General features: G+C 40.4%; 1 protein-coding gene across 1 annotated transcript; it reads left to right on the forward strand.

Annotated features, from left to right (window-relative positions):
• The first annotated feature begins 293 nt into the window (after positions 1-293).
• LOC127573617 (calpain-5-like) lies at positions 294-111,202 on the forward strand. Its single transcript, XM_052021996.1, has 12 exons — positions 294-468; positions 80,724-80,855; positions 82,513-82,721; positions 83,749-83,941; positions 87,374-87,549; positions 92,150-92,227; positions 94,220-94,415; positions 95,918-96,040; positions 97,443-97,639; positions 103,628-103,749; positions 106,160-106,296; positions 107,980-111,202. The coding sequence occupies exons 1-12, from the start codon at positions 304-306 to the stop codon at positions 108,157-108,159; spliced, it is 1,908 nt and encodes a 635-aa protein (XP_051877956.1). The 5' UTR covers positions 294-303; the 3' UTR covers positions 108,160-111,202.
• Positions 111,203-112,106: the final 904 nt, after the last annotated feature.

The following is a 112,106-nucleotide window of genomic DNA, read 5'->3' on the forward strand; positions in this document are numbered from 1 at the left end:
AGTCTGGAAACATGCAGGTTAAAATGCAAGGAACTTTGCAGGGCAGATGGAGAGTTTATGAATCAGCTGACAGTTCAGTATTAAAAAGGCAGCTTTGTAGGTAAGTTCAGTTTCCTGTTCCCCGCGAAGGCTTTTTCACTTGAATTATTTCCATAGCAATACAGATAAATGCTGGCAGTAATGCCAAAATTGGGGGTGTGGGAGGTATTTATGCATGTCACAAACTTTGGCAAACATTACCATTGAGTGCTCAAATGAAAATTACGCTTGCATTGATGTTATTTTAGTTTTACGTTGTGGAGGATGGTTCCATCAATAAAGTTTTACAAAGATCAGCAATACTCTGCTTTAAAAGAAGAATGCCTTCAAAACCAGCAACAGTTTGAGGACCCTTACTTTCCTGCAACAAATGAGTCACTCTTTTACACCAAGTCTCCTCCAGGAATAATTGAGTGGAAACGGCCAAAGGTAATAATGTGTTTAATGTCTGATATGATGCAAAGTGTTGTCATAAATAGATGTGGAAATAGTTTCATTTGTTGCAGCTGCTCTACGTGCAAAATAATGCACTGCAAACTGATGTTGATCTTATTGTGATGTGCAGAGAAACTTCATACTGGTTGTCATAACAACACACCAGAGCTTTCTTACACAAAAAGTTAAAAACCTAGGGATAATTGGATCTGAATGCTGCTTTTTCAGAGATCCAGCAGAAGTACAGCTGGGGCTACAGAAATAAATTCCTGACACAAGCAAATTGTTACCATGCTTTTAATTTCTGTCTGACTTATAACTAGTTCAGTAAGCCTTGTTACTGGAAAAGCTGGTTAACTTATTCCAATATGTGCATTGACCTGCTGTACTATAAACTATGGCTAACATTCACATTTTATCAGCTGCCCTGGTTGGTAACCTTCATGCTTTGCTGTCGACAATGAGTTGTATAAGCATGTGTGTAAATATTAGGAGCTTTCAACATTGTACAATGCTCAATATCATTCTTCGCACTGAATTCACTGATAAATTTAAACATTTTTTGATGGATTTTTAAAAAGATATAGACACACCAGTCAGACTTGTTTATCCTTTGAACTTAAGAATCCAACTTCAAAAAAAAAGGAAAATGCTCTCAGTTATAAATGCACAATGGTTACATTTTTTACAATGTGAGTGCATGTGTTTGAATCTCCGCATGTGCCTCTGTCTCTGATGATGTATGTCACCTCGATCTTTTTAAAAATGGGACCCTTGGAGCTGTAGGAGAGAAAGTGTTAGTGACCAGGATGATATGAGACTTGGAGGGAAACTGCATGTGATGGTGTTCCTAAGCCTCTGCTCCCTTGTCCTTCTTGCTGTTTGAGTTCACTGGTTTGGGGGTTGCTACCAGAATAATCACAGGTAGTACATTTTATAGATTTTGAACCATGCAGTTTCAACTTTCCAATGATGGAAGGAATGCATGTTTGGGTTGCTAGTCAAGGATGGTTACTTGAATGTTGGTGGAGCCACTTTCATCCAGGCAAGTGCAGATTTTTCCCTCTTGCTCCTGACATGTTTGTGGGTGAATGGAAAGACTTCGGGGAGATGAGAAGTGAATGAAGAAAATGTGTTCTCATTGGCAAGAGGGTCAAGAAACAGAGGATGGACTGAAGGTGATGAGGAAAAAAAAACATTTCCACAGAGTGAATAATTCTGGTCTGACATTCATTGATCGGAAGCCTGTGAAGACAGATTGAACAGATCTGTCTGTAACCGTGACCTGCATCTTCCTGTTGCCAGTCACTTACTGCAGGATACTTTGCCTCTATTTTGCTCTTACACATTTTTTTAATTTGACAGTCCAGTAGTTTTCTGGTCAAGAGATCAGTACTGATATATCCACCGCTTTCTATGTGTACGTGTATATTGACTACTTCCCAGTATTACGGGTTGATCAGCATTTTTAAATTATTTTGACTGTAATAAATGGCATTAGAATGATTTGTTCAACTTCTGGTTAATCTGAACTATACAAGTTTGGTTTTTACTTTGGAAACTTTCTAATACATGGCTTTGTCTGCAAATCAGAATTAGATTTATTATCACTGACTTGTGTGACATGAAATTTGTTGCAAAATGGATTATTATACTTAAATATAGCCACTACCCTTTTATGGAAGAGGTGAAAGCTTTGGAGGGTTCAGGATGGAATAAACTAGTGGTCCCATGGCAGAGGAATTTTAGTTACTAGGACAGATTAGGTTGTTCTTTTTAGAACAAAGTTGGTTAAGAGGCAAGTTGACAGAAGGGAGCAAAATTATAAAGGATATAACAAAGTGAACGAAGAAAATGTGTTCTCATTGGCAAGAGGGTCAAGAAACAGGATGGACTGAAGATGATGAGGGGGAAAAAAAACATTTCCACAGAGTGAATAATACTGGTCTGACATTCATTGATCGGAAGCCTGTGAAAACCGATTGAACAGATCTGTCCGTAACCGCGACCTGCATCTCGCGGTTGCCAGTCACTTCAACTCCCCCTCCCACACTATCACAGATATGACAGTCCTTGGCCTCCTCTACTGACAGGAGAATTCCAAGCGCAAACTGGAGGAAAAACACCTCATTTTCCGTCTTGGAACCTTGCAGCCTAACGGCATGAATGTTGATTCCTTCCCCCGTCTCCCCCCCCCCCCCCACCTCTTGTGGGGGTTACACGTCATGCCTGCAGATCAAAGCAATCTGAAGAATATTTGACATTCCTCAAAATCTTTGCATTCATGCTTAATCTTCACCACAGTTAGGAATATCTAAGACCAACAACAAGAACACACATGGGGAATTACTTTTATTGTTTCTCTGTGCTTGTATGAATAAGCTTCAAAATTTACGTATGCTTTTAGCCATTTAATTCTCTAACGAACAGTATAAATATTTGACTACCCAAATGAGAAATTTGGAGTAAATTATTGAAGGATGTTGTTTAAATTTTTTTTTCTTTCTCTTTTCCTCATCTCTCATTTGAAGTCTCCCAAGTTGTGGTTTAGTCTGATGAGCAATTGCCCTATGAAAACAATAGTCACTGAACATGCTGTATGTCCACATCCAGAAAATGAGACTCTGTTAGCAGAATATTCAGTTTGGAGCGAGGGGTGCCAAACCCAAGCCTGACCCTTGTTGTCTGACATACACAGATTAATAATTTGCATGGAGTAGCCTGATATTCTTTTTCTATGCTTAATCAAGAAGCATTTTAGTCCAAACTGTCCTAACTGAAATTGGCTCAGATTGCGAATCAAACCTGTGATCATCCTGCTCGGATGGATTATAATCATTATAGATGATTGTATTATTTCTAAACTTATTAGTTGTCCCATTTAGTTTTGTGGCTGTTCTTTTATTGCTGGCCTCAGTAAATTTTCATTTAAAAACAGCTATTACTGTGCCCCCATCCATAAACCACTGCAAGTTTTCTTCCTTGTGGTCTAGAGTGGTTCAAACTTGTTGCTGAGGGAGAAATTCTGCTTGAAATTCAGTTTCACCAGGTTAAAGAGTGCTATATTCTGTAGCTGAAAAGTCCACATAACCCTTGTGTTATTTTAGGAGTTAAAGTCAGGAGTTTAGAAGCAGTAATCCAGTTTGAAGCTCTCATTTATCTGATAAGATAAGATTTTCTTTATTAATCACGTGTACATCGAAACACGCAGTGAAATGCATCTTTTTTTGGTGTAGAATGTTCTGGGGCAGCCCGCAATTGTTGCCATGCTTCTGGCACCAACATAGCACGCTAAGTTGCTGCTTCCATTCAATCTGTCTCATTTCTCGAAGTTGCTGTGATTGAAACACTACAGATGCAAGAAGTGTTGGAGGAGCTTGAGCTCTGAGTTACGGACCTTGAATAGATAAGATATCTTTATTAGTCACATGTACATCAAAACACACAGTGAAATACATCTTTTTGCGTAGAGTGTTCTGGGGGCAGCCCACAAGTGTTGCAACTCTTCCGGCGCCAACATAGCACGCCCACAACTTCCTAACTGGCGCGTCTTTGGAATGTGGGAGGAAACCCGTGCAGTCATGGGGAGAACGTACAAACTCCTTACAGACAGCAGCAGGAATTGAACCTGGGTCTCTGGTGCTGTAACAGTGTTATGCTAACAACTACACTACCGTGCCTGCCGGCCCCAGTGAGAAATCTGTGAGGTAAGATGTTTCATGGACAGAGTATGTGACAGGAAGCAGTCACCCTAGGGCCTGAGTGACTTCCATACAGACAAATAAGAACAGGCAGGTTGTTCAGGACGTGCCCAAGGACTTTGTGCTCCTTGATCAATAGTTGGAGAAAGTTCCCTGGGAAGCAGCTAGAGCCAAGGGCATAGGTGGCTAAGTGGAAAGGTTAAGAGAGCAGTGGTTACAGGGGGAATTGATATTTGGAGGACCAGAGGGGTGTTTCTATGTATCTGTGTCCTTTTCTGTAACAATGCTAAATCTAACTGAATTATGATTACAACCCCATATTGGATCTCCTTCCACCCGCACACAATCACTGCTGTGAGAAGGGATGACATATTCGAGTGATTAACAAATGAGGCTAAGTCAATTTAACCAAACAAAGAGACAATAGTATTGTTGGGAGAAGACAATTGAGCAAACAGTCTGAGGGAGATGGAAGAGAAAGGCAAACTCTTTGTGGAGGCTGGGATGAGGGCAAGGTTCTTAATCAATATGTTGTAGATGTCTTTACCGGTGGGGGGGGGGGGGGTGTGGTGATGCTGATGCTGATGTTATAGTTTAAATTGTTATGAGTCAGGTTACTATTTGGTGAATGTTCCTTTAAGGCACCTGGACAGTAGTCATCAAGACAGCAAGATAACAATGTGCTGGCTGTTTTGCTCGGAGAGAGAGACGCACTGACTGCTGGTATCTGTATCAATGGATGAAGAACAATAGCTGTGTCTTTCACTACAATCCATGTATGGATTTTTGGAGCAAACAAGTGGAGTCCATTTTGTCGTTAACCTGTAGTGCGAAACAGGTATTTCTGTGGGTGGCCACGTATCGAATGCCTTCGGGGTGGCAGATATTTTGGAACAAAGCAATGGAGATCATCGGAGATTGAGTGTCGTCTGGGTTCCATCGTGGAACATGTGGATTTCATAATTTCTCTCTACATTGTCTCTACGTTTTCTCTTCAGTCAATGGTGGTTTTGCAAAAGCCTTTGCTCACGCTTCACCTGATGACTTGCTGAACTGAACTTTGAGAACTATTCCTAGACTTGGGGTTTGGGAATTTGCCACACACACTTTGAGTTTAGTCTTGGGGTTTATGTTTAATATATAACATTTTTACTTTTATTTTTACAAGTAGTTATTAATAAAATAGTTTCTATCACTTATACATGACTCGATGTGTTTCTATTGTTGCTGGTACGTAACAAAATAAAGTCAAAGAGGAAGTAATTTAGTATCTTTAAAATGGATTAATTGCCAGGGTCAGATGAAATTTATCCCAGACTGTTAAAGGAAGCAATGAAGAAAATTGCAAAAGCTTTGACTACAATTTTTCCATTATCATTGGCTACAGGAGTGCTGCTAGATGACTGGAAAATTCCTAACATTGTACCATTACTTAAAAAAGGAGGAAAAGATAAACCAGGTAATTATCAGCTGGTTCGTTTAACTGCAGAGCTGGGCATTTGCATTAGAATTCACTCTAAGGGGCAGTATAAACCCTCGCTTGGAAAAACACAAATTAATCAAGGAAGGTCAGCATGAACTTGTTCATGGATGGTCCTGGCTGGTTAACCTGAATGAATTGAGGCAGCCTATGTGGGTTTTGATGAAATCCCAAAATGTAGGTTAGGCAAAAATTTTTTTAAGAACTCCTGCAACCCAAGGTAGAATGATGGGTTGGATTCAAAACTGTCTCAATGGCAGGAAGTAAAAGGTAATCATTGATGGGCATTTGTAAGTCTGGATGGCTGTTACCATTACAATTTCATAGTGGTCATTGCACAGTCCCTTGCTTATTGTGATTTATGTATCGGTCGGTTAGACTTGAGTATAGGGGACATGATAGGGATGTTTGCAAATGATACAGAACTTGGTCTTCTGACAGAGGAAGAAATCCCATACTGCAGGAAGATAGTATGTTGGCGGAATATAGTATTAATGGTAGGACTCTTGGCAGTGTGGAGGACCAGAGGGATCTTGGGGTCTGAGTCCATAGGATGCTCAAAGCAGCTGTGCAGGTTGACTCTGTGGTTAAGAAGGCATATGGTGTATTGTCCTTCATCAATCAGGGAATTGAATTTAGGAGACAGGAGGTATTGTTGCAGCAATATAGGTCCCTGGTCAGACCCCATTTGGAGTATTGTGCTCAGGTCTGGTCGCCTCATTACAGGAAAGATGTGGAAGCCATAGAGAGGGTGCAGAGGAGATTTACAAGGATGCTGCCTGGAATGCGGAGCGTGCCTTATGAAAGCAGGTTGAGGGAACACGGTCTTTTCTCCTTGGAGAGACGGAGGATGAGGGGGGGACCTGATTGAGGTGTATAAGATGATGAGAGGTATTGATAGGGTAGATAGTCAGAGGCTTTTCCCCAGGGCTGAATTGGTGGCCACGAAAGGACATAGGTTTAAGGTGCTGGGGAGTAGATATAGAGGAGATGTCAGGGGTAAGTTTTTTTACTCAGAGTGGTGAGTGCGTGGAATGGGCTGCCGGAAACGGTGGTGGAGGCTGATACGATAGGGTCTTTCAAGAGACTGTTAGATAGGTACAAGGAGCTGAGTAAAATAGAGGGCTATGGGTAAGCCTAGTAATTTCTAGGGTAGGGACATGTTCAGCACAGCTTTGTGGGCCGAAGGTCCTGAATTGTGCTGTAATTGTTCTATGTTCTATGATAGAGATAGTCTGGTCAGTTGAGCAGGAAAATGAAATTCAATCCAGAGAAGGGTGAGGTTGTACACTTAGGGAGAGACACAGGAAAGCAATACACAAGAACTGGCAGGGGACGGAGTGGTATGGAAGAACAGAGGACCTTGGAATATACTTCTACAGATCCTTAAACACAACAGGATGGGTCAATAAGGTGCTTTAAAATGGTTGAACGGTTCTCTTATACGATGAGATGAACTCTTGACTTCACAATCTACTTTGTTTGACCTTGCACCTTATTGTCTACCTGCAATGTACTTCCCTGTAGCTGTGACACTTTATTCTGTATTATTATTGTTTTTACCCCGTACTACCTCAATGCACTGTAATGAATTGATCTGTACAATTGGTATGTGTTACGTACCAGCAACAATAGAAACACACCGAGTCATGTACAAGTGTTGAAAACTATTTTATTAATAACTAATAATAAGAAAAGTAAAAATGTTAGATATTAAACATTAACCCCCAACACTAAACTCGAAGTGCGTGTATGTGGCAAATTCCCAAACTCCAAGTCCAGGAATAGTTCTCAAAGTTCAGTTCAGCAAGTCATAAGGTGAAATGTGAGCAAAGGCTTTTGCAAAACCACCGTTGACTGAAGAGAAAATGTAGAGAGAGAATAGAGAGAAATTACGAAATCCAAATGTTCCCTGATGGAACCCATACGACACCTCAATCACTGGTGATATCCACTGCCTTTGTTCTGAAAGGCATTCGAGATGTGGTCGTCCACAGAAATACCTGTTTCCCTTTACAGGTTAATGACAAAGTGGACTTTACTGGATTGCTCCAATAATCCATACGTGGATTGTACTGACAGACACAGTTATTGTTCTTCATCCATTGATTTTTTTTCCCCCTCCCCCTCTCCCTCCTGTCATGATGACTCCACACACTACTGTACAATATTTTAAAGGGACAGTCACCAAATAGCAACCTAATCCATAACATATGTAAGACAATTTTATCACTGTACCTCAGTACAGATGAAAATAATAAACCAATACCAATAAAAGGTTTATGGGATGCTTTCCTTTATTACCTGAAGTCTAGAATATAAGAACAGGGAGGTAATACTCAAATGTAATACAACACTAGTTATGCTACAACTTGGATGCTGCATATAATAGTTGCCCACATAGCCCTCTCCCTGCAGAGTGTTGATTCACTATAGATAAGATATCTTTATTAGTCACATGTACATCAAAACACAGTGAAATGCATCTTTTGCCTAGAGTGTTCTGGGCGCAGCCCGCAAATGTCACCATTCTTCCAGCGCCAACATAGCATGCCCACAACTTCCCAACCCATACGTCTTTGGAACGTGGGAGGAAACCGGAGCACCCGGAGGAAACCCACGCAGACACGGGGAGAACGTACAAACTCCTTACAGACAGTGGCTGGAATTGAACCCTTGGTTGTACTGTCTGAGCACCTGCAGATATGTGCCACTATATACTTTAAGAAATATATCTACTTAGGCTTTGTGCTACTGTCTCATGAACCCCTGCCCTCCATGCTGCTGGGCTGGGAACCTGGCACAAATCCAGCCTTCATTGCTGCAGGAGTGCCAGCAGAATTGTCCACGTTCAGTGTGGAGAAGCTGCCTTTGGGGCCTGGTGTTGGGGGGGGGAGGGGGGTGGAATTAGGAAGAGCAGTGTGGTTGCTCAGCATGGAGATGGTGGGCACAGGGCTGCACCTTGGCTAGCCTGGTGTGTACCAACCCCTACTGGGAATATCAGTAGCTACAGCACCCAGGTCCTACAGTCTCCCTCAGCATCTTCTGCTAAATGTGATGGGTGCTGCTATCTCCTCATCTCTTTAGCTGCCCAAGTTCAGAGGCTGACAACCACCACTGAGGTTGTTACCACAGAGAAATGTGCAGGCAAACAAAGACAGATTCCATCACCCACAAAACAGGAGGTGATGAGAGAGACTGTAGGATCTGGGTGGTCTCTGAGCAGAGCATTCACTGCCAGTTCCCAGCAATGGCTGACAACACAGTAACTACCATGGTGCAGCCTCCAAGCCCCACATCTCAGTGCTAAGTGGCCGCACCAATTGCACTGGCCTGTCCGACACCAGGCAGCTTCTCCACACTGAGGTATGGGTGATTCGCTGCTGGATTCTGACCATATCACATCTGTCTCGTGGTATATTGGCCCCTTTTAGTGCTGATTCCATTTGTGCCCTTATTGCCTGGGACCACATCCTGACCACCAAGTGAGGTACCAGTGTACGGTTCTGACCATCAGAATACAGGAAAGATGCAACTGAAGTAAGAGGGGATGGAGGAGAGGATTTTGCCTGGTCTGGAAAAATTCCTGTCTGAAGATTGGGTTGGCTGGGTTTGGTTTCTTTGGAACATGGGAAACTTAATTCGTGTGTGTGTGTGTGTATATATGTATGTAAAAATATATAAATAATCTTGTGCTGGAAGGTGTGATTAGCGTTGGGTAGCCTTTTCCACCAGCACCGACAATGAGCAAGTGACCTGCTTTGCTTTATAAGTTTGCTATGAACTATGAAAGTCAGCATAAGTAGCCTGAGAATAATATAAAGATGCACATGTGAATGACAAGTGGTGTCCAAGCTTGAGTCCATATCATTGGACACCTTTGTATGCATCTGGGTTCACTGGATGTCAGCAATCTATTGAGCTTCCAGAATTTTAATTATATTTCTCTTTATCAATGAAATTGGATCACATGATACACAACATTGTGGTCCAATGCAACCCAACTTCCAAGAATATCATTTGAAGCAAGGTATTGTTCTCTCCCTGCTGCTTCACATTTCCATTATTAGTTCAATAAAAGGTCACAATCCCCCTTTAGATGTTTATTTTGTCAAAGAAAACAATTATTTTGAAAACTGCTAGATACTCTCAATGGTTAGACAACAAGAGGCACTGTGCAACATCTGCACATTGCCTCTTGACAGACCAGCACAGATTTCCAGGTCTTACAGTGCTTTTGTTAACCCCAGGAGACCATCTCTTGGCATTGTTTAGCCTCGTTACAATTAAATCCAGCTGTATCCTGTTGATCTATTTAAATAAAACTGTTAACATTACTTAAAAACTCCAATGATCTTGATTTTCTGATTTTGTTTCTAAGAGGCAAAGGTCACGTACAGTGACACATTTAGCATGGTAATGTCTGAGAGCAGAACTGTTTTTGAAATTTCAAGATTTAGGGATCAGATTAAAGTCCCACTGCCCTTGGGGATGAGGGGGGTGGATTGTTGGGGTGCCCTCTCAAATCCCAGCTGTCAACATATCCTCAGTGCTGTTGGGTGGAGAATTTCCAACATTTTGAATATTTCGTCTTCCATCTTAATGAAGAATCCTTTCATGTTTTGTTCACCCTTCATCAAAGGATCCTACACAACAAGATTATTAACCAATATCTTTGTAAAACACCCAATCTGGGATAGCCTGTTTCCTACTTGGCCACACAATATACTGGTCTAAAATATCCAACCGGTTCACACTCCAGGAATTCCTCCTCTGTAATATTAATGCTAATTTGATCTGACCAGTCCATTCATAGATTAAAATCACCCATGTTACCTGTAGTACCCTTGTTATATACATCCGTAATTTCCAGCTTGATGGCATTCCCTATATTGCTGCTTCTGTTTGAAGATCTATAGACAATTCCCACCAATACTGTCTGCCCCTTTTAGTGGTTTGCTTCACCCGGGCTGTCTACATCTTGATTTTCTGAGCCAGTTATTTGTGATATCAATCCGATTTTTATCCTTTACTAACGATGCCACCCTGCCTCCTTTTCCTTTCAGCTCCCAGCCTTGGTCATCCTGCAACTATAATGGCAACTTATCTTGTATCCCTTTTGCTGTTTGCGCTGTTAATTCAAAGATGTTGCATATGAATGCTAATCACATTCAGATACACCATCCTTTTACTGTATGTGTCTTTTAACATTTTTAGATCTTGGCAATTTTATTTGTAGGATGACCCTTAGACATTGACATAAAAGTAATGTTTGTCTAAAACAGGGACTCTGGCTTCTCGCTGGCGTCTCTTGTGCCCAAAGTTGAAGTGAGTACTGTAGCGAGGTCTGGATGCAACTTGAGCAGCGTGTAGGTAAATGGATGCAGTGAGAAGGGTTGCTTGACGGCTCCATCCCCTGATTGAGGACCAGCTGAAAGGAGGATAATTGGATGGCTTTGATATGTCCTACTTCATGGTTTGTAGAATTACAAATGTGATCTTAAACCATTCCTAGATAAATTATCTGCCAGCATTGTAACTATACTACTACTGTAACTGCCAATGCTTTAGCTAGACAACAATTATTCGGCTAAGCAATTGTTAGGGATATGAGAATTTCTTACACCATGAGTGATATTTAACTAAAATATTAGTTGCAGAATTTAGGGGAGTTGTATAGAGTTTCTGTGGCAATGTTTGTTCACACAAACAACTCCCCAAAAGACCTGTACTTCAATTCACCCATTTGAAGAACATGATATTGGGGAATGTAAATTTAATGTAAAATAGAAAAATAAGGAGAAGGTAGATGGAGATTTGGAGCCACAAGATCCAATCTGCAAATACCTACCCTGAGGAGAGGTTGGTTGAACTCAATATCAGCAGGAGGTGAAAGTATCATTTTTAGAACAAACCTTTTCTCATCTATCAACAACATAAAAAGATAAATGGTCATCTGTCTTTCAGTTACTCCCAGATGAGTGTGATTCTGTGGAACTACTTGGGGGAAGAGGTTGCTGTGCTAGAGAAAATTTAAAAACCACATGTAGTTCTAATTGGGGTATAGGCTCCTGGTCCCAGAGAGAAATGTGTGGGCTGCTATTTCAACTTCTGATGCAGCTGGTTGTTCAGCACAATCCTTCATTCACTAACGGTATTGGCCAAGGTTGCATTAGATGCAGTGAGCTGAAAGTATAGGAACCACACATTTCCCATGTTCTTCGTATTCCATTTGTGGTCAATGTATTCTTACCCAAAATATATTCGAGGCTCTAAATGACCTTTTCATGTCCTTATGAATATAAATTTTCAGTAAGTGGCTGCAAATTGAATCAAACTGACAAGCCTGAAATTACTTACACCCCAACTCCCTTTTTCTGTAAATAAATTTTTAAAACGTCTGTATTTTTTTCCAAAACATAGCTGTCCTGAATTTCTATCAGTCCTTCAGATGAAATGTTGTACCAAGGTCTTGTCTCCCTGTTGCAAGACACATCTCTGAATATTTAAGATCTCATGGTGTTATTTTAAGAGCAGAGAGTTTGCTGACTTCAAGTTCCTGGGTGTCAACGTCTCAGAGGATCTATCTCGGGCCCAATGGGCTAGTGGCTCTACTTCATCAGGAGTTTGAGGAGGTTTGGTATGTCATCAAAGACTCTTGCAAATTCCTACAGATGTACAGTGGAAAACATCACCACCTGGTATGGAGGCTCCAATGTGCAGGATTGAAAGAGGTTGCAGAAGATTGTAGACTCATGGCCACAACCCTCCCCACCATCGAGAACATCTTCAAGAGGCGGTGCCTCAAGAAGGCAGCATCCATCATTAAGGACCCCCACCACCCGGGACATGCCCTCTTCACATTACTACCATCAGGGAGGAGGTACAGGAGCCTGAAGACCCAAAGTTTCAGGAACAGCTTCTTTCCCTCTGCCATCAGATTTCTGAACGATCCATGAACACTACCTCGTTATTCCTCTTTTGCACTATTTATTTATTTTTGTAACTTGTAGTGATTTTTATATCTTTGTCTTGCACTGTACTGCTGCCACAAAACAACAAATTTCACAACATATGTCAGTGATAATAAATCTGATTCGGCCTTGACAGATAGTCTTGCCTAGAAATTGGATTTTGCTTATCTTTAGTGCATTAAAACACTTGTTGTGTTTCATGCTAGTGTTACCTTCCAAAGCAAGTGTGCAATAGGATATGAATAGTTTACATTCGGACAGAAGCACTAAAATGCAACTTGTACAGTTCCCAATGGGACCTTGGCCAACTCTGTATTGCTGCTGACACTTCACTGTGAGGCAGTCAGAGAAAAGCATCAGTCACATAGCAACCATGGAGGAGAGAGACGCTGTGAGGGTTCTCTGATTTTTCTGGAAGGAACATTGAATTGAGTGCGATAGATAGGGTGAATGCGCACAGTCTATTTTCCCAGGGTTGCGGAATCAAGAACTAGAGGGTATAGGTTTAAAGTAAGAGGGGAGAGATTGAATAGGAACCTGAGGGGCAACTTTTTCACCCAGAGGGTGGTCAATATATAGAATGAGCTGTCAGAGGAAGTGGTTGAGGCAGGTACATTAGCAACATTTAAAAGGTACTTGGACAGGTACATGGATGGGAAAAGTTTAGAGGGCTGTGGGCAAATGGGTCTAGCTGAGATGGTCGGCATGGACTAGTTGGGCTGAAGGGCCCATTTCCATGCTGTATGACTCCATGAACTGCTGATGAATGAGATCCATATGAAGAGGGAAGTCCTTGTGTTGGAAAGGAGAGGGAGGAGATCCACCAGGCACACCATAGAAGAGCCGAAAAGTCTCACATTATTTCCTCCAGTAATGAGAATCCCTGAAGAAGGGAGCAACGTTGCCTGGAATTGAATGATCTTGTACCTACCAACAATGTCATCCTCTAATATAGATTCCAATGTGAAGTCGATTCCTATCTTGGGATTCTTTTCCCCTGCTTGGTCTGATCTTGCAATAGTTTTGATGGCAACAATGAGGGAGGAACTCCTTTGAGAGGCTGAAGGACATGACATGGTCACATTGTAAGATGAAACATCTGCTTGATGCTACCTGTTCTCCAGGAGACCTCATTCAACGGAGGGGTTGAAAGTGATAGGAATAGGTGGGGAAAACATTGGCCAACAGGATAATGTGACTCCATGGTGATCATATCCAATTGTTGTAAACAGAGTGAAATAGAGTTCTTCCACACACAGACTTCACCAATGCTTCCCCACTGTGTACTTTGAAATGGTCAGTTAGTCCTGGCTTAAATCAAACCAATCTTGGAATTCCATGAGGGATTTCTCATAACAAATGGGTGGGGTTTCCCATTATTGATTTGTGTGGATTTCACTGGCGCCTCTATGCTTCTCCCTACTCAATATATGCCAATGTGATAAATGTGTTGTGATGAACATTGCATTCAATCCAGCCAAGAGCAATGGTGAATATCCACCATCTATACTGTAAATGCTCCAGCTCTTTGCTACTGTTTACACCTGCAAAGTGTTAATCCTCCAAAGAATGTGTATTCTCTATGGAAGCTGGAGCGGGTTAGGTGAGCTACCATTTACCAGGAATTAGATGTGTCGTAGCAAACCATTCATGTCATTGGACCAGGGATTGATTGATTCATTCATTCATGTGTTGTAAATGGTGCTGATGGACCTGTAAACCGGCAAGTTGGAGTATTGGCATTGATCCAGGCTTTCCTGACTGTTTGCTGGTGTAGTGTGGTGGTTTTCATGTTTGGAATATGCAGAGGGTTACTTGCCTTGCACTAGGAGTATGATTTTGGTGTGTGTTCGGAATTACCTTCTCCATAAAGGAATCCCTTCTTGTCAGTATGGACAATGCTGCTTTCCTCTGCTCATCTGGGAAAAGTAGGCTGCTGATCTTGGGCAGAGACACTTTCCTAGTTTCTCCTCTTTGTTCCTCTTACCCCTGCTGGTCTTTTGCATGTGTTACATCTTCCTTGGGCTCCAGGCCTCCTTGCTATTCTTTCCTCTGCATTGGTGGTGCTTTCTCTTTGTGAGCAGATGCAAGAAACTAAACACTACTGTGAAATCTTCAATTTGCTGGCCAAATAATGCAGGGCACTGAAGAAAGGTGCAGAATTTCTGTTTGAAGAGATGAATGATGTTCTCCGCTACCATCCTGGTGCTTGCCTGGACTTCGCTATGTTCACTTAGGTGGTGTGGTTGGAGTGCAAACTGCCATGGGAAGTCAGTGTAACAGAGGCTAGCCCTTGTCCCCTGGGATCCATCCCTTTGGGTAATGCCAGTAGCTGGAAATGTCTGGTAGTGCAGAATGAAAGGGTAATGGGAACTGCCAGGAAACATGGTATTCATCTACAAGAAATTCTTCTCATGGTCTATCTCGAGCTGGACATTTTAAGCGATAGAAACCCTTTCCATCCATGAAAAGATCATGTTATTTATAGGAACCCTTGCGGCACATGAATGCAGTCAATTACTGCCTGCATTCGTGGGAAGCCAACACTTCTGGCAAATACTGAAGTCGGGGGGTGGGGGTTGCGGGGGAGTTCGTCTCGTGAGAATGAAGAGCTTCAGTGCTCTCCCTAAAGCTGTGGTGAGCAGCAAATATGACTAAAACCAATAGGGGGGCTACACGGAATAATCCAGTGGCTAGGAAAGTGGATCACTGTGACCCTTGCCTCCATGGAGAAAGGAGGCCAGGGATGGAGGTGTTGCCAAAGTTCATCCTGCAGAGCGTCTTGAACCTCTGTTTTCACAATCTTCAGAAATCTGAGCCTATGACTACATTGATCACGAGGAAGGGTCCAAGAACAACACAATGTCCATGAAGACTCTCCATGCATTGGCTCCTGGCAGATGGACATGTCTGTGCCTCCTGCTGGAAGGAAATTGACCTTTCTGAAGTCACTGGCCATACCAATCCCAAATGCTCCAGTAATGGAATGCTGCAGGCAGTGTCATCATGTTTGTTGACACTGCTGGCAGCATTCCACATTACTCAAAATTGAATGAGTAATTTGGCAGTTAAATATTGGGGGGAGAAAAGTGCAATTAGATTTAACGTACCTCGTGGACTTGAGAGACTTTTAAGCAGCCTGCTGTCAGTTCTGAAGCTCCTCTGTGAGACCTCCATATAACATCAATCCTTGAATAAAGCAAGAACGTGGTATGCTGTGCTTGTAGTTTCTTCTGTTCCATGACAATGGTTGTATGGAGCTTTGAGCTCCAATTTACGATGCAAGTTTCACATCAATGTATGATTGACATCATAAAATGTGATTCTGTTGCTGGGGTAATCTATGGTTGCATAACAACATGAACCAGGGCCAGAAACGACCAGTCCAATTTAGCATTTGCTGCAATTTCACCTGAAAGTGGTCATTACTGTGATTTACTCAGTAAAATTTATTTTGAATTGTTTGGTTCTCTATATATATATTTTTTTAAAAAATATTTTTATATATATAAAAAAAATTAAAAAATATATAGATATATTAAAAAAACAAAAGTGCTACTGGCCCACTTTCTAGGTACATGTCCATAAATGCTGATTACATGGCTAGCTGAGGGACAGAATGCATGTAGAATAGTTGATTTTTTTTTACATAAATAACTGTACCATTACTTGAAAAGATGTTAGCTGTTGATGGCACAATTTTGAATTCCATTCACTGCTTCTCAAATAATGAAGCAGTCCATGCCTTCATGCAGCAGGACCAAAGCAACACTGGGGCATGGGCTGATAAATTGAACATAACATCTTGAGTCACTGAAGTGTAAGGCAATGACATTCTTCAATGAGAGTCTAATCACCTATTCTTGATGTTCAATCACGTTCCCATCACCAAGACCCACACCATTATCATCGACCCAAAACTCAACTGGACCAGCCGCACACATGCAGAGGTGAAAGGGGTATGCCAGAGGCTGGATATCAAGTGGGGAGTAAGTTGACTCCTGATAGTCCAAAGCCTTTCCATCTTCTGTAAACTGTAAGGCAGGAGTATGACAGAGTATCCTCCGCATGCCTGGTTGAATGAAACTCCAACTGCACCCAAGAAGATTATCACAATCCAGCATGAGGCAGACTGTTTGATTGGCACTTCACCTGCCAGTCTAAAGATTCATTCCTTCCACTACTAGTGCACAATGGCAGCAGTGTGCAACATCTACAAAATTGCAGTCAGTTGCCAAAGATATTCCGGCAGTACTTCCTACACTTGATCTCTACCACTGAGAAGACCTAGGGAAGAAGGCACATGGGGATATGACCTGCAGGTCTCCCTTTTAGTTGCACACCACTCTGCCTTGGAAATATATTGCCAGTCCATCACAATATTGGGTAAACCTAATACCACAGTGGGAGTACCTTCATTAGAAGGACTACCATGATTTAAAGTAGGTGATTCATCATGGCAGGCATGGTAGTGTAGCGGTTAGCATAACGCTTTACAGCGCCAGCGACCTGGGTTCAATTCTGGCCGCTGTCTGTAAGGAGTTTGTATGTTCTCCCCATGTCTACGTGGGTTTCCTCCAGGTGCTCTGGTTTCCTCCCACATTCCAAAAAAACGTACAGGTTAGGAAGTTGTGGGCATGCTTTGTTGGTGCTGGAAGCGTGGCGACACTTGCGGGCTGCCCCCAGAACACTCTACACAAAAGATGCATTTCACTGTGTGTTTCAATGTATATTTGACTAATAAAGATATCTTATCACCACCCTCTCAAAGGAAGGGCAATAAATTCTCATCTTGCCGGCAATACCCAGGTCCTGAAAATGAATAAATAGAAAATTATTCATATGAAGTACTTTGGAGTATTTCAACATGGTAATGCACTGCACAATTGTTTTTTTAGCTGTGTCCTGTATTGAATTAGCTGTTTGTAGCATTTATAGGGCTGTTAAATTGGCTTTGGCATATCTGGATTAGGAAATGAATACAATCAGCCAAAATTCTTGTCACTGGACCATTATCATCCACATTCGTGTGGATTTTGAGTGCACCAGGCTTCATTCTGATAATCCCTTACAACATCATCCCACCTATTGCCCACTTGCTTTCATGCAGAATGAACAGCTACTTTGAATTGCTAGAGAAATGACATTGCCTGTAGAAGTATAGAAGAGAAAATCTAGCAAATGAAGAGTCCTGTAGTAGTAGCATAGTAATTTTACAAAGTAGTGAGGGGAAAGTAAAAATAAACAGATAACTGACCTAGGTCATTTTAGGAATTTAATTTGTGGCAGAGTTCATGATTAGAGACCATACAGTAATAACTTTCTAAGAAAAAAACTTTTCTCTGGCTGGAATCAATTAGTAGAGTGAGGTTTATTACTGTTCCTTTTAACCATCTGGCACACTGAATCTCTGGGGTCTGGTGAGGACAGGCTTGGGCCTTATTGTGGTGCTTTGATGAAGAATGGCCTCAATATTCAGATGAAAAACACGCAGCTTTATAACCATACACTGATCTGAAAGCAGATTCAAATTTGCTTAAAAATTAGGGAAACCAGGACTGCTGTTGCACAAACTGAGGAGAAAGCAGTTAACAATGTAACCAATAGCTGTCTGAAATTGACTGACATTAATAAGTCAGTATGTGTTTTCCATTACTCAGACTAAAAAGTCCAGATTTTTGTCTTGGCAAGAAACTTTAATTCTGAATAAAGAGTTATAGGCCTTTTTAAAGGAGTGTCTAATAGCCTGGGGCACAAGATCAGGGCCCTGAAGAGGGTTTTAGAATAACTCCATACTACACTGTTTAGAAGGAACATTGCTCAGTAGATTCTAATTTTGAAAAATCTTTAAGCCTTTATTCATTGCATAAAAGAACAAAATGCATTTGAGGCAACATTGCAGAAGGGATCCAAGCCAGGTTTAGTTGTCCAGGTGTGGAGTGATATCGTCAGGTGTACTACACACAAGAAATAGGAGAAGAATGAGGCCATATCTAGCCAGCTTTGCATGGAATACGCATTGAATCAAAGGTACAAGATTCGCAATTCAATGCACATGTGTCTAATTAAACATAACATGCAGGTTCAGCTCAAAGTCCACATGAAATGTTAACATTACTCTGCTGTGGCTGAAGCTCTTAAAATGGTGGTTACAATGAAATCTGGTGCTTTAGTTATTGGAGCTAGTTTGAGGCAGATTTTCCCTTAAACTTTCCCATGCCAGGTGGGTAGAAGGCTGGGCACCTCTCACCTCTGCGTACCCAGGGCAAGGATTGTGATATTCAAGCCCAATGGAAAACAGAAGGAGAACTTGCCTTGCAGATGGTTGACCCTGGGATCATTTCAGGAGGAATGAAGTCATTCCTCCTGCATAAGCATGTCATATGCATGGTTAACTGGGTTAGAATTTCCCAGAATTGCCGATTAAGTTGATGCCCTATGCAATAGAAATCCAAGGCCTTCTGTTGCTAAAATGTACTGTTAAGATACTCTTTTTTTTAATTGATGTACTGCATTAGTTTTAGTTGCAGCAGTAATTTATGCATGAGAAAGGGCTCCATCTGTACTCTGAACAGGAATCTCCTACTCTACGCTACCACTTGCCAGTTTTCTGAGCAACGGTATTCCATGTTCGTGACTATGTGATTTATTCTTGTACATCGTGGTGTTGTTGAAACTAGGTGTGGGTTTGGTTAATTTAAAGAGGCTTGGGAGTTAGATTCCATTTAAACCAAACAACTTGTTGTCTGAGGTTTAAAAGTTGAGATTGCTTTTAGGAAAGGATTTTATGACTGTGTCAAAATGTGCCTAGTCACATACCAGTGCTGTGCTATGGGATATTTTATTATGTGAAAAGACCTCTTAATAAATTTATTTTCATCTATCATCTCTTTGTGCTTCCTTCTCTTCATCTCTTGGCATCCCCTCCCCCACTATCCATTTCCTCCTATCATATCAATTCCCTGTGGACCCACTGGATCCAAATCCCTGGCTTCGATTTACCTGTGTCTGATGTACAAAATTCTGACTGGGTTAGACAGATTGGATGTTTCCCCTGGCTGGGGGTCTAGAACAGGGGTCACAGTCTCTGGAATAGGAAGGAAGTATTTGGTAAGTTGGTTTATTATTGTCACATGTACCAAGGTACAGTGAAAAACTTGTCTTGCATACCGTTCATACAGATCAATTTATTACACAATGTATTGAGGTAGTGCAAAGTAAAAACAATAACAGAATGCAGAATAACGTATTGCAGTTACAGAGAAAGTGCAATCCAGATAGACATTAAGGTGCAAGGTAATAATGAGGTAGATTGTGAGGTCAGGAATCCAGTTTATCGTATTAGGGAACTAGAATAGTCTTATAACAGTGGGATAGAAGCTGTCCTTTAGCCTAGTAGTATGTGCTTTCAAGCTTTTGCAACTTCTGCCTGATGGGAGAGGAGAGAGGGGAGAAGAGAGAATGTCCCAGATGGGTGGGGTCTTTGATTATGTTGGCTGCTTTACAGAGGCAGCGAAACGTGTAGACAGAGTCCATGGAGGGGAGGCTGGTTGCCATGATGTGCTGAGCTGTATTCACAACTCTCTGCAGTTTCTTGCAGTCACGGGCAGAATGGTGGCCATGCCAATCCGTGATGCATCCAGACAGGATGTTTTCTATGGTGCTTCGATTAAAAATTGGTGAGTGTCAAAGGGGACAAGCCAGATTTCTTTAGCCTCCTGAGGAAGTAGAGGCACTGGTGGGCTTTCTTGGCTGTGGTGTCTATGTGATTTGACCAGGACAGGCTATTGGTGATGTACACTCCTAGGAACTTAAAGCTGTCAACCCTCTTGACCTCAGCACAGGAGCATGTGTACCGTTCCACCTTCCTGAAGTCAATCACCAGCTCTTTAGGACTGACACTAGGGAAAGTTTCTTCACTCAGAGGGTGGTGAACCTATGGAATTCTCCACCACAGAAGGCAATGGAAGCAAGTTGCTGAAGATATTTATGAAGGCTGGAGGTTTCTTGACACCAAAAAGAATTAATTGGTATGGGAAGAGAGTGGGAATCTGGTTTTGAGATTTGGGATCAAATTGAATAGTAGAGCAAGCTCAAAGGGCTGGATGGAATGAACCATGAATGCAGAATGCCACAGTTAGTCCCATTTATGCGGCCCTGAGCAGTTTTAAAGATTGCTGATGGGAATGGAAAAATGAACAAATGTTGAACAAACAGTTGTGTGATGATTCTGTAAGCCTTGCTCATGTCGTCACTGTATGTGTGTTGAGAGAGGATGCTGGCGTATTTAGAAGAGAGTAAACCAGAAAGAATAACAACGTAGATCGAATCAGTCCTATTGGGAAGGTGCCTTGGGGTTTCATATCTGTAAATTTATGCACAAACTTGTCTCACTCTAGTAATGAGATGTTAGAAGCTTGAAGAACACCAAATAATAGCCAAGTGCCGATTTGGGTCTCAGGATATGGCTAAAAGAAGGGAAATGAGCAAACGAGCAGGTGTCACACAAGGTTATTTGGAGCTTGAGATCTGGACCCATACTTTTAGATGCTATTTCGCAATACTTAAAATGCTCTTTCACGGTTTATTGAGTAACTGCTTTCAAAATTGCACTTGGAATGCATGTCAATTGTAGTTTAGAAATACACATGGAGCTGAAAGATTATTGGCCAAAAGTTCATCGCGGGTCAGTAGTAATAAACATTAATGAAGTAAATGAAACAGAATTTTGGAAGCAGACTACCGTTACTGAGCAATTCATTTATAACAACAGACAAGTTGAATTTCCAGGCAAACAGGATTGACCAAGTGCTTTTTTTTTGATGTGATTTTAGTCAGGTACAAGGATATATGAGGAAAATGTTCAGAACAGACATTATTTGTAGTTCTTCATGCATAAGATCATGGCAAACAGGCAACCTTCCTGTAGCCCACTTCTTGAAGGCCTCCATAAATCTATCCCTGAATATTGCAGTTATTTGCAGATGACCTGCCGTTCTTTTCCAGTAATGTGCTCCTGCTGCTGTGAGATTCCAGCACTAGCTTTGTAAGTTACAGCTGCATGAGATCCCACCCAGCTGTTTGCTTAGGTTCAGGTGGTAGGTCCAATCCAGGCCAGCTGCTCGTATTTCTGTTGGAAAACTAAACATCTGTAAGTGCTATTTAACACGAGTGCTGCAGATAGAAATTCTATCAAGTCACGCAAGGCCTTTGTCAGGAGAAACAAAGGACTGCAGATGCTGGAATCTAGATGAAAAACACTGATGCTGGAGGAACTCAGCAGACCAGGCAGCATCCGTGGAGAAAAGCAGGCGGTCAATGTTTCAGGTCAGGAACCCTCTTCAGGAATGAAGATAGGAAAAGGGGAAGCCCAATATCTAGGAGGGAAAAGCAGAGCAATGATAGGTGGACAAAAGAGGGGAGGTGGGGTGGTCACAAGGTGGTGATAGGTAGATTCAGGGAAGAGATAGTGATAGGCAGCTGTGGGGGAGGAGGGGAGAGCAGATCCACCGGGGAATGGGTCAAAGGTAAAGAGAGAATGGGGGGAATAAAGGTGGAAAAAAGAGGCTAGGAAAGGGAAGAAGACAAGAAGCGTGGTGGGGGGGGTGGATTACTCAATGTTCATACTGTTAGACTGCAAGGTTCCAAGATGGAAAATTAGGTGCTGTTCCTCCAGTTTGTGCTTGGAATTCTCCTGGCAGTAGAGGAGGCCGAGGACTGACATATCAGTGATAGTGTGGGAGGGGGAGTTGAAATGACTGGCAATGGGGAGATGCAGATTGCGGTTACGGACAGAGCGCAGGCGTTCTCCTAGTCTGTGTTTGGTCTCACCAATGTAGAGGAGGCCACACTTGGAGCACAGAATGCAGTAGATGATATTAAGGCAGGTGCAGGTGAATCTCTGTCTCACCTGAAAGGACTGTTTTGGTCCTTGGATGGAGGTGGTGTAGGGGCAGGTGTAGCACCTATGGCAGGGGCAGTGGAATGTTCCTGGGGTGAGAACGGGATAGGTGGGGTGGGGGGGGGGGTTTGGTGGGAGGAATGAACTAGGGAGTCCTGGAGAGAGTGATCCCTGCAAAAGGCAGAAAGGGGTTGTTTTTGTCAGTTACGCTAGTTTAGAAATGGAAAACCCATTTGTTTTTTTTATGATTTTGTATCATAGTTGCCTGTGCATGTAATGTACCCACACATAAAGGTCATGAGGAGGTAATAGTTATGTTACAGAGTCGTATGGTCATTCTTCACGGAAATGGGCCCTTTGGCCCACTGAGTCTGTGCAAATCATCAAGCCTTCCTCTCTTTTTCTCCCAACATTCCCATCTAATCCTCCCAGGAGTGCACTCAGTTACACAATACATAGACAATTTACAGCTGCCATTTAACTTGCCAACTTAGCATACCCTTGACATTGCTGCTGCAATGTTCAAGTATGCCTGCACACTTTTGAAACTATTTGGGTGTTGAATGCAGGAGGTGGCCTCGATGGGAGGGTGCATGAATCAGCCACTGAAGGCAGACATGAATCCTCACCATGACTGAAATTTCTTCAATGCAATTTACTACTTTGGGATTTGGGAGACCTGACCACTCCTGTCTTGCTTTTGATGTCCACGACCAGCACGATGTGCATTGTCTGGCTGAGATGGATGTTGCCCACTACCATCCTAACATGTTTTCAAATGGAATAGAACTACCTGATGATTGGAAACTTGTATCTACTTACTTGGGTAATTTCAATGATTGCATTTACTTTAATGGAACAGGTGTAGTCTACTGAGATTTTCCACCATTCCAAGATATAGTTGTGTAATAGCTCTGATTATCAACAACTCTCCCTTTATGGAGTGAAACGACATTTTCTGTCAAATTTCTTGTGTTATCACCTTAAGAGTTCTCCAGTGGATGTCATGAAGAAGGAATTATATTCATAGTCCATTATCCAGAACATAAGCTTTTGAACATAACCTTTGAATGTATTTTTATATGTCTATTGTCCTGATCTTGGAAGGTTTTTTTTAAGGACAGTTTGTAACTTTATTACCACTGCGATATTTACTCTTACAACCATTCAATGTCAATATTCCTTTCTCATTAAATGAAATAATTCTCCTCGTCAGTATCAGTACAGAGCATCACAGATAAACTAAAGATACAGAATGAAGATACAGAGTGAAGATCCAGTCTCAGAAAAGTGCATTCTACTACTTTAATGATGTGACCATTTTTTTTCTTTATCCTTCCTACTCATAGATTTTGGACTGGTCCTGGAGGGAGTGCCTCAGTCAGTACCAAGGCTGACAACTTGTTATTGCAGGACCATTCACTTAGATTTATAAATGTTGCACGGAGTAAAGGAAGTCATGAGAATGTCACTGGCAAAAAAAACAGAAAAGTGATAGGGAGAAAACTGGAAAGACATTAGTTCTGTTTTTGACTGGGAAAGCAGATTTGTAAGTAACTTTCAGATGGCAATTGAATGTATAGTCTGTGGAAAATAGGCTATGAGGAAAGAGAAACTTGGAGGAGTGAGACTAATTGGTTATGTCAAAGAACTAGCAGAGTCGTCATGGAGTGAGTGGGCTCCTTCTATGCTCGAATGTCGAATTCGGTCGGAGAGAAGACTCAAAAGACCACTGTTCTTGTTCAACCTCTTTATTACTTGATCTGAGGAGAGAGCACCAAGCCAGGCACTTACGTCCCAGACTGGGTGGTCTCTGAGATACATTGATCTACATACATTCTTATACTTTTTCAGAGGTGCAAACAATTACCATACAAGGAATGATCATGCATTAGTCAGGCAGCATGGCACTTATTTTCTACATCGTGATTGGTTACAGACAAAGGAATTTACTTAAAAAAAAGTTACTGAAGCTATAGTTCCTTAATCTTTTCAGACCATCTTGTTCCACCAGTTACCTTTGTATACGTAGGGTTTCTCATGGTGGGCTCAGGGTCAGTTTAGTGGAGCAAGAGTCAATTGTGCAGACTTGTTGAGACAAGAACTGATTGTACTGTATAATCATACCTTAAGGCTGAAGAAAACTAGCTGAAGCAAGCAAAATCTCTGAAGCAAGGCATTACAAAGCGAAGCACAGCTATTTCAAGCAGTCTATTACAGCCATAGTGATGTACCCTTAAATTCTCTTTTCAGTGCTCACAATCTTTTACTCTCCTAACCTTTCATTATACACAATTCTCACGATAGACCGTGCAGCAAATGGCAGTTAATTGATAGCATATTGAGTATACTCTTGGGAACTTTGTTAAAGTTATTATGGTTGCATTCAGTGCTAAAGTTAAGCTAATTCCAAGGATTCAACATTGTAGATGTTATATTTCATATCTTTTAGCAGAAGAAACTGAGGAGATTTTAAATATTTTAAAACAGCAACATTTAAAAAAACATTTGGATAAGTGTATGGTTAGGAGGAGTTTAGAAGGATATGGGCCAAATGTGGGCAAATGGGATTGGCTTGGTGAGCACCATGGTTAGCATGGACGAGTTGGGCTGAAGGGCCTGTTTCTGTGCTGTATTACTCTAATTCTATTATGCCACATGAAAATGGAGTTAAGCTACTTCTTCCCAGTGACTGAGCTTGAGCTGGGAACATGATCAAATTACAGCAATTGTCAATGAGAATTTTAAGACTTAAGCAACAAGCAGACACTTGGTATTGGTTTATTATTGACACTTGTACCGAGGTACAGTGAAAAGCTTGTCTTACAAACCAATCATACAGGTCAATTCACTACACAGTGCAGTTACATTGAGTCAGTACAGAGTGCATTGATGTAAAAACAGTAACAGTACAGAGTAAAGTGTCACAGCTACAGAGAAAATGCAGTGCAATAAGGTGTGAGGTCACAACAAGGTAGATCATGAGGTCATAGTCCATCTCATCGTATAAGTGAACTGTTAAATAGTCTTATCACAGTGAGGTAGAAACTGTCCTTAAGTCTGGGGGTACGTGCCTTCAGGCTCCTGTATCTTCTACCTGATGGAAGTTAGATTACAACATAATGGAAGCCTATTCTGGTCAGATATCACCTTATCTTTCTGTTACAATTTATTTCTTTGTTTTCTTCTGTCTCTAACTATTGGTTTTAAAGTTACCTTGACAACCTTGGTCTGCTACCTATCACAGACATTCCCTTCGTTCCCTCTGCTACTGAACACACACTTGTTCTCTCTCTTTTCCAGTTCTGTTGTGTTACAAGTCAGGTTGCTATTTGGTGAATGTCCCTTTAAGGCACCTGGACAGTAGAGTAGTAGTGTGTGTGTGTGGTGTCATCAAGACAGCAAGACCATAACAACATGTTGGCTGTTTTGCTCAGTGAGTCGGGGAGAGAGAGAGAGAGAGAGAGAGAGAGACACTGACTGCTGGTCTCTGTAACGATGGATGAAGAACAATAACTATGTCTGTCACTACAATCCATGTATGGATTTTTGGAGCAAACAAATGGAGTCCACTTTGTCGTTAACCTGTAGTGGGAAACAGGTATTTCTGTGGGCAGCCATGTATCGAGCGCCTTCGGGGTGGCAGGTACTTCGGAACAAAGCAGTGGAGGTCATCGGAGATTGAGGTGTCGTCTGGGTTCTATCATGGAACATGTGGATTTTGTAAATTCTCTCTACATTCTCTCTACACTTTCTCTTCAGTCAGTGGTTTTGCAAAAGCCTTTGCTCACATTTCACCTGATGACTTGCTGAACTGAACTTTGAGAACTATTCCTAGACTTGGAGTTTGGGAATTTGCCACACACACACTTTGAGTTTATTAGTTTTGGGGTTAATGTTTAATATCTTTTTGTTTTTACTTTGCTTATTATTACAAGTAGTTATTAATAAAAATAGTTTCTAACACTTATATGTAACTCAGTGTTGTTTCTATCGTTGCTGGTACGTAACAGTTGAAGGGTCCAGGACCTGAAATGTGGTGGGAGAGAAACAGTCGAACTGCTGAGAGCTTCCTGCATTTTCTGTTTTTGTTTTGGATTTCCAGCATGTGCTGTTTTGATTTTTGCTCCACTTGTTAGAACATGATGGTTTGCTATAGGGAACAATTCAGGCAAAGGGTTGTTGACTCATTTGAAGGTGATAAAGATGTAGGACTTTGTGGAGAGAGAGAGAGAGCAGTGGATTAGTTTTTGGATTGCTCCAGCAATGTGCCATTGCAGTGCAATAAGCTTTACAACATCCAGTGGTGGTGTCCACTTCTCTCATCTAGTCCACAAAGAATTGAAGTCAGATTTCCTGAATTCGTTGTCTTAAAATCACAGTGTATTGTAACATACATAGGCTTTGCCTAAAAGAAAAAAGTCCTTTTATTGTGAATTTTTTTTCATGTTTTCTATTTTGTCGGGGCATTTCAGTGCATTTGCAAATATTATACATCATGAAAGATAATAGAGCTGTATTTGGGGGCTATGTTTATAGCTGCATCTCATAAGTTTTAACTCAGTAAGGCATTTTGAAAATTAAATTTGAGATTATAATAATACTGGCAAAGAGCAACAACAAAGCTCTTTCACATGTGTACCTTTCAATGTAAATGTGGTTTATGGTCATACAGCACGGACACAGGCCCTTTGACCCAACTGGTCCATGCTGACCAAGATTCCCATCTAAGGTAGTCCCATTTGCCCATGTTTGGCCCATATGCCTCTAAACCTATCCTATCTATGTACCTGTCCAACTACCTTTTAAATGTTGCTAATGTACCTGCCTCAAGCACTTCCTCTGGCAGCTCATTCATGATACTGACCACCCTCTGGGTGGAAAAGTTGTCCCTCAGGCTCCTATTAAATCTCTTCCCTCTCGCCTTAAACCTATGTCCTCTGGTTCTTGATTCCCCAACCCTGAGAAAAAGACTGTGCTCATCCACCCTATCCATGCCCCTCATAATTTTATACCCCTCTACAAGATCACCCCTCATTCCCCCAAGATCCAATGAAAAAAGTTCCCAACCTGCTCTGTATCTGTGTACTTACTGGAAACTTATCGTGTACAGCAGTGGTCTGAGGAGATTCCTAGCCCCAGGAAATGGAAAAAATAACAAAGTAACTTGTAAAACAATACCCCTTTGACCAAGTTATTGTTAGCCCTCAAGCTTTGCTCCATCTGCCGCAACAGCCAGGACCTCCCAGTGGCCACCCACTTCAATTCCACATTCCACTCCCATAATGACATGTCTATCCATGGTCTCCTCTACTGTCACGTTGAGGCCAGACGCAGGTTGGAGGAACAGCACCTCATATTCTGCCTTGGGAGTCTCCAACCTGATGGCCTCAACATTGATTTCTCAAGTTCTGGTAACCCCACCCCCCACTCTTTTGTCTTCCTTTATTCCTGTAGCTCCTTTCCCCTGTCTTGATGACCTGCCCATCTCCTCTCCTCCCCTCCTCCATCCTTTATTCCATGGCCCACTGCCCTGTCCTACCGGATTCCTCCTTCTTCAGACCTTTGCCTCTTCTACCTATCACCTCTCAGCTTATTGTATCTTCACCCCTCCCCCCACCCATCTACCTTCCCCCTCTCACCTGGACTCATCTATCACCTGAACTCACCTATCCCCTGCCTGTGTGTGCTCCTCCCCCTCCCCCCCCCCCCCCCCCCCCCCCCCCCCCCCCCCCAACCCACACCCCCCCAACCCACCACCTTATTCTGGCTTCTGCCCTCTGCCTTTCCAGTCATGATGAAGGGTCTTGGCCCAAAATGTCAGTTGTTTATTTCCCTCAATAGATGCTGCCTGACCTGCTGAGTTCCTCCAGCACTTTCTGTGTATTGCTCCAGATTCCAGCATCTGCAGAATTTCTTGTGCCCCCACAGTTATACATCGCTTTTGTCAGAGCTGCTATATTGTGTTCCTCTTGCCTGACCTGCTTTGAAATGTTATCAGAGCTGGAACTCAACAGAATCTTTTCTATTTCTGTTGCTGATCAGTACCAAAAGGTAAGGAATGTTCTGAGTAACTGGCTACAAGCCCCTGTAGAAGCACTGCATGCAAAGTTCATGAATGTCTGTGGCTAAGGCCTTAATCTGATTGAATGGTGGAGTAAGGTCAAAAGACTGAACAACTGAAGGCTTCAGACTCAACTGAGTTGGCATTGCACTTCTGCCAAGAAAAGTGTACCACTTTTGTGAGACTAAATATAGAAGACATAGGTTTAGGGTGAAAGGTGAAAGATATAAGGGGAATCTGAGGGGGAATTTCTTCACTCAGAGGGTGGTGCAAGTTGGAACGAGCTGCCAGCGGAAGTGGTAGATGCGGTTTCAATTGTAACATTTTAGAGAGGTTTGGCTAGGTACATGGATGGGGGGGGTGTTTGGAGGGATATGGTTCAGGTACAGGTAGATGGGACTAGGCAGAAGATCAGGTCGGCATGGACTAGGTGGGCTGAAGGGCCTGTTTCCATCCTGTAGTATTCTAAGACTTGAAAATGAGGTCAGATCTAGGAATCAAAGAAGGTGAGTGCCAGTGGTTTTGGTCTGATCAGGGTCTGTCAGTTGGTTGAGGAGGGAAAGTCAATGAAAGGATGAGGAGGAATTGTGTTGATTGGAGGATTGATGGGGGGGGGGGTGGGCAACATGTACTATGATGGGGAGGCTGCAGGTCAAAGGTAAGCATGAGATATTCTTAGTGGGGTCTTGATCTAGCATTGTGCTACACATTCTAGGAGTGATCAACAGTGACGTTGCCTCCAATAATGTGGTCTGATTTCCATCCACTTCAGAATGAGAACTGTGTGAGGAATGAGAAAACTTCATGCACACCTGAAACGGAAATGTCAAATATGCAAGTGCAACTTGTGCCAGGGACTGTCCTGGTGAATTTATGAAGTAATGCAAGACAACCTGGAAATTGGCAATATTACATTTTACTTCATGATAAGTACACTTTCAGTCAAATAAATTGACTGAAAGTGTACTTTCAGTCCAATTTGTAGGCTGTTCCACCAAGAGTGAACTGTATAGACCTGGTTTACAAAACATTAGAACATAATGGACTACATTAGGCTATTCGTGAGTATAGCATTTGTTTATTCCACAGTTTTGGACTGTGTTCCTCGTCAAATGAGTAATTTAGTAAACAAATTCTCACATATTTCACCAAGTGTATACTTGCTGCTTTAGTCAGGAAAAACTATTAATGTGGTTAAATTTTCCTTTCATGGATAATTTTTCTTCCCCTATAATTAATGACCTGCTAAAATTCTCAGATGCTACAGCATCTTCAAAGCCTTCAATTCAATTAGCAAGGAAGGAAACGCAGGAAAAAACTGTTTCATAACTAAGATTGAGAAAGGATCTTAGGCTAAAGTGTAGAACTGTTTGGTAAATTAGAGTTGTCTGTGTGCATTGCACGGGCCACATTCTTGGGTTGACTGCAAGCAATTATGGTAACAACACAGAGTCATTTAAGGAATTTGCTGCATGAACACATTATTCATAAAGGCATGTAAACCACAGGTGATTTATAAACTGCTGAAGAATCTGTTCAGCCACAGTATACTGACATCATAACGTGTCAAATGCTCTTGGGAAACACTGATGGGGGAAACCCCTACTGGTTCAGTCACAAAGACTGGAAAAAATATGACTTGTTTGCTAGTCTGTGCCCACTGTCTGGGCAATAGTTTGAATAGCTGCAGTACCTCTCTGCAACCCAGGATTAGATAAGGTGAAATGGTGCAGGGATCCTTGCTCCTAATTCAGTGAAGCTGGAAGCCCACATGTGTGGATGTTGAAGGAGGAAGGATGAGGAAGTTTACTATCTAATACTAATATCACTCTGCTGCCCTCTCTTCTTAGCCCACTCTATTCCATTGCCTTAAATACTTACACACATTGGGACTACAGTAGGAAGGTGGGACAACAGCAGTAAAGTGGCTACATTACTGGACTAGTAAACCAGAAGTCGGGAATAGTTATTTGGAGACACGTGGAGAATTTAAATTCAATTAATTGCTCAAATAAATCTGGTGTAAAAGGGCCAGCTTTAGTAACTGGGCTGATGAAACTGCTGCTTGTTCACTAATGTCTTTTCAAGAAAGGGAATCTGCTATCTTTGCCCTGACTTTTCTAAAGGTGACTTTTTACTGTCTTTTCAAATGGTCTAGCAAGCCACTCCTCCTACGGCTTAGCAGGCAAACTGCTCCAGTTAAATAGGCTTCTCAAGGGGAGTTAGAAATGGGAATTGCCTGCAAAACACACATCCCGAAATAAACTAAAAGAAAACCTGTACTATTAAAGGATGCAATTCCTTTTGCTTTAACCATTCCCGGTGACAAATAAATTTATTATGAAAGTTCATTCCAAAATTCTCTACGGTAATAAAAACTAAAAATGCACAGCAGCTTGATCATTAACAAGAGTAAGAAGTTACATTTTATGTAGTACCTTTGACATAAAATAAAGCTTGAACTAGGCACCACACTGGCAACAGCAAGAACTTGTATTTATATAATGCCCTTAACTATTTATGGGGCAAAGAAAATAGGAGATGAATCCAGTTCTGGGACTAAAGGAAGATTTTATGTCATTAAAGAAATATATTAAATGATCCAAGATTTTGTTAAAACTCTTTTTCAATGAGAAAAACTTAGCTTCTCTTTCTTGTTCTAATTACTAATTTAAGACGCACACTCTCATAAGAGTAGGAGAATGTGCAGTCAATAATGGATTAATTACAAATTTTCACTATTTTCTGTTTAAGAAGATAATTAAAATGCAACCTGAGTCAATGCAACATTGAATCATGTACTGCAAAATATAAAAATCCACAGTCTGGTCTTTTCACATAGGGAATGTTTTGGGAATGCTACCTGTGCCTGTCCATTCCCTCTAATGGGGAAACTACCCCTAATTGACATTTTACTATAGTAACTTCCAGAGTACTTTGCTGAATTAACCCCAGGTACATTGTGATATGATCTAAGGATTAATTATGAGTTATGAATATTTAAGATTGTTATCTTTTCAATTCTAGGAATCCATTAAATCGACTGGTAGAAGGACATTAACAGATTTTCCATAAGCCTCTCCTTTGGTTTAGAAAAGCTTGAATATTTCAGTAGTTATGGTTTTTAAGGCTTTTACCAGCATATGTTCTCCCACCTTCAATAGTTACCAATCCCATGTGTAAATTATGTCTTCAGTCTCTGAGGTATTTAAGCTGAACAGGTAAATTCAGCTGGATTCAATGTCTGTAGTTTTGGTTGGAAGCTTCTCCTGCTACCAGGTCTCCACCAGATCTATGACTGGATACCAAAACAAGCTTCGTTTTGTCTGGAGCCACTGTTCACATCCAAATATTTGTGTTGTCTCCCAATTTCAGTGACAGCTGTTTTTTATTTCCAAGTACTGAATGCTTGCTATTATTGGCCTCCCATGTAGAGTTTGGTTAATACATCTTGATGCCATTCCAGTGTACTTAACACCAGGGCAAATGGCAAATATCCCCGGGCCTCTGCCAGTGGTTCACTGCAACTGGTTGTTAGGAAATGTGGGGTGGGGACAAAAGTCTCCTGTAGCTTTATTTTAACTCCTCCCTGAGGAAGTATCAATCATTCCCTATTTTGGCACATCTCGGGTCTGAAACCTGCCCATTTAGGGAAATGTAGTTACGATTCCACCACATCCTGTCTCGGAAATACAGCGATGCTTTGTCCCATTACAAACAACCTCGCTCAACGACCACTTAAGTAATTCCATGGAATTCGTCAGGGATTGACAAATGGCATTAACTTTGCCAATTTAAACTACAGCAGTAAACATTTATCCAAAATTGCTTTCTGTGACCACTAACTGAATGCCAACTAATTCTGGCAGACTACTCAAAGATAGTGGATTGAAACCATGTCATGACTGACAAAAACTGTCAACACAGAATAAAAATATGGAGTTATAGTGGTGGTTAAAAGAAATTGACTGTCTTGAAAACCATCCCAAAAATTATTTCAATACCACAGTGGTTTTAAGGAGACAGTAGGAAAATAAATCTTTTAATTCCATTAATCATCTTTCATCGCAAATCAAATTGTGTAAGATAAAGCCTTGTCATCAATGAAGATGTAGGTTTTGGGTTTGCAGGCCCAGTCCCTCTCCTTATGTTGACTATTGGTCTATTAAATGATGAATTTGTTCATGGTGTGGGCTGGGGATGACCTTTAGGACTGGATTGCCAGGTTGTGTCTGAAAATTCAATTGCATAATGCTGTATTTTTTTTTCAATGCTTTCTCATCATTCACAACTGCTACTGAGGGCTATGCCCACGGTTCTGATGATGAAGTGAATTCTCCTGAAGTAGAAAGGCTCTCTGACTTCCATCATGCAATAATAAAACAACAAAATGTTGCAGCCCTTCCTTGGTATTGGTTTATTATTGTCACTTGTACTGAGGTACAGTGAAAAACTAGTCTTGCATACCGTTCATACAGATCAATTCATTATACGGAGCATTGAGGTAGTACAGGGTAAAAATAATAACAGAATACAGAGTAAAGTGCCACAGTTACAAGGAAGTGCATTGCAGGTAGGCAATAAGGTGCAAGGTCAAACAAAGTATATTGTGAGGTCAAGAGTCCATCTCATTGTATAAGGGAACCGTTCAATTTGTCTTATCACTGTGGGATAGAAGCTGTCCTTGAGCCTGGTGGTATATCTTCTGCCTAATGGGAGAGGACAGGAGAGGAGAGAAGAGAGAATGACCCGGGTGGGTGGGGTCTTTGATTATGCTGGCTGCTTCACCAAGGCAGCGAGAGGTATAGACACAAGCCTGAAAGGAATCAGAAACATTAACACTGATAGATGCTGTGATCTTAACATACACTGTAAAACATTTTACCTTGCTCTGTGGTTGCAGTTGTGGCTTCTGCATGTAGAATATAATTAGGACTTCCTCAGTGAAATGGGGCCACTTGATGTATTAAACCCTGCTCCCTAAAGTCTCATCTTCAAAAAGACCACCTGAAAGAATTCTTTTCTAAGAAGATTGCTTTGCTTAGAGTTCATTCTATTTGAAGGACCCACTTCTAGAACAACAATGCTTTTTAGCAGCCTCAAAGGCACACAATCCTTTCATCTGCTTTGTCAACCCTTGTAGCCTTCTACAAGATCTATAAGTGCTAAATGGTACCTTATTCCAAGTTAATCTGAAATTAACCTGCAAGCAATGAATAGCACAGATAGCACACCTTTAAATAGCACAGATGGAGATAGGGTGGGGATCCTTCATGCTGCTCAATGTTGGGGTCAAAACAGCATTGTACATTGATATTCCCATTTACCTGCTCTTTTGATGTGTGAAAGTTTGCACATGCCAACATTTCCAATATAGTGATCAGTGCATTCAATGCCATGAACACGTGCTTTGGAATCAAATGGGCCTAAACAATGAGTAGGTGAATATTGTTGACAAGATCTCTAACTTGGTTTTCTCTCTTGGATCTTTTATTACTTGTGGGTTGGTACCACCTCCCTCCCCAAACCAAAAAGATTCACCAAATGCATTTTGTTCACTGGAGCAAGAGCAGACGACTGCTGGCTGTATAACTCATCCAGTTTGAAACCTTTGAAAAAGCAAATAAAATAGGAACTGATATATTCACACACCATCCATTAATTAGCTTTACTGAACTTCCAGTTTTTAACTACCTTCTTTAATCTTTTAACTGGATGCCAAAAATTGTTGTGTTATTTTGATACAGAAGTAAAACACTAAAGATGCTGGAAGTCTGAAATGAAGATGGAAAATGCTGAAAATACTCAGCAGATCAGGTAGTATCTGTAGAAAAGGAAGCAGAATTAACCTTTTGAAGTTGTTACTTAATTTGGAAACTATCTGAAACATGTGGAGCTCTAAATATTCAGGACTGCATCCAAGCTCATGAAGGGAAAAGCTAAAACATTAATCAAAATTTGCAAAATTGTTTTCAGAAAGTTAGACGCGAATAGACAAGAATAATAGAGCTAAATCTTCCCATCCAGTTTGAAACTCTGGCCAACTGCATTATTCCTACAAGGCTTCACATAGCACTCTACAGCTTACTAAACTCAAACTAGGCTCAAAGGTTTCAGCTAGTCAGCACTTTTAACATTTTTGTTTCAAATTTACACTTCACATTCCCCAGATAATCTTCAAATTCTGCATATACACCTTTTCCAAATGTCCTTTTGTTTCCTAATACAATCGATTTTGATGTTGTAACATTGACCCCTTTTGTTATTTAACATCTCTTGTCTTCCACCCTACTATGGATCTTGCATGCAATAGAAAATGAAGGAGATGCTCAGCAGGTCAGGCAGCATTGGTAGAAAAAAAGGTTTAGCATTTCAGGTCAATGACCTTTCATCAAAACATTATTGTTTTCTCTTTTTAATATCATATTTTCTCTAAGTTTCATGAATCTTTTTGTACAATATAGTTGAAGATATCTTTAGTGTATGATCTACTCCGATATAAAAGCTGAGTATCTAATTAACTGGGCTTTCCATTACTTCAGCTTGTTTATTCATGGTAGGGCAGGAGATTATACTCATGATCCTTTCCATTGATGAATCCCTGATCTCTGCTGTGTTGTTCTGGGAAGGTGCCAAGTGGACATTATGGGGGAAAAAGAGCAAAATTGGAGTTATTATAATCGAGACATCCTGTTCCTCAACAACCAGACAGGAAGTAATAAATGAGATTTGAAGTAAATAAGAAGGCATCTGTACTACTGTTAGATAAGCCAGAAATGTACTTTAAGAACTTACGATTCAGCAACAGACTGGATGACATCTAATATGCTTGCATTATAAAGAACCGGCTGTAGCTCAAGCAATTATTCATGGCCTACACTTTCAGGACGTAATGCTGAAAGTAAGGCACTGTGAGGTACAGCAATTTGATTGAAAATTGTTGCTATCATTTGCTCAGGAAGGGAATCAAAATTAATAAATGGAGAGTAATGGTTATGCAAGGGTGTAATCTAGTTGAGTTGAATGGTTTAAATGGACAATTGAATATCTGGGAAGGCATTTTAAGACAGTAATGTAATTGCTGACTTTTGAATAAACTGCAAATGCAGTTCTTTGAAATCAGTCCAGTGTCTAGTGTGCGTGCGTGCGTGCGCGCGCGCGCACACACACACACACACACACACACACACACACACACACACACACACACTATATATAACATATGCGTGTATTTATTCATCTCTGCATTCCAGTAACACTGACATGTGATCAACTTCTCTCTCATAGATGATTACTGAAAAATTTACTGATAAAATGAATTGTAGTCAATTATTAGTGCAAGTGAGATTCATAATTTCTACCATTCAAAGTACAGTTTGACAATCTTGATATATATTTTCTTAATATACTCTATCATCCACAAACAAATAATATGAACAACTTTGAAGTGAAGTTAATCTTGTGAACGAAGATAGGAAAACAAATGCTTCTGCTTAATCACTGACTGAAAAAGGTTTTAGCATTTATGAATGCTATTCTGTTGCCATGTTTTTCTAGCTTGCATCTACTTTGAACATTTACTTACTACTGAAGATTTTAGCTTCCGATACGGTTTACAAGAAGTCAATAAGAAACTGTTGGTGCAATATTGAGATTCTGCTTCTTGATATCCTTTGCATCATAGAAGTAACAATGTCTCCCTTGAGCAAATTGTACATCTGCAAGTGTGATGTGATGTGATGTCAGAGCACAGATATTTACAACACACCTATGTGATTATTCGACTCCCTTTGAAATACCATTTAAAGAGCTTCCATTTCAGAGAATTTGACAAGTTTGAGCTTTTTTTTGAAAAGGATAAGTTTAACCCTATGCTAAAATCAGAGAAAGAAACTTGTTTAAATAGAATCCAGATGAAATATTACTGATTTATAGGAAAATACATAGATGGCCTGGAGGCACATGATCTCATTAGCAAATTTTCAAGGAGTCTAGACTAATTTATGTTTACAGTTTATGGGCATCACTGGCGTGACCAACTCTCATTGCCCATCCAAAACTGACCTTGAGCATGTGGTGGTGAATTGCCTTCTTGAACAGCTAGTCCTTTGTGAATGTATACCCACTGTACTGTTGAGTAGTGAATTAAGGATTCTGACCCAGTGACTTTGAAGAAAAAGCAATTACGTGTCCAAACAACACACACAGAGTGCTGGAGGAACTCAGCAGGTCAGGCAGCATCTATGGAGGGAAATAAACAGTTGACGTTTGGCATCGTGACCCTTCATCATTGAAGTTCCTCCAGCATTTTGTGTGTGTTGTTCCAGATTCCAGCATCTGCAGAACCTCTTGTGTCTCCATTATGTGTCCAAACCCTGGAGGGGAACAATGGTAGTGGTTTGGTGATGCCCCTCCTATCCTTTGCACATTCCCTTTAGTTGGTGAGGGCCATGGATGCTGTCAATGAAGCGATGCTGAGTTTGTGTTGTGATGTTTGCAGCTGGTATGCACCACAACTATGGTGTGATGATAACAGAGGAACTGAATGTGGTGCTTGGGTGCAAGCCAGGAAGGTTGTTTTGTCCACAACAGTTGAGATTTGCTTGAGTGTGGTTGGAGTTTCACTCTTCTTGACAAGTGGAAAATATTTCTTGTTGCCATGTTGCTTTCTTAATAGGTACCAAGTACCACCTTATAACTATTACAATATAAAATAAAAAACAGCAAATACTAAGCAGGTCAGGCAACATCTATGGAAAGGGAAATAGAGTTAATATTTCTGGTCAGGGATCCCTTGTCAGAATGCTATAACATTATTCAGCGTCAAGCCCAACTGTCACGTAACATAGCTCAAGAGTAACTAAACATTTGTAATCAGTTTGCAAGCTAAAGCTATAAGTCCTGATTACTCTGCAAGCAGAAGTTTATGTTCCTGGGGTGCATGGTAGGTGGGCAAAAACAGAAAGAGTAATCACTATATTTACAAGATCTTTTTGGACTTGTTCTTGTTTATATTGGAATACTCCACAGAAATGAAGTGCCCAGACATTTAGTCAGCATGAAATATCTCTTCCATTGCTATCCACAGTCCTGACCCAGACACTTGAGGGGTCTTGGCTCCCAGCCACAATGTTTTCTGGATTGTTATTGATGTCACAGAATGGGATTATGCAGAGCAGTTCTAGTACTTGGCGGTCAAAATAAAACATAAGTTATCACCAGATCGGCCAATAACAGCACAGTTGCACCCAATTCTTCAACCCTAGATGAGATGGACAAATTATCCCCTGACTTATCATCCCCTGACTTATGAAACCAGGAGTTCACAGGCTTTGAATGACCGTTAATTTTAACTACAAAATTTAGAAAAATCTTTTAATTTCTACTGAGTCAAAAAGAAGATCTTGAAGGCAGCCTTTCAATGGTTATGAATGTATACAGTGGGGATACATTCACAAGGACTAGTTTCTCGCTTCTACCTGGTGCAGCTCTTGCACGAAAGTTCACTTTGACCATTTCATAAATGACTTTATAATGGAAGCAGATCAGAAACATAAGGGAAAGGAACTGACAAAGCCACATAGGATAAGATTACATCCTGCACTGCCTCTGCAGCACAAAGCAATGACCCAATCTGTGTTTGATTAATCCTCAATCCACAGGAACTTTTGGTTGCCTGGCACTTTAATTCACCACCCCATTCCCCACTTTTCTGTGTGTGGCCTCCTACACTGTTACTGTGAGGCCCAACACAAGCTTGAAGAACAACACCTCATTTTCTGTCTGGGCATATTGAAGCCTTCAAGACTTGATATCAAATTTAGATAACTCGGCCTTTCATTCTATTTGTATCAGAACTGGCCTTCTCTGCCTTTCATTATTTTGGCTCAGTTTTTCTTTCCATTTTGTTTCTTCTGTAGTCTGGCCTAATGGGCACATCTAACAGCCTTACATTTGCAACACGTTACACAGACAAAGACCTGCTCATTAACTGCCTCATTAGGTCATCCAGTCTCATCCTATCAAAGATATTCTCTTTGATCGATCCATTCCCTGCCCACATCTTCCTGGTTACCTAAAACTAACTTGTTTTCTCTCATTCCTAGTTTCAAAGAAGGGTCTGTACCTGAAACAAATAGCCCTTTGTCCTTCCACAGATATTGCTTGACTTAGTGTTTCCAGCATTTTCTGTTTTTATTTAGATTTCCAGCATCTACATCTTTTATGATTTTCATTTACTTTTGGAAACATGTCATCCTAACAGCATGTAGAAGAGGTAAAAGCCCAAATCAGGAGGACAATGGGATTGCAAGTTTATTATTATCAAATAAAAATATAACTGAATAATTCTCTTCAATTTCAGGACTATCTACGGCTTTGATACAAGCAGTCCAGCCAGTTTTAGAAGATGCCAATGGCAAAAGTAGTTAAATTTTTTATTTTTCTCCCTTCCAGGCTGATAAACAGATTCTTGGCCAAGGAGATAGGCGGTGCAAGAGCAAGAACTATGGCTGTTTTTAAAACCCTTGAGCTGGAATTAAAGCCATTCCATCTCTGTCTCTGTCTGGCACTGCTGAAGTGACAGTTCTTCCAACCTGTCACCCAACAAATTTTCCATTAAAAATAAAACATTTTTATATATTTAAAAGAATACTTCCTTATCAATTTAGGCACCACCCTCATCACACTAACTAGTGGAATCAAGAGCTTTCATTTAAATTTGGTGCACTGAAAATACTGTAAAAATATTTCACCTCATTTTTCAATGTTTTAGTTTACTGGATATTTTTCTCCTTTCCTTTTCTGAGGCACGTTTTCCCCTATTTGTCCATTAGGCTGAGCAGATGGACGAGCTGCAACCTGTGCTTGCCTGAAGGCAGCTCTGAAGCCTCTTACTGCAATTTGTGTCAGACTGCTCTGGAGGCTAATCTCGTTCCTCCTTCTTCTCCCCTCCTCATTACCTGAAGGCAAGCAGCTGGCATTCCCTTCCCTGAAGTAGCACTTGGTATTTCAATACCACTTTGCTGCCTAAACTCAATTAAGCATCAGATAGGCACTAGCTGTATGTACACAAATTAATTCACTACTATTATAGCTTACTTTTTGTGGAACTGTCTAACAGCAGATTTTGCAAACAGACTCTGCTGCCTGTTTGCAGCAGGTGTATGTTTTCAGTAATCTGTTGTCATTGCCTAAAGGATTCATATTTGCTCTATTTACAGTACTCTGGATTCAATGCAGTTTCACGCTCTGCTACAACATCCAGGAAGAATATTAAATGTAGACTCTGTTGCACAGTAAAACCTTTTCTTTGGGGTACAATATATCAAAGTATGTGGTTGAAAGACTTAATGTGTTGATTTTCTCAATGGCAATGCATTTCTCTCTCCACACAATTTATTTTACATTTAATGTAATGGCTTTTTTTTCAAAACAAAACATCGAGCATTATCTATGGCTTTGAAAAGAAAGTAATCATTTATTGTATACTAGAATACCAACATTAAAAGGTAAATAATATTTTTAGTTCATTGCATGATTTAGAATTGCTTTAATAACATTGGAAAAAGAAACAGCTTCCGATTCACCAGAACCCATAACCAAATCTACCTATGACTGCTTACTCAGTCTTGTTGAGAAGCTCTAAATTACCACAATGGACACTATTGTGCTAAACCACATGGATTTAGAATGCTTATAATTAGGCCAGGCTTTTTCAAAGCAATTGCTATCCAGCAAACAATAGAAAGCCTTGAGAAAGCAGTCTTTTTCCATGTGTTTGATGTTGGCCTTTTCTTGCCCAGCAACAGGATTTTTCAAGTAGACCTGAGAACTGGTCAAACAACATTGATGTCTGTGATCTGAACAGTAGGAGGATATTTAGGACTGCAGTCCATTAAAGAATTCATACCTAGCTACCATTCTTTGTAAGATTGGTGTCAGCTGTGGCTCAGTGAACGAAAATGTTGCTTCTGAGCTAGAAAGTTCTTTGTTTCAAATAAACTTGAAAACAATAATCTGGATGAGTACTTTAGTTCCATCCTGATGGAGTGCTGCACTGTCCATGGGACTGTTCTTCAGATAAGAGGTTAAACTGAGGCTCCCCTGCTTTCTCAAGTGCTCATCAAAGATCCAATGGCACAATTTCAAATTGGCTAAAGGAGTCATCTTCAGTATCTTCAATATTCTCCTGATGAATGTTTATTCCTCAAATAGAATCAATTCAAGAAAAGAAAAAAAATTGTAGGTTTTGGAAATCCAAAATAAAAACAGAAACTAATAACCATTCTCAGAGAAAGAAACAGAGTTAACGTGTGGTTGATGACCTTGCATCAGTATTGGAAAAGCTGCAGAGAAAAGGAAGGGTGGAAATAGAATAAAGATAGATGTGTGGACCAAGAGAAGACTGACTGATGCAAATGGTGATGGTAGAGTTGATTGAGGCTTTTCTTCCCTTTCATCCGCCCTCATTTATCTCTTTCTTCTATAGATATAGACATTGCCAGACAGATCATCTACAATTAACAACCCTTCACTACCTTCTCTTGGCCAGTACCACCATCTTGATTTTGCCTGCTTTAAATGACATTTAATTTAACTGGTTTAAAGGTAGAGAACAGTTATCAAGACTGCTTTTTATCATCTACGAGAGCAAAATATTTTGGTGTTCCCCAGTACATTTGTTCTACTTTTGTTAAACCAATAGGGCATTGTCAAGGATTGACATATCTTAAGAGCACCCAAAATTCAATGGTTCAATCCCTGGCTTGCACTGGGTTAACTGATCTCATCAGTGCTGCAATTGGGAGATTTTGCTTCAGCGTCTTAGACCAGGGAAGGATGAAACCAGGCAGGTTTCTACTCCTACAAGTGCCTCTGTGATTGCTTGTCCTGCCAGCACTCGTTGGCTAAGTTTTGATGCTGCAGACACTGTGATGAGGCATCCATGGAATGATATTGGAAGCCAAGTCACCAGCAGAGAGGGATGGTTGAAAATTGAGGGAAATAATTTCCAGAAAGATACTTCCTCAGTTCTGCTGATATCAACTTTAGTGAGGTTCAAATGCAAAACATAACTAATATATTCAGCCACAGCTATTAATAATTAAACATATACTTTCCTTTGCAGAAAATCAATTATCTAATGTGATAATATTAAGAAATAAATGTTTGTTGACTGCAATTTGTATTAGTGAATCATCATAGCATACAATAATTTGTTTAAAATAAACATGGATCGTAATGAAAGAACTTTGCCACATGGTAAACTTGTTTGAATAGAGATAAGTATATTTAAATTATTGGTTAGATTAGAGTTAAGTTATTACAGCCTGTTTTTGTTGCCTCACCTCAGGAAGGATATTAAGGTCATTGGTGCGATGTGGGCAATAAAATCAGTAGATAGGTCCAAGGAATAAGGTGCATTAAATTGGAGTTCTTCTATTCAAGAGAAGCAGAAATTAACAGAGTTGTTCAAAGTTATGAGAGGTAGACAGTTACTGGTCATTGAGTGAGAAGTCAGACAGCAAATATTAAAGATCTTCACATAAGGAATAGTGGAAGAATTTTGCATAGGGGTTCTTTATTTTCACATATTACAAAGGATTTATGGCACACTAACAACTGGAGGCAGACTCCTCCTGTTTCTGGCCTCCTTTAGCCATTGTGCCACAGATACACAGCACAAGACCTGCTGTTCTTGGCCCCCATGCTTTGCCTTCACAGATCTTGTCAGGATTAGTAATGGTGGCCACTTTCTGTAATTTATGTAGGGTGCACTCTCTACCTGTTCTCACTGCTTTAGACCAATGTTACATCCATCAGCCCCAGATTTGGCATGCTTTACATGAACTGAACCTTTTATACCCAATACATCACAGGCACATCCCTCCCCACCATTGGTAGTATCTGCCGGAGTCGCTGCGTCAAAAAGGCAACATCATCATCAAACATGCATCAAACATCCTCCTCATCCAGGCCATGCCATCTTCTTGCAGCTACCATCGGGCAGCAGGTACAGAAACCTGAAGTCCCAATCAACAGGTTCAGGAACAGCTACTTCCTGTCAAACATTCGGTTCTTGAACCAACCTGCACACCCCTAATCACTACAGTTTAGCAACACTATGACCACTTTGATCACTTTGCACTAAAATGGACTGTTTTTGTTCTAATTCTGTTCTTTTTTTGTAAAAATTGTGTAGAATGTATGTTTGAGTTATTTTTTTCTTGTGGATGCTGCTTATATGATGGTATTGTGCCTGTGATGCTGCTGCAAGTAAGTTTTTCATTGCACCTGTACATACATATACTTGTGCAGATCACAATAAACTCAACTTTGACTTTGATGTTTAAAATATCGGATAACTTAGAGAAATCAATCTTGCTGCTTCTGGTTTATTTGTCTGCTCTGATGCTGGACCACAGGATGGTCCAGGTTTGTTCCCTGCACAGTGTTGATTCTAAGGGCAGCAAGAACAAACCTTGGCTTAATTCTTGTCTAGCAAGTGAATGGGGAAGTCTTGTTTCCAGCATCAGATTATTCTTTAAATACCTTGGCTGAAGTATGTTGTATGTGAATATGTGCGAGTGTGATTCAGGCCCAATTTCAACATTCCCCACAGTCAAATAGCCTGTCAACAGTCACTAGCCAGGCTTACCATGAAAAATGACAACTTGGCAGGATATCAGTGGCTGCCAACAGCATGCAGAACAGTATCTCTGCAAAGTAACAACCTTCAGAAGAGAAGAAAATCCAAGAGGGGAACTGTTACAACTTGCTGTTGCACCGTCAATTGTACTGCTTGAGTTAGTGTTTTGGAGTATAGATTGCATGCAGTATTTTAGAGCAATTCATATTGTTAGCACTTCACAAATGGACACAGTCACCATAGCCTGTCAAGACAGTTCATCACTGATTTTTACCAAACACACATTCAGCATTGTGAAAACAGTGTCCAGATTTTGAACTCCTTATTGTTTTAAAGCCAAATATTTTGATCAATCATTATATCCTCTGAGGGACTGAAATAAATAGCTATTTATTCAGAAAGATAGCATGACAACTGGATGGGAAATTGAGGCACTTTTCATGCTTCCTGACTTGCTGTGTGGCGTACTCCTAGACAAGTGTTAATGCTGCCAAGGCTGGCTAGACTGACTTGCATTGTCCTCACTAAGTGTCAAACAAATCAAGCTGTTTAAATATGGCAATAATAAGACATGTTTAAAATGTAGTTATAAATATATTTTTGGCTAGAAACTAAAACAGTCCCCACCTAAAAACACAACTGATAGTGATTATTGCACCAGACTTCTCTTCATAGTCCTCAACTCCAAGATCTGAGGAATTTACCACCTTCAGATTCCCCTTAATCCAACCTTTTACAGATTTTAAATACTGGGTCTAGAGTCCAAGACACTTAATTATTTTCTTCAGCTTTGCATTAGGTTTAGCTGGATGCTTTGGTTTAAAAAAGAAATTAGTGTTGGAACTACAAATGCACGGGAGAGAGTGTAGAACAAGAGGCTTCACAGTAGGACAGAAATTTGGCAGAGAACCTAGAACCAATGGTTTTTCAAACCATTAGAGCCAACCCAAATTCCACTGGGCAAGGCCATGCAGAGAATACCTGTATTAAGCCCAACAGAACTCTTATTAATCAAGAAAATGTGTGGATAGACCACTTTAGCCTGTGGAAAAGGAGCTATTGGAGAAGATTTTCTAATATTAAACAGCAACTTGTAAATGGTACCTCAATAGTGTAGCAAACACTTCCACAAGAACATTATCTAGGCTGCATGCCAATCCATTTATAAAGATATTAGGACAGATGTGCAAAAAAATCTGGTAGAAGGAGTAGGGTTTATGGAGCATATGGAAGGAGGAAAAAGAGGTTAAGGCATGGAATTTTCAAAACTTATGGCTTTGACAGCTGAAAGTATGATTGCCAGCTAAATTTAAGGATGGCCAAGAGATCAGAATCAGAGGAACACATAATATATATTTGAGAGGCATGACGCTGGAGGAGATTACAAATATAGTGTGCGGTTGACATGGTTTGTAGAGAGATGTAGGGAGAGGGGATAGCTGAAACCACTAAGGGATTTTTATATTTGCCAAAATAAGTGGCTTTTATTTTGGTGATCTTAAGTATGAGTCCTGATTGATGGAGGTTGTGGATATGTGAATAATTGGAGTATAGGCAGTTGGTCATATCTGGAAGGTACACAGAACCTGACTATTTGTGAGCTTCTCACAGTGGTCCTTGGGGTTTCACTCCTGGTGTTGGCCACTGTGGCTATCTGCTGATTTGGTATTTGGAGGAACTCCTAACCCCCTGATCACAGGATGTTTCTTTTACCTTACATCTGCTCCACCGCAGTGTCCTGTGGAGTGACCGAAAACCTTGGAGCCTGCTGTCTCCCATATGGTGCCATTCTTCAGCCATTTCCCTGTACCAATCCCTGCATGTGATCCACCCACAAAGAATGTGCCCTTTAAGCTGGCTATTGGTGCACACTACCTTTAATTGGAGATAAGTATTCAATGTGCTGCCCTGATGCTGAACTAAAAAGGATTTGTGTACATAAGAATGCTTTGCTGCAGCTCTACAAGTCCTTGGTGAGGCCTCATCTGGAGTTTTGTGTGCCGTTTTGGTGTCCTTATCTGAGGAAGAATGTTCTTGCCATGGATGGAACACAACATGAGATTGCTGGATTGTTTTCTTGGATGCTAGGATTGATGTATGAGGAAAAATTGGGCCAATTAGACCTGGAAAAAGCACTGCGAAAAGTTCACTAATAGTCAGATTCAGTAAATGTAGCTTTTAGATACTACCAACTGCCCATGCTGTTCATTTCACCATTCTTTGATTATTCACATACCCACAATTGCTATCAATCAAGACTTGTACTTTAATAGCAAAGTAAAAGCCATTTTACTTGGCAGATATATAAAAAAGAATCAGGGTGGTCTGGGATGGGGGATTTGAAAGGAATTGCTCCATCACTTGAATCAGCTTTTCTATCAAAGTGACATTGCCCAAATCTTACATGGTTTAACCTTTCTTCTGCTGAAAACCTCATCCTTGCCTTTTTTTTTAACCCCTCAATATGACAATTCCAATGTTCTCCTGGTCAGCATTCCTTCTAATCACTGCAAACCTAAGATCATCCAAATTTCTGCAACTTGGCTCTTACCTTGCTTGGTTGCTTTCCCTCTTTACCCTGTGTTTCTTGAACAACATTGTTAACCCATGTATCAATTTAAAAATCCTCATCATCTGTTTTTAGATCCCTTCATAACTTTGTCTTCATTATCTGTACAATTTCATCCAATCTGTTGAGATACCTGCACTCTTCCAATCCTGGTTTCTTAATTATCCCCAAATTTAATTACTCCATGATTGGTTGCCATACATTTAGCTGAGAAGTCTGTAAACTCTGGAATTCCTTTGCTCAATGTCTCTGGACCTCTTTCTTCCTTTTTAAAAGAAGCTTGTTCAGAAATTACCTTTTTAACCATGCATTCTGCAGTAGCTCTAAATCTGCCTTAATTTGGCTCTGTCAGATTTGTTTGATTACATTCCTGTGAAGTGCCTTGGGATACTTTAAAAGTTAAAGGTGATCTATGAAGAAAGAACAACAACTTGCATTCATTCTTCATTGACAAATTGTCAATGAGAAATTTGAACCAAACCATGGCTAAATATTATTGATGCAATTGTGTGTCTTTGAATTTGACATGCTTGGTAGAAACAGACACATACTAAAGCAGAAGTTTTTAATAACGTGATGAAATATGAGGCAGTGAATAAGTAGATTGCATAATCTGAATGGATAAATTGATTTGGCATTCACGTTTTTCAAGTGTGAGGTTAGAAAAATTGACTCTTTGCAAATGTCAGATTTGTGAAAGAAAGCAGTTTCCTTATTTTCACAGCCATCAAAATTTCATGGCCCTTGTTCGTGAGCTGTCCAGAAAATTGATGGTAATGGGAAAAGATATTATTATAACTTGTATGTAGTCCATCAGATGGCAATAATAACTAAATGAATATTTTATCATGCATTAATTCATAACTGTGTCATAATCACCTGTCATTCCTTGCATATTTCTCCCCAGTGTGTTTAAAATCTGAGCAAAATCCTAGTTCTTCATTTTTATAGCAAAGTACAGTTTCTAAGGTGATGTCAGAGATTTATCCTCTTGTATCTGCAATGAATAGCAATAGCATGCAACAGTGAAATAATGGTTATTCTTTTGTTGATATATACCAAATGTCACAAATGTTCTCTGTATTAGTGTTCTGTTATTTTAAAACCCATTAAACTTGTGCCATAATATTCAGACCAGAATTCATTTTGATGATATCAGTAATGCCTGCTGATTATTGCTGATGGCACTAATGCCTGAGCCAGAAGTTAATGGGTTCCACCCCAGAAAATTGAGCACAAAAGTCTAGGCTGAAATAATCCTATGACGAATTCTATATGTTTTACATTTCAGTGCAAAGGTGAATCAAAAGTTGTGTATTTATAAATCTGGATGATATGTAAACTAAAGGGGATTCCCAGGAGCCAGTTTCCCTTGTGGGACTGAAGCCATGTTGCAGGAGGTGCCTTTTGGAAATTAATCCAATGCACTACCTAATCTCTTGGGTTGAAAGAAAGGATCCTAAAACACTAGACTGAACAAGAGTGGGTGAGTTAACCCGAATATCCTGGTCAATATTTATCTCTCAATTAGTATTACTTAAAAAAAACAGATAATCAGGTGATCACATTTCTGTTTGTTTGAGCTTGTTGTGAAGGGATAATGTCATTGTGATGTTCATCTCCTCCACTCTGGTGCTCAGTGGTTGTAGCGTGGGCCATCTGTTTGATGCACATCAGTAACTTGCCAAGGTTTTTTCCTACTCACAAAAGATGAGGGAACCTGGTTGCTGGGAATATTCCTAACCCCAAATTTCCCTACAACTCTCATCATGCAGATTTTAAAAATGTGTACATATTGAATCATCTTTGCTTGAGCAAAATCCTGAAACTCCTTACTGGATTTTTCTTCCCAAGGATTAGTTTGAAAAGATCTCTTTAGAAGAAATTTCAATGCACACTTGGCAGATGTAAAAGAAGTTGGTGCCTCTGAACAGCAATTAGGAATGGGTGGTAAACACCAGCCTTTCCACTGAAACCCATAACACACAAATGAAAATATTAAAAAGAATTAACACTTTACAGAAATCCTAGTCTTTGAGATCATGTCTTTCCAGGACACTTGAGGTTTTCCTATAAAACATTCACGAGTGCTGGTTGTGAGATGCGTCATTGTAGTGAGAAAAATGTAGGGGTGATGAAGCCAAGATCTTGGCTTGTGTACCAATGTGAAGCAGAGATGGGAATTTCTGCAGGCCGCCAAATTTGAGAAGGATGCTCCACTGTTCCTCTTGACAGCTTTTACAGAGTCGAAAGCTTTTACAGAGTCAGAAAAGGCCATGAGCAGTGGTTGATACTGGCTAGCTGCAATTCTGGTGGAGCTGATGCGTGGTGAAAAATATTGAATCTGTTTTGCCTTTTAGATGGCCGAATCCTTACCATGATTCAGGGAGCAGTTCTTTGTCCACTGGCAGTTGAAGAGGGCCCTGGCAGACGTCAGGGAGATAAGTTTAGTTACCCTAGTTACAGAAGGAGTGGGGGGAACATGGAACAGGCTGTGTCTGAGCCTGTGTGAATGTGTGCTTTTGCATTTGTGTGTGCCCAGCACTAAGGCTCTTAGGGCAGGCCACTTCATTTGCATATGAACATTAGAAACAAGGACAGTTGGCCCACCGACCCTCCTCTGTTATTCAATAGGATTGTGGTCCAGTCTTGGCCTCAGCGCCACTTTCCTGCTTCCTTCCCATATCCATCAAAATTTAAATGTCAGTCTCCATCTTGAATGTTTTCAATCACTGCCTCCGCAGTTCTTTGGGATAAAGAGTTCCAAAGATTCAGACACCATATCCTCTTCTTCTAGATATCCTCTCAGCATATACCCTGTCAGCATACGTATATCCTTATAAGATTCTTATTTTTTAATAAGATCAATTTGCATTTCTCTTTGCTCCAACAACACTAGTGCCAACCTTTCTTCATGATCAACCCCATCATCTGAGGAATCAACCCAGTGAATCTTCTTTGCACTGTCTCCAATGCAATCACATCCTCTCCTATGTATGGAGACAAAACTATATGCTGAACTCCAGGTGCTGTCTTTTCAATGCATCAAAGAATCTTTTCTACCTTTTTATTCTTCATTCTCTTTGCTGTAAAGCCCAACATTTCATTATTCTTTCTAATTATTTGCTTCACCTGCATGCTGACAACTTGTGCTTCTTGTACTGGGGAATCATTAGTCACTTGTGCATTTATTCATATAGAGCAACGTATATAACGAGAGTCTGCAATTCTATCAAGGGCAATGGTTTCTCCTTATTGAGAACCCAAGTTGTTCATGATTATAGGATAAAGTGATTAAATGCAAAAAAATAACTGCAGATGCTGGAAATCTGAACCAAAAACAAGTCCTCATCAGGTCAGGCAGCATCAGTGGGGACACAAGCGGGAAACAACTTGGATCTTGGATCCTGCATCAGAACTAGAAAAGAGAGTACACAAAGTTATGTTGCACAGGGGAGGACAGCTGGAGAGAAGAGGGAATGCCTGTGCTGGGGTGCAGACCCAATGCTGCCAAGGTAACAATTACCTTTAAAAACTGGGAGTTGGAGTGATGTTGTCTCATGGTGTAAAAGGGGTTATTTTTCATCAATTTTCCTTGGTGCTGCTTTTATGGCCAAAATAAACCATCCTGGTGGGTGCTCAACTAAATAAATTAATTCCATCAAGTTCAACAGAGTAAATAATTGTTAAAGAATTGTACCGATTGAGTGTCCCAGTGGAACGTAACCTAGGTCATTTCCTCCAATACCGCTGAGTTTGGCAGACAAGGCCTGAAATGAATCCCATCTGTCACCATTATAATCTCAAGCTCATATTTGCATTGCAGATCATAATAAACATCACTGATGGTTCAAAAGTACATACAGTTGGTACTCCTGTTACACATCAATGTCCATTTAGGCTAATATGATCCATTACCAAATGGCCCATCATTTATCTGATCATTTGTATCAAGCTCATTTCTCTTCTGTAGTTTTATGGATAAATAAGAATATTAAAAGTTATAGATTGTATTTCCCCTGGAAACTGTTCTGCATTGAATAAGATCATGGCCGCTGCTTGCCATTCCTCTTTTATTCCTGGTTCACATAACCCTTAATTTTCAGAAAGGACTGAGACAGATTTTTGAACGGAATATACTTAATGACTCTTCATTCACAGTTCTCTGGGGTAGACAGTTTTAAAGACTAGTAAACCTTAAGAGCAGAAATTCCTCCTCATCTGTCTTGAGTGGGCAACATATATCCTGATCTATGCGCTTCATTTGTGGATACCCTACCAGTGGAAATATCCTTACAGCACACAACCCATTAAACCCCCTCAGAATCTAGAGTTTCTTTTTCCAATGAGATTTTTGTTTATTCTACTGAGCTTCAGACAATATAGGTCAAATCTAATCACTATTTCCTCACTCCAGGAATCATTCTAGTGAGTTTTCGCTGCACAACCTCTGTCCATTTTATATTTTTCCTTACTTCAAAGCTAAGCAACGCAGTGTATACAGAGGAACAGCAAAAGCAATGGAAAGCAGCTAAGATGTATGCCACTAGTTTAGACAACTCTCTAACTACACTCTGCATGTGTGCATATGTTTTGTATTTTTACATATAATATGCTGCTTTCCCATTTTGGAAAAGAGTGGTTCATACTTTGCATTATTTACAGATTTAACATTCATGGTTTTCTGAGTTACTTTTATCTTCTCAAAGGAACTTGGTGTTGTTGATATAGCAATATGCAAATGGAAAATTATGACATTTGTGAATTAAGTTAAACACCCAAGTGCCTCTATCATTTAATGACCTTGTAGGTAGGTTTCCATGTCCTGGTGCTATATTACAACGTCCCCTCTGAGACTGCAGTGTGGCTGATTGAAGGCTGGTGCCATTCGCTTTGAGTCAAAGCTCACTTTTAGACATCCTTGCTGAACCACGAGAAGCTCTTGCCCCAGGTGGGCTTGCATTGGCCAATTGAAGCAGTCTGGGATGGTTGCATGTAAGCGTACTTACCCCAGCCCACACCATGAGAGGATATGGTGAGAGGCAAAGTGCTGACCTTGTGAGTGGGAACTAAACTTGCAAACCAGGTGACCTCTCAGGGTTTGGCTGGACAAAGATGCAGTGACCTGTACTCCAGATCTGTAGCTTGGCCTACTGACTATCACTGAATCACAAATGCTTATATCTGTACAAACTGAGGGGGACCCGGCACACAATGGTGAGATGTATGCTTTGGAGGTGGAACATCTCTGCTCCTGCAGAAGAGATGAGGTTACCTTTGATACATCTCTGCTCTTGCATGAGTGGAATATGCTTACCTGATGCACTTCCTTGTGGATAAGTTAGCTGCCTGCATACAACGTTGGAGAACAGTAAACAACTCGTAGGTTGCATCCTCTATGAACAGCTCACTGGTGGCATCTCCACTCGGTAAGGACATCAACCTGCTTCCTTGTAGCATATTGCTGTTCCTTTAGAGTTTCAGACATTAAAGAACAATAGATGTTGGGTATTAAATGAATCAAGGGATATGGTGTTCATGCAAGAAAATGGCACTGAGGTATAAGATTAGCCATAATCTTATTGAATGATGGAACAAGCATGAGGGGCCAAATGGCCTCCTAGTTCTCCTATTTCTTATGTTCTTAAATGCTTTTATACAGCAGAAATGTGACCACCAGCTGAATCAGGATCAGATTATATAGAAGTGGAAAGATATACTTTCCAAAGCAGCTGTTGCTTGAATCAATAGGCAAATTATCTGTAAATTGTAGAATAATAACAGGAGAAAATCACAGTTTACTTTCATTTTCTTGTTGTTATGAGTGACAATTACTGTATCAAATAATTTAGCTTCTGATGATTGGGAAATGTAAGTCAATGTTCCAAAGTGTTTTGCCTTTTTCTGAATGTTTGGATTTATCCACTTGTTTCTGAATTGTTCGGCTTTCCAGATTTGTACAAGACTAAGGAATAATTAAACCAGCAAACTAGTTCTGTGGATTCATGAAGTACATTTAGTCATGCATTCCTTACTACTTCAGTTTTGTTATATTTCAATGATATGATGTCAGAACTCATCAGGAGATATGACACTAGAAGAGGGACTGCAAAAATACTGGGCAAGAAATATGTACAAGATGGCTGTACTATAGGATCTGGGGCAGAATTAATGTTCTGCTGCTAAAATGGAGCTGCTACAGTTTTTACATCTGCAAAGTTTATTATTAAGTAAGCTGAACCTCAGGCCAATCACAGTTTTGCTACTTGATGAGTGATTTTTGTGTAAAGTAACTAGTCAGAATTTATTTGCTTCAAGTTATGCCAAGGTGAATTCTCTAGTTTTACATATCATTTCTAAAAGTGTTATTTTTAATATTAATCTCTTTTAAATCACAGCACAGATGTGCATTAACAAGGGAACTTGAGAGCAAAAGATTGGGCATGGTAGTGTCCATTTACTGGGTGCCATAAGGCCTCATAAACTGAAACTGAAGTCTATTTCATTCACGCATTTTCCAAAGGGTAGTGTACTGAACACTATATACGTATATAAAGGGGTTGGAACACAGTTAACACTGTTTTGATGCAAGTTTACCCTTTTTTTGAACCTCACCATCATCTCCTTTAATCTTGCATACCTGAATTTGATGGTAAATTTTACGAAAGACCCTCCACCGCTCCTCTTTAAAGGAATCAACAGTTATTTGCAGCTCTATTATTCCTTCTGATTGTTGCTACAATTCAAGAGATTTTGGTTGCTTTTCCATACTTAAAGTTTCAATGGTCTAAAGGGAGTGATCTGGCTTACACAGAAATACTTTCCAAGTGACTTAAAGGGTTGTGAATAAATCAATTACTTCCAGACATGGGTGACCAAATAGGGCTTCCTCTTGGCATTGAACATGACTGGAAGAATGAACAGAGGTCACACATAAGAGGACAAGCTATTGCAAAAGGGAAGGGGTGTTTCTGTGTGCCATCCAAGAAGCTGACACCTATGCCATCCTTTCCTCAAGCACAAGCCTTCCTGCTCACATATATAGCTTCCATCTTTATATCCAGTTCTCTCGCTTACCCCAGTGGCTGTGACTGTGAAATCCTGTGACGATGTCTCTTCATCATTTTCCTCCTTGGGTCCACTGCCTGACTTTACAAATCTAAGTGAAGGAAAAAATTAGATATGTGATCCTTTACCTTGAGTTGCTTCTGCCTCATCAAAGACCAAGGCCTCACCTTATCCCTTCCCATAAGTGGTCAGCATTCCTCCTCCAAGAGGGTTAGAAGATGCAGCCAAACCTCCCTCCCATTACTTCTAGCCACTTTCTGTTCTATGCCATCTTCTCCTAAGGGCAGAAATGTATCAGTAAACGTCATGCAATAGCTACTGAAGTGTGGGTCTGAGACTTGCAAAAAGGCTTAATGCAGGAGGATGGTTCAAAACAATATGAATGTTAGGCATGTGTCCCAATTAATAACAATAAGTAGCTGAGTGACAGGGGTGTGATGAATTGAGGATTACTTGAGCCTAGTCATGCATTTTCTATGCTGTGATATTTGAACATGTATTCACCATTCTTGGCAGTCTCTTGCACTGGATCCAGATCTTTTGGGCTACACACAGCCGAGCATGTGACTGGAGGGCCTCCTGATCCCCTGAGTATAGAGGAGCATTTTTCTTTCCTCCTTTTCCACCAAGAACTTCAGTATAACACCTGAGGAAACCTTGGTGCCTGCAATCTCCTATGGCCAACCCTTGCTGATTCTTCCACAGCACAATCATCAGCATAATCTCATTATCGCCACAGTGAACCTCAGGGTAGGTTTGAGTGGTGCTGGGCCCTCACAATTTTGGAGGCTCTTCAGTTGTGTGCAGTCAGTGAACAGCACTGATACGTTGGCTGCATGCAGCATTCATGGGTATCAATGGAGCAAGAAGCTGACATTCTGCCTGCACTATAATTAATTGCATGGGTTTATCACACATTGTAATCTCCATGCACATTGTTGAAGGATATCAAATGTAAACCCTGGTGTGCTAAGTTTCTGTTTTATTACTCATTGGATTTCCTTCAATTAAAAAAAAATAGCATTTTATAGAATTATAAAACAACGTGAAACAATCTGCTTCAAGATACAGTGGGTACCAGGGAGACACAAAATCAGTGCATTTACCATTTCAAAGAGATGATTATAACTCTGCTCAGAGTGATTTGAATGATACTCTGCCTTGCCTGTTGAGGTGCTTAATCCTCTAAAGTGGCTGTTATCATATTACATATATGAAATCGGGGGGGGGGGGCGCGCGGGAAAGCAGGTACATCAGCACATCTTGAGAGTAATGAGAGCTTTACAATGTTAGAGTCTGCCTTGACTTGACGCGTCTTTTGACTTTGTCCTTATTTTCTGTTGTTTCAGCTGCAACTTTAGACCATGATATTGCTTTTGGCCATAACAGGAAAGTTGGGCTGAGGCTGTGCATAGTATGAAACAGCTGCAGTACTGAATGACATAGTACTGACATTAGCAAAGGAAAAATTGAGGTTTTATCACATCCTCCTGCCTTTCTGCAGTATGTTTATTGCAATGTTACTTAACATATCCCACAAGTTATACCATGTGATTTATTAATGTTCCATAGAATAAAACTGAATGAAGCTAAGAATCTAACAGAATTGTAAACATGGTTCAAATTCAAGTAACCAAGCTTACTAATCAAGCAACTGATTATAAAATACTAGTTGATTCCAGGGCAACTTGATTGCTAATATCAGACGAAGTTGTATATTAGTGTTACAATTTAAAAAAAGCTCTTAAAGTTTGAAGCAATGCAACCTAATTTTTCGATTGCTACCCTAATTACTTGAAGTATGTTTCAAGTCGAATTGTACGCAATAAAAAGAGGTATCACTTTATTTTTGTTTTGGTTAAGTTGTATCCACAAGCTTTGCAAGTTGGTGATTCCAGAGAATGGAACATTTTCTCCATTTAAGTATCCTCGGGTTGATAATTTTTCAGGCGGCCAGTTAGTCAGCCTGAGCGTTCAGATGGTGAAGAGACTTACAGACCTAGCTTTCATCTCAATGGAATTAGCAAGGTGCCCACCCACTCCACCCCAAAAGCACCCCATTGGATCTATGCCTATGTAAGTGGGTACTCTCCTGAAGTATGTTTTAATGATGTGGGTGGCAAACATTCTGACTAATTCCATCATAAAATATCAATTGAAATCTTATCTGAGTATAGAGTTGACTTGAATGGTGACAGGGCTTTCAGAGTGTGTATGAAGATTTTACTTTATGTTAAATCTGATTTTTAGCAAGTTAGAATTGGCCTTGATTTTAACAGCAAGCACTCAGGTTACAGGTGGTACAGTGTGTTATATGGTAACATCCGAAGACATACTTAAGAAAACAGTTGAAAAAAGCTTGTCATCTAAACTGGTGTATTACTTTCCATTTCATTAATTTTCAGAACCTGGACCTCACTACTATGGTCAGGATTTATTGCCCATCCATAGTAACTCTGATTCTCCAGAAGCAGTTATCATGTATTACAGTTAGTCTGCATGAAAATCTTCCTAGAAATAGAATTGTGAGCTCAGTTTATTTCAGGATTGTGCATTTTGGACATATTTTCACCCCCAGAATGAAATACAGCATTGTCCATTTCCAGAAATTTGACCAGATCTGAATCATCTTTGCACCCAGTACAATTTCTGCATGAGGGAACTACAGGATGATGTCTTTTCCTGTGCATTGTTTCTTCTGGACCACTGCAGGGAAACCTTGACTACCTGGTCCTGGGAGTGACTATCGTTGGGCAATCCTGGGACAACCTGGTTTCTCTAACATAGCAGTAGGTGCTACTTGCCTCCTCTTCCCCTACGTTGCAATTATTTTTACCCCTGTTGACTCCTCAATCTGCTGAGACCTGAACCCAGGTCCTTTTCAATCACCCACACAATGATCTCCCATCCAAAGGTCCTGACCCTACAATGTACCATGACTCTGCTGCCTGATTTGCTGAGCGAGTCCAACACTTTATATTTTTATTTCAGATTTCCAGCTTCTGCAGTTTTTTTTTTATTTTCACCTCAAACCATTCTGTGGTATCATTACCCTTGAAATAGTGACTTTGACAGAAAATTGGTCCCAGTGGGCCTTCAGTTTTGTATCAATTAGCGCTTTATTATTGTTGGGGATGTTGCAAGGTTTTCATTGCATGAAATAGACAGGAAGAAAAACAATGGCTGTTAACAATTATAATGTAATATACCAAACAATTCCTGCTTTGATAATGACATTCTTTGGCAGAAAAAATAATAATTAGATTGTGATTCCTAAGAATTGCTAACATGATTTTCATGTCTGATATCCAATTTAAGGATTGTGGAAATATAAATGCTATTAATTTAAATAGATGTCACAAGCAAAGATGGTAATCCTATTATAGTATTGTTCACATAGATTGCGGTAATGCAGAGTGTACATGATACATAGTGGATTCCTGAAAGTTACACCACTGCATACTGGCATGAAGAGTTATGTTGCAATCAGCCTTGTAGTGAGCTCATTACTGGTATGCTGTTGCGTGAAAAGGGCAAAGGGACAAATGGGCAGATAACAACGGGACGGTTAAAATGCCAAGAGTGACAGGGTATGGATCACCACCCCATGGATATCTACGTCAAGGCCAGTGTGTTAGGGACAGGAGGAGTAAATCTGTGACTGAAATAGGCTTCCACCAGTTAAGTTAGGATTAATTTGAGTGGAGACTGTCTGCACTTTTTCATCTGACATGTCGAGCTGAAGAGAAGCCTAAAAGATGTTTCTTTACATTAGTGGGGCTGAGATTCATCCCTTAATCCCACAATGTCAGTCTAGAGAACTGCCACAATTTATGACTAATAGAGGAGAAAGAAGCACAATTCCAATAATTAATGGATCCTGTCACTTTACTGACTTCAGAATGAATGCAATTCTTTTGTGGTATTGCCAAAGTTTAATTACTTCTCTGCCTGAGATTAAAACCCATCCACAATTTGTCATGCCACTTTCCACTCAACTACAGTTTTACTGGTTTAGATATCTTCATGCTTGCTGTGTTTGTGCTGGAAGATGCTCACGTGATGTCTAGCCACGACTGGTTTAAATTCAGCTGTAATGCCCCCTTGATTGAAGAACTTTTGACATTCAAGAGAAGCCTTGCTGGTTGAATAGTGGAGATTGGAGGTCAAGTCTTGTACGATGCCCAAGTCTCTCCAAAACTTTACAACCATGTTATCGTTCTCAATAACACGCCATGACTTTGTCATTATAAACTGTCTTTTATATTACATAATGGCTTCATTTAATTTCCAATTTTATTCAGTGTGGAGGATTTCACAAGACTATAAAACACAGAAGAACTGTCCAAATCAAATTATTTTGAAGTTATGTTTTATGACTTTATTACCTGACAACGGTTGGAAAGCATTTACAGAGACCAGTAAGTAATATATTAAAATAAAGAGCATAAAATCCACAGAATGTCAGCCTTGTGACTAGAGGAACAGATATAACTGTTCATGTTAATGACTTCTTATTAATTTGAAATGTTAGCACTGATTCTATCTCCAGCGTTTTGACTGACCTGTTGCGCATTTGTAGAATGTTGTTTTCAGATTTCCCGTGGCTGTAGTATTTTTGTGCTAGCAAAGAAAAAACTGCATTTTGGTCAGAAAACATGACTAAGATTACTCATCTTGGTAAGGGAAAGTCTGCATCTTGAGGTATAAACTCAATCTTTCTCTAAAGGGGCTTCAGCAGCTTCAGAGACAGCACCTCCAACTCATTAGTCAGATGGAGCTGATACAAAAATGGCCACAGAAATTCCAGGGTGGAACTAAGGTGACAGGTGACTTGCAACTCAGGGTTGCTCTTAGGGACTATATGAAGATGCTCTACAAAGCACTCGCTCCTCCAGATCGGAAGCCCGATCCTATAGAGCACCCGGGGCCAAGTCCTGATGCCGAGGTTTTACTAGACGCGCCCACTTACCTGCTGGGGCAGCTCACTCCTCTGCAGGACCTTCAGACCTGTATGAGCACAACGGCTTACCTCACAGGCCAGCTGAATCCATTTCAGGTCTTCCAGGTCTGTCCTTGAGCAGCCACTTACCTTCCAGTCCAGGTGGCTCCACTCCAGGACTTCCAGGACTGACCAGATGCAGCCATTTACCTTGGAAGTGTGGTAAGAGGGCTGGGCTGCAGGTGAGGCTGAAACAGTGTGGGTTCAAGATCCCCGCCCCAACATACTACTAGCTAATGTCCAGGCCATTGAGAATAAAGTTGATGATCTAAGGGCAAGGCTGACCTACCAAAGAGAACTAAGGGACTGCTGTGTGCTATGTCTCACCGAAGCGTGGCTTACACCTGCTTCACCTGACTGAGCCATACAACCTGAGAGCTTCTCAATTCACCAGATGGACCATACAGCATCCTCGGACAAAGTCAGAGACGGAGTGGTCTGCTTCTTAATCAACACCTCGTGGTACTCGGACGTGATGGTCCTGGCGAGTTCCTGCTCACCCAGCTTGGAATATCTAACAGTGTAGTGTCACCCATACTACCTGCCATGGGACTTCATTTCAGCTATCCTGACGGTAGTCTACATCCCACCGCAGGCAGATGTGAAGCCTGCACTCAATGAACTATACTCTGTGGTCAACAACCTTGAAACGGGACACCCTGAGGCCCTCTTCATCATTACTGGTGACTTTAACTAGGTCAACTTGAAGAGTGTGTCACCAAAATGCTACCAGCACATCTCCTGTCCCACCAGGGACCCAAACGCCTTTACCCATTACTATGCAACCAATGGCACAACCCCCCCACCCCCCACCTACACTTTGATGAGTCAGACTACCAGGCTGTGCTCCTCCTCCCTGCATACAAACACAAACTGAAACGGGAGGATCCAGTATAGAAAGTCGTACAGTGCTGGTCTGAGGAAATAGATGAGCTTCTACGTGACTGCTTTTAGTCAGTAGACTGGTCCATGTTCAAAGACTCAGCTCCCAGCCTAGATGAGTATGTCACCACCATCACAGGCTTTATCAACGTGTGTTGAGGACTGTGTACCAAAGGGGACAATCCGAGTGTTCCCAAACTGGAAACCATGGATGACCCGGGAGATCCATTCCTTACTGATGTCTAGGACTGCAACATTCAAATCAGGTGACCCTGACCTACGCAAGAAATCGAAATACAACCTCCATAAAGCTATCAGAGATGCCAAGGGACAATACCAGTCCAAAATGGCGTCCCAGACCAGCTATCATTTGTGGCAAGGCTTAAATGTTATAACGGGCTGCAAAACAAAGTTGGGCAACATCGCCGACAACAGCGCATCTCTTCCCAATGAGCTTAACGCATTCTATGCACATTTTGAACAGAAGGGGATTGGAATGTCATCACCCACCCTAACAACCTCCAATGCACCTGAACCCATAGTCACTGTTGAGGATGTAAGATCAGTCTTCCGGAGAGTGAACCCGCAGTATGCAAGACAAGTTTTTCACTGTAGCTCTGTACAGGTGACAATAATAAACCAATTCCAAAATGTATTTGGCTCCTCCATTACAGAGGAGAGGCTTATAATGCATATTGGTCTCTGTACCCTGAGATGGAAGTAGAGATGTCTTGAAAGGGACAGGAAGAGTCGGATATGGACAGTGTGCATCAGAGGTGTCCAGAATGCAAGTGGGAATGAACCGAACAAGGTGAGGAAAAATAGAGTCGCAGTGGGGGGAAAAACTGAACTTTGTAAGGCTGCAACAGGCTAAAACCCTGGCCTACCAGCACAGACCTGTTTGTGAATCTTTGGGATGAAATATTAATATAGTTGGACTAAATTTTACAGTTACTGGATGTGGCTAGGATTTGCAGCATTAGTGATGTTAGGAACCAGCTGTTTGATTTAAGTCCTCTGTTGGCAAATGAACTCTGCTGTATAAGAAAGGTGGGAGGCAGCATAAAGGAAATTACAGACCTATTAGTCTGACATCGGTGGTGAGAAAGTTATTGGAATAGATCCTCAAGGATGAGGTTATGGAATACCTAGAGGTGCAAGGCAAGATAGGTCCTAGCCAACATAGTTTCGTGAAGGGAAGATCCTGCCTGACCAAACTATTGGAGTTTTTTGAAGAAATCACAGGTAGGGTGGATAAGGGAGAGGTGGTATATGTTGTGTATTTAGTCTTTCAAAAGCCCTTCGACAAGGTGCCGCATAAGAGACTGATTAATAAGATGAGAGGTCATGGAATTACAGGTAGGATAACAGAATGGGTGGAGCATTGGCTGGTTGGCAGGAAGCAAAGGGTGAGAATAAAAGGATCTTGTTCTGTTTGGCTACCGGTTACTAGTGGTGTTCTGCAGGGGTTGGTGTTGGGGCCGCTTCTTTTTACCCTGTACATTAACGATTTGGATGATGGAGTAAATGGTTTTGTGGCTAAGTTTGTGGATGACACCAAGATAGGTGGAGGAGTAGAGAGTATTGAGGAGACAGGAAGGTTGCAGAGAGACCTAGATAGTTTAGGAGAATGGGCAAGGAAATGGCAGATGAGATTCAATGTTGAGAAATGTGCTGTTGTACACTTTGGAAACAAATAAACGGGCAGATTATTATCTAGAAGGAGAGAAAACTCAAAGTACAGAAGTACAAAGGGACTTGGGGGTACTCGTGCAGGATACCCTAAAGGTTAACCACCAGGTCGGATCGGTGGTAAAGAAAGTGAATGTTATGTTGGCATTCATTTCGAGAGGTATAGTGTATAAAAGTAAGGAAGTGTTGATGAGGCTCTATGGGGCACTAGTGAGGCCTCATTTGGAATACTGTGCATAGTTTTGGGCCCCATATCTTAGGAAGGATGTGCTGATATTGGAGAGGGTTCAGAGGAGTTTTACGAGGATGATTCCTGGAATGAAAGGGCTTGCGTATGATGAGCGTTTGTCGGCTCTTGGACTGTACTCACTGGAGTACAGAAGAATGAGAGGGGACCTCATAGAAACATTTAAAATGTTGAAAGGACTGGACAGAGTAGATGTGGCCAAGCTGTTTCCCTTGGAGGGTGAGTCCAGGACCAGAGGGCACAATCTTAGAATTAGAGGGTACAGGTTTAAAACAGAGATGAGGAGAAATTTCTTTAGCCAGAGGGTGGCAAATTTGTGGAATTTCTTGCCACTTACAGCAGTGGAGGCCAGATCATTGGAGGCGTTTAATGAAGAGATAGATAGATATCTAATTAGTCGGGGTATCAAGGGATATGGGGATAAGGCCGGAAATTGGGGTTAGAATAGTTTTTTCTTTTTGCCCCCCCCAATTTCTCATTTTTTTTATTCCCTTTTCTTTGGAGCAGACTCGATGGGCCGAATGGCTTACTTCTGCTCCCTTGTCTTGTGATCTTGTGAACTTCAAAAGTGAAACACTGAACTTTTCACATCAGGAGATGAGTTATTTCTAAGATGGGTTTCAATTATTTGGCTGCCATGGTTAGAAGATGTTCTTGGCATAATTGTCTTAGTGAAAAATGTATCTTGTATGGTTCATAATTGATCCTAATGTAGTAAAGTCCTTAACTGCTGTTATCAAATGTAACTGTATAACATTCATTTTAAATGAGCGTTATTATTATGATATAATATTGTAATTATGTGTTGTTCTTAATTATGAAGTTAATGAGAGTCAAAATCAAACTGTGCCCTGATGAACATGTTCTTGGTCAATGGTGCTGATTTGTAATTCTGGAGCAGTCATTTAGTGCAGGAGGTGACAACATTGATCGGAGAGGCAAGTGGGTAGAGGAACAATGAGTTGAGCGGCAAGCAGCTCCCAGCAAATTCCAGGCCAGGGATTTTTGGGCCACATACCACCTTCCAGTCTGTAAGAAATTATATTGTTCCAAGAAGAATACCAGTATACAGCAGCACTTGGACTCTGGTTCTGAATCTCCCTTAAGGAACGGGGACCATCTCTGTGGGATTGTTTATATAGGTCCTCTGATAAAAGATACAGTAATGAGGTTGCTCGGTGTACAGGACCCTATCTACAGATACGTACCAACTGGACCTTTTGAAAGTGGAATGCAAATCCAAAGGGTCAGTCTTTTAAAGCAATTTGACCATTTACTTCTCAGCACTATGCGGGTACACCCACTTCAGCTCAGTACGCCCAGTCCCTGATAGAATGCAGGTAAATGAGACTAGTATATATAAGTACATTAGTGTTATCAGAAATCCACATGGCTGTCACGTGACAGTAACGACACTGACCCCCGCTGACCGGAGGACAGCATTGCTCCTCTGATCAGAAGTGATACTACTGTCAATCAAGGTGCGGCTCCATCCACCCCTCAGGTGTGAGAGTACCTTTTGCCTCTGAACTTGCCTGACCACTCTGAACTTGCCTGACCAGTACCCTTTGTCTCTGAACCTGCCTGACCATTGGCTGTGGCAGGAACCTCTGTCTTTGACTCCCACACCATTGGCTCGTTTAAATCACAACAGTGAGGCTCCACCCAGCCTTCTAGTGCCATAAAAAGGGCTGCATCCACTAGCCCTTCCTCTTTTGATGACCCCAGGAGTAGTGAGACAACGCTGCAGAGATCATTGGTAAGAGTGCATCACCACATGGTCAGGGAGCATTTCACTCAGACTCAGGGAACGTTAAGGGCCAATGCTAGTGTGGGACGGGCATTGAAGTGTTATATCCTGAAGTTGTACATTGTTATTGTGTGCTTGTTTGTATCTGTGTGTGTGTGCGTGTGTGTGTGTGAGAGTGTATTTTACCCCAGTTGCGATTTTCCCTCTCGTGTTCGTGGTATCCTGTGTGTGATTGAGCGTGTGTCTGTTCCCATCCATTCTGTCCTGCATTTGCCTTTATGATTAAACTAGTTTTGGTCTACAAAGCTCGTGTTCGGAGTCCTTGATCTTTAAGACAGAAAAGAACGATTTCACACAACAATTAGTTGGCATGGATATGATGGGCTGAAGGGCCTGTTTCTGTGCTATACAGCTCTATGACTCTGTGACTTCAAGTGGATGTGAAAGTACACTGAGTAAAGGAAACCAAGCCACCTTCCCTTTTTTTTACCTTAACCACTTGGTTTGGGCAAACTGCACGTTCACAGGAAAGTCAATAATGAACAGTGGCAACAGAGCCAACAATGATGTGTGTACGTAGAAGGGAAATGAGCACAGAAAATCTGAAATGGGGCCCACAGGCAAAACTTGCAAATAAAATATCCAGAAGAGAGGATGGTTTTAAGTTGACATTGACTATGAAGTCATTGTCAGAAAGAAGCAATAAAGAACAATGAACTAGGAAAGAAGAGAGAAATCTTTTCGGCCCAGAGTGTACCAGAGTTTTCTGGAGCAATGCAAAACCATTGTCACTGCTCTGTTCTTTCCTTTATCATTATTGTTTCCTTAAATTTCATATGTTTATCCAACTTTCCCTTAAAGGATTCAGTGGTGTTTGCTTTACCCTTTCCATGTGGTGAAACATTCCAGAATGTTCTGTATAAATAAATTTCTCCTAAGCGGCAACTTCAAATTAGTGTGTCTTCAGTGTAAACTCTTCAGGCAGAGAAAATCTTTCTTAATCATTCTATGAAAGTTTCTTTTTAGCAATTAAAAAAAAAAAATTTAACCTTTATTGTTGCTGTGGATTTGATCCTAGCCCTGCAAGTTTATCTTCATAATTATAGTTCCCAACCTTGGGTATCTTCCTGGTGAATCTACACTGAATGTGTTATAAGGTTTTAGCACTCTTTCTTTCATTCTGAACACCCATATTTTAAATTTGCAGTTGAGAATTGGGGTATGTGTTATGCTCTTGAAGTGATACCCAAGCCTAATGTGTTTTTTTATGATAATCTCAGATTCTTTGCAGAATTCCTAGTGTTGAAGTTGGCGTGCCTTTCACAGTTTCACAGGGCAATAAAACGTGGTCCCAATTCCCCAAAATCAGGCTTTCCATGCCAGTCTGAAATCAGAATATGTAGTTTGGAAAAGCTCAACATGCCAAACTTGTTCTGGATCTCTCTGAATGTCAGATTTATTCTGGCCTGAATGCTATTGCCCCTCAGTAAACAGATGGACAGCTTTAATAAACCAGTCAATGTCTGTCAAGTGACCGATCTGGTTTTTTTAAAAAAAATCTCTGTTCCTTAGATGTAAGTGTGAAAGATTGGTACAACTTCTCTCTTCTGTAAATTGTTGGACACTTGACAGCATGGCAGAAATTACCTCGCGTAGCTAGTTTTAGATTTGTTGCTTCCAATATGCGATGAGTTGGTAGGTTTATAATTCAACTTGCAAGGCAAACTGTGGCTGAGTAATTTGGGCTCTGAACATGGTGAAAGGTATGTTTGACTATCAGTCTTAAGGTAGCTTGTATCAAAATGTAAGTAACTAAATACTGAATTATTTGTTGTTTGAAAAGGACCTTGGGAATCTGTTTATTTACAAAAGGCTTTATGAATGAATGTATATTTGTTGGTGTAGTGGTCAGGAATCATTTTGAAATATGGACACCAAGGAACACCATCGTATTGTGCACTTAGATCAGTAATTTACAATCTATTGCCTAGAATTTAGATTGCACCAGGAAAAGCTGTCTCACATCAGATATTGGCCAACTCTTTGCGTGTGTGTGTGGTGGACACTATTGGCCTTGGCTGTTAATGAAGCTCACACACAGAGACAAGCACAAAAGTGGGACTTCAGCAATTGCAGACAGTGCCTAACTCAAGTCAGTGTGCAACTCTAGACAGCTTACTGCACCACACCCTTCGAGCGTCAGCTCCTATAGATGCACTCCTACTGACAGCCACACTGGAGCAACACTTATTATGGCTGCCATGGAGAAGGCAGAAGATACAGGCAAGAGGGAGGGAGCTCTCAATTTCACTCAAAGGAAGAAGTAAGTCCTGCTAGATACATGACAGAAGGAAATGTTTCCTGCCCTCCTGACAGGCTGACCAAAAGAATAGCCTGGCAGGAGATGGCTCCTGTGTATGTCTCTGAGAGAGAATCCCTGCACAATGGAACACGGAAGGAGGAAATTTCATCTCCTCACAAGATGTGTCAGGGTGATATGAATACCATTGTTATCACCTGCAAACGAGAGGCCCTCATAAGAAAGTGAACTTTATGCCGAATTCTTTAAACAAAATGTCACTCATCAGGAAACTACTTAAGTGATTGGAGCTGGGATTCGCTTATTCATGTGTTATATTCAATGCAGGTGGATCTGCACAGAAGGATGTAAAGGATTATTATGCATCATCTAAGTTAGCTCACCTGACTATTGGTGCATGATGTTGGTGGTAATAGCTGGAATGTGGAAAGGGACTCTCGTGTTGCATTGCTTGGTTGCTGTGGCTACAGAGTGCATCGGTATGAGAAATCCCATAAGCAGAGGGAAGCCACTATCCTCATGTTTCTCCTTTTTAGATTCATTATTGACTATCAGCACAATCTAGCCCAATTAGTTTGTTTACCATGGCCAGGTGACAACACTTGTGGTCATGATTAATGGCCTTAAATTCATTGTACACATGAATTACCATCCAAATCTCAAATTGAATCTTTTACGATGAAGGTTCCAAATGGCACTTAATGACATCATTCTTTCTGAGACATTCCTGATACGAGCCTAAACTCTTGACATTTCACAGCCATATAAACACTGATGAAGATCTTGGTTGTGCTGCCCAAACCGAGTTCAGCTCAAGGTTCAGCGAGACTGGAGTAGATTTAGGTTACCAATATGTCAGATTCAAAAATCTTATATTTGAATTTAAATCCCCACATAGCAATTTCATCTCTGTATTTAAATACCTGGTGATGGAACCCATCTACCATTGAGATCCGCTCATTCCAGCCTTTGTATTATATTCCTCCCACCACCATCTAGCTCCACACACCCTTCATAAATGTCTTCACCATTCCGTCCTTCTGTGAGACTACACTTTTAATTATCTCTCCTACTAACTTTGGTTTGGTAGCAGGTTTTCCTCTAGCCCCTATGAAGTGTTAAGATACACTTTTTTTTTCAAAGCAAATTAACTGCTAGTTGGTTCTGTCCCATTGCCATCCCTTAGACTCAGTCTATGTTTTTGCTTTCCGTCATTTGGTGTCATCCCTGACAGCCAGGTCCTGGGACTTTGTCCTGTTTCTCAGGCTAGTAGTGTGTTTTCGTGAGAAGGCGTTGTCTCTAACCAGACTGGCCATTTAAATACTACAACTCTTTAAAATATAGAGACATTCTATTTTGAAATTTGGTTTTTGCTTCAGCAATGCTTACCTTTTAACCCTAAATCAGTTATCTTCAAAAAGGGGATATAGATAAAGTGGGCCAATTTTCTCATTCAGTACTTTCAAACTCTGCAAGTTCATCCCAAACTTGAATATTGTTCATCTGGTGTGGGACAAAACTCTTTTTCCTGGACTTGAGAAAGAAACTGTCCTCTGATAAAGATTCATTTCTCACCTTCAGCTCTCTCTGTCATTCTTTATTTAGTCAGTACAAAAGATTTTTCTCTCAAGTTTCTTCTCATCTTCAGATATGATGATTCTCTTGGTCCTTTTTCTTAAATCCTCCATGTAGAGTAGTGAAGAAGCAGTGTATCACCGATCAATACTTCCTGATTTAGCTTGCCTCTTTCCTTTTTCATTCTTGGTAGTGTTTGGTACTACAGGAATTTTAATACTACAGTGAACTTCCAGGCCCCCTGTGTGGCAGAAATAATGCACTACCGCACTGATTCTGGCCTCACTCTGGTGGTGACAATACTTCCTGCATCAGTTTGTTTTAATTTGAAATGCTACTTGGGATCAACAAGCTGCCAGATACTGTTTTTGAAATGATATTAATCAAGTAATGGTACATGCACACTTTGGCCAGCTTTAGATGTCTGTTTCCCCATGTTCATCTGGATGGATTGTTGCCCTTCTAGATCTCTTCCCTCCAAAGATTGGGGACCACCTGAGAAAGGAGCTGACCGTGCCTGACTGAGGAGGACAGTCAGACAATCTGTTAGTCCAATGGTTGGAAGTTACCTTGGGGTTTGCACCTTCAGGAAATATCTCAGTTTTTTTTGATGCATTTGAGATCTGGTCCTCCCAATGGGCCAGGACTCTCTTGGCTGTCCCCACCCCATGCTCCACCTCTTGAGGCCATCAGCTCCATTGGACGGAAAATCCAGCTGGATATCTCAGTTTTAAACATCACATCCTTGGGATCTGATGCCATGTGTACAACAACATGTCTGGGAAAAACATAACTCTAAAATAAAAGAGCAGTGATGACCATAAACTATTTTTAAATATCAAGGATGTTTTGGATCATAACTCATTTTTTCTCTGTTTGAAGGAATAACTTTTGTTTAAGGCAGGTTATAATGCTATATTATTATCAGTAAGTTTATCATAATTCAAACAATGGGCATTTGGAAATTGTGCTAACAATTTTCCTGCCTTTAAATTTGAAATATATTATTAGCTTCAGTTTTTTGAATTTGTATGGCTGAGGTAATTGCTTACTGCAATGTTAAGGCAATCCATTTTAGCAAGATATGATGGTGCTTCAGTTCCTATTTTGAACCTCTTACGGTTTTATCAACATTTTATTATAAGTATTGAAGGAAAAGTGAGCAAAGCGATGAGTTTAACTGTAGCACACCATACCCACTTTGCTGTTGATTTTACCAAATATTGTTTACTTCAGTTTTCCCTCATTAAAAAGAATATTTTTGAAAATGTACCAAAAAAGTAATAAACAAGAGATAAGGAATAGGATTTATATGAATTCCGCCTTGGAGCATTTTAGTCTTTGAGCTGAGGAATTGCTGGTTTTCTTTGGAAACTGTCACAGAGCAGGGTGCTTCAGGACATTTTCTGTGCCAGAGTCCACAGTTGCTGCAGTTATATGTATTTACAGAAAGTATGGTTGTAATTAATCATATTTTTAAAGGGGAAAAAATGCTCAGTACACCTAATTGCTTGTTCTAAAAACAACAATGACCAATTTTGTTTGTTTTCCTTCTCTTCTTAAGTCGCCAAATTAGATTTTTTAATATAAAGTCTTGGCTAGTTAAAGTCTATACTTACTGAGTAATGAGCAGCAGTCTCAGCTTACCTGGCACATGGTGTACTCCTTTAACATAGTCCAGGTTGCAAGTGTCCTTATGAATGTCATTAGCGTTATTTTGCAGCTGAACGTGGGCTAGCTTTCTGGGAAGCTCCAATAAGAACTTAAAATCCATTTAGAACACCCATGCACAGATTTCATGAGTCCCAAAATTAAAAAAAATTCTGGAAACATTCAGCAGATAAAACAACATCTGTGGCCTACAGCCGTTCTGATACAAACTATACTGAGCTTTGCACCTCATGGGTGGAAGAAACTTAGCTAAATGTCAGCACCTGCAGTAATTCTGTGAACTTGAACACACTATGTATTTCTGCACATCACATTTGGGTGCCGAGGATCCTCGGGTGTGGATGCACTCCTCCTGACGTTAATAGCCGACACCAGTCAAACTGAGTGACATCAAGGCTTGAAATCTGCCCTGAGGGGGATTTTGATAGACTTTAGTTGTTGACACATTTGGCTACAGTTTTCCCCTTAGTCAGATAGTTTTTACCCTTTGCTAGTGATTGCCAACACTAGAAGGCTGCAGGCAGTCCAGAAAGTGACAGCATCTTCAGAAAGGTTAAAAAAAAATGAGTTTAATGAGCATAATCTAGAAACAAAAGGATCCTCAATGTGTTGCATCTTCAGTGAGGAAAGTGTCCTTATGTACAATGCAACTACTGTTGGCACAAACCATTTTAAATGTCAATGCAATGAGAGCACAAAATGCTGGAAATACTCAAGAAGTCATGTTGCATTAGTAGAGAGACAGATCAAGATAATGTTTCAGTTTGATGACTTTTCACCTGAACTGAAAGTCATTGACTTGAACTCTTAATTCTGTTTTTCTCTCTCCAAAGATGCTGCCTAACCTGCTGAGTATTTGTAATACATTGTACTTTATTTCTGACTTCCAGCATCTGGAGTATTTTACTTCTGTATACATATAAATAGAGCCTGATTTCAATATCAAGGCACAACTTGTCACCAGAATAAAGTGGACTGAAATTACAAGCAGGATATAATTTCATCCACTTCATCTAGAATCACTTCTGATATAATTTCCATCCCATATTCAATATGGGTTCCATACTGATATTAAACTTGCACATTGAGAACACACCAGTAATTTGTCAGGAACCCACTTACTCTGTATGTAGTTAATAAAACAATCGCATCCAGTTATGCACAAGCCTCATTTGTCACAAATTGAACAGTTATTTCTGTGTATCACTCCATCATTTATTAGCATCTTGTTTGCATTTTTTAAATACTTTTTCTGAAACAACCAACACTTTCAGACTTTCTGCTCAATTACCCACAAACATCAGAAGAATGTTGCTTCAGTTTAGTTTGTATGTCTGTTTCAACATTGCATGTATGTACTAATTTATTTCTACCATTTCTAAGAAGCTATTTCTGGCTCTTTTACTGTCCATTGGTGGATAAGTAAGTGGCTTAGCACCCAAGTTAACTGAACACGTGTAATAAATGTGCCATTTCAAGCAACTTCTGGCCCAACAATTGATTTAAATAATATTCTGTGGGTTCCCAGTTCTGTGATTAGTACAAAGTCAGGAGTAAAGCCATGAAGTAATCCTATGTGCAGAATAATTAATTATTTTCACTACATTTTAAACTAGATTTACAAGTAAACTCGGAGAGACATGAGCAGCCATGAGGTTGGTATAAAAAATGAGTAAATCTGACAGCATCTTAGAATGCAATGACTTTCATAAGAATTTCATCTGTTATATTTAGCAGTGACATTAAGCTATTTAAAATAAATGAGGTTATTACCTTTGTTAGCACAAAGGGATTTTACAAATCATGTAAATATTCCACAGTGTTATTTCACCATACAATTATTAATGAAATACTTTTGAAATATAATCACTTTTGTAAGTAAGAAACACAGCAACCAATTGAGACCTATCAAGCTCTTGCAAGCAGCAGTGTAATAATGACCAGATAGGTATGTTGTTGATGGACAAGTATTGGATTAGGATGTCAGGGGAAATTCAGCTGCTCTTCTAAATACTGCAAAAGGATCTTTGATGTCTACCTCTGAGAGTAAATGAAGCTTCAGTTTAATGCCTCACTTGGAAGTTAACATCTCTGATGTCTTATTACTCAATGGAGTGTTGGTTTCTGAACCTAGAACCTTCTGTCTCAGATGCACTGAGCCACAGTGGACTCTTCAAATAAATACAAAAATCATTTTACTTCCTTCTCCTCCTTCAGTCTTTCTGGATTCCAAGAACACAATGAAGTAAAGGAGCAACCTGCCCTCCCTCACTACCCATGCCCTTTGAGACAATTACCTGGAGGTATAGCTTGTTGGTGACATGGCCAATCTGCATAACGGTGGTTGCCTGCTCTTCTGACACGGCCTTTCCCACAATGTTAATGGCTAGATAATTAACATGTGGTGGAAGGTACTCACTGCACCATGTTAAAAGCACCGATATTCATATTCTGTTGAGTTTATTTTGATTTGTATGAAATCAATCTACATAAGACATCAAGTTCATACTTCAAAATATGAAGAGACTTTAACTGCTAGGACTCCTCTTAATATTAACTCTTCTACTTGTATATGTGGCTGGCACGGTAGCGTAGCGGTTAGCGAAACGCTATTACAGAGCCAGCGACCTGGGTTCAATTCTGGCTACTGTCTGTAAGGAGTTTGTATGTTCTCCCCATGTCTGCATGGGTTTCCTCCAGGTGCACTGTTTCTTCTTTTGTATATTTTTTTTATCATGAATAAAGTTTATTTTTGAAATATAAAAAAGTCAAGGCTGGAGGCTGGTACACATAAATTTCCCACTCGACTCAGACACTATGATGAATTTTCACCTGATACTGTTTGTTTATGACATGGCTGACTATGCTGCATCATGTGATTGCCTGCTTTTCCACTGAGTGCTTTCCCACAGTGAAGCAAGCAATGTGCTTGAAGACAAGATTGACAAAAATCTCATCCATCTGTTCTGGGAAATAATGGAGTGCACCCTTGCTAATGGCTCATAAGGGAGATGAAGTATCCTGGCTAATATTCCTAAAACTTGTGTCAGCTCAAGGGTCCTAGTGTAAAAACAATTTCACTGCATCAATAGCCAAACAGTACAATCAATCTATAGTTTCAGAATTTAACATATGAAATGCCCATATTGGGTATGATCTGCAAGTGAATCACTTGAACTCTGGTTTCTTCTTGTGCCAATGCCATGCATTTTTTTCTATAGTTTCTCACAATACCCGTTTAAGGAGGTCTTCCAGCCAATGGCAAAAAAAACCCCGAGGGAAAATGTATTTTATGAATCTAAAGTATTTTGTATTTTAACACTATCCTATTTCCATGTTACATACTAGTGAGTGATGGCTTGTATAGTATAAACTAATAGTATTTTACCACAGTTATAGTATCTCATGGGTTTGTCTTTGCAAATGTCAGCTCTTTTGGGCCTGGCACAGTAGTGTAGCGGTTAGCGAAATGCTATTACAGCACCAGCGACCCAGGTTCAATTCCAGCCACTGCCTGTAAGGAGTTTGTACATTCTCCCCGTGTCTGTGTGGGTTTCCTCTGGGTGCTCTGGTTTCCTCCCACATTCCAAAGATGTACGGGTTAGGAAGTTGTGGGCGTGCTATGTTGGCACCAGAAACGTGGCAACATTTGAGGGCTGCCCCCAGAACACTCTACACAGAAGATGCATTTCATTGTGTGTTTCAATGTACACGTGACTAATAAAGATATCTTAATCTTAATCCTGCTACTCTTCATTTCAAAGGTACTGATTGGTTCATTGCTGACTAGATTTAAATAGCATTATTGGGTCTCCAGAGCCTTGCAGTTTGGTCATTCTTCATGTATGAACCTAGTCAGCCACTGTAGGCTGCACCATGGCTAAACTCAATCTCGTTTTCATCTATATACACACCTTTTTATATAAGTTATTGAATAATGATAAGCAGCAGGAATTCAGAATATTAATTTTTGTTTTCTCTTTTGGTGATTTCTTTGTTGATCCCTTTGGGGTGGCACAGTGGAAAGAGCTGCTGCCTCACAGCTCCAGTGAACCAGGTTCAATTCTGACCTCTGGTTCTGTCTGCGTGGAGTTTGTACTTTCTCTCCGTGACTGTGTGGGTTTCCTCTAAATACTCTGGTTTCTTTTCACATCCCAAAGATGCGCATTGGTGGGTGAATTGGCCACTGTAAATTGTCCCCAATGTATAGGTGAGTGGTAGAATCTGGGGTTGTTGATGTTATTGTGGGAAGAATAAAATAGGATTAGTGTTAGTGGGTGCTTGATGGTTGGTGTGGACTTGGTGGGCTAAAAGGGCTCTTTCTGTGCTGTGCTACTCTGTAAATGTGACATCCTGACTTAGGACATTAAATGAGCACCAACGATGGGAAAACCCAGGACCACCCCAATTTAAATGCAGTTTAGCCAATAAATTTACATACTGAGTCACTTGGGCAGCTGTATGAGTTCTGTACATAATAAAATGTTCCTGGCATTAGGTTTTATCTATCTGCCAACATGTACTAGCATTTGGTTTGCCTGTTAGTCATTACTTTCATGTACTGTTGAGGGATTTCCGAGAAGCAATCTATAACTGTCTTCCAATCTTCTACTGTTTCATCTCCTTCCACCTTCAGTATCCATGTTCTCTAATGACAGTTTGTACTCTTCCCCCCCTTGTCATTTAGCATTAATCCACATAAATCACTGAAAATCTTTGCATGTATTATGGTTCTAAGCTCCTCCAAATCCTTTCAAATTGTCTCAATTTTTTCTGCATGTTTTAACATTCTCACGCAGCTTTAGGCCTTCACTTTACAATCATTCTGATTAATCTGAATCACATAGGAAGCTGCTAAAGGCTTTTCAAAACCTCTAGCACAAAACATTCACATCGACCGCAAAAGAAAATTGTTCGAGAAGACTTGCTGCCAGGTGGGAAGTGTATCCAATGTTGCAGCTGACAATTGCTGTGCAAGAAAGTGAAGCAAATTGATTGACAGGAGACAAACACTAGAAGCATGCAGAAACGCGCCTTTCAGCATCGACCACGAAAGAAAATTGTTGAAAAAGACTTATGCTAATATTCCAACTTTCTGACAAAGATAATGGTGTTGATTATTTTCCTTTTCCTGAACAAGTAAATAGTGATATTATTATTAATCATACATAAAATGGTGCTGGCATCATAAGAAAGAGTGAAAGTCCCTTTAAGATAGAGAGTGTGTGTGTATGTGTGTGTGGGGCGTGCTTACGTCAATAGAAGATAAAGGACGTAATGACGTTGTTGAAGAAGTTAGAAGAAGAAAGAGAGAGAGAGAAGGGAGAGAGACACCAGCCTGCTTGTTTTCTCTATCGATGGATGAGAAACAATAACTGTGTTTGCCACTGAAATCCATGTATGGAAGTTGGAAGTAATCCAGTGGAGTTCACTTTGTTGCTGACCTGTAGAAGGAAACAGGTATTTGTGTGTGGACGACCACGGTTCGGATGCTTTTCGGGGTGAGGAAGTCACTACCGAGTAAACACTGAAGTGTCGTTTGGGTTCCATCGTGGAACATTTGGATTTCGTATTTACTCTCCCTATGTTCTCTACACCTACGTCTTATCTTCTGACAACGGTGGTTGTTGAAGAAGCCCTTGCTCATGTTTCACCTTATGGCTTGCGGAACTGAACTTTAAGAACCATTCCGGAACTTGGAGTTTGGGACTTTGTCACACACACACACACGACGAGTTTAGTTTTGGGGTTAACGTTCGAGGTTTAACATTTTTGAATTCTAACATACTAACATTTTTACTTTTATTTTACGTATTATCATAAGTAGTGATTAATAAAATAGTTTTTAACACTGAATCATGCTCAGTGTGTTTCTTTTGTTGCTGGTTCGTGACAAAATTGGGGGCTCGTCCGGGATAGTTCCCAAGGTTAACGAGTGTCGTCTGGGATCGTTCCCCAGATTGACGAGATTTGTTCGGGATTCAATCCAAAGATTTTTGAGGAAGGTCTGATAAATTCTTTTTAATTGGCTTGTGTGTGTGGAAACCAGCAGCAATGGATATTAAGGCATTTTTGGAGTCACCAACCCAAAAGGGATTGGAGGTGGCGAAAAAGGATGATTTGATAAAGATTGCTACAAGGCTAAACCTTACAGAAGTAAAGCAGTCTATGAGAAAGGCAGATATTCAGAGATTGATAGCTGGCCATTATGTGGAAAAGAAGGTGTTTGAGAAGGAAGTGTTAAAACAGTTTCCTGGCAGTGAAATAGCAATTTCTGAGGCACAGGTGCAGCTGGCAAAGATAGAGGCTGAACGAGAGCAAAAGAGATTAGAGGCCGAACGAGAGCAAACCCAGTTAAAGATGGAGGCCGAGCGAGAGAAATTAGAGGCCGAACAAAAGAAATTAGAGGCCGAACAAAAGATAACTCAGTTGAAGATAGAGGCTGATCTAGCAATGAAGCAGATGGAGCTGGATAACGAGGAGAAAAAGAGGCAGCATGAGTTACAAATGAAGCGTAGGAGTTCGGAATCTGATTCTGATGATGGTTTTTCAGCCAGCAGGGAGGTTCGATTAGTCCCTCCGTTTGAAGAAGATCAGGTTGATCAGTATTTCCAACATTTTGAAAAGGTTGCTGTGAGTTCAAACTGGCCAAGGAAAGGATGGGCTCTTATGGTACAGAGTGTGATTAAAGGTAAAGCTCAAAAAGCTTATTCTGCTTTGTCTGTTGAGGATGCAGCTGATTATACCAAGGTAAAACAAGCTATTTTGAAGGCCTATGAATTGGTCCCTGAGGCTTATAGACAAAAATTCAGAGACTTGAGGAAATCTGCAGATCAGACTTATATGGAATTTGCCAATGGAAAGAGAATATGTTTTGAACGATGGTACATGGCTAAAAATGTAGATGGGGATTATGATAAATTGACAGAATTGATACTAGTGGAAGACTTTAAAAGATGTGTTCCAGCTGAATTAACAACATATTTAAATGAAAAGGCAGTGGAAACTTTACAAGAAACTGCTAGGTTGGCAGATGATTATGCTTTAACCCATAAATCCAAATGGGGACAACCTAAAACCTTTCAAAAGAGTTACAAAGACAATCCAGGTAAACCAGAGATTAAATTGGGAGGTAATCATAAAGGAAAGGATGAAAAGAAGCCAGGGCTGGAGAAACCTGTTGAGCGTACTTGTTATTACTGTAGGAAACCTGGCCACGTGATATCTAATTGTGCCCTTTTGAAGAAAAAGAAGGAAGCTGTGCCCAATGCTTGCTTTCAGGCAATTAAAAATCAAAAAGGTTTAGGAGATGCTGTTAAAGATCAGTCCTTGCAAGAGGGAAAAGCGGAAAAGTTGGAGGAGGTGAGAAAGGAATTCCGTTCGTATGTATCAGAGGGTTTTGTTTCACTGAATGATGAGTCACCCCAGGTGCCAGTGAAAATTCTTAGAGATACTGGGGCTAGTCAATCTCTCTTGCTGGACAGTGTTTTAAATTTTGGTGAAGAAAGTGACACTGGTGAGGTAAATCTAGTGCGAGGCGTTACAGATGACACCATATCTGTCCCTTTACACAGGGTGATTTTAAAGTCAAAGTTCGTAGAAGGACCAGTCGAGATAGGGATAAGACCTAGGTTGCCAGTGGAAGGAGTTTCTTTGTTATTGGGAAATGACCTTGCAGATGGAGAAATTGTTCCTGTGGTACGGTTAACGACCAAACCAAGGATTGATGAGTCTGAGAATGATCCAGATGTTTACCCATCATGTGCGGTGACTCGAGCTAGAGCTAGAGAATTAGCCAAGACAGACAGTCCGGTGCAGTCTGATGTAGTTCCTTGTGACAGTCCTAAACAGGAAGAAAATTATGATGCCTTATCTGAGACTTTTCTGTCTTCACTGGAGGATCAATATCCTTATAGTGAGCCTGAATTTAAAGATTTGTCTTTGTCGAGGAAGGATTTTATGGTGGAACAGACAAAGGACCCTGAGTTGACAGAATTGAAAGAAAAAGCACTCTCATGTGAGGAGATTGAAAAAGTGCCAATTGGATATTATGTCAAAAATAGAGTGTTAATGAGGAAATGGAGATCTCCTCATGTTCCTGTTAATGAGGAATGGGAAGTTATTCATCAGGTTGTTGTTCCAAAGGTTTATAGGGATGAGATTTTAAACCTGGCCCATAGTATGCCTTTGGGTGGTCATTTTGGTGTGAATAAAACTGTAGGGAAGATCTTGAAACAATTCTATTGGCCTGGTTTGAGAAAAGATGTGGTGATGTTTTGTCGAACCTGCCACACATGTCAGATGGTAGGTAAACCAAATCAAAACCCCCCTGTGGCTCCTTTGAAACCAATTCCTGCTTTTGGTGAACCCTTTTCGAAGGTGATTGTGGACTGTGTTGGCCCATTACCAAAGTCTAAGACTGGAAATCAGTATTTGTTAACCATCATGTGTGCCACTTCTAGATTTCCAGAGGCAATACCCCTTAGAAATATTAAGGCCAAGACGGTGTCAAAGGCTCTTGTAAAATTTTTTACCTTGTTTGGTTTGCCAAAAGAAATCCAATCTGATCAAGGTAGTAATTTTATGTCAAAAATTTTTCAACAAATAGTCTATGAGCTGGGAGCAAAGCAGATTGTATCATCTGCATATCACCCAGAATCTCAAGGAGCTCTGGAGAGATTTCATTCTACTCTCAAAAATATGCTGAAGACTTATTGCTTTGAAAACACCAAGGATTGGGATGAAGGTATCCATTTACTTTTGTTTGCCATTAGAGAATCAATCTAGGAGTCAATAGGATTTAGTCCGTTTGAGCTTGTATTTGGACATAGGGTGAGAGGACCTTTGGAATTGTTAAGAGAGCAATGGGTTAATGAGGAAGTGCACTTGAGTCTTTTGGACTATGTCCAAAAATTTAAAACTCGGTTGGAGAGAGTCTGCCAGCTAGTGAGAGAGAATTTGAAAACCAGCCAGATAAGAATGAAGACATATTTTGATAGACGTGCTCGGCCTAGGACATTCGCAGTGGGGCAAAAGGTATTGGTATTTTTCCCTAGCCAAAATAATCCCTTGCAAGCTCATTTTTCTGGACCCTATGTTATTGAATCTCGAGTGACTGATCTAACATATATAATCAAAACACCAGATAGACGCAAGAAAACCCAACTCTGTCATGTAAACATGCTAAAACCTTATTATGAGAGGGATTCAGTGGTGGCCTTGGTGGATGATGTAAAGGTTGTTTCTAGAATGCCTGATGTTGATGTTGAGTAAGGCCAATTTAGACCAAATATTGTTCCATCGAAACTAAAAAACCAAAATATCCTGGAGAACCTTGAAACGAAGTTGGATCATTTACAAGTTTCACAAAAACAACAGATGAGAGAATTAATTTTAAAATTTAAAAATCTGTTCCCAGATGTTCCAAACAGAACATCGATAATTACCCATGATGTTGATGTTGAGGATGCAAAACCAATCAAACAACACCCATATCGAATGAATGTGGAAAAAAGTAAACTTGTTGATCAGGAAACAAAATACATGTTGGAAAATGATATTATTAGACATTCTAGTTCAAATTGGAGTTCGCCCTGTGTTATTGTACCTAAACCTGATGGAACTGTTAGATTTTGCACAGATTACAGGAAAGTGAATGCTGTAACAAAGTCAGATGCTTACCCTATTCCTAGGGTGGATGATTGCATAGACAGAGTGGGAAAGGCAAAATTTCTTACAAAGATTGACCTATTAAAAGGGTACTGGTGTGTTCCATTAACAGATAGAGGAAGGGAAATTTCAGCCTTTGTAACCCCTTCTGGATTGTATGAATACAATGTTTTGCCATTTGGAATGAAAAATGCTCCGGCAACATTTCAAAGAATGATTAATTCAGTGATTCATGGGTTAAAACATACAGATGCCTACATTGACGACTTAGTGACTGGGAATGATACATGGGAGGATCACATCTCTGCGTTAGAAAGGTTGTTTGAAAGACTTTCCAAGGCTAACCTTACAGTTAACTTGGCTAAAAGTGAATTTGGCCATGCCACTGTGACGTATCTTGGTTATGTTGTAGGTCAAGGCAAGCAAGCTCCTGTTCAGGCAAAAGTTCAAGCAATATCTGAGTTCCCTATTCCCACAGGTACGAGGACTGTTAGAAGATTTTTGGGAATGGTTGGATATTATCGAAAATTTTGTAAAAATTTTGCTGATATTGCTCTTCCCCTAACTAATCTTCTGAAGAAGGGAGTAAAGTTTGTTTGGACAGATTCTTGTCAAGAAGCATTTAAGAAGTTGAAAGCCATTTTATGCTACCATCCTGTGCTCAGAACACCTGACTTTGAAAAGCCATTTTCATTAGCAGTAGATGCCAGTGATGAAGCTGCAGGAGCTGTGTTGTTGCAGAAGGGTGACCTTGATGATATTGACCATCCTGTAGCTTACTTTTCAAAGAAATTTAATGAGCATCAAAAGAATTATTCCACCATAGAGAAAGAATTACTGTCGCTTGTTTTAGCCTTGCAACATTTCAGTGTATATGTTTGCACCGCTCAGAAACCATTGACTGTGTATACAGATCATAACCCATTGGTGTTTCTGAGCCGAGTCAAAAACAAGAACAGAAGGCTGTTAAACTGGAGTTTAATTTTGCAAGAGTTTGATCTCATGATAACTCACATTAAAGGCAAAGATAATGTGATTGCTGATTGTCTTTCCCGATGTTAAATGGGAAACATGTATCTATACTAATCTGATAGTCTGTAGTTGTGTAGCGTGATAATTATTAACATTACTAACTCTATGCGCGGTTAAAATTTTCTTGGGAAAATTTTTTTTTTAGGTGGGAGGTGTTATGGACTCAGTGAAAGTCCCTTTAAGATAGAGAGTGTGTGTGTATGTGTGTGTGGGGCGTGCTTACGTCAATAGAAGATAAAGGACGTAATGACGTTGTTGAAGAAGTTAGAAGAAGAAAGAGAGAGAGAGAAGGGAGAGAGACACCAGCCTGCTTGTTTTCTCTATCGATGGATGAGAAACAATAACTGTGTTTGCCACTGAAATCCATGTATGGAAGTTGGAAGTAATCCGGTGGAGTTCACTTTGTTGCTGACCTGTAGAAGGAAACAGGTATTTGTGTGTGGACGACCACGGTTCGGATGCTTTTCGGGGTGAGGAAGTCACTACCGAGTAAACACTGAAGTGTCGTTTGGGTTCCATCGTGGAACATTTGGATTTCGTATTTACTCTCCCTATGTTCTCTACACCTACGTCTTATCTTCTGACAACGGTGGTTGTTGAAGAAGCCCTTGCTCATGTTTCACCTTATGGCTTGCGGAACTGAACTTTAAGAACCATTCCGGAACTTGGAGTTTGGGACTTTGTCACACACACACACACGACGAGTTTAGTTTTGGGGTTAACGTTCGAGGTTTAACATTTTTGAATTCTAACATACTAACATTTTTACTTTTATTTTACGTATTATCATAAGTAGTGATTAATAAAATAGTTTTTAACACTGAATCATGCTCAGTGTGTTTCTTTTGTTGCTGGTTCGTGACAGGAAGCATTGTGATCTGCTTTCCCAGTGCTGCAATCTTAACTCATTTCTATTTTGCATTTGAAAAGTGAGCGATGAGCAGCTGAAAATTGCTGTCCCCACAATGCACTCTATTGATGCCTTAGGATATTCTAACCTGGTAGTGGGAAACAGTTTACCCACTACAACGAGCAATAGATAGAACTAAACTACTCAAAGCCAATGGATCAGATCAAAACTCTGTAGTCCTGCCATATCTAGTCCCGAGTCGTGGTGGACAATTAAACAGCTAATGGGAAGAAACTGCATTTTGAAATTGAGGCAATATAGGCCGAGCAATTTCTCATTCATCCTGTAAAATTAGTCCAAGTGGGAATTGTGTTGGAGTTGAGGTGAATAATTGAAGGAAGTGTAGAAATGATGACATAGCCTTGTTTCACCCCAGTGTGCACTAGCCTGGACCTGTGGGAGACCTGTTTATTAGAATCCTGACTTGCATGCCATCATGCAGCAGAAGTAGGAAGGAGAGGAACTTTTGAAAGTTGAGAATGATGCTCCACAGTACCTCTCAAGTTACAGAATCAAAGACTTCTGTAAGGCCATATGTGGCAGTTGATGCTACTGCTTGCATTTTTCTTGGCGTTGGTAAGTGGTGAAGGTCACATCCATTTTGAATTTAGGTGGACAGAATCTAATCCGCAAATCAGGAAGCAGCTGTTTGACCAATGGGAGGAGGTGGTTGAGGACTTTCCTCGTGGTAGACAGCAAGGAAACCCTTCCATAGTTACCATGATTGGATTTGTTTCCTTTTTTATAATTGGCCATGATTATGGCATCTCTGAAATGCTCCAGTTGTGCGAAATGAGGTTGTGAATTTGTATCTGAGGTTTCTCCTCACCAAGTTTTAACATGTCAGCAGGGATGTGTGCACTTCCAAGACCTTTTTTTAAAAGTGATAAATGGCCCTTTCAACTTCTTGTCAATCTGACGTTGCAATATGACTGGACAGGACAACATTCTACAGATGCAATTGAGGATATTTGCATCAAGGAAAAGTCTAGGTTGAGAGTTTTCAATTTGTTGTCCATTTGGAAATAGTGAAAAATCTGTACTCTGTCAATAGTAGGGTTAATTTTCTTGTCTTTTTAATGTTTCTCCCAGGACCTATGTGAATCTCCTCAGCTGGTTGTAAATGGAATCAGTTCACACGATTTAAACCAAGGGGATCTGGGGAATTGCTGGTTTGTAGCTGCCTGTTCCTGTTTAGCTCTTCGGGACAGTCAGTGGCAAAAGGTGAGGACTTTGTTTAAATCATGATATTGTCTTGACCTTTCTTAAACCTTTGAAATATGCAGCGAGTTTATTTTTACGCAGTGTATTAGTCTTCTAAATAAGATTAAACTCAAAGTTATAACTTGGTCAGATGGTGTTTCAGCAGAGTGGGATATCGTTGAGGATAAGTTGACATTATTTTGGTCCTATTTACACATTATATTGACTTGCAATTTGCCATGACAAATCACTTTGGCATTAAATTATTCATTTCTCACATCTGTCAACCACTTCCATTTTACTCAACTTGCCCACCTCTGATTGCTTCTTATTCATCATTAAATGTGTCACTGCTGCATTGAATGTGGAAATTCAGATGGCCAGTGCATTATTAATAGGACATAATAGATGTCAGGCGAAGAATATGAGACAGTAATTGCTGCCGGCATAAACTGCAACAGAGGAATTGAGTTCAAATGCTGTTTCGGGAGTGGGGTAGCAAGTAAATTAATACACTGAGATCACTCGTTTTTGAAGGTAAAGTTTCAGCAGAATGAGACATCTGTCCAACTTTTACTTATCTCTCTGGGTCTAGAGTCACTCTTGCCACAAGCCAGCTCCTAGCAGCATTCATAAGACCTTAAGAACTAGGAACAGGAGTAGGCCATTTAGCCTGTCAAGCTTGCTCTGCCATTCAATAACATCATGGCTGATCCAACTTTCCTCGTCTACTGGCAATGGAAATATGATGTGTGAGAAGTTCATGGCGTCTAATTTGCCAACATAAAAGTGGAAAAGGATTTCCAAAATTGCAGCAAGATATGCCAGACCTTTTTGGGTCTGGGTGACATTGAGGGAGCTTTTTGGGTTTTGGGTGACATTGAGGGAGCTTTCCTGAAACAATTGTTAAGTATCTGCTCGTTAAGGTTATAGAAACCTGAATGGAAAATACATCTACAAATTCGTAGAGTTCAGCCAGATATTTTCTGTGAAATTTTACAGCACTCAATGAGCTAGGTAGAAATACTTGCAGGGAGCCCTGGATTCTGTCCAGCTGAGACCCAGCATATTTTCTGATTTGTTTTTATGGGCTCTGGAGAAGCAGGAAAGTTAATCTTAGTGTTTCAAAACAAAACCTCTGGCTTGCAACCAGTGCATCTAAGGCCTCCCTTGTAGTTCCAAAACTGGCTCTACCAACCTCAAACTTGCCCTTCCCACCTGGTTTAGCAAAGGAGCTGGCCAGCGGTGTGTTCTGGCCAATGGTATGTTCTCAATAATATGTGATCTTGCAATAGAACACCCTCTGGTACTCACTACTCTTTAGAGCTGTTTGGAATCTCTCCTAAAACCATATTTGTTCTTTGACTGACTGGGCAAGTGCATGGAGTCTTCACTCTGAGAACTCCATGTATCTTTAGGGCTGCAAGCTCTATTTCTTAGTTAATAGAAATGGCCTTGGCTTCAAAGAGGATGGTGGAAAAAAAAGAGAGAATGATTTGAAACACATCTTTTCAGTGCAAAATTATCAGCATAAAATAGAATGTATGTGAATGGGAAAGGAGAGAATGGGGAAACAGAAGGCAAGGAATAAAAAAATTATAACTGTATTTTATAGCTCAAAATGGTCGCAATGCTTGTATTCAGCCTATCGTAAATAATTTCTTCTTGGTGAATGCAGGTCATCCCAGACTGGAAGAAGCAGGACTGGGACTCAAAAAATCCAAATAATCATGCAGGCATCTTTCACTTCCGGTTTTGGCGTTTTGGCGAATGGACTGATGTCGTGATAGATGATCGTCTTCCAACAATGAATGGCAAACTCCTGTTTTGTCACTCCAACTCCAAGGAAGAATTCTGGAGTGCATTGTTGGAGAAGGCATATGCAAAGTAAGATAGTGGAGCCATCACAATTCTATTGATAATGAAACGTGTGGTGACTTGCAGATTACTTGTCTCAATTGCCAAAAAAAAACATTTTGGGTTATCCAATGGATCTGGGAACCTGGAATTTATCCAATATCATGTACTCCTGTGTGTTGGCCACATTGGTTACAATATTACCAAATCTATTAGATCTCTTTCTCCCACTTCTGCTGTAAACATTGATCATTTGCTTCATATTCCAGACCAGCAATTTAAGACCTGAGACCTAAAGTTTTATGGTAATAAGTGGTTTCTGGTCCCAAAGCAAACTCAGTAAGTTGCTCTATTTGTACTGGTATCAGAACATGATACATAGGAACTATTTGAAAATGAACTAGTTGAAAGCATGCAAACAAGTGCGTACGTGCACTCATTACACATATTTACACTGGAGCCTTCAATAGAATTCAAATTACAGGGAACAGATGATGGATAACACAGATCATGGCAAGTTTCCAAACTGTGAATGTTATTGCACAGAGAGAAAGACGAGTACCACATAAATACTAGTATAGGGGAAGGATATGAGCACAGAAAATCGAAAAGTAAATTCAATATGGATGGAGCTAAAAAATAGCATGGGGTAGTAAAATACTAGGGGTAGTAAATATAGCACACCCCCTCCTTAAAACAAAGATAAATCTGAGCATGTTATAAATCAGAAAACCAGAAGTCCAAACTCATGCAGTAATTACAGAGTACTTTAACCTGCATATAGTTTAGCTTGTTCAAAATAAATCATTAGTAAGTTGTGGAGGGTATATTCATGGAGGTTATAAGAAATATTGTTTCTGATCAGTATGTTGAGGAACTAAAAAGGCAACAAGCTATTTTAGATTTGTGTGTTGAGATAAGGTCAACTGATGATGTGGTAGTTCAAGCACAGTGATCGTAATATGATAGAATTTCATATAATGTCCTGATGCATGTTTTCAAGCCAAAATATCAACATTCCTTTCATTGTGGAATTCCTTTGTGTTGTTGCTTACAGATTGGCAGGGTGCTATGAAGCTCTGGATGGAGGAAATGCTGGCGATGCGATTGTTGATTTCACTGGCGCAGTGGCAGAAACCATTGACATACAGAAGGCCAAATGTGCAGAAAACAAAGTCAGTAATGTGAAGCTATTTATGAAGCTGTTAAAAGTGTACAGGCGAGGAGGGATGATCAGCTGTTCCATCCATGTATGTGTCTCTTTTCTGTCTCATTTCCATGAATGAACTGCCACATTATTTCCGATAGTGTCTGTTAATAGCTCAAGGTGCCACCAAATGGTTTGCAGACAATGAAGTGTTTTTTTAAAACAGTGCAGTCATTATGTAAATTAGACAAAGCTGCAGAGAAATTGCACATAGCAAACTCCCACAAACTGCAATGTGATAATGAGCAAGTAATCTGTTTTTAGTGATGTTATTAAGGACTACAGACTGGCCGGGTTGCCAGGGATAATGTTGCCACTCTTCATCAAAATAGTGTGATGGGATCTTACAAACTCACCTGAGGAAGTTGATAGGCCCTCGATTTACCTCTTCATCTGCTAAACACGCATCACTCTCTGTACAGAATGGAGTCAGACTAGATTTCAAACAGAATTCAAATATTGAACACCATACTCAGAATAAATATTCAAGACTATTCTTTGCCATAACTGTGGATTGATTGCAATCAGGTCAAAAAGAGGGCTAGATCTATGGGTTAGAATGTCAGCCATTAATCAATTGAATTTGAAAGCTTCAACCTTCTTCCTGTGAAGATCAATCTCCGCATTGATACTGAAATTTTCAATTCAGAGAAAGCATGAAGATGATGTTTGGAACAGGATAAACCGCAATCTGGTGCAGTAAAGAGTCTTCCAAGTATGGAATCAAGCACTGAGCTGGAGTAGCCAAAGCAAACAAACATCTAACCCAATCTAGAAACAGCCAGAAGTATTTAATAGCCAGCACAGATGAAGATTAATTTAGTGCCAGCTTATGCTATTGATGGCATTGGACGCAAAAGATTTACTTTAACCATTCTGAAATAAAAAGTTAAAGGGCTACACTGCTTAATCTTAAAGTTGAGATTTTAGACAGAAGATTGCTCTCAGAAAATAATTGAATCAATTCAGGATAGGTTAAGTATTCAAAATAATCTTTGGAAGACTTATTGCATCTGATTTCACATCATCATGGAATTGCAGTCCATGCTCTCTTAGACCATCTCATAGCAGTCCTTCTGCATATAAATAAAACATTTGAATCGGATTTTTAAAATGTTAATATAGCTGAAAAATGGAAACTCATAGCAACCGCAGCCTCTCTACTCTCACGCTGATCAGAAAAGTTATCACCCTTAAATGAAATATTAATCAAGATATTTTCAGTATAAAATTTGGCATGTCATGTTGCAGCTGTATAAAACTTTGGTTAGGCCACTTTGGAGTATTGTGTGCATTTCTGATCTCTGCAGTACAGGAAGGATGTGGAGGCTTTGGAAAGAGCACAAGAGAGGTTCACCGGGATGTTGTCCGGATTGAAGAGTATTAGCTCCAAGGAGAGGTTGGACAAACTTGAATTATTTACTCTGGAGCATCAGAGGCTGAGAGACATGATAGTAGTATCTAAAGTTCTGAGAGGCATAGACAGGGTAGATGGTCAGAGTCTTTCTCCAGGGTGTAAATATCAAATACTAGAGGGCATAGATTTAAGATGAGAGGTGGGAAGTTTAAAGAAGATTGGTAGGTGCCTGGAACACAGGTACCAGGGGAAGTGGTGGAAGCAGATATGATGGCAATGTTTATGAGGCATTTAGTCAGACACATGAACAGGCAGGAAATGGAGGGATATAGACCATGTGCAGGCAGATATTTGCATTTTAAATTGGCATCAGACTTCGTGGGCTGAAGGGATTGTTCCTGTGCTGTACTGTTCTATATTCATGTATTTCTTTATGTTATAACTGATTGTCTTCAATATAATGTAGGAATTTTAATAATGAACAGTTACTTTATAATCCATTGTGTTCACATGATAGATGGATAGATTGTTCATGATAGAACAAACATACATGGCACCTTAATCACAAAGTAGCTTGAATACCATAAGCAAACTTCAAAACACTATGAAGAAATCTAATATGTTGACACAGAGCAATAAGGCAGAAAAATAACATCCCAAGGTATTGCATCCCAAAGTAAGTCTTGGATTTCTTAATCCTATCCACCCAGAAAGGGGCATTTAAGATCCTCTTGTTATATGGAGATAAATTTCCCTTTTTGACTATGAATAGAAGCTAAAGAAAATGCACCAAGCTGTCTCTCCAAAGGAAACTTTGATACAAAAATCAACCAATTGAAATTAAAGTTAATAACTTGAGATATTTAGCCAGTTGCCAATTGCTCTTGGAAGATGTGCTTGATTGCCGCACACTGAGCCATCATAATAGATCATACAGATGTATCTTCACATCCATACTGTGCAGTTGCTAGTTTCACTCATACCACTGTGGAGAGGTGGCAGCCCTGCAGCTCTCACTGCAGTTGAACACAGAGAACATGACTCAGAAAGGTGTCCCCTGCTCTAGTTGTACAGATCCTGGAATCTAGTCGTACTCTCAGTGAATGGCTTCCCTAATCATAACTGTTCAGCTGTATTTAAATCTATACCTGATCAGGGAGTATCTGTGAGCTGAAATAGTTCAAACCTTTCAGCAGGTTGGAAGCTTCATTTGCCCACATGGAGTTGAGTCCCAAAATTGGAAAGACTGCGAGGGGGGTAAAAAGGAAAGCTGCATATAATACTTGATTTGTGACCCCTTGTTTATGTGTGAAGATCTTTTTGACATAATATCAAAATTAAATCTAATTATTTATTCAATTGAATTTTTGTCCAGTGAAAGTGCATGTTACTTGAAATCTCAACCAAGGCATGATACTGTGATGTTCTATGATTAAATATTATGCAGGATCAGGATAGAGAGAGTAGTCAAAACAATTTACCTTAGATTTCTTGGATACATTTCTCTAGATCAAAATTATGAGGAGCAAAGAAAATCCAGAGGTTTTTTTTGGGGGGGGGGGGATTTTGGGATGTTAAGAGAATCAAGAAATGGGAAGGTTAGTGCAGGAAGGTGACACTGAGATGAAAGACCACCCATGGTCTTATTGAATGGTAATGCAAGCCAAAGGGGCTTCTGCTTCTTTCTCCTATGTCTTCCTTAACTTAAAATCAGTAACTGAAATATCTTAAATAGAAAGGACAAAGAAGACCCAAAAAGGAAAAAAAAACAAATAGAGTGCAAAGTTCTGAATGTTTGTTCCTGCATATCCTTAAAAAACTTGTGTTCTGGTTCCTTTTTAATATTAGAGATTGGAATGAACCAGAAGATTACTTAGTTAAGGTTTGAGATGAAACATCCCCATCAGAACTTCAACAGAAATGTTAACTGTTTCTCTGTCCACAGATGTTACCTGACCTGATCAGTTTTCCCAGCATTTTCTGTTTTTATTTCAGACTTCCAGCATCGGTTTTATTTATATGCATTAAAAAGTTACTACTTACTTGACTGTGATGCAGTTTTTCAGCAAATCATATTGTGAAATGAGAAATGAACGAAGTCCTCTTGACTATTTGCAGGATAAACTAAACAAGGAACTGATAGCTAACAAATTGCATGGGCTGAAGATTAACCATTCATATTCTGTGACAAACATGCAGAAGGTTCATCTGGGTAACACTGCAGAAAAAATCTTTATGATCAAAATGAGGAACCCATGGGGAAAAGTTGAATGGTTGGGCCCTTGGAGTGATAGGTGAGTAATGAACATTGCCAGTGCATGAGTTACATTAGAAAGCAGGTTGGAGAAGTCCTCATAAATTGGGCTTTTTGTGTTTGAGAGAACATGGGGCAATGGAAATTTGTCTTCTGTCACATGCATTTAATACAAGATGTATTACTTTATGAGTGGTGTTTTCTGCATCCAAAATTCAGTTCATTAATTTCTATAGTTGAGGTATGGCAGCATAGTGGTTACATCACTGGACTAGGATCCAAGTGTCCAGACCATTGATCGAGGGAAATGAGTTCAAATCCATCATGGAATATTTAAATTCAAATGTGTAATTTAAGTCTGGACGAACAGTAACGGTGATCATGAAACTAATGGATTGTCACACAAACCTCATTCCTTTCAAGGAAGGAAATCTACTTGCCTTTCCTCTCCTTTGTAACCCTAGACCTGCCAATGTGGGTAAACACTTGTCTCCCTAAGTCAGGTAACTTAAGGATGGACAACAAATCCCAACATTGCTAGTGATATCCACATCTGTGAATGAACAAATAAGAAACATGCACAAGATGACTATATTGCACACTTAGTGTGAGTCTGAGGATGAATTTTAATCCTGCAGCATTGTTATTATTTTGGATCTTTTCCTCTTTATGTTAATCAATTTAAACAACAAAATCTTGATAAAATCCACACCCCCTAGATGTTACATCAAGATCACGTTGCCACAATACCAAAAAAATTGTAGTGAGAAATCAGATCTGGAAAAACACTGAACTACTTTTCAACCTTATTAAAGTGTGATTATGAAATATGCAATGAGAATCACAAGATCACAAGACAAAGGAGCAGAGGTAGGCCAATCGGCCTGTCAAGTCTGCTCCACTACCTCAACATGAGCTAAACTATTCCTATCTAGCCCCAGTTTCCGGCCTTTTCCCCATATCCCTTGATACCTTGACTAATTAGATACCTATCAATCTCCTCCTCAAACACCCCCAATGATTGGGCCTCCACAGCTGTATGTGGCAACAAATTCCATAAATCCACGACCCTCTGGCTAAAGAAATTTCTTCTCATTTCTGTTCTAAATTGGTACCCTCTAATTCTAAGACTGTGCCCTCTAGTCCTGGACTCACCCACCAAGGGAAACAACTTTGCCACATCTACTCTGTCCAGTCCTTTCAACATTCGAAATGTTTCTATGAGGTCCCCTCTCATTCTTCTGTACTCCAATGAGTACAGTCCAAGAGTCGACAATCGCTCGTCGTATGTAAGCCCTTTCATTCCGGGAATCATCCTCGTAAATCTTCTCCGAACCCTCTCCAACATCAGTACATCCTTCCTAAGATAAGGGGCCCAAAACTGCACACAGCATTCCAAATGAGGTCTCACCAGTGCCCCGTAGAGCCTCATCAACACATCCTTACTTTTATACGTTATACCTCTCAAAATGAATGCCAACATAGCATTCGCTTTTCTTACCACCGATCCAACCTGGTGGTTAACCTTTAGGGTATCCTGCATGAGGACCACCAAGTCCCTTTGCACTTATGTACTTTAAATTTTCTCCCCATCTAGATAATAATCTGCCCATTTATTCCTTCTTCCAAAGTGTACAACTGCACATTTCTCAGCATTGAATCTCATCTGCCATTTCTTTGCCCATGCTCCTAAACTGTCCAAGTCTCTCTGCAACCTTCCTGTTTCTTCAGTACTCCCTACTCCTCCACCTATCTTGGTGTCATCTGCAAACTTAGCCACAAAACCATTTACTCCATAATCTGTCATCGATACGCAGTGTAAAAAGAAGCGGCCCCAACACCGACCCTTGCGGAACACCACTGGTAACCGGCAGCCAACCAGAACAGGATTAGTCCAAATGTAGCTTATTGTCCTTCCTATTCCCCAACACTGTCAACAACACCATCTCCCACAACCTCTCTTCCAAGGTCTCCCCTCCCTGCTTATTATATTTTAGATACTTAGCCATTAGCCTTTCCCACACCTGCATAAACCTGTGGTGCATGTCTGGCCCCACTGTTTTCATTATTTACAATCTTTGCTTTGATGACAGAACCAAAAAGCAAGGGTCAACTTCCATCTCTGCCAACAGATGGTGCGCCATTCCACCCCATTTATCATCTCCAGGAAAATTGCCATCTTGTCCAACACTGAAACCTGGAAACTTGACCAGCCAAATGTTGACATGGTGATAGGCAAAACAACATGCAACCCTTCAACCTTGAACTCTGTTTCCTCATTCCCATCCACTCCAATACCATGAGCCTGTACTTCAGTTTCATGCCATCGCTCATCTCCAGTCTGTTTCTCTCTGCTGCTGGCAAAACCCTTATTCACACTTTTTGAGCTACTGCTGTTTGGCCCTCAGTTCACCACACGATAGTTGATCTGTTCAGTCAATCCTATGTTCCTCCTCTGATTTCCTTAACTCAATAAAACCTATCCCTTCCTATTATGTTCCCTGTCATGGATCCACCTCCACTATCTTAATTCCTAGTGTCATTGACTTGAGTTAGTCTGACACACAATTGATTTAGCCAGCTATTGTCCACATCTAGCTGGATAATATCAACTACTACTAGACTTTCTTTTCATTATCAACTATTCCCCCTTGGTTCTTTTCTTTATATTTTAAGTTGCTTCTGCTCTTTTTTAGCACAAAATTCAGTTTCTTTTGTGAAGTCCACCTTAACTCCTCCAAAGGAGCCATGTTTACGCTCATAACAAGGCCTACGCCTACACCTACACCTCCACCTCCTAGCTCCATTAACTTTCTACATGCCAAAAAACTGCCTTTTTCCTTGGTTGTCTCCTTTATTTGGAAAACCCTACATGCATTGTCCCCTCTTGTAATGTCGGCTTGATTTTTGAACCTATTTCCTTGTTTCCACCAAACAAGCCTATGCTTGAACTACTATCCGCTTCTCTTAGAACATCAACACTAAGCAACTCTGTATTTTTACTTCCCCACTGCTGTCTAAAGCCACATTTGGAAGTTTATTTGACTGTGCATTGGACCAATTTTCTATTCTGCATGGTTTTAGTGCAGTGTTCTCTCAGATGTTTGAGATATCTTTCTGCTTATGAGCAGGGCCATGGAAGTGCTTGTTATCAAGTTTCAGCAAAACCGTGAAAGGAATGTAAATGGTTGTACTGTTGCGAAGTGTACAAGAGACTGCAGATACTGCATTTGCTATAAACACACTGACTCCCATAGCTACCCTGCCTATACCTCCTCCCACCTGGCCTCTTGTCAGGACACCATCCCTTTGTCTCTGTTCCTCCATCTCCACCACAGCTCTTCTCAAGGTGAGGCCTTCCATTCTAGGACATCTGAAGTGTCCTCCTTTATCATGAAACATGTCTTCCCAGTTGATGGAGTCCTCACACACATTTCCTCCATTTCCCGGACATCTGCTCTCAGACCCCTCCCCCAAGATAGAATGGAGATAGAGTTCTCTTGGTCCTCACCTTTCACTCTACCAGCCTCTACATCCTGCACAACATCCTTCATCATTTCTGCTAGCTGTAAGAGGATTCTCCCGCTCCCCACCCCCCCCCCCCCAACACCCCCAGCCCCCACCAACTTCTACCTTCCACTGGGACCACTCTCCCTGTGACTCCCTGGTTCCATCATCCCTACCCATGTACCCCTCCTTGTTCCCTGGCACTTTCCACTGCGACTGTAGGAGGTGCAACATTTGTCCCTATACCGCCTACCTCACTGCCATGTAGGGACATAAACAGTCCTTCCACGTCAGACAAAGATTCACATACACCTCCTCCAACCTTGTCCACTGCACTTGATGCCCTCGATGTGACCTCCTCTACATCGGCGAGACCAAGTGTAGACTAGGTAACAGTTCTGTGGAGAATAAGTGTAGACTAGGTAACAGTTCTGTGGACAGAGCTATGTCCACAATGGCCATCTTGAGCTCCCAGTTGCAAGCTATTTCACTTCCCCTTATCATTCTCAAACCAATGCGTCAGTCCTCAGCTTTCTCCACTGCCAGAGTGGGGCCAAGTGCAAACTAGAAGAACAACAGCTCGTATTCCATCCGAGTAGTTCACAACCCAATGGCATGAATAGTGAATTTCCCAACTTCAGGTAATCTGCATCCACTGTGTTCCTTCCTCTCTCCTTCTGATCCACCCAGGTTCCAACTGCCCATCATCCCTCCCTTATCTGGTTCCACATCACCTTCCAGCCTCTGTTTCTACCTCCACCCTCCCCTCGCCCAACCTGGCTCCACCTGCCCCCTTTTTTCCCTCTGCTCTTTATCTGTTTCTACCTATCACCCACCAGCTGCTGTCTCCCACCTCCACCGCACCTCCCGCCCCCCCCCCCCCACACCTGGCTCAATCTGCCCATCATCCCCCTATCACCTACCAGCCCCTGCTTCACCCCTCCCTTGCATCTGTTTATACTTGCTATCTCCCCTCTACACTCTAGGTCCTGATTGCAGGGTCTTGGCCCAGAAGATCAACTATCCCTCCACCTCCACAGATGCTGCCCGACTGCTGAGTTCCTCCAGCAGTTTTTTTTTATTGCAACTGGACTTTACAAGCACTTATTTATCTGATTTTTTTTTTTCTCTAGTTCACAGGAATGGAAGAAAGTGGGCAAAAAGGAATGTAAAAGAATTGGTGTTGATGTTAAGAACGATGGTGAGTTCTGGTAAGTCAATTTGTTGTTTGGATGTTGCATTTAGAAACTATTTCAGGATGGGCCAGAGACAGAGGAACAGGGTGCTGGTGTCTTAGATGCTCCATTGGAAGTCACGGTAGAGGCTGTCTATGGTGGGGTCAGGGAAGAGAAGAACAGAACCAGCAGGGAAAATAGTTCAATTCCCCCCCCGCCCCCCCCCCCCCACCTGCACTAGTCCCTTTACTGTAACAGTTGTTTCTCCTTTTCTTCTCTCACACTTGTGTAGACAAAAGGAGACCTTTATTGATTAACACTCCCTTTCTCCTGATGAAGCCTATAGGTTGTCCAATAAGCACATCTCTTTAGAATGCCTCAGGGAATTTTTGAAGTAATTGCTGATAGTGCTCTGGCAAAAATATGCTTCAAATATTGTCTTACATACTTTACACCCACCCAAATATTTAGACCTTGGTTTAACCTCTTATTCCACAACGCCTCCTCTGATAACCCTCGGTATGCACTGCAATGTCTATTTATATTAAACACTCCTAGAGTTGGCTCTAAACACGCAACAAATAGCTAAATGTTGCCATTCAGTCTGAGAGACCCAGATTTAAATGGCATTAAAGTCTATTAAATTTCTCTTCAATGCTCCTTTCAAATCTCAGTTTACTATTCTTGGTTGTCTGCTATTACAAGTTCAGGATACTGATTAGGCTAACTTAAACAACAGTGACAATACTAATCAGAAATGATTCAGAGAAATTAATATCACACTTTTACAAAGGAAAGCATCATTGGGCTATACTTGTTCAGTTGATCAAAAGCTTAATTGAAGAGATTGTCTTTATGGGGTGCTTTAAAAAGAGGAAAGAAAATTCTTGCGATAGGCATGGCTGTCAGTAGTTTAGTGATTATAATGGGGATGCTTAAAAGGATGGAAAAAGAGGAACATGGAGATCCTGTACAACTTTAGGACAAGAGAATAATTTGGGAAAAAAAGATTGAGAATTTTAAAATTAATTCTGCTGAACTCAGCAAGTGCACTTATACATCATGAGGATGTCTGGTGCATCAAGTAAGAAGTTCAAACTGGGACATTTGAAAGTGTTCGTCAAAGCTCAAGCATAATTGGTTAAATGTCAAACGTGTTTTACCTTATGGTTTACTCTTTCATACTGGTGAGAATTAGACAAAAAATTGTTGCGTTCCCTAAAAATTGAAGCTTGATAATGACAAAATTCATCCCCAAATTTGAAACCATGAATTTTCAGTACCTGTAATCCCAACATCAATATACACTTATCAATAATATCAATAAATTAAATTGGATTCTGGAGAGGTACTGGTTTCCAGGATTTTCAGCGACATCTACTTGATTGACTGAGCTCTCTCTCCAGTTCCCTTCAGGTATGATGATACAGAGTCATAGAGAGAGAGATCAGGGAAAGAGGCCCTTCAGCCCACTGCTAACCATCAACCACCCTTTTACACTAATCCTACGTATATCCCATTTTTTAAAATTCTCTCCATGTTTTCATCAACCACCCCCAGATTCTTTGGGATATATAAGGAAACCCAAAGGGAGAATGTGCAAACTCCACAGATAGCATTGGAGGTCATGATCAAACGTAGGTGTCTGGTGCAGTGTGGAAGCGGCTCTACCATTTGTGCCAGCGTGCTGCCCCATACCTTGTATTCAGGGGCCTTGGCTGATCCTCCAGTAACAAGTGATGCCAACGTGTTTATTCACATCCTGTTTTCTCCCCACAACTCTGACCATGTGTGTGTTTTCTTACAATTTTTTCTTAATGGTGATGTTGGCCATTTTAAATGGAAAAGTTCCTTTAGCAAAATTCATCTCCTCAGGTAACTGATAGATACCATTCTTAAAACTGCTGGGAACACTAGACAGGCCAATTGTTCACAATACTAAATAATGAAATCTGGGTAAATGTACGGTGCATTTGTTATCATGTCCATAAATCTATTATAGGCCAATCTCTCTGGGTTTTATCTAAGGATGACATTCCAAGACTGGTGTGAACTCTTCACAAATGTAATAGCTTGTCGGCTGATCAACACGTCTTTATGGAGTATCCACAAGACCTGGGATGAGGTGATACTACGGGGGGCCTGGAGGATACATGAAGACCCAGTATGGAACCGTGCTGGAGGATGTACTAATTACCTGGACACCTTCCTGCAAAATCCCCAGGTGGGAATATTTCAAGTGCCTTCTTGAAATAGAAGATAGATGGTATAGGAGGTTGGTTTCTGATGGAAAAACTGACTCTCTCTTGCCAAAGGAACAATAACGGTTGAACTCCTTGATGGTACTGCTAGACATTCAGATCTAGAAATTTATTCATTTGATGATTTGGTGATCTTTTTCAGCACTACATGGATTCTAGTTCCTAACTCCCTCTTTCTCTACTCCCTGTGTCTGTTCCCCACCCACCACCATCCCACCCCCCCAGTCCCCTGTCATTGACACTGCTCCAGTCCCAGACTTGCCCATTTTTCTTCAGGAGCTCAATACCAGTGCATTGTGTAACCCTACCCTCATGTAAGGCTAATTTAGAGGCAAGTATCATTTTGAAAATGCTATTCCTGAACTTTGAAGGAACTGGATGATGACCAAAATGTTTGTTGATGTGCCTCACACAACAGTGGATTAACATATCATTAGGAGATGTCTAGTCCTGGATTTCTATCCTCTGTAGGGAAGGAACTAAACCCAGGTCAATAAAACGTATTGTGTACCTGATAAGCAAATGTGTTTTATTTCCCAGAACTAATGAAGGAAAAACTCTATCAGTTTTAGATATTATCCAATCCTGAGATTACGTGCTCACCGTGTTGGAGTGAGACTGAGAGAGGGGAAGGAGGCTGATGTGGAGCAGAAACACCAGCACAGAGCAGTGGGGCCAAATAGCCCCTCTCCAAGCAATTAATTCTGGGGGCAGGCATGGTAGTGTAGGGCAGGCACAGTAGTGTAGTGGTTAGTGTAACGCTATTACAGCGCCAGCGACCCAGGTTCAATTCTGGCCACTGTCTGTAAGGAGTTTGGCTGTTCTCCAGGTGCTCTGGTTTCCTCCCATATTCCAAAGATGTATAGGTTAGGAAGTTGTGGGCATGCTATGTTGGCGCCAGAAGCGTGGCAACACTTGCAGGCTGCCCCCAGAACACTCTAGGCAAAAGATGCATTTCACTGTGTGTTTCAATGTACATGTGACTAATAAAGAATCTTATCACCTTTAATTCATTGGAGGATACAACTGAATGCACATATATGTACACTCCATTACTCTGATATTGGCCCTTTGTGCACCCCCAAATCCCAGTCATTGGCAACTCTGCAGGACCCGCCGTACACCTCTCTATCTGTCATCTTCTCTCTGTTTATTCTCCTTGTAGTTTTATCTTCAGAACCACTTCCCACATTCTGAAATTTCCTCTCTAAACCCATCCACATAATACACTATGATTTCAGCCTCTGAGCTAAGGAAAAGATTGTACATTTATAAAGCAGCTTTCATTAACTCAATTTAGCCTTGCACAAAAGAAACTTCCTTTTCCTCAGATTCAACAATCCCATCTGTCCCATTTCCCCTTTTGTTTCCCCATAACACATGCCTATCAACACTCCCTGAATCTCCTGCTGCTCACCTATACTAATGGTGATTTATGGAAGCTTTTCCTTTTTCCTTTGTGTAGTATGTCTTTGACATGACCAAGGAGGAGGATGAGGTACTTATTTCACTGCAGCAGAGAGACAAGCGCATTCACAGGATGGAAGGCAAAGGCATGAACTTGATTATTGGTTTCAACATCTTCCAGGTAAAACTAATGTGAATGACTTTTATTGCAGGTAATGAGACCTGTCTACACCAACTAACCCTGGAACATGGAAACTCTGAATTTACTCCCATAATATTAAGCTTTACTTATTCTTATTCAGTTTTTTTAAGGACCACATATCTATCCCTCTTATAAATATCAGCTGCAAAATTCTATTGGTGCCAGCCAGCACCTTGCATAAGTACCATTCTATTTGTCAACATACTGTTTGCCTGTGCAAGGTATAACAGAAGAGCATGATCCTGCCCTCATCCAAAGATGCTACATGACCTTTCTCCATTAGGTGATCACTAAATAACAACTGGAAACCCGAACTCAAGTCAATTCTTGTCCCTTAGAGTGATGTTTCTTTTGTGATGTCTGTAATACTACTCTGTTTCCTATCTGAGATCAACTAAAGCAGACAAGATGCAGAATCTGACCTGAAAGACAGTATCCTACCACTTACCAGCTGAATAATCAGGAAAAGAGGCAAGATGGTTCAGGAACAGGAAATGGTCACTGGACCTAAAGAAGACAATCCATTTTTTCTGTGAATCAACCATACAAGCAAACCGACTCATAAAATCCCTCTATCCGTGCACCTCCTCAGAAATAAGTTACTCAAATTTATTTATACATGACCTCTTCAAAAGTTTTCCTTGATGATTTATTTCACAACCTTGATGATTTATTTCACAACCTATCTTCGGAACCTGACCCTCCTGAAGACAGGACTACAACCAGAACTATGTTTCTCTTTCCACAGATGCTTCCTGACCTGAGTGTTTCCAGCATTTTCTGCTTTTAACTCTGGTCTGTAAAACTTGGTCCTGATACCTTCCTCTTCAATTTCTCTAACTGCAGTGGGGCTTGGGGGTTGTTGGAAACAAGAGCTCACGTTCCTCTCGACAGAAGCGAACTGGGACCATACTGTATACTGATGTGATGTAATGATCTGTATGGATGTCATGCAAAACAATGTTTTTCACTGCATCTTGGTACATGTGACAATAATAAACCAATTTATCAATTTATAAGACCAGAAAGACAAAGTCCAAGTGACTTTGGAGATACGAGAGACTGCAGATACTGGAAATCTGGAGCAACACACAAAAAAATGCTGGAGGAACTCAGCGGGTCAGGCAGCATCTATGGAGGGAAATGAACAGTTGACGTTTTGGGCCGAGACCCTTCATCAGAACATCAGGGTCCTGATGAAGGGTCTCGGCCCGAAACGTCAACTGTTCATTTCCCTCCATAGATGCTGCCTGACCCGCTGAGTTCCTCCAGCATTTTGTGTGTGTTGCTCCAAGTGACTTTAGTGCCAGAAAATTTTTTAAAAAACAGCAATACACTTAAAACTTTTCTTGGCCATAAACCACACTGCTCTTATTTCAAGGTGGAACTTAACCGAGAGTACAGATTGCACAGTTTCTTTAAGAGAGTGTCCACGTCAGATTACAGTGCAACGCGAAGTATTTTCCTGCGAACAGACCTGAAGAAGGGACGTTACGTCATTATCCCGACTACCTTGGAGCCAAATGAAGAGGGTGATTTTCTGCTGAGAGTCTACACAGACAGGGCTTCTGGATGCAGGTATTCTCCAGGAATCTGGAGATAATATTCAACCCCTTTATAATACCTTATGAGAAATCTTAGTTCTTACAAATTGTGTATTCATAAATGTCTACTCCTACTTTAAATAATTTAACTAAGCTAGACATCAAGGACACTTGAAACAAATAGAAGTAATATGAAACAATTTAAATAAACCAGACACTGTACTAAACGCAATGAGATGCAACTAATTGCTGAATGGAATACTGCAGTGTTCAGTCATCACACCTCAGTTGGTGTTGCTATGGATATATCCTCTAATCATATTTCTGTTCTTTTCCTGAATCTAGTCATAGCTTTCTCTTGCAAACTTCTTTGTTATTTCACTTCCGATAAAGTTATGGTTTCTCCCAGTAGCGAATTAATGGTCAAAGGTTGTTCGGTAGAAATTAGTTCTATGTTGTGTGTGCCAAATACGTGAAGCCATATTCACCTTGAACTGCATTTCTGGAGCATCAGAGAACTCTTTTCTCTCAACAGTGTTAGCTGCTGAGGGGTGACCTGATATAAAAATTATAATGTATATAAAATTATTATATAAAGTTATGAGGGGCATAGATAGGGTAGATAGTCTTTTTCCCAGGGTGAAAGTGTCAAATACTAAGTGAAGATTTAAGGTGCGGGGAGGGAAAGTTTAAAGGAGATTTATGAGGCAATTTTTTTTCCTCACAGAGTTGAAGGTGCTTGCAATGTGTTTCCAGGGGAGGTGATGGAAGCAGATATGATAGCAACATTTAAGAGACATTTAGACAGGCAAATGAGCAGGCAGGACCTGGAGGGATATAGACCATGCGCAGGCAAATGGGATCAGTTAAAATTGGCATCATTGTCTGTACAGTTCCTGTGCTATACTGTTCGACATTCTGTGTAAGATCTGCTCTGCTATTGATTCCTGAGAATTAATTCTCAGTCTGCTTAAGCTTGCAACAAGCCCACTCTATCCCAGTACAAAACTCACTCTATTGCATCTCTCCTGATCTGCTTCTTGCAGCTTAAGAAGCTGCTCAGTGCCACAGCATTAATTCTCATTGCTTGAATTGTTCACTCAGGAATTCAGACTGCTCTCTCGATTAAAACTGTGTTAAGCAGAAAAATCAAGATAATGTAATTCTTTATTGCACGTGATTTAATTTTCAAAATTCATAGATGCAAAACAAAGTCCAATCAACACAATCTCCACATACTTCCCATTACTTGGTGCATTTACAACACAGCCACCATTTCTGTTCCAGCCCATCATGATCCCTTAACTTCTCTCAGCAATAGATCATTATATCAGTATTGTTTTCCATGTCTTTTGGCAGTAATGCACAGAAAAATGACATGGCCAGTAGGATTCTCCTGTGTACTGAAATACCCAATACATGTATATTTTAGTGTACGGGGGTTCATAGTGCACAATATTTGATCTCCAACATCACATCCAGATCCCAGGTCTGCTACAGGACCTGGTTCCAGAGAGAAAATATGCAGAATATCCCTGCTTAAGGTTTCTTTTACAAATTGCCAAGCTGGCTTATTGCATGTGTATTATGTTGCTTGTGCACTCTTTTGTTGATTCCTCCTGTTTAAGAAAATCTAGAATCTACAGCATGACTTGTGTATAAACTGAAACCCAGTTTTAAAAGCTGTGATGCAGTTAAAGTGACATATTTGCTGGCAAATTTAGGTTCAGATGACTATGGGCTTGATGTGATCCACCTGATTTTGGATTTTGGCAAGAGCTTCAATATCACCTTTTAATTGTAGAAATAAGCACCAACATACTCTGACACACCTATAAAATGGAGGAAATAGGTGCATGCTTCTCTACACACCAAGGCCATCCACACGGAGTGACACTAATAGCACTTTCCTATTTGGAGGGGGGGGGGGGAAATCTTTCCTAATATCAATTCATTAAGGAAAAGGGCTCCGAAATCAACTGCACTATTTCATTTGTGAAATGTGCATTCTTTTGCAACTTTATAAATTTAATTAACAGTGGAGAAAACAGTGATTTGTTACTGTGTGTAGCCTTTCCAATAGATCCCACCATGTGGACAGGGCTGCAGCTTATTTATAATTACACTGCTGACATGTTATAGTAACATTTTTGGTCCTGGGGAAAAGGCTATAAATTATTGCCTAAGTGCCTTTATTTAAATGAGACCCCTGACAACTGGAATGCCTGATTATTGTCCAAGATTTGCAGAGTGAGATTGAACAGCGACAGTTCTCCCTGAGTTGTAACACGGGCACATTCCTGCTTTTAATGATTGGAACTCATCGGCTCCACCAACAGACACTCAGCAGTACTACAGCAGATTATGCTGCAGAAGAACCACAGTTTTATTTAAATTACTGAATGATACTTTAAAGTGGCAGACTTTAGAAATCTGAATCATATGAACCTTAATACTTATATTTAATTTTACAAAGAACAATGAAACATTCTTGAAATAGTGGAAGAATTTTGCATAGAGAGAGCACTTTGGCCCATCGAGACTCTGCTAGCTTATTCTAAGAGCAATCCACTTAGTCCCATTCTCATGCTCTTTCTGCATTTCTGTTTTTTTTTTCTCCTTCCAGTATTTAGCTATTTCTGTTTTGAAGACTATTATTGATTTCTACCCAAATGCCAGTTGTATGATTTGTGTGTTCATTTTTGCTTTCTTCTTGGGAATTTTAATTGCAGAGTCCAATGAGAACCTTTGGGTACATCCACTGTAATAAACTGGCTGCACCGGGAGTACTCTGGCCTTACAGATTCATTCAAAGTACACCTGCTCTATGGGAAAGACAGCAGGAGCCAGGCTATGTTTAATCTTAACATTTGATTTGATTTATATTTAATGTTTAAAATAGTAAACCGGCAGCATGTTTGTAACTAGAACGAAAATTATTTTGACATCCCTCAGGAGTTTTAACAGGAGTAAATACCTATTTTTCCAATCTCTGTTTAACTTTTTTAGTTGGTTTTAAAAATTATAAACCTATCTTTACCAAGGGAGCTCAAGCGGACCTCAAAGGGAGATGGTAAGGTGGAGGTCAGGCGGACCCGAGAGAAGCAGGGTGGACCTCAGGTGGACCTGAAAGGGAGAGGCAGGGTGGAGCTCAGGCGGACCTGAAAGGATGATGATCCAGCGGACCGTGTAGGGAGAACCAGGAGCAGGAATGGGCAGAGTGATGGGCAATTGACCAAGGAAGTAGCAACGGTCATGGGCCGCAGGGTAAAGCAGGAGAGCAGGGTGATTGGTAGTGGACGGCGAAATGCGAAGAGGGCGCAGACCCTGCAGGGCAAAGCAGAAACGTTGAGGGTAAATAGGATTAGTGTAGGTAGCACAAGGGCGGCATGGACGAGTTGGGCTGAAGGGCCTGTTTCCATGCTGTATAATCTATGACTAAGGTTTGTCATTCAATTTGACAATAACTTGCAGTACGTAGCACCTTTTAAGTTAACATAACACTGCACTGCACTTCAAGTGCAGAACCAATCACCAGTTGTAATTTGAAAGATAATTGGCAGAAAACATTGCCAAGAAGATAGTTTTTGACGTTGATGGTGAAGTAACAAAGTGAAAGGGGCTTAAGTAAAGGTTTGCATGGTGGAATCTTGTGTTGTCACTGATGATTGCCGGAGGTATGTTGGGGTTCTCTCCAGGACCAGATTCTGAAGAGAACAAAGTGTATGGTGAAACAATTTGTAGTTGATAGATGAGGTGAAGCCACCAAGGGATAGATAAACAAGAATGGGATTCAAGATCAATTAAGTCATTCCATTGGAACCACTGTAAGGTTACATGATGGTAAGTGTTCTATTCTTTCTTGACAGAGAGCTTTAGCACCAATCTCAGCAAACTATCCCCACTGGCCCATCTCACATCTATCATTCTTTGTATCTCTCCGAATCATTCATAAATTCAGTGTAAATTTGTTCTCTAGATGTGTATCCAGAACTGTGTAGGGATCATCCACTCAGAGGCCTGATTGAACATAAGAGTAAAACTCAAATCTAAACCTGGCGTGAGCTTGAAGACAGTTTTGTTTGATACCAGTTCTGACATATATATCTTCAAGCTTGAAATTACTCACAAACATTTGTGCATTTATTTATAAAGTGCCAGTCAGCCTGTCCTACCCAGGCATGAAGATTTATAGTTTTCCTGATGCTCAACTCACACACAGAGTTGGGTGCTCATGGACTCAGGTGGGACTGTCCCACACTAAGCCCAAGAGCATTCCTATAAAACCACTGCGGTTATCAAATAGACAGTTCTGGATGGATTGAAGTACAGTTTCCTGGCTTCCATTGATCAGAGTTTCTGTTCATCTACTTAAATCAGTTTTTAATATCAGATTTTCTCTATTCAGATTTAGAAATAATTCATTGGCCAAACACTGCTTGAGAGATCCCGTATGACGAGATTGCATTGAGGTCAATCAGTAGTTGCTTGCTAAGGGTAGAATAGATGAGAAATTCCATGCTCTGTAACCAGAAATATGCATTCAATGGGTTACCCAAGTTAGATGGAGCTCATCATAAAATTGAGATGGGTTTACGGTGGTTGTAAATGAATTTCCCTCGGGTGCAGCTCAGTACAACAAAACAATGAAATAAGTTGCGACTTAATAGCATTATTAGGCTCAGGAGAACAAGTTGAAATGATGTGCCATTTTCATTCCAAGAACAGTATCTAACCACAAACCTATTAACATCCAAAGTGGTGTTATTCTCGTGTTGTATTGCATGGGTTTATGATTGTGAAGATACTTCATCTTTAATGTTATGCTAAATTACAGCAGAAAACTTGATTTATAGCTAGACCTTGCCATTTTATTCAGTTACACTCCAATGCTTTTCCCTCCTGTCCTCATCTAAAGAGCTCAGTGATGCAATTCCAAGGATTGTCTCCTTCTAAGCTGAGAAGGGATTTGTTTTAATTCAAGCAGGAGACCAAAATTATGAAACATAAATACAGAATTTAATTCAAATTTTTAAGAAATAAATTTTTCCAAAATTCCATGCTGAATTTATCTATCAAAAGAGTGTATGAATGTGGAGCTTGCTATGTCAGAAGCAGGGAAATCTGGATAATCATAGGGTGGAGAAAAGAACCGGGAAGTGTGCTAATTGGCTGTAGCAATAGAGTCTTGTGTTGCTAAAATAGGCTGGATGGATTAATGACTTATTATTTTGATGCAACCCAATTTAGTCTTGCTGGAGGATGAATCTGAAATCAATTCTTTGACCTCTGAGCTTTTTATTTATTCATTTTTGAAGGAATTAGTTTATCCCTGAGACCACATTCTAATAAAAAGTGGCAAACTCAGTGTCAGCTAAACTGGAATGCACAACACAAGTCATGTGGTAGAAAGGACACCGCTTAGTCTATCTTTTAAAAATTACTTTTCAACTTATGCCAGTCCTAAGTCCTTGTTACCATTGATCTTTGTTGGTTACATATAATTTTTTTCAATACCTCCAATATTTAAGCATTGGAAGATTTGGCTATTAATTTAGTTAAGAGATATTGGCAATTGCTCTATAAAACAGTCCATCTACTTGTTCCATTTCTCCATGTCTCAAGAATATCCTAATACGACAAGTGTCAGGTTTCAACAACAGGGAGTGGTCAGTAGCAGCGGTAAAATTGACTCGGGACACAGTGTTGCATTGGACTTATTTCCCTCTTGCTGCCAAGTGCACTGTCCTTGTCTCAGTCAGTGACTGGATTGTAGCCACTTAAATAAATGCAAACAGGGTTCTCTCACTATCATCAGGACTGATTCAGTTTTAACATGGAATAGAAAATGATTGAATTAACAGGAGTAGTCAGTCAGAGATCAGTTACAGACCTCTTAACTATGGCACTAAGGATGAAGCAAAATAATAGCAAGGTAGGACATTGACCATCAATCTACTGTGACTTTTAATTGATTGTGTGTCTGGTAACACTTCCCATTTTGTTCTGAACTTTACCCTAGGGAAATGACCCTTGACAAGCCAGAGGTGACATGTTGGAACATAATTTTGCGTTATCCACAGATCGTCACACAGCTCCACCTTCACAGTGCAAGAGATCTGCCAAAGCAAGATTCCTCTGGAGGTACGGCCAGTGCTGAGCTTATGAGGTCATTCAGGCCAATGAGTCTATGCCAGCTCTCAGCACATTCCCACCCTGTCACATCCCACCACTTATTTCCACGTTGGAGACACAAGAGATTCTGCAGATGCTGGCATCTGGAGTGACACAATGATGGAGAAACTCAGCAGGTCAGGCAGCATCTATGGGGGGAAAAAGACAGTCGACGTTTTGCATTGAGACCCTTCATTGGGACTGGAAAGGAAGAGGGGAGAAGCCAGGGGAGGGGGAGGAACACAGGCTGGCAGGTGATGGGTGAGTCCAGGTGAGAGAGGAATGTAACCTATTTCACACACCCATCAGCACAACCCTGATTCTTCTGCCAGTCACCTACACCAAGGACAACTTACAATAGTCAATTAACCAACCAGCATGCCTTGAGATGTGTGAGGAAATGTGTGAGGCAGCAACAGGGAGTGTGTGCAAACACCACACAGACAGCACCCGAAGGCAGGATCAAACTTGAGTCGCTAGAACTGTGTGCCAGCAGCTGTAACTGCATGCACCACTCTGCTACCTGATATTGTAATATCTAATACCTCTGCAATGATTTTGAATATCTCTGGTTATTCTCGAGTCTCTGGCCAGACTGGTGGATGGTCTGATAGAACAAAAGCTCTTGCTGTTTGACATAAAATTACTGTCTCTATGAAAGATATTTTGATGCATACATTAGGGTATGATCTTTGTGGATTAGATTGCCATTTTGTTTTAACAGTATGTAATTGTTCTGTAGTTGACCTTTAGTACAATTGCAAACACCCTAGTGCCTGAAACAGAGACAATTCCAATACTGATATTATTAATAGGAAATATTACTAATGACTTTATGTAAAGAATGCAAGATATTCAGCCTTCTACATAATATCCTCTTGGATTTGCTCCCAGCAACCTTTCCCATTTGCAAATCCCATTTCATGTTTACCATTGGCATCTAGCTCTCTGATTTCATCAGTGCCAGTAAGAAAGAAATTCACTTATTATAGGAACCGGGGTCATGTAATCAAGCACATATCCATTCACAAGCTTCTCTGGTCTGAAAAGATGTCTGATGAACATGTTGATTTTTAATCAGCCTCATCTTAATGATTGTTCTACTTACTATATAAATTAGAAATGAACACATCGAACTTATCCAATAAATTATATCGTCAACTTATTTCCACAGCACCCTTCATGACATAGAAAAGCAGAATTTATGCTATAATGTCCCTTTTTATTCAGCTGAATACATTTCCCTGAATAAAGATAGTCTGAAATGATAGCACAATGCCACAACAGTTTGTGCTGTTGCCTTACAGTGGCAGGGACCCTGGTCCAATCCTGACCTTGGGTGCTGTCTGTGTGGAGTCTGCATGTTCTCCCTGTGTGGGCTTCTGCTGGGTGCTCCAGTTTCCTCTCTCATCCTAAAGGTGTGCTGGTAGGTTAATTGGCTAAACAATTACCCTAACTGTAGGGATGTGGCAATAAAATCCAAGGGGAGGGAGCCAATGGACATGTAGGAGAATGAACTATCAGGAAACAAGGAGAGAGAAAATTAGACTGATGGGGTTGTTCTGTTGGGAACCAGCATAGACTCAATGGGCCAAATGGCCCGTGTGTTGTAATAAGAAAGAAACTGCTGAGCTCTGAACTCTGTGAGAACCTTTTCCTCTCCCTTTGCTTCAGACAGCATGGTTCCTTTTATTTCTGGCTAGAAATTCAATTCCACATCCTTTCACAGAGGACTAATGATCGGAACATTTCTGGTTAAGGTGCAGGTCATAATATCAAATGTTTTTTTTTAAATATACAGTTATGAAAATCTATTTTGGATTAGAAATATTTGAGGGAATTACAGTTCATAAATCAAATTAGATTCTTAGGGCCAGAGGGTTTGCTAAATAGTAATTATGGCATATAAAACCATTAAAGATACCCTAACCTCCTGTAACGTTTTCAAGGAAATTTACTAAAGGCCAGTTTATAACCTGCCAAGCTGTTTATCGATTCAATTGATTGCCATCAAAATCCAGTGACGAAGGGTGCAAAACAGCACAGCATGTAAATTTGGTATTTCTATATTTAGTGTACACATGCAGATAAATCTCCACATTGCAGTCAGTTTCAAAGTGTAGTGAAGGCAAATGGCAAAAATCAGTTATACAACAACTTCAATATCATTGACATCAAGATTATTTCATGATCAAGTATTAAGAAATCCTGAAGCAAGACTGTCAAAGCAGGGTTTAAAATCAATTTAATCTAGGAATCCTGGTTGATAATTTTTTTCTATGTCCTCATCTTTGAAAAATAACTCAAGTAGAAAAAAAATTAATACACTTTATGAAAAGGCTGTAAAACTAAATCAAATCCCTTTCTTGGTGTATTCCAGGAGCAGACCCATACGCAATAATTAAATGTGAATTTCACAGGATACGTACTGCTGTTTTTAAAGACACACTGAATCCACAATTTGATTCAATCGTAACTTTTTACAGGAAGAACCCTATCCTTCCAATAGTCATTCAGGTAAGGTGCCTGTCACTGTTGGAGATCAATGGCTGGATTTAAAGTGAACAATTACATTATAGGAAAAAGATTTCTGGGATTGTCTGAGTTTGTGGACTGTGCTTGATCAAAATGTTTCACAGTATATGAAGAAATATCATTTAGATAATCTAATCATTTGGTTAAACAGCAGAAATGTTATAGGAAGGATGTAGAAGCTTTAGAGAGGGAGCAGAGGAGATTTACCAGGATGTTGCCTGGATTAGAGAGCATGTCTTGTGAGGTTAGGTTGAGTGAGCTAGGGCTTTTCTGTTTGGAGAGGAGGAGAGGTGATTGATAGAGGTGTACAAGATGATAAAGGGGCATGGACCGAGTGGATAGTCAGAGACTTTGTCCCAGTGTGAAAATGGCTAACATGAGGAGGTGTAATTTTAAGGTGATTGAAGGAAGGTATAAGGGATGCCAGAAGTAAGTTTTTTTTTTACACAGAGAGTGGTGGTTGCATGGAACGCACTGTCAGCAGAAGTTGTGGGGGCAGATCCATTAGGGACATTTAAGAGACTCTTAGATAGACACATGGATGATAGAGAAATGGGAGGGAAGGGTTAGATAGATATTAGAGCAGGATAAAATATCAGCACAATATTGTGGGCCAAAGGGCCTGTACTGTGCTGCAGTGTTCTATGTTCTATGTTCTAAATATTGTAACAGCAGCAAAAGTATGAACCTTGACTAATCCACATTACTGAGATCAGTTCTATCAGTTGCCTGCTCCCTCCTCCTGCCTCCTGCCAATGGAGATGAAATTAATTAATGTGGCAATGGAAATGAAATCAGGGATCTTCTTTTCATCAGATAATCCTCTACTTATACAGAAAATCCTGGGGAAACACTGCAATTTAGGCAGCAACTGTGGAGAAGCAAACAGTTAATGTATCAGAAGGATGACTTTCAATGGAACACACAACAATATTAACTTCCATTTATTTGTTACCTGTAACACGTTGAAGCGCGTCACAGGTGCAACAACAAACAATATTAGCGGGGTAGTCATAGAGTGATACAGTATGGAAACAGGCTGTTGGGCCCATTGAGTCCGTACCAACCAGTAACCACCCATTTTAGACCAATACTACATTGATTCTTTTTTTTATTCTTCCCCACATTCTTTGCAACTCCCCCATGATTCTACCCCTCACCCACACATCAGGGACAATTTACAGAGAGAAGGGATTCTGGAGCAACACACAGACCCTTCGTCAGGACTGGAAAGGAAGAGGGCAGAAGCCAGAATGAGGAGGTTGGGGAGGGGGAGGAGCACAGGCTGGCAGGTGGTAGGTGAGAGGGAGAAGGTAAGTGGGTGGGAAGGGGGGAGATACAAGAAGCTGAGAGGTGACAGGTAGAAGAGGCAAAGGACTGAAAAAAGGACAAAAAAAAACTTCAAGCCTTGACAACTGAAGGGGTGGTTATCAATGATTAAAGTTATGGGTGATCAAATGGGTAGAATTGAAGGAATACATGCATCTTGAAGGTTAAAAGATTGGAGAGGATTACAGAGATAAGGGGTAAGATCACAGAGGGATTTGAAAATAAGAATGGGCATTTTAAAACAATGGCTTTTGTGAATTTTAAACAACTACAAGGGAAGGGATGCAACTCACTTCTCCTCAAGGTGGGGTCAAATCCTCTTTTCTTTGTTCACAGATTTGGAACAGCAACAGATTTTGTGATAAGCTAATGGGGGAGGTGACCCTTGAAGAATCCCAAAATAACCCCAGCACTGAACAGACCTTGCAGCTTCAGAACAATGGCCAGCGGGAAGGCGAGACGCCAGGCAGCATCACTATCACTGTTAGGAGCAGCAACAACCTGGCAGCGTTCTGAAATGCAAAGGCTGCCAAAATATCCCCACTGCAGCTGAGCTTCAAGCACATCCTTTTTTTTTAAATTGCTCCCGGAATAGACTTGAGATTTAAAGAACACTTTATTAAAGAACCTGTCAGCACTTATTTCCCTTCCTCTCCAACCCCTAACCTCCACAAAAAAATATTCCAAGTATATGACTTAAGAAAATAAATGTCTTATCAATTAGTATTTTCCCATAGCAACAGCCAATCATGTAGTAGCATTGCAAATCTATTTTTAACCCATTTCTGATAACCAGCAAGCTACTCAAAATGCCTAAACATATGACTGGCCTTTAAAGTTACAGAAAATATTTTATTTACTAAAATACTGTATCCAAGTTCTACAAGTCCTGATACCACATTTGCTGCTGATTCCTCTGCTGGATCAAGACCATGACAATATTATTGTCAGGTTCATACTGCACCTTTCTCTTTCCCATTAGCTCCATGTTCCAGTTGTTTGCTCTCCTTCAACCTTCTGATTTGGAGGTAGGAGGATGTCCACCTCAAAGGGATGATAAATTTTGGTTAGGAAATTAGAATAGAATGGCAGAGTGTTGTACCTCATTCCTACGATAAGCACAGCCTGTGCTATGTGGGAACGCCAGAGGCTACCTGAGTGCAGACAGGTTGTGCTATCAAATGGAGCACGAGCTGCAGTTGAGTTGAAAAGCAGAGAGCTGCAGGGGTAGTACGTTCCAGCAGTCATCACCTGACAGTTTGCACGTCTTCACAGTGCAAGGGACCTTCCAAAGCAGGATTCCTCCAGAGGTACGTCCAGTACTTAACCAATAGTTATAACTTTATATGACATAGGAAGCCAGTCAGCCAATTCATCTATGCCAGCTCTAAGTATTCCTAACTGTCATATTTCCCCATGTATTTCTGTGCAACCTCTTGTGTCTCACATGTCCATCAGCGCACCCTTGATTCTCCTGCCACCCAACTGTTCCAGGGACAATTTACAACAGCCAATTAACTGACCAGCATGTCTTTCTTTGGGTTATGGGAGGAAACCCACACAGTAACAAGGGAGAACATGCAAACTCTATACACACACACACCCCTCGAGGTCAGGATCGAACCTGAGTCATTAGAAATGTGCTGTAACTGCATGTGCCATCTGACATAGCAGAAAACTTGTATCTTTACAGTGGTATTGAATACCTCTGGTTGACCTTGTGACTCTGGCAATACTAAACAATCTTAACCTAATTATTGATGGATAGTCTCGACAGTTGTGCAGGCCAAAAGTGGACAGGTGTAGATCAGGTGGAGAGTTCAGGAGTCCCCCGAATGTCTCTTCGGAAAATTAGTAAGGGAAATAGTTCCTTTGGGCAGTAGGTTCACGGTTAAATCCAAGTCCCTTGCGGTGCCTTAGATATGGGTGGCACAGTGGTGCAACTGGTAGATCTGCTGCTGCACAACTCCAATGACCTGGGTTCAGTTCTGACCTCCAACGCTGTCTGTGTGGAGTTTGTTCTTCTGTCAGATCTCTGAAGATTAAAGACATTTAACATTAAAAAAATAAAAAAGTTAAATAACATTATTTTTAATTCCTCTTATAATTTAGTATGGAGAAAGGTTATCCATTCTTCAGCACTATCCGTTGAACGCCACTTCAGTTTGAAACATACATGTTTCATGTGAAGTCAAGATCAGGCTTGCATCAGTAATAGATTAAAAGATCAAAGTGTCAAAAGTTTTCAGGATGGTTAGGGGAAAGGTAAAGGGGGAAACCCAGAAGGAATTGTTTTGTTGATGGGACATTTTAAACTTCCTATTCTCTAATTTACCTGTGGCTATTATTCACGTCAGTCTGACAATGTACAATGTTGTGAACTCCAGGTCTCTTGAAAGGAAATATTGACAGTGCTGTCTGGAAATTGAGCTGCAGGAAATGGTAATGAGCTGAAATTAGGTCAGTGATGATCAATTATAGATTGCTCCAGTCACAGTCTACATGCAAACTGATGTAGAAAACTATCAATACCATTTAGGACTCTGTGCTAAATACCACAAAATTATAGTGTTGATAAGTAACAAATAATTCAATTATCCTCACATCATTTTACAAGGCATTAATTTTTAAACAAGTATATTTCAAATAGAATTTAAAACATACTGCATAAAAATAACATTTACTACAAAGTTAAAATGTAGTAGGATATAAATAAATTATAAGCTGTTAATATATAGGCAATTCTTTATTTCTATACTCAAAAGGGCCACATATAACTTGCTTACAAAAAGCTTGCACTTAAATTAATTAACAATGTAAAGATTTTTATTGAAACCATCAATATTAGGGGTACTTTAACATACAGCGGAGTGGTGAATGGTAAAGAAGATTTACTAAATACTGATTCAACAACATTGACCTATAATTGCAGAAGAGCCACAAGCTTAAAACCACAATGCCAATTTCTAATGGCCCAGGAAAATGGAACAGTTTTTGTGTTAAGGACAGTATAATAAGTGAAGTAGCAAAGCCAGAATAGTCAAGACAGAAAAGAGATTAATTAGTGAGTAGGTGTTGCCAAGCCTTGGTTTCAAAATCCAGTCTACAGTAGGAGGTGATGAGTTAAATCCAATGTTAAATGTTGTGAATAGGATGATATTTTCTGGAGGTTTTTCTGAGGGCCAATTTCAGTTTGTTGAGTTATATTCTGTAGCCATCAACCAAAATACCAACGCTGCTAAAAAGATACAAGATGGCTGAAGCAAAGATTAAAAGGTGTGATACAGATAATGAGTTTGTAAACTAAATCAAAGAATTAATTCTTTCAACCTCTGCTGCAGTTAATCAGGGTTGCAATGTTAAATTGAAGTACTAGACTTCAATTTGAAGGTGGAGTCATTTAAAAGTCTTCTTGGAAGTTTCACTTACAGTATTTCACTCATTTGTGGGATTAAGGAAGCTAAATCAGTGGGAAATGCAAATAGGCTGCTTCAGAGAAGAGAGTTAATGCCATATATCGTTAAATATTTTTGTGTTTTCAATAAACAATATCCTTCACAAAATGGATTATGTGTATAAATGACAACTTATGTTGAGAATCAGAAATATATATTTTAGCAGAATGAAGGCATCTTTGAAGAGGCATGACAAATTAATGTGGTTGTGTCAACAAAAAGCATGTGGAACTCCTTTATCAGTTACAGTGTTCTAAAGCAAGGAAAATATCATGAAGGTTTATAACTCTTATTGGCTAGATGTCAGCTAGATAACTACCAATATGCATATAATACCAATTTTATTCATTTTCTCTACAGTTGCACTTTCAAATTGAATTCAGTGGAGACTAAAATTGGGCTTGATGCCTAAGGAGAAAACAAATAAACCCTGTCCCGATCTGCTAGCAAGTCAGGCTAAGATTTACCCTATTGATCTTAATTTTAAAATTATTCCAGCATGCAAATCTAAGAAAGTTATTCTGTTGATGGAAGTTCTTGCAAATGCTACAGAACCAAAATCTCTGCAGATGCATTAACCTGTACCTTTAAGTCAGACGATTTTAGTTTCTGTCCACATGGCTGAACTCTCATGGATAAAATGAGCAGATCCTTTGGTGAAGAGGCATGAGAATGCTACATTGTCAAAATTTTGAGTGAAGCCAAGTGTCTATCCCTTTGGTTGGTTGGATGCAAGAGATCTCACAGCAGTATTCAAAGTGGTGGGTGGGGCAGGTTCTTGGTGTCTTGCCAGATGTTTCTGCTCTCTTCAATATCATGAGGACCCAGTTGTAGTAGGAATAAGTACGCGTTTAAAGAGTTCATCAAAAAGACAGAGAGAGAAAAGGTAGATTTGGGTTTGTGACAGTTTCACCATTTAGAGGTAATGAGGGGGATGTTCTGCTGACGTAAGTCACTTTATGTCTTTCTTGCAGTATACCCCCCCAGTGCAAGTGTTCTGCCTGGAAG

This window comes from Pristis pectinata, chromosome 8 (assembly GCF_009764475.1).
Source record: "Pristis pectinata isolate sPriPec2 chromosome 8, sPriPec2.1.pri, whole genome shotgun sequence".
Classification (NCBI taxonomy): domain Eukaryota; kingdom Metazoa; phylum Chordata; class Chondrichthyes; order Rhinopristiformes; family Pristidae; genus Pristis; species Pristis pectinata.

What these genes read in the sequence shown, in the direction of transcription:
- LOC127573617 (XM_052021996.1), top strand. Translation starts at nt 304, where the DNA reads ATGGTTCCATCAATAAAGTTTTACAAAGATCAGCAATACTCTGCTTTA. An exon ending in TTGGGCCCTTGGAGTGATAG is followed by an intron (nt 87,550 to 92,149) that starts GTGAGTAATGAA and finishes TTTTTTCTCTAG; the next exon opens with TTCACAGGAATGGAAGAAAG. An exon ending in AAAGCAAGATTCCTCTGGAG is followed by an intron (nt 103,750 to 106,159) that starts GTACGGCCAGTG and finishes GGTGTATTCCAG; the next exon opens with GAGCAGACCCATACGCAATA.